This window comes from Euprymna scolopes, chromosome 35 (assembly GCF_053919585.1).
Source record: "Euprymna scolopes isolate OS-2025 chromosome 35, ASM5391958v1, whole genome shotgun sequence".
In the NCBI taxonomy this organism is placed as follows: domain Eukaryota; kingdom Metazoa; phylum Mollusca; class Cephalopoda; order Sepiida; family Sepiolidae; genus Euprymna; species Euprymna scolopes.
Window position 1 is genome coordinate 75,824,201 of NC_136516.1, and position 140,089 is coordinate 75,964,289.

Genomic DNA, 140,089 nt, shown 5'->3' on the forward strand with positions numbered 1-140,089 from the left:
CACGATAAACACACAGTAAATTTGATTTTCTTCATTTCTACGCAAATATTACGCAAATATAAATCATATAGAATATCTGTATGAATATAATTACACGTAATAGTTAAATAAAGATGATCATCGTATAAGAGAACCAAAAAAAAAAAACTAATAGGGAATTAATTAAAAACGATAAAAAATATGCACATTAGCTAGATCTTTTGTAGATGAATGCAATTCCACGACTCATAAATAACAAAGTTGTATTTTCTTTTTAAATAAATAGAAAAAAGGGGTGTTGATAAGACTATCAATGCACACAAAACAATATAGATTTATTTTTGGGTAAAGTTCCCCCGGGTTTTCCTTTCACTTCAGTAAATAATGGTCTTTTGTTATATATATGGCGTACTATTATCCTTATATATATGATGTTTATGTTTATATATATATATAAGTGATAGTGTCTGTGTGTGTCTGTGCGTCTGTGTGCATTTCCCTACGCTAAAACTCTGTCAATTTTAAGCGTACAGATTCGAAATTTGATATACAGGGTACTGAGATTTGGGAAAATCGATGTGATAGGTTTTCGACAGAAATTTGGCGATTAAGTGGTCAATATTCAACGATTTGACCTTTGAGAACTCTACGAAACTCCTCCTACAATTTTGGGTCTAAACACGTGGTATCTTAGATATAGATTTCTTGGACATGGATCTAACTTATTAACTTTACTTGATCCCTAAACAATAAATGTTAAGAGGTCATAATAGGGGTCAAAGTTTAAAAAAATTGACCGTTTTTTTTTTTTTTCTCAGCATACACCTCAAAACACCTGGGCAACGCCGGGCACCGATTGCTAGTTATATATATAAGAGCCAGGTACGTCCAAGGATGGAGTACTGTTGCCACATCTGGCAGGAGCTGCTAGAAAGGACTTCTCTACAACCTCTTTCTCACAGAAGAGATGTTGCAAGTTTGTCTCTGCTTTATCGTTATTTTCATGGCAAGTGCTTGTCTGAGCTATAACCTATGATCACCCCCCCCTCGCCAGACTTTCACGAGAAACACTCGTCTAGCTGAAAACACTATCAATAATTTTCCCCACTCTTTATCTGTGCCTAAACCTAAACGCAGATTCCATGAACAAAGTTTCTTTCTTAAAACTGCACATCTGTGGAACTGTCTTCCATTTGCCTGCTTTCCATCTGACTACAATATGGTTGTCTTCAAGTTCAACATAACCAAGTTCTTGATGAGCCATTCCACTTAAGTTAATTTACCAAATTTACATTACTAACGATTACTATATTTTCCAATTGACTACTGTACACTCTTTAACCCTTATCCTCGAGTGGCATCTGGTCCTTGATAAGCCTATGTAAAAAAAGAAAAGAAAAAAGGCTAAACAGTATCTTTGCTTTTTTGTATTCAGCATTTGTATTTTGAAATGATTTACTGAAATAAAATATTAGAAATGGACATTATCGAAAAATATACAATTAAAAATAATAAAATTAGACAGATGACGCAATTAGTCTTTAGTTGCACCTTTTTGTTTTAATTTGAAATTTCATGATATGCTTATTGAAGTCAAAATAAATAATAAATAATTTATTTATATATATATATGCACACATTATAATTATTTTGACTTCAATGTATGATGTAATACAACAAAACAGTTCTGTATGTGGATGACTATATATATATATATATATATATATATATATATATATATATATATATATATTTAGTAATGTGATTGATAATTTAAAAATCAAATTATAATTAAATTAAAAATCCGTTTCATAAGAAGGAACAACAACAAAATCAACTATTTGTACGATCGTTTCGGAAAACAGTGTTTTTATTATGGTAGACATCAAGTTACGGACAATAATTATTACATATAGTTTTTTAATAAACAAGGTTTCCTCGTCAGCAAATATTGTGAAGGGTTTTTACTAAATGTAAAGGACACCATAAATAAACCTAGCATTAAAAGTAAGGCAGATGTATCTGGAAAAAATTAAAATAAAGGTATGGATTTAAACTTGATAAGAAAATTAATATGGGTTAGAGATATTTTGTAGCTTATTAATTTTCTTACTATTAGAAGCTACAAAATACAACTATACAAAATATAGCAGACTGTAACTGTAGAATTATCAATCACATTACTAAATATTAAATTAGCTCTAGGATATTTACCTATCGAGCTTATTATATATCTAAATTACAACGAGCACTTTTTCTTTCCTGTATTTTAATTAAACTAGTAATTTCACTATTAGATTAAAATACACTCTGCTCTTTAGACTATTGTTCTAATCTCCTCTAAATTATATATATATATATATATATATATATATATATATATATATATATATATGCCATCCACATACAAAACTTTTTTGTTGTATCACAACTCATCAGTGCAGCTAAACATACATCTTTCCTCAGTCGTGGGTCGAACTTACAACTGTTATGTTGACAGTTGGCAGCTCTAACCATCGGACTACGAATCAGTGGCAGTAAATATTTCTCCTTAAGTGTCTATTAAATTTATACTTGCCCGTCGCACAAATGCTCAAACCATCAGTTTGTTTACAAACAAACTGATAGTAGGCTGCACTTAATTGCTTAAATACACATCGAGGAAAGGGGGGGGGCTTTAAAATATATATATATATATATATATATATATATATATATATATATAATTTTATTCTCTTTATGTAAATATTGTCAGTTATTTACATAAAGAAAAGAAAATTATAAATTTGCTCTCTCTGATTGAGCACTATCAATGACCCTTGTTGGAATTCAATGATTCTAATCTTTTGAATATTTTCAACCTATTTCATTTAATTGCATAAATTAATTGAATTAATTGCATAAATTAATTGAATTTAATTGCATAAATTAATTGAATTAATATACAAAGATATACTTTTATGCGTACATTTTTAGTATTTACTTCAACAGTGTTAATACATACGTAGACCTAGGTAGTAAGTTATGAAAATATATATGACAATAAAGCTACATAGAATATTCTGTATAGCTTAATTCCCATATATATTTTTATAACTTACTATATATATATATATATATATATATATATATATATATGACACTTGGAAAATTTTATATATCATTCATATTATATATATATATATTTTTTTCTTTTTTATTCCAGCTATTTTGCAAGCACCATCTCCTCCCATCTCTGATCGGCAACTTCCTTGGGGTTCGGGGATTTACACTTGGTCTCACAGTAACACAAACAACAGTGGTATGAATCATCCAAATAAAAGCAAATGGGTCAACAGTAACATCACTCCCAATCATGGCCGACATCCAAACAGCAAGGTAGTTGGTGCCAGCAGTGGTCAGGTTGGGAGCAGTGACAGTGGGTTCGGCTCAGGCAGCATGGACCAGAAAATGGAGCATAACTTTATATATGTCAATCCAAATGCACAATCGTTCAAAATATAAATAGTAGCTACATAATTGTCATGTCGCAAACAGTAACATATCCAAAAATTACGGAAAATTATAAGGGAGAAAAATAATTTTTACTGAGAAACAGTTTTCGATAAAGAGAATTTGGGGGAATAATATTTGTCCGACATTTTGAATTATTGATTGAGATTGTCGGACTGACTTCCTCATCTTGGTTGTTATTGTCACAACGTTTCGGCCGTTTTGCCCTCCGGCCTTCGTCAGGTGTTTTGTATCGAACTGGGGAACCGTTTGTTAGGAGTCTCGAACCCAACCCGGCCGAAACGTTGTGACAATAACAACCAAGATGAGGAAGTCAGTCCGACAATCTCAATCAATGAAAACACCTCATCTCAAAAATACAGACAATTACTATTTTGAATTATGTTCATTACATGACGTAAGCAACAGAACTTAATTATCTCCCCTGTCAACTGTTTTTAGTAAGCGTAACAGTGATTTCACAAATTTCTTTTTTCATGAAAAATTATTTTTTCTGCCTGATCGTTTTCTGTAATTTTTGGATGTGTTACTATTTGCGACATGACAATTGTGTGGGGTACCATTTGTTTTACTTGAAATTCAGTATTTTTCTCTGTTAAGAACTTTTTATTTTAAACAAAATCTGATCTTTTAAACCAACACATTTCAGGTGAAAACATTATTAAGTACTTACATGCCATGCCAAAATTTGTATAAATTCCAAAAATTATGAAAAATGATCTAGTAAAAAAATAGAATTTATTGAATTATGGAATTTGATCGTATGTTTTTAATGTGTAACCAAACAAGGGAGATAACCCATGGCTTAAATTGAGAAATTAAGGGTCTGCAATCAAAGCATTTCAGGACATGATTATGGCTGATTTTTTGTTCAAAATGAAACCAGCACATTTTCTACTGGATCATTTTTCATAATGTTTGAAATCTATTTTGCCATGACAGTTAAGTGCGTAATGCTCTCAACTGAAATGTGTTGGTTTAAAAGATCATTAAAATTGCCCGATCATAAAATATGCTTGAATATATTGAAAAATATGATATTTTGATTAATGCGTATTTTGTAAATTATTAGTATATTATCTTGGACCCAATATATTGTAATGATTTAAAATTTAAAAAAAAAAAAAATGATTTGTGCGCCGACACCAAGAATCAAAACCAAAACATTTAGCTTACGATTTATTTTTTCTGTACTAATGCAGAGAGTGATCCGGACGTAAATAATAACGTTATTATTTAAAAAGCCATTCTTAACATGGGGAGAGGAGAGTGTTTTGTACCTATTATATACTTCAACCTTACAATTGAATAAAAAAACATATCCTAAAACTTTAATTAAACTTGGAAATACAATTTAAAAAATAGCGCGGATCACTTTCTGCACTAGCACCATTTTTTCCTTTGACATTAATGACTGTACTATGAAGATATGTTTGCTGCAAAGCTAAAAATTAAGACATGAACCGATAGCTATTACGTTACGCATGCATATTCGTAATGCCGTCATTCAATCTTCACCTGGCAAATTTCATTTTTTTAATTTTCACACTTTTGCACCGATTTTCCCCAGTTAAAACCCAAATATAAAGTTTGCATGGGTTCGAATACCCTATATATGAACTTTCATGTCTGTAGACCAAAAACTGATTGAGGGTTTTGATAGACAAAATTTTTTAAACAAAAATATATACACATACACAAATATATATAGAAAGAGTTCTGTGTTTACTACAAGATTTCTACGCAAATATTATGCAAGTATAAATCATGTAGAATATCTGCATGAATATAATTACACGTAATAGTTAATCATCCCATAAGAAAACAAAAAAAAAACTAATAGGGAATTAAAATGAATATTTAAAAGAATATGCAAATTAGTTAGATCTTTTGGAGATAACTGTAATTCCACGATCCATATATAACAAACTTGTTTTTTTCTTTTTTAATAGGGCCTTGTACCTAAATTTGTTTTGTCTTTTGGAGATTTTACTTTTTTAAATGTTTTAATTTTATATTGGAATTTTTTTTTAATTGTAATTTTTTCTTTAAACGAAATAAATTAAATATAAAAAAATATAAAAAAAGGTCCTTGGCCTTCGGGCTGAGATCAAAGTGTAGTATCTGTTCTGATGCTACGCTTAATTTGTCCTTGGTCATGGAGGGGAAACTCTCTATACTGAGACAACTATATTTATGCCTGCTGCCAGAGTGTCCCTTTTTTTCCCTCCTTTTGGGAAGCTGGTTTTCCTCCGCATTAAAAACGACCTTGTGTACCTTTTTGCTTTCGTGGGGAAGGAATTAAATACCAATGGAAAAAAAGAGTCTTTAATATGAATATCAATAAATAAAAAAAAAACCAAATGGATATGAGTATAGATAAATACTTTTTATTTTTCTTTAAACTCTGTTTTAATTGTTTTTTGTTTTTATATATATAAACTCTTTTAATGAACTCTTTTTCTGGGTCAACGGCCAACTAGCACCGTGTATATTTGTGTGTGTGTATATGTGTATTGGGGTGGAGAGGGCTCCCGTAAGCCGTGGTGAAGGCAACCTTTCTAGGAGAAGAAAATCTCTGATTTAAAAAACCATAAAGCGGGAGACCAGTACCCGCATTAAGCTGGTCTGCAGTTTAATTTGTTGCTGGCTATCTTGCTCTTGCTTGTTGCTGGATCTCAACATTTTGAACCAAGAGAGAGACTTAGCTGTCGTACAAAGCTAAGACTCTGTAACATCATCTTTGTATAGATACTCCCTCAGGCATTTGGACTCATGGATTTTAAATGTCTGAGGGAGTGGCACTCGTCTGACAAGACGTTGCAATTATCATCATCATATATATATATATATATATATATATATATATATATAAATATAAATAAAAATTACAATAAGTTACCAAGGTAATCAAAATGGTAAACTTAAAATATATTATAAATATTAAAGAGTTAATATTTACAAGTAAAGTAATCTCAACCAGATGGAAAAGCTCAATAAAACCGAAAAGGAAATAGTAGAGCTTATAATATGAACAAATGATTAATAAAACATGTTAAAAAAAACATCTTGAAAAAGAGTTAAAAACATATTTAATTTTAAAAAGGAAGCACAAGATAAGTGGATAGTCCTTAATCCGCGGAGTTTCGAAGAAATACTCTCCTTCTCATCAGAGGGCAGGAATTAGCAAAATGCAGGATCGGATTTTGCATGTAAAAGTATTTAATGAAACCACAAGTAAGTCACAGATCTTACTTGGTTAAAAAAAGGGTGAGGTAAGGGGAATAGGAGGTAAAAGAAAAAATGATAAAAAGATTTCACATGAATTGATAGTCCGGTGAAGGGTAAAAAATCCAAGAATGGTAAAATCCAAACACGGTCGAATTAAAAACTTCCAATCCAACAGGTAAGTTCCAAAGGAATCGCGTAACTGGAAGATGGAACTTACCTGTTGGATTGGAAGTTTTTAATTCGACCGTGTCTGGATTTTACCATTCTTGGGTTTTTTTCCCTTCACCTTCAAGATGTTTTTTAACATGTTTTATTAATCATTTGTTTATATATATATATATATATATATATATATATATATATATATTGCATGTTTAATACCCATAGACTCAAACACATAACACAGGTGAAAAAAATAAACTAAACCCATTATAATGGCATCTTTGTTTTTATATTCCTCCCATTGTTACAGCTATCTGAAGGAAAAAGAAATCCAGAGATGAAATATTCACAGAACAATTAGTGACGTGTCAAAAGAATAGGACAGGAGATTTTTGTTGCAATCTATGATCAAATGATTCTTCAACTTCCCACCTAATCATCCAAGAATGTTGTTTACAACTGTTTCCATGCAACTAAAAGTTTCTGTGTCGATATACATAAATATATATGAAACATGCATACACCCATTCACTTATATCAGCAGGTATTGTGCATGGTCATTAGTTCCCTTCTTTTCTGATCAAGATGTCTATGTTCGTCTTTGACTCAGCCTATGAATAGTGGAAAGTTGTAACCATTGGGATACTAAAAACTGTACCTCACCAGGGCCTGGTCGTACACACGGCAAGAAAATGTGCACAAACCCTTAGTCCCTGTTGCAGCACTCTTAACTTTGTATAGTGCTGGACCCCTTAAAATGTAACCAGACACTTATTTGTCACTAGAACTACCGCTCTGATGCTCAGAGCACACAAAATATGACTCAAAGTCCGTTGTGAACAATAGAAAGGAAGTGTCATACAAATGTAAAATAAAATAGGAAGCAGCAAACAATGAATTTGTACGTATTTTTAGATTGAGCCTTTTAGATTTGACAATGACAATACAAGCCTACAGACTTACGGGTTTTGATGTGTAATTTTCAATCCTCTCTTTCTCTTTCTTGATATCGGTCGTCTCTTGCCACCGCGGCACGCTAACGCTACTCACTGAAAGATTCCTAACTTGGCAAAAAACTGCCATGTTTAAATAACGAATCAGTCAGCTGATCACAGTTCGGCCTTTGATATTACATGCAGCTACCACGTGTTGCCTAATTATTGACATTTTTCAACCGCTACAACTCGTGACGTTTCACATGTATCCTAAGATGAGTACAGTTCACATTGTTTCTATTGTTCTGCTCATGCTATTTTTAGGTCTGTCATTCTTATAAACCTTTCAAAAATTTTGTTCATTTAGTGAAAACGTCTTTATAATTTTAATAAAAAAAAAACTTTTACGGCTTATCAAACTCTTAGTTTCTCGTTCTTGTTTACTATTCTGTATTGCTATTCCTGTATCAGGACAGTATTTGGTCCCTATCCCTCCCTTTAGCATTTCTGCGTAGGAGATGGAGGGGGGGAGGCTACATCAACCTCTCTCTGTCACAGAAGTGATAGAGAGCCTCTCTGTTCCCATTGTGACAATGTTAACAGATTCAAAATTGTTGATATGCCACAGAGACAATTAAGACGGGGGGGGGGGCTGGCAAAGGTAAAAAGAAAATGTTTGAACTGTGTTAAATGTTTGTAGGTGTCATAAAAAAAGAGAGCGATAAAGAAATCTTCTGTTTCTTCTCTGGGTAAAACCTTTTGGGCAATAAACGAAAATATTGATTTGATAATGAAAGGAGAGCCTCGTTTGGTTGACATTTCCGAGGATTTGTGAAATAAAAATTGGCTGACGTTTTGATAAAAGAGTAATGGCCCTTTATTCAGATGTGTTAAACATCTTCCAATAAGGGTGGTCCTGTCATGACAGCAGGGGGAGATTTGACTATCTTTTTTTTTTTATTATTATTGTCATATCCAGAATATTATGATCTTGACCGATATCTGAAACAAGACGCTACTGACCGAGTTTCTTAAATATCTTAAGTGATGAATTGCTTGTCATGGCTGAAAAGGGACCCACACACTCACAGCGATAATTTATAATTGAATTGCCTGTCAAAGGACCTTCTCATATGATTAAAGTTTTAATAACAAATTAAACAAAGGAGGATTGTGTTTAATGCAAATTAAGGAAACACATTTGTGATTTTAAGGACCAACCAAAAAGGGAAGAAGGAACCTCCCATTAATAGCAGGGAGAAATTAAAAACAGGTCAAAAAGAAGTGCGGACGATGAAATCCATTGGTCATTCATGGTCTGATAATTTTTTTTTCGTTGTACTGTTTATTCACCCCAAGCAAGACACAGTGCCACTAAATCATAAAGAGCTAATATTTTGGACCAGGTTTCCAGGGATATTATGTAGGGAGTTGGGCAGCAAGATGTCTGTTTACATTACACTTGAACTTATGCATGTCAGTACAGTCAGGGGGGAAGCAGGGTCCTGGGGGGGGGGGAATTCCAAAGTCTAGCAGTTTAAGGGAGGAAGCTGTTTGAATAGAAGGTTTTATGGCATCTAAGGTTCTCTAGAGTGTAGGGGTGGGATTTTGCCACTTGTCTGGTTTGTTGGTATTGTTTACATCATGAGAGTAGTAGTGCTTTCAGTTCGTCTGAGCATTTACCATTAAAGTACTTGTAAAACAGGCACAGGGATGCCACATTTCGGCGATTGGACAGAAGTTTAAGTTTGGCTGACAATGTAGGATCTATTAGGTTGGCAACTCATTTCTGAACCCTATCTTGAGAGCGAGAGACTAATAGCAGATGCACCAGCCCAGATGTGACAACAATATTTCATGCATGGGTGAACAGTGGCTTTGTAGAGATACAGGATACTCTCAGGTGTGAGTAGCCTTTAGCGTGGTAGAGAGAGCCCGCCTTCCTTGCAGCAGCCTTGGCAATTACCTAAATGTATTTGTTCCAATTCATGTTTGTGAATGTTAAGACTAGGAGTTTGAAGGAGGTACTTTCAGGTAGTGTATCATTAGCCATAGCAATCAGTGGCTGAGAAGGTTTCTTGTAATTATTAAAGGAAATAAGCTCAGTCTTGGTGGCATTGTACTTACCATCCAGTTTTGGTCCCATTCCACTACTGGAGGTTTTCCTGTAGAGTTTTAGCCATTTCTTTAGATATGTATCCATTAATTTCCTCCTCGAATCTGTTATAGAATGTAGTATCATCAGCAAATATACCCATTTCAGAGACTATTTTATCTGATTTCCCAGGCAACGCCGAGACACAAGTCAGCTAGTTTTATTTATGCGATGAAATCAGATTTTCTCCTATTTCATTAACCGAAATTGATTTCTAAACAAAGAAGTAAATGAAACAATCTATTTCACCAGATTATATACCAAACATCGACCCTTGTTCTTTAAAAAAAAAAAAAAAAAAAAAAAAAAAACCCATTTCAATCGATTTCATCAATTTTAATATTTAATCCTAATCACTATTTTCCTTTGTTTAGTCATATTGACCGGAAGGAGGGTATAGTTTTTATTCCTTGACTTTCATCTATTACTCGTCAACACTGGAATTAATAATTCAATGGGTCATGGAATTTCTTCAGTTAATTTAATTTCACGGACAACCTGCTGTCACACAAGTGGCATTCCTGCAGCCACTTTCTCCACTCAACAACAATGGACAGCAACTCGGACTCAATTCAAATGGCTATACTGAATCCCTTTTAGAAGATACGGGGGTGAAATGACATGGCCTTTGCTGGAAACACACTCAAAAAATGTTGGTATTTTTATGAAAATTACTACAGACAAAGCAGGAAGCCACTAGATTTAAGGAGCTAAATACTACTACTACAAGATCAAAAACTTGCCAACGCTAAAAGTTAGATCGAATAGATTCTGACCCAGAAAATAGCAATTCTTCCCTCTTCTCGCTCCTGGATTGTGAGGACCAAAGGACAAAATAAGGGAAAGTAAACCCAAGATCTACTCAACAAATTCAGTCAACACGAGAAGATATACAAGTCTTTATTTTGTTTATTTTAACAAGTTGTCAATTTGTTGTCAATAAATTTTAACATCAATTGACTTGGTCATTCTTTTTTATACCATTTCTGTCTACTTTCTTTCTTTTTTTTATGGAAGTCATTCCAGGCAAAACGTTTTCCAAAATTCCATTGCAGAAAATTGGAAGAATGGGCCGTCCAATAATGTGGCAAGTATTTTTTAGATAAACCATCCAAAGAATATATAAATAAGGAACGCTCTGTAGACTCATTCAAAAGAGGATCGTTTCACTATGATTAAGAGAGGTCGATAATGGCTGCTCGACATTAACGCTTAATGACCAATGCTTTTACTAATATATAATATTAGAAGGAAAAATATTTTTGCATTAATGCCTACTATCAAATAAATATATCGACATTTTCATGCAAAAAGGTGGTAGCCCTTGAATCTGGGACATGGGAGTATAATATGGGAGACTATCCAAAGAGCGAAAACTTACAAGACTGACTTGGATGTCATATGGCTCGATTTGGCTAATGCCTCATCAAATGATTCAATTATCGCTTCAGATGCACCACATCCAAGAGGGAATACGCAAGATGATTGCTATGTATTTCGATGAGTTTCATGTGCGGTTTACCAGAAATTACTATACGAGAAACTAGATGAGACTCAAGATGGGAATTTTAATGGGATATACAGTATCACTCCTACTTTTTGTTTTAGCGATGCAAATAATTCCCAAAACAGCAGGAGACAATGCAAGCTCTACTACATTAGGTGAAGAATGTGAAATGACACCATTAAAGGCTTTCATGGACGATACCAAGATCCTCACATCAAAAGTAGCTGAGACCCATTAGTTACTCAGTATTATGGATGAAATGATGGTTTGGTCCAGAATGACTTTCCAGCTTAAGAAGTCCAAAAAGCCTCTCCCTCACAAAGGGAAAAGTGCATCAAGATATCTGCTTTGCAGTAGGTGGTCAGAAAATCGCTAGTCTCAGAAGAACCGATAAAAAGCTTAGGAAGATGGTACGATAACACCTTGAAAAATTCCAAACAGGTTAAAGTGACAATTAAAACCGTTGATAAGAATCTAAAGATGATCAGGCACTGTCCATTGCAAGGTGAATTCAAGGTATGGTCTCTTCAACACATGCTCATCCCAATCTTGTTATGGCCTCTTCTTGTATATGAAGTACCTATGAACACGATTGAGGCAATAGAAGTAAAAATCAACAGATATACGAGAAAATAGCTGAGTTTGCCTCCAGAATTATCAAACGTAGCCCTATATAACAAACAATCTAAACTAAAATTACCGTTTAAAGCTGGAAAAGTAAGATTCCAGATGATGTTGGACAGTTCCAATGACTCAGTTGTAAAGACAGTACAATCCTCTCTTAAAACAGAGAGGAAATGGAAAAGTTCGAGACGCTATAAATGAGGTGAAAAAAAAAACTAGTTTTCAAAGAAGTCTCACTCAGACAGGGAAATCTGGACTGGCAATGACCAGCATTCAAAAATGGTCTACGGCTACAACCAAAAGCACCAACATCTGGTCATTCAGGAAATAATGAGCAAGGAGGAAAGCAAAAGGCTTATAAAAGTGTTTAACACTCACAGCAGTCAGTCTCAAAGCCATTCAAGTCATTCTCCAGATCAGGCAAGTTGTTTTTGAAGGATTCCAGTTATTTTTAAGCATTCAAGTCATTCTTAAGGTCATTAAAGTCATTTACTTTTTATTTATTTAAGTCATTTCAGCCCATTTTAGTTTATCTTTAATAATTTCATGTCAATCCTACATTCACGCATTCATTCATTACACGAGAGCACGCGACTAATGGCTATCGGCCTTGTTAATAGCTTAAAGTAATACTATTCAAAGCATGTATATATTATTTTGGCGATTTTTTGATAGATAGATATATTATGTGTGTGAGGGGGGGAGGGGATCAAAGAGTAAATCTTTAACAAAGCAAAACTCATCAAGATAAAAAAAAAAAAAGCTGAACACTATTAAGAGGATCACTTTCCGGAACTCTAAACTAAAGACTTCACTGGAACTTGTATCATTTTATTTTTATTTTTGAACTTGTTTTAAACACTTTTTTAAAAACAGTTTTTTAATTCTATTTTATTCACTTCCAGATTGTTTCTTTTTAATCTATATATTTCTGTATCCCCTATTTACTGTTTCTATCTCCTCTCTCCAATTTCTTTCCTTTCCTCTTTTATTGGCTCTTCTTTAATGATCCCCATTATTTTATACTGGCCTATATATATATATATATATATGTATATATATATTTTTTTTTAATACTACCTAGATATATACAACCCTTCTGATTTACTCTTATATGTTGTGCCTACTTTTAATTACTATTTACCATATTATCATATTCCTTCATTTTCATTTCATATCTAAAATATCATTAATCCAATTTTTTTCTATATTTGCATTTTGTATAATTCTGGCCTCTTTTGATGAGAAGCATTTGGCTTCAAAATGCAATGGCCCAGAAGGTTTTTTTTTCTTAATTTTCCTCTGAACTTTTTCTTATTGTTCTGATGATATAATAAAGTTAAATATAACTTTTATTCCTCATCTTATATTTAATATTATAACACACACACACACACACATATATAAACACACATGTGTGCATTAATAATGTATAAATTCTAATATTTTCCTGATTTTGATATAATTACAGATTTTCTTTTAAATTCCCAATTCTAATTCTTTTAAAATCTCTATATACTTAGCCTTTTTTTATTTTCTTCCATTGAAGATTGTAATGTTGGGTATGGGGCAGCCAAACCAGCTAGCAACATTGCTCTGCTTTTTATTGAAACCGACCAAGAGCTCTTTTTAGTATCCTCGTTTTTGTCCATTATTTTTCAGATTAACATAAAACCCATGATGCACATGTAGAAAAGTACACTTGTGAAGTTGAATAACAAATTTGAATTTTATTGGTAGTTTTAAAATCGATATTTATCGCTTTATCATTAGTGTCGACACTGGTAATTACGTTTTAAATAGGCATTTTTTTTTTATTCAGATACCCCAAAAGTTTCAATTTTTACGATTCCAATTAATAATCCCAATATATAAAATGTGCACATATATACATACGTGTGTGTGTGTGTAACTGCCTGCCCAAGTGAGTTCTGGGTTTATGCCAATGAATAAAAAAATACAAACAAAAAAAAGATTTAATTAAACTTTTTTTATTTAAACTTTGAAGCAGATATGTTCACAGAAGTTGGATAAGATGATCCCCCCCACCCACACTCAAATTAAAATGGCAATGGATCTCTCAAAATCTCACAAGTCAAATACTTTATTGGCACCTTTCTTGTATAAAGTAAATTCTTGAATCAAAATTCTCAATTTGAATCAATTTCAAATACTCTTTGATAAGATTAAAAATAAAAACAGATTTGAAAGTGTATTTCATTCTTCTGGAGATGAGTGGTAAAGCATAAGAAATAAATAAAAATGTAAAAATGTTTTCAATATAAAAAAAAAAAAATTAAAAAAAAATATAGATTCTAGATTTTCTATTTTAATCTTTTTTATTTTTTTACAAATTGATTTGGATGAATCATCTCTTGACTTTCATATTTTTCATATTCACAAGAACAAATGAAGTTGACAAAATGATTAAAAGACAATGAATTTGGCAGGGGGGGTGGAGGGGTAACGTCTTTACAAACGACAACAGAATGAGAAGGGAGGAGGAAGATGGAAGGTTGACACGTGTCTCAATAGCGTTGCATGTACGCATCAAAACGAGGTTCTTGCATGCGGTCACCCATACTGTTTCCGCCACCCACCATGTTGGACGATTGTGCATTTGGATTGACATATGTAAGGTTGTGTCCCATGTTCTGTACCATGCTGCCTGAGCCAGACCCACCGCCACTACCACCCACGTAACCTGAACCCCAATGAGGTCGGTGGTCCGAAGTAGGAGGTGGTGGTTGTGAAACAGCTAGAATAGAAAAAAAAAAAAGTATACATGTATGAACGATATATAAGATCTTTTAGTCATCTTTATTAAGAGAAGGGTTAATTTATGAGAAACTTTTTTCTTTTTTTTTTTACATATGGAAAAAAATTTCCACATTGGAGATCTTACAAATGATAAACGAATAAGTAAAGAGAAGAGACAGAGGGAAGAGAAAAGAAAGAAAAACAGATGAAGACAAAAACAATATAAACAATGGTGAAATTGATTTTTTGAAGACATGAAAATTGCTAAAAAGAAAGAAAAAAAAAATACTTAATTCTCTGGGGTTGTGAGGGAGCTGCAAAAGAATAGCTTGATGGTGCCCAAACCTTTCCAAGCTTCTGGCCTTACCAAATGGTCACTCAATTACAAGCCAGGCTCATTATTGCTTAACTTTGATGACCTTAATAGCAACTGGTGTGTCGATGCGATAACGCTGTACACGCACACATGGAATCATGACACAAAATGGAGAGGAAAGTAGAATAATTCCAAAAAGTCAGGATTTTGGTAATAAGTAGAAAAATCTTTATTAATATTGGTATGGCCATCATAATGGGAACACCCACTATGTTGTTATTGTGTGGCATTTACTCTAGACAGGTTAAACCAGCTTCCTCCGAAGAGGAGGAAGTGTCAAGAGAACATAAAATTCATAGGTGATACCCAGTCACTTATAAAGTTTGCGGCACTTATTAATTTCATGTAAAATGAACGGCCACTTTATAGCCATCTATAGCTATTTTGTTTATTTTTTTTTTTAGGGGTGGTGTTTATTTGGTAATTGTGGCCTGGTAAACCAACACAAACCTACCTTAAAAACCTTATTTTCTATAGGTTTTCGGGTGTGCTGAAAATGAATTTTTCCAGGTATTAAGCAATGTAATTCTTTATTATAAGTGGTAGCCATTGTTGTACGTGCAAGCGTGCATATATTTTTGCCAAATGTCTGGAAAAATACTTATTTGTGGAAAATTTAAATGCGATATTAGTTTTCAGCACACCCAAAAGCCTATAGAAAAAAAGTTTTTTTTAAAGGTAGATTTTGTGTTGGTCTACCAGACCACAAACACCACCCCTAAAAAAAAACAAAAAAACAAAACTCTTTAAAAGGTTGCCATAAACTGGGCGCTCATTTTACGTTAAATTAATATACAAAAGTGATTCCCCAGTTTTTGAACGATAATTTCTTTATATCTTGGAAACTAATTGTATCCTGGAATTTTAAACATTTTTGTTTTCAGCACCTTCGAAAACCTGTAATGGTGATAATTTTAAAGGATTTTTTGAGGCGAGAAAGAGGATTCCAACAAGAGAAAAGTTGATGAATTCTTCAGAAAAATTATGTAGTAAACAGTAATATTATATAACTAGCAGGACCTGTGGAAATTCCACAGAATAAGAAATATTTTTAAATCAACAAATGTTTCGATAAAGCTGATATTTTTCTGGATAGCACAAAAAATTAATAACATAAAGCAAATATGAGCTTAACATGTCTATAGAAAATAGTGTCCATTGTATTTTAAATATAAAACTCATCCAAAGAAGATAAATTAATAAGTACAAATAAACACCCAGAAATTAATATTGTGCTACATAGTTCAATACCAATAAAATCACATTGTATAGGACAATCTTTAATTTAATTATTCATTCCGGCACCTCTTAGCAGACAGTATTCATTTTTGTCGTTTCTTTGAAATGTTCCCTTTTTATATAACATTTCATCAACTTCTTTCTTTGAATTGCTGCACGTCAAAATCAGAGTTCCTTTATCACAAACATGATCATATATTATGATATTCAAAAACTAGGCTACAAAGGGAGCTCACTCTCACATTCTTGTCCAGGGTTACCAGATTAGCCTTTTTAAAGGCCAAAGTTAGTGAATTTAGATTTTTTTTTTTTTAAAGCAGTTTGGCCTTAAAAAATTGTATTTCGCCTTTTTTTTTTCATGAACTAACTAAGGAATGAACAAGCAGAATATTAGAGATTATCTTATCTTAAAAAGAACAAAATTAATATTTATTGCTTTGCAAGGGGGAAGAGGGGGTAATAGAAACAAAATTAATGTGTGTGTATTGAGGGCGAGGGTTGTAGACATTTAGAGTGACTTTTTTTTTTTTTTTTTTTTTTTTAAATGTTATGCAATAATCAATCAACAATTTTTTCCAGTTGCCAAAGAAAGCTAGAAAAGGTGCGATAGAGTGGTAAAGAAAAGGGGGAAAGAAGGGGGAAAGAGAAGGGGGAAAGAAGGGGGAAAGAGAAGGGGGAAAGAGAAGAGAGGAAGAAAAGAGAAGAGAGGAAGAAAAGAGGAAGAAAAAAGAGTGAAAGAGAAGAGAGAAAGAACTTTTAAAAGATGTCTCACACTTTCTAAATGTTCTATTTTGTTGTCCATGCCTCTGTGCATCACGGATAACCAGGTTAGTAAAAACTAGAAGAATCTAACTTTTATACAAGTTGAACAATTTTTTTTTTTTTTATAGATTATCTGAATTATTCAGCATAATAGATAAATTGCTAGGTAAAATTCAGTTGTCAGTGACATTTTTTCTGGAAGTTTAAGATTCAATCCTCAACGCATACAATATTAAAAATACAATTGCGAATTACTTAAGACCATGGCTGCTGGAACGAGAGCATACCAGCCACATGGATTAAATAAAGGACTCCATTTAAAATTCCATATAGGTTCCAGAGTTTAACAAGATACACCTGAGAAGGTTGGAGGTTGCAGGAACAGCAGTCCAAATAATCCAAATTAACAATCCTCATCTAAAAAATTTAGAAACAATTTTTTTTATTAGAAACTTTTTTTCTTACCAGGTGAATTTCTGACTCGTCCTAGTCTGTCGTGTGCCGAAATGTTTCTTCGGTCTGAATCTCTTCCTCTATCTGATCCTAACTCTCTACGATCATGATTTCGTTCATTGCTGCGATCTCGACTCAGACCAACATCTCTCCTAGAATAAAAAAAAAAATACTGATCAAGATCATTTGATTGTTTTATTAAGATTAAAAAAAACCATACACACACAAAATGTATTTTTGCTATAGAGATTTCAATTTGATGTGTTTTATGCTTTTTAAGTTTGCAATCCGCAGTAACTACAATGAAAATGATTACAATTTCACTTACGCAGATTTGTTATTGAGTGTAGAAAAGTAATTTTGATAACAAAGAAGCATTTTGGTGTTTTGGTTAGGAGTGAAGTATAGTATCTGTTCTGATACTACATTTCATCTTTTCTGTCCTCGGTAAATGAAAAAATCCTTCTAGACTGTGGCAATTTTAATTTTGTTCCAATCTAGTGCTTCTATTTAGAAAAAAAAAAAAAAAAAAAAAAAAACGTCTTGCGTTTAACTCTTGTCAGGGGGGGGGGGGGGAACAAAAAAAAAACCCCAAAAAATTGAAATTTAGCCTGGAGTTATATAACATAGTAGGAGACATTCTTAAATCCTTACAGTATGTCCAATTCATTGAAAAAAAAAAAAAAAAAAAAAATCCACTGGTCAGATTTTTGTACTCACAGTGGTGATGTGGCAGCTAAGGTCTCCATTTTTCATTTGCTGTTCTTGTAGACGTCTTCTAAGTAACTGACTATAGTTGAGGGTGGCATGAATGTTCCCTTTTCATTAGTACACAGATGTCAGAGAAGATACCACTTCATTCCTAGTATTAATCTACTTGGCATTGATCCTAACCATATAATGCTGAGTCTTTAGCAAGGGAGCATGAAATACTAGTTATTAATTCTTTGGTAGGACTTGACCCAGGATTGAACCCTGGTTTCCTGACCCATTATACCAAATAGACTGATTAAAATTATTAATAAAGAAACAAATGCATTAGAGTTTTAAAAATCTCTTAAGGATTTTATTTTTTCTTGATAATATATGTGTATGCTCATAACATAATCCCTCCAGCCGTTACTGAAGAGAAAGCTTCTAATGGAAAACCTAACTGCTCTCTTTGCCGATTCAGTGAAAAGAAAAAGATAACCTCTGCATATTTTCCATGTCAGACTCGCCACTTCTCATCTCTGACAGGACATGTAGCTTTCACATGAAGTTTATTGGAAAAACTTAACGATTTAATTTTAAACCTTAAAATTCACTATTCTAACTCTATAGACAAGCACATTATGTAAACATACACTAGGTGGTTGCATGTTTATGATATAAACAAGGCTTATTTTCTGGAGGTTACAATAATACTCGTTTTCTTTTACTGAACAACTGACTTGCAAATGAAAATTCTAGACTCAACTAAATCAAAACAACCAATGTCACCAAAACTACATTGACACTGTGACTGGTGTCTGAATCAAGTAAAGACTTTAAATCAATGATCAGACGATTATGACCTGTGTAGTGATCGCACGCATACTACGTTCACATCTAAACACTGTTAGTTATCTTCTTATCTCATGTAAATATTTAAAGTGGTCAAAGTCTATAAAATTAAAAGATAGTTTGTTTCAACAAAAATTTGAAATATTACTTTTTTCTACAATAACAAATCTATATAAAATTAAAATTAGGAGGATGTTGTAATTTGCTTGAAGCATTGTGCATAGTTTGTAACAAGTTGTGTTTAAAGGATATAGCAATGCAATCTTAAAAGATTAAAAAATATGTACAACCACTCAATGGAACCATGTCTAAACATGCCTCCATTGAGTGGTTGTACATATATATTTCTTTTTCTTCTTCTGAAGATGAAGTATACCGCGAAAATTCAAAGAGGTTAACATCACGATACAATCCTTATTACGGCCAAATTCTATTGCACACACTGCAGGTCATTTTCTGGAGTTTCTGCAATTACCATGAATATGTGTACATTCGTTTTTTGCGCATATCTATAATAGAGTGTAGTGTCATCAGTATACCTATCTTGGACACAAATTTATCAGGGATGTCGTTTATAAATATAAAAAATAATGGTTTAAAGATAGAGCACTGAGGCACAACTGCATTAATATTATACATACTTATATCTATATCACTCGATTTCACATTAAAAAAATTTTTTTTTTTTTTTTTTAAAATCGACCTACCCATTTGTATATTTCTTTTTCTGAAGATGAAGTATACCTCGAAAATTCAAAGAGAATAACATCACAATACAATCCTTTCTTGACACATTATGTTGATGAATAAATAATTTCTAATTGAAAATCATTGAAATCTTTCAATGATTTTCAATTATTCTTTTTACCTTGTTTTCTACAAAACTGTATTGTCATAGCCTTCAAACAACTCCTTACACAAAATTAGATTTGTATTTTAAAATTAAGGACTTATCTCAAGAATCATTCAATTTTCTGTTCGTTTGTTTAGTAAATAATTTTTTTAGACACTTTTGCAAGACTTGGAACAGGTGGTTTGGTTAAAAGTAAAAACAATGTTATTTTTTCATTAAAAAAAAAAAAAAAAAAAGAGAGTCAATTTTTGGTCGACTATTCAATACTGGTTACATTAGAAAATGTTTAAAAAGAGAAAAGTATTGAAAAAGCAAAAAGTGTTACCTATCAAAGCGATCATCTCTAGCAGAGACAATGTCTCTCCGAGCAAGATCTCTATCTTTACGCTCGTCAAATCTTGTAACAGCAGTATTGTCAATCGATCGAGCATCTCGACGATCATAACGTTCAACTCTTCTTTCATAATCTCGTGGTTCAAATTCATTAAATCTGAGATAAAAAGGAAAAAAAGAAGCAGCGTTAGAAAATAAAGCAAGTAATACCCTTGACATACCCGAGAGTTTCCCCAAATGGAGATGACAAAAATTTAAGTAGATGTTGGTAAAGACATATTTAATATTAAGTTTTTTTGTTGTCTCCAACAGTTTACAGTATATATTAAATTTTTATCACGACAGACACAGGGAAATAAGAATAAAAGTCCAAGTGAGGGTGCTTGAAATTAGATGGGGTTTCCACATTCCCCAATGGGGACAGATAAAATATACTAGAAATGAATCATTAGAGAGAAGGTTGTCCAGCATTTGATCAAGGAGGTCAGCAAGTGGTTAAGTAAATAAAGAACAAGTTTGTCCGTCTGCACATAACCATAGAATTGCTGGTTTTGCATGTATAAGGGGTTTTCAATATAGAAATATTTGTACTTTTACCCATATACGGATCACCAGCATGCTATCTACACAAAATCTAGAGTGAATGAGTGTGTTTGTTTAATGGCATTTCAACATCTAGGGGTCATTTTAATGCTAAGAAAAGTTTTATTGACATAGGAAGTTCTAAATTTCTTAAAGTTTATTCTCAGAAGCAAGATGCTTTAAATTTTTCGAAAAAGTTTGGTTTCAAATGTGGGGAGATTGTTTTTCTAGAATAGAATGTTATTAGATTATTTTACAAGAGTAAATAAATTTGTTTCTTTTAGATATTTTAAAATCTGCTGAGGCTCCACTTCCTGGAATACTTTTCTAATACTTTCTGCTTGAAAATATCTCTTCTGGATGTGTTTATATCTCCTACACTGTCAGTAGATGTTTTATGGTTATTTGTTGGTTGCAGAGTGTGTAGTATGGAGCTTCCTCCGCTTTGATTAAGTAAGAACGGGTTAGTTTTGCATGTCCAATTCTTATTCGGTTCATCTCCCTTCTCTTCAAGGCTACATAAAATCTAGACATTATTAACCATCTCCATTGATCTCAGGAGATTGGCTATCACGGTTATAGCTCAACAAGAAAAAGAAAAATAGAAAAGAAAGAACAATGTCCACAACATTCTAAAAAAGGCAGGAAATATTTGGTTTATATTGTTTTCATTTATTTGAGGAAAAAAAAAAAAAAAATTAGCATCAAATTTGATTTAAAAAAATAATTTATTATAATCTTTAAAGAAGTTCCTATTCTTGCCTTAAAGTTACTCAATTTTATCCAAATCTTTATTAAGTTTCTACTTTGGCAGATCAATGTTGGTTGGTTGTTTTTGTTTTACAGCATATCAACCTTTTTCAGGTTATTTAATGCCGAATCTAATTATTTTGAGGAACGATTTTTTAATGGAGTATATTTGTTTTTTTTAAGTTGGATTCTATTTAACCCATAGTTGGGACCCTAACAGGTACTCCGGGTCAGAGTGGACCTGAGAGCAATGACAATTAAAGGGTGGCTCCACACTCCAAGGCCCACAAGCTGGGGCCTCACCATCGGATATAGTTTTAGGTCATATCCAGGACTGTGCAGATCAATGTTAACTGCTCAATAAAAATATGCCTCTCACATCTAGGAATTACTGTTTTTCTCGTTCAAACCTCAGGATCTGTTGTGTTCTCTATTCTGCCATTAAAATTAATGTACAAAAGGATTTTTAAAATCCCTTGCCTACTTACTTAGCATGCTGAATGTCCCAGCTTTTACACTTTTCAAAGAGAATGAGATGTAGGAAAATTACTATTATATAAAGGGTAAATGTCTGTATGTCCAGCAAAACTTGAAAAATACACAACAAACATCCACAAAGCATTGTTTTCACCAACTTATTTCTCTTGTACTGACTTGAGTTATATGTGTGCGCGAGGGGAAATGGTGAAGGGGAAAAAAGAGAGGAATACAAGTTATGTTACCCTTTTTTCTTTTTTTTACACAACACAGGAAATGGCGAGGAGCCCTGCTAATCAAGAACGTTTGGCAAAAAGACGTACCGAGATTCATTTGTGAATCCATGTTCGAATCTATTTGAAGAAGGAGTATTCATGGCTGCTCTCTTCGGTTCATTCCAATATCCGTCTTCATTTTGTACGTTGCTTCGTTCGTAAGATCTCTTTACTGCTCGTCTCTTCTGTTCTTCAAAACTGAAAGAGAAGTTTTTACATTTCATAAATTTGTTTTTCTGAAGGAGAAAAGAATCAAAACGGTGTCGATTGTTGTGCAAAAGAAAATAACATTTTGAATTCAACAGAATAATGATAAAAATAAAATGTTAATTTGGGGTTTTATTTACAAATGCCAAATTACAAAATACAAATTGTAAACAATTTTACTTTTACTTTAATCTGTAAGACATTCATGTAAACCAAAGATTATCAACATTCTACTTGCAATAAATTGTAAGCTATTTATATTTATAAAAAGAAAACTATTTTTTTTATTTCTGCTGCAACAATTTTTCGATTTATAGACCAGTAAAATAAGGTAGGATCCAAAATATAAAGGAGGATTAAATGTTATCTGAAAAAAAAAAAAAATAAATAAATAAAAATGAAACGTTACAAGCTTTGAAGAGTGTGGACCGTTTCACATGTTGGGCACTCAATTTTCAGTAGAAACAAGTATGTGGGGGTTCCCCTCTATGAGTAAAAAATTTACTTTCATCATGACTAATGTTTGTGAAAAAAAATAAAAATCCAAGGTGTGATAACTGAGAAGATTACAGACAGATGGACAAATGGGAGTGAATCCAATCCCTTCTTTGTCGGGGGACCAAAGAAACTTGTGGTTGTAATTAGATTATTTTTTTATTTATTTTTTTTTTTTATCGGTGGCATTCACAACTCCTTTTGAATTTTTGAAAGCTAAGAGAAAATTGGATTTGAGATTTGTCCATCACGGTGTTGTTGAAAAGGAGTTATGTTAATTTCCTTACAGGATTATATAAGGGAACAATACAGAAATGCTTGCCAGTTAACACCCTTTTCAACAGTATTAGTGTATATATTACAAAAAAATTAAAAAAAGAGGTTAATGTAGTTTTCTTGAAACATTGTCTACAGTGTATATAAAGGAAATTTCTAGAAAGCAATACAATAGGACCATCCAGGTTGTCATTGATGGACGTACATCCAAGCAGCATAACATTAATGCAGGAGTGCCTCAGGAGTTGATCTTTGGATCACTATTATTCCTGATATTCATAAACAACCTCCCTGATAATATTGTGTTGGAGATGGGTATATTTGCTGATGATACGCTTTATAATATGCATGAGGGAAGAACGGCTGTACATAAATCTAAGACAATGGCAGAATCGTTAGAAAATGATTTCCGGACCATAGTAGAATGGGGCCGCAAATGGATGGTAACATTTAATGCTAGTAAGATTAAGCTGCTCTCCTTTAACAATTACAAGAAGCCTCTCCAAGCACCAATATCCATGACAAATAACACTACCTGAGAATTCTTCCTTCAAACTCCTCGGCCTAACATTCACAGACAATATGAACTGGAACAAATACATTGCAAATGCTGCTGCAAAGAAAGTAGGTTCCCTCTATCGAGCTAGAAGACTACTCACGCCTGAGAGTATCCTGTACCTTTACAAGGCCACCATTTGCCCATGCATGGAGTATTGTTGCTATGCTGGTGCATCTATCACTAGCCTCTCCCTCTTGGATAGGGTCCAAATGAGTTTGCAATCTGATAGATCCCATTTTGTCAACTAAGCTGCGATCCCTGTCCTATCGCCACAATGTTGCATCTCTGTGCCTGTTCTACAAATATTTTAATGGAATGTGCTCTGATGAACTCGTTGCACTTGTGCCCCCCTCGGCGTACACATCCCCAACAAACCCGCTTAGCAATAAAATCTCACATCTTTACTGTTGAGGTCCTTAAATACCAAAAAGCTTTCTATTCTAATAGTTTCTTCCCTCGAACAGCTAGACTTTGGAATTCCATTCTTGCTACCTTCTACCTGCTTCCCTGGCTGTACTGATATGCAGAAGTTTAAATGTACCGTAAACAAACATTTTAATCTTTTCTAGGCATGGTCCCAAATCCAAGTGCCGATATGCCTTGTTAGGTGTGAATGTGAGTAAAAAATAAAAAAATGCAGAGGTGTAGACACAAACCGAAGCAAATTAAAACAATGGTGGAATAAGTTATGCAGATTCACTTTTATCAATACAATATGCACGCATTTGTTTTTCTTATATTTTATACTTGCAGTGTGTTCTCACTTGCATCGGAATAGTCAGATGGAATTTCGGGAAAAGTTTCCTTCATCAAGATGTGTGTTATACTTTAGTTCAAACATGTATACTGGGGCTATTGTCAGTCTCATTGGAATTGAAAAATTAATTTTGTTTTTAAAATTCTTTAAACATAATAATGTACAGCTTCTGTTAATATTCAATAGTATTTATTTTTCTGTGATTAATAAGAAAAAACAGCTTTTATTAACAAGCAAATTTTTGATTGGGCCAGTCGATAAGGGTGGAAAAAAAAATTAGCGCAGTTCTGATACTGAAAGTGACAGATTTTGGTTAACAATTTTCATGTACAAAACATTTGTTGATAATTTTCATTAGAGCTGATTTACTAGAAATTTTCACTCGTTTAAATACTTACCGAAGAATTTCTTCACGCCGTTGTTCTGTACGTATTCTCTCCTGTACAAGATATTCTCGTTCTAACTTGATTCGTTCGCTTTCCAATTTTACTCTTTCTAATTTGGCTCGCTCCATACTTAAAAAGAAAAAAGGGAAAATACTTTAACAACACAAAAGACATCATTTTAAAATGCAAAACGTTGAAAAGTAATAAAAAAAAATTTGGCAACGGCTAGAATTTTTATTTTAAAATTTAATTAAATTCATATCACAGTGTATGTAAAAATTATTACTCATTTTAAACTAGAGTTGTGATTTTGCTTGGAGGGAAAACTTTGAGAACATCAAATACATCATTTTAAAATGTGAAATGCTTAGAATTAATAAAGGAATAAAAATTCTAATCGCTGCTAAATTTTAAGATGTGCTTGTAGATTTTTTTGTAGCGTTGAGACGATGAATTGGAATCAGAAAAATCGGAAGATTTGGGGGTATTGGAATTGGAAAATTTGATGCTTATTTTCTGATGCCAAAACGATTCTTTTAATTGTCTTTTTTATTATTTTTATTTTTTTAAAGTAAAAACTTCCACTGCTGGTAGTAATGATAAAATAATAAATATTTATTGATTTTAAATTACCAGTGAAGCTTAAATCGATAGATCACTCTCCACAAGTGTATTTTGAAGTTTAGGAAAATATCTGCATATTTAGTATATGTTTTTACGAAAATTGGGAAAAATAACAATTTTATAGTTAAATAATTAGAGATTTATAAAGAATCGGAATTGGGAATTTAGCACGGAATCGTCCCATCACTATTATTTTGATAACTTTTAAATAGGATTTTGAATGTTACAACTTTTACAGTATCATTTAGTCATTAAATTAATCTGACCAAATTGTTATAGGCCTGATTCTGTTAATGTAATCTTATTTTAATCTCTATAAAATAACTGCATAGCTTCCAAAACATTCAATCTTAATGAGCGAGAAATTGCGAAGAATTTTAAAGCTAGTTTTAATCTGACAGTTTAAATACTTCAAAATTTCTTTCAAAATTCAAAGTAATTTTGATTCTTGTCCTGGATTATCTCTATATTAAAAAACAAAAAGAAAAATCTGTCATGGCTGATGGAACAAGAGCACACTACCCCCATAGATTAAATAAAGTGTTTCATTCAAAATTCCATGCAAATTCTCAGTGTTTGACAAAGATTTCAGTGCTTGACAAGACATACCTGAAGGTCGGAGGTTACATTAGCCGAAAGCAAAAATAATACTCATAAAGACAACAATGATCCGAATATATAAAGAATTGCTTGTAAAAATACGAAAATTTGGGCATGTTAATTTACCTGAGACTCTTTGCTAATCGCATAGCTTCATCTTTTTGTCGTCTCTGAAAATCTCTTTGGATTTCTCGTTCACGATCAAGTTCTCGAAGACGTTGCTCCTCTCGCAATCGCCTTTGACTTTGACGTATACGCTCTCTCTCGCGTTCAGCCTGATAGAAGATGTGAAAAACAAAATGAAAATTTAATTTCCCTTTAAGGTAAATAAAGAGGTATAATATATATATATATATATATATATATATATTAAGTAATGTGATTTATAATTTAAAAGTTTTAAAATTTTTTAAATTTAACAATCAAAATTTAATTAAATTAAAAATCAGTTTCATAAGAAGGAACAACAACAAAGTCAATTATCTGTACGATCGTTTCGGAAATCCGTGCTTTTTATTTGTGGTATACATGAAGTCACGTAGAATAATTATACATAGTTTTTTTGGTAAGCACGGTCTCCTCATCAGCAAATTTAGGAGGATTTCTATTGAATTGAAAAGACACCAAAAATAAAATACACCAAAACTTTTCAATTCAATAGAAATCCTCCTAAATTTGCTGATGAGGAGACCGTGCTTACCAAAAAAACTATGTATAATTATTCTACGTGACTTCATGTATACCACAAATAAAAAGCACGGATTTCCGAAACGATCGTACAGATAATTGACTTTGTTGTTGTTCCTTCTTATGAAACTGATTTTTAATTTAATTAAATTTTGATTGTTAAATTTAAAAAATTTTAAAACTTTTAAATTATAAATCACATTACTTAATATTGAATTAGCTCTAGGACATTTAACTATCGAGCTTATTATATATCTAAATTACAATGAGCATTTCCTGTATTTTAATTAAACTAGTAATTTCACTATTACATTAAAATACACTTAGCTCTTTAGACTATTATTCTAATCTCCTTTAAATTATATATATATATATATATATATATATATATATATATATATTACTGTTTTATCTGCTTAGTTACACATGTTTCAGTTACCGAATTGTATCAATGATCCACTAACTTTATCAGACTTTACAGAAATAATTATTATGATTAGGAAAATAAAGATATTAGAAAAAGCACAAAAAATTACCATTTTTGCTAAATATATGTTAGATACCAAGTGGCTCAATCCCTATTATATAATTTAACTAGTTGAAAATAACAAATCAACTTGATGTGCAAGACTTAGGTTTGTTTTTTTTTCATATTGTATTCTAAAAGAATATGGTTTAATTCCTATTTTGTGCAGGTCTTTTAAGGCTCCATATTTACAAGTAATGTCATCAAAGACTGGGACCAAATAGTAGACAAAAACTAATGGATTATGTATGTAAGATTCAAGTTGTATCAGATGTTTTTCAAGATACAATGCTTTCCATTCTTGAGGTAAGAGGAGAGAGGAGGAGAAAGTGGAGAGAGAGAAAAAAAAGGAGAGAGAAAGAGAGAAGGACACAAAGTTAAAAAAAAAAAAAAAAAAAAAAAAAAAAGGAGAAAGAGAGGATGCACAAAGTTAAAGAAAAAAAAAAAAAAGAAAAGTATTTGTTACCCTAATCCGATCAAAAGATAAAACATCTTTTTTGGATTCTTTGTTCTTGTCTTTGCTTCCTTCAGGTGTCGTTGGGCTTTCTTTAGATTTGGATTTTGCTGTAGCATCTTTTTCTTTATCGGCAGAAGTTTTACTCTTGTCTGTTCCACCATCTTCTTTGCTTCTCCTCTTTGCAGCCTCTTCTTTACTCCGCTCCCCACGAGATTTATCTGAACAAAAATCACAAAACACGACCATTTTGAATACAAATTAAAATTCTCCCATTTTGTCCATTTGTTCTCACTTTTTCCAATATAAATTTTAAAAATCCACATGTAACAGCTTTTTTAAAAAATTATTTGTGTAGGAAGACATTAGCGAATTTAACGAGGGATTTGGACGCACAATTTAGTTGTTCTTTACCATAGATGTTCAGTCTACACCTACTGAATTTTTAAAACATCTGATCTCAGAGATATTCCTTTTTTTTTACTTGTTAGAATTTCTATATACCAGTATTTGGATTTTAATGTGAACTTTTTGTTTAATGGAAATCGCTCCAGAAAAGGCATGAAGCCACTTGATGTAAGGAGCTTAAAAATAAATAAACCTACTACTTCAAGATCAAAAAAACTAGCCAAAGATAAGCGTCAGATAGATAAATTCTGACCCAGAAAACAGAAACATCACTCATGAAATGTGAGGAGTAAAGGACAAAATAGGAGAAGCAAGAGTTATGAGGCTGCTGAAAGTAAATCAAAGTTCCACTTTTTATTCTCCTATTGTTATGATATGCAGAGACACTTTGATGTTAGTCTCATCAGTAAAGATGTGACCCTAAATGGGTTTCACACTCACTGAACCATAACCTTTTTATGTATGGAGTTATCAAAACAATCCCCAAAATATTCCTGAACTGAAGAGATTCATCAAAACCAAATTTAGGTCAGTACCAAGAGAAGAGCATGTCGGATTTATTGACACCAAATGTGTGTATGATTCAATGGCAATAAAACAGACTACAAACCTGATAAACAACTGTATCGAATATGATTGTATTGCAGAAAGGATTGCGAATTCAAGGATATGAATAGAAAATTTGTTTTTGTTTGGTTTTAATGAACAAAATCTAAAGAATTCACAATGGCATGAGGAAACTGCCTTGAATTGACACTGTCACATGAATAGATCTAATGATGAGTTATGGTCAGTAATAATGTGAAAATAAAGTTAACAAATAGAAAACTATGAAAGAATCAAACAGAACAACAAAAATTTTTAATTAACCAGCAAGATTTGATTAGAATCAAAGTAAAATAAAATGCTTTTTTGAGTGATGAGAGACAAATATGAAAAAAAAATTTGAATGAAAATGATTCTGTGTAAATCAATAATCATAATTATTTATTATACAGGATGGAATAAAATTGCTGCCCTAGAAAAGACGACATGATTCCATTTCCGTTTGATGAAAACTGGTCCAAAAAAAAAAAAAAAAAAAAAAAAAAAAGTTGTGTACAAATCTCAAGAGCAATAAGAGCCTTTTATTATGTTTGAAAATGACACAATGTTCAACGAGCGAGGTTGGAGATGCGCGGCTGTTCAACTCATGCTTTCTACCGATCCAAGTTATGACAACAGGAGCATTGCCAGCACCCTCAAAATGCAAATCTGGACAGTTCAACGCTTGAGGGTGCCGCTAAATGCATTGGATGACCGACCCACGGTTATGGTCTTTGGGGTGGTTTCAAGTGAAGGCCACATCATGCCACCTCACGTCTTTGAAGTCGGCTTGAAAATCAACACCAAAGTGTACTTGATGGTGCTGAAGAGTGTAGTAATCCTGATACAATCAAGTGGCCGCTGGCAGACCCTGGGTGTGGCAGCAGGACTTGATGCTGCCCCACAAGTCCCAAGAAACCCAAGCTTGGTTTCACTAGTCCTGCGACTTCGTACCCCCCCCCCCCCAGCTCGACTACTTTGGTCATTTGTTGAGAACATTATCACCGTGACCTGCCACAACACCAAAGTTAGCCTGATTACCAAGTATTCGCCAAGCACCTGCTGGCGCTTGTGGAAAAGGCATGTTCCCAGTTCTGGACCCACATCGAGGTGGTAATTGAGGCTGAAGGCGGCTACATCAAATAGGTCAGCACTACTACATAAGTTACCTGAATTGATTTTTTTTCAATAAAAGTTTTAAAATAAAGCTGTACTGTTGTAATTAGGGCGGAAACTTTATCGTTCTACCCTGTACTATAATTATACTGAAAAAAAAAAATAAAATAAAAAATTACTGTAAAAATTAAGATGTATTTAATTGTAATTGTTAAGCAATCCATTGAATATTTTTCCCTGCTGTTATTAGCTGATAAACGTAAGGACATAATTGCTTTCTAAAATGAAAGGAAGATAACAGAGGGCAAAGAGTTTAAATGCTATTTTTTTTATCAAAAACAGATGTTCCATCTAACACAAAGAAAAGAATTTCTCAAAACTTGGAGATTTTCCTTGCCCATCCAGGTAGTTGGCACTAATGGTTCTCCCATATGAATTTTATCCATTTGTTTAAACCTTTTTAATATCAATTAAAAAAATCCATACTGAATATGTTTTTTGAGTGTTTCAAGTAGGAGGAGATTAGTAGATTTAAAGAAAGATCTAGCTGCACTATTTTTCTTTTACTATAAAAAAAGGTTTCTTTAAAACTATTTAGAAGCAAGGGTATGTTTGCTATGCAAATTTGTAGTAAGATGCCCTCCATACGTTAATATTTAAAACAAGAAAATAATGTTCAATTTATAAAAGAAGGTTTAGTTTTCTATACGAGAATAAGATAAGAACGAGTATTATTTGGATTTTTTGGACCACTATTCTCATCTTGATTGTCATTTTCACAATGTTTCAGTCGATGTAACCTCCAACCTTCTTCAGGCGTATCTTGTCGAACTTGGGAATTTGGATGGAATTTTTAATCTTTTTTCACAAGGACCTTTGACGCAGTGGTTAAGGTATTTAGAAAAATCAATTGTAAAAGTGATATTCTCCTGGAGGTTCAATTCTCAGTGTGAGCGACCAAAAAGAAAATTGCAAATTACTTAGGACCTCTATCCAGTCTGACAGAATAAAAGCATGCTATCCTATGAAGTAAATAAAGGGTTGTTTGAAATTACATCCAAATTTCAGAGTTCGACAAGATACATTTGAAGACAGTTGGAGGTTAAATCGAGACAAGCATTGTGAAAATGATACTAAAGATGAGAACAGTAGTCCGAAGAATCCAAATATGAATAACCAATCCTCATCTCAAAAATTTAGAAATGCAAGATACAAATGACGATCTTGCTTAGAATTCAGAACAGTAGTTTCTAAACGCAGTTATCTTTTTTCTAAAGACCAAAACGTTTGATCAGTTATAACACTACTTTTATAGTAATTAGTTTGTAATATAGTAGAAACGTTTTGTTGTTTGATTTGCTTACGAGCGTACAAGATAGTTTCTCTGCCATTGCATCCAGGTTGTTTGATTCAGTTATATAAAGAGCAGTATAATCAAGTACGTTTTATGTTGAACTTAGAAAAATGATTCTTTTCTTTTTGGAAAAAATATTTTCAGAAATATCCTTACTTTACAATAATTATTACTAAAGGTGTTATCAAATCTAATGATTACCTGAATGTCTCCGACGACTTGAACTTGAATGGCGTCTGTCATCTCTTCTGCTAACAGATCTTCTGTCTTTTTCATCTTTTTTCTCCCCTTCTTTTTTATCTCCATCTTTTTTCTCCCCTTCTTTCTTATCTGAAATTATAAGTAAAATATCAAATAATTACCTCGCAGAAAGTGTAAACATTATTGCATGTAATATTTATATACAAGTTTTAGAAGGCAATCACAATGCAAGAAATGGAAAGATGTCATTATATATTTATATATATATATAAAGCTGAATGTCTGTGTGTGTGGTCACAAATAGGCTCCTATATGGTTGACTATTTTAAAAAACTGATTACATATAATGATAGAAGATGTATCGAGACACAGGAATGGGTATGTTTGATCCTGCAGAACGGTGGTTCATTAAAATTGTGGGGTCTGCGTTCAGCCTGGTCCACAAAGTATGAGAAATAAAAAATAAAAAAAAACGTTTACAAGTATTTTTGATATAGATATAGAATACTTTGATAAGTATGTTTTAACTTAAATAGGGATGGTATAATAAAATTGTGGGGTCTGCGTTCGCGCCTGGCATCCATAGAATGGACATAGGCACAAACTTTAATAAAGACTTTTCATATCTATCTGCGTAAGTATACTTTGATAATTATGTTTCAGTTTGAAGAAATATGGTATAATAAAATTATGAGGTGTTCGTTCACGCCTGACCTAGAATAGAATGGAAATATGCCACAAAATTTAACAAGGTTTTTTAATATAGATCCACAGAATATTGTGATAAGTTTTTCAGTGTGAACAAGTATGGTATAATAAATTATGGGGTTTATCTATTTTATTTTTACTTTCATCATATTTTGCTTGGGTTTTGATACCCCCAAATTCGAAGCTATCTCTTAACAACCCTTCCTTTTCATAACCTATCATACTTTCATAAATCAGTCCATTTTCTGTAGGCTGTTTTTGAACCCAGTCAATGACGGGTACTTTTGCTAGTATATACAGGGTGTCCGTAAAGTTACTATACAGACACCCTGTAATATATTAACAGTACAGTAAGATATTGTATTAAAATATTTATTTGTAATAAAAGAAATAAAAAGAAATAACACCTTTATGTTTATAAAAATTACAGAAAATACACGTGTTAATACAATAAAGCAATAAGACTGTATAGTAACTTTACGGACACCCTACATATATATATATATAAATAAAGAGAGAGAGAGAGAAATATATAATGCAATGCTTTTTGAGTAAACAAATGGAGCCTTTGTCATTTGACAATGTTTATCATTGTGATTTTGCTTAATCTCAGCTACAGCTGATGGTCACATAATTAGAAACACTGACTCATCTAGATGGAAGTTTCAATCATGATTTAAGGCAACTGCTTGTCTAATCGCACTGAAGAGAATACTGTGAAATTCTCTCATTGGATGACTAATTATATATATTATACATACATAGTTTGGAAGTTTATCACCTCTCAATATATTAAGCTTGTTAGACAAGACTCATCAATTCACTATTATTGTTTTTATAAACGGTTTTCATTTTCTTATTACAGAATTCTACTTGCGCAGTTTGGATCACTGATAAAAAAAGAATTTCAGAATTTTTAGGTCAATTTACTTCTGGGAATAGTGATCCAGTTCAAGATTGCCATACTGAAGCAGCACTCACTCTATGTGGGTTTAACAGGTTCCCTCCAAAGGAGGAAATGTCAAGAGAATTTTAAATTCACAAGCACTCACTAAAAGGAGATGACTTTAGGTTAGGTTTTTGCAACTCTTGTAGGGAGGTGTTTATATCCTCCTACATACAGCGCCTGGTATTCCTAAGTGGTCACCCATTTAGTACTGGCCAGGCTCAATGCCGCTTACTACTATCGGTGATCTAGCGGAAACCAGTGTATCAACACTATCATCCAGAGTTCAATATTGTAAATTACAAACAGAGCCCCGACCCCAAAAATGCATACATCCAGCGGTAAAGTAAACAAGTCAGTAAGTACCCCTCCATCCCTATTATGAAAATTCATTACAGTTTATGCGCACACCTGTTAGATATTCATTCTTTTGTTATATGCATGGTGTTGCAGCAAAATCCGAAACTTTACAAAATAAACTTTTGTTTTTATTGCCTATGTAGAGACTCAACAGCAAAGCCATTGCCTTAACTTTCAACTCTTTGGAGACATTTGGAATGAGCATGCAGTTCAACTCGTGTTAGCATTAACCAAGGTTCTCAATGATCATTGATTTATTACAGTCCATGTCAACAGGGATCTTGGCTGCCAGATTTTGCTACAACATCCTGTGTTGTAAATTATCACAGCTCCCTCCCTTCAGCTTTTAAGCAGAAAAGAGTCTTTCTAATTCTTTCCAGTCAATTTACTTTTGGAGATTATAATTCTTGGTTTCCACGGACAACTCTGGGACATAGATCCCACTGGTGTATATAAAAGAAAGAATTTGCCAATAAAAACTGACCCTTTTTCACTTCTGGTTTTGTTTCAGTTTTTTTCACACTTTGCAATCCAGGATCATTTTTTGCCTACAAATTAAAAAAATAATAAACTGTTATAAGCATTGAATATGATTTCTTTTTACTTATAAGGGTAATAAAATTTTAATTTAAATACCACATAGAAATTCATTTTGGATAAGGCTCATGCAGTTCCAGAACAAAAGTTAGTGCTTGTGCATTACAATTTGATTTCAAACAATGTGTTTTAGCTTAAATCTCTATTACGAGGTGCCTTCAATAAGTTTCCAGACTTTTTTTTGTCAAGCACTTATATTGATAGTACACACATGAAACTCTAGTACCCTTCGAAGTAATCTCCTTCGAGTGCAATGCACATGTACCATTCAACAGCTACTGGAAGTCCTTTTCTGTAAGCATGTCAATAACCCTCATCACAACCTTTTTCATTTCCTCAATTCTCTAATAACGGCAGCCTCTAAAGTTTTTCTTGACTTAGAAAAGAACCAAAAAGTCACAGGGAGCAAGGTCTGGACTATAGGGAGGGTGGAGAACTGTTTTGATGCCCATCTTAATCAAATAGTTGACAAAGATGGATTTGTGAACTGGTGCATTTGCGCAAATCTTCCGCATCTTTGGTTCTTCACAAATAATTGTGTGTACAGTTCCCACACGGAATCAAACTATGCACTTATTGTCTTTATAGACACACAACAGTCTTTATCCATGAAATTCTTTATTTTGGTCAATCAACTTAGGTGTTCTGATTTCCTTACTTCTCCCACACCTTTCGTCATTCCTCACAGATTCCCTGCCTTCCTTGAATTTCTTATGCCATTCAAAAACTGATGCTGGATTCATGAAAGATGGTTCAAAAGCAGTCTGAAGCATTCTATACATTTCTGTAGCATTTTTTTGTAAAATTTAAAACAGAATTTTATTGCATATCATTCTTCTAAAGTGTCCTCACGTCCAGATTGCATTTTTGAAATTCACAAGCTGTGACAATCAAGCTTTAGTAGGGTGTATTCTAATTCCTGCTGTAGCTGTTCATTTTAACCTGAAATCATAAAAATTGGTCAGTCATCTCATAAGATGTATAGCAATAAGATACTGAATTTTCTAGTGTCTATAACAATTTTAGATGCCTGTACAAAAAGTCTGGAAACTTATTGAAAGCACCTTGTACATACCATGTAAAAATTCAAAAGTTCATAAAAATGATAGTGTAGAATATCTGCTAGAAGTATATATATATATATATAAGTAATGGGACGATTCCAATATTTTTCCCAATTCCGATACAATTACTGATTCCATACTAAATTACTGATTCCAATTCTTTATAAATCTTTAAATATTTAACTATGTAGCTGTATTTTTCTCTGATTACAGTAAAACACACACATGTTAAATGTGCAAATATTTTCCTAAACATAAAAATATACTTGTGGGGGACAATCTATCGATTTTAGCTTCACTGCTGGTTTAAAATCAATAAATATTTATTATTTTATCATTATTACCAGCAATGGAAGACTTTGCTTTAAACAAAATCAAATAAAAAAGACAAAAGAATCGTTTTGACATTGGAAAATCGGTACAAATTTATCCGATTCCGATACTATCAAATCGGTCTGATTTTTCCGATTACTCGTCCCAACACACATATATATATATTAAAAAAATTTTTTTTTTTTTTTTTTAAAACTTATCAATCTACCATTTTCCATTTTAAAATGGACGTTAATTGAAATCAAGGGAGATAAATCAGATTGTCACAGAATTTGTTGCAATAACAAATATGATAAATCTGTATAATTCAATAAATTTCATTTTGTAATTATTTTTCTATTCTATCATTTTTTGGAATTTTTACTAATTTTGACATGACAAGTAAGTCTGTAATAGTGTTTTTACCTAAAATATATTTATTTGAAATCCAATTATAATACATAAGCACCCAAAATTGACTTGTAGACAAATAGAAATTTGATTGAAGAAATGGTCAGAAATTACAATTGGCAATATCTAAAAAAAGGCCTGACAGTTATGCAACTTGGATTCACAACTTGAGATTGTCAACACCTAAATAACGATTACTGAGAATATTTTGAGTAAAGGACTAATAAAATAAGTAAAAAATAAAATGTAAAAAATATTTTTAGTGTTTTTTTCTTTTTTTTTTTTACCTTTTCTACTGATATCATCTTGCCATGGAGTTCTGTTTGATTCAAATGTTGAATGCATTTGGAAGCTTCCTCAGAAGAGAACATCGTGAGAAAGCCGTAACACCGTGCACCTGGACTACGGACATTGGTCACCACTTTCGCATCAACAACCTAACAAAGAAAATTAGTTCAGAAGATGAAGATATACATAAACATTTGAAAGGAATTTTATAAAAAAAAGAGTTTGTTTTTAAATTAAATAATAAGTGACCTTAATCAAGTCGACAGTACCTTGCCATATTTGGAGAAAAGACTTTTCAGATCTGTGGCTCGAGTGTTAGAAGACAAACCACTGACCCATAAGTTCCGACTATTTTGACCAGCCCCTGAAAAACAAAGATTCAAAATAGATTCATTATTTAGATAAGTAGAATTAGTATGGAGGAAAATGGAGAAAAAGGTTTTTCTGCCTCTTTCTCTCATATAAGGAATGGGATGATTCCAATATTTTTACTGATTTCGATAAATTACCAACTCCAATTCTTTATAAATCTCTAAATATCAAGCAATAAAATTGTTACCCCAACTCCCCACGCATTACTGTAAAAAAAACACATGTTAAATGTGCATATATTTTCTCAAACGTAAAAACAATTGTGGGGGATGATCTATAGATTTTAGCTTTACTTGCAGTCTAATGATAAATATTTATTTTATTATTACTACCAGCAGTGGAAGATTTTGTTAAAAAAATAAAAATAAAATAAAATAAAACAGATAATTAAAGGAATTGTTTCTGGCATCGGAAAATAGGCACAATTTTTTCCAATTCGGATATCACCAAAAGTTCTGTTTTTTTTTATTATTTCAATTAATTGTCCCAACACTTACATACACAATGTTACATTTATGTAGAAAAACATCTAAATGCACTTTCTACTTAAAGTGGTTTTGGATTGGCTCTATCAAGTTTTAGGCGATTTTAGTTTGGCAGTATCAACCATAAGTCTGGGATCTGTCTCTTAACGACGTGGATTCGATGAGAGAGCAGAATAGAGTCCTTGTAGCTTGTTATGCTTCATCTTATGTTGAGAATCAGACGGGCACGAATTTGATTCTCTTTCAATAGAATTAACAATTATCAAATTATTACACATCCTAATTTGGTAATATTTACATTTTTCAATCTTTCTTTTTCCATTTATTTACTACTAGCCCAAGTGCCTGGCATTGTCTGAGTATTTGGAGGTATGTTGAGAAAAAAAAAAAAAAAAAATGGTAAAAAGGTAGGCTCGAACCTGTACCACGAAAGAGGAAAAGAATGTGAAAAAAGAAAAAAAAAAAGAAAAAAGAAAAAGAAAAAAGAAAAAAGAAAAAGAAAAAAAAAAAAAAAAAAAAAGAAAAAAAAAAGAAAAAAAAAAAGAAAAAAAAAAAGAAAAAGAAAAAAAAAGTGACGTCTTTGCCGGGCATTTATCGCCAAACCGGAACTGACAAAATTTTTAAATCGAAAAGAGGGGATAACTTTTGAAAATATTGGCAAAAAAAGCGACCCTTCCCTGTAGAAAAGTGCCCAGTTAAAGGCGAAGGAATTTATGTTTTTAGCCAATTTTTCAATATTTCTCGTCCGAAGGGTTGTGCTTCAAAACAATACCAAGGTTATGAAAATCCGTTACCTCTGTTGAAAGTTTTAGGCAAACATACATACATTGAAACAGACAGATGAGATTTAGACTAGCGGGTTTGCCTGGCAATGCCCGATTATTTGTAGGTGTGTGTGTGTGTAGGAAAAAAAAAAAAAAAAAAAAAAATTGGTATAAGGCAACAGCGAAGGAGGAAAAGATGTGAAAAAGGGGGGAAAAAAAGTGTTAGTAGGCAGGTAGGCTCGAACCCGAAGCCTTGAGGCAAAGTCGGAAAAGAAAGTAAAAGAAAATAGTATATGTTACCGCTATGCTAAGAGGGCAGAGGAAGTGAGAATCGTTCAAATTAAACGATTAAAAACACAGGTGCTTAAACGAACGTCTGCTTTCCTCGAGCATTCAAATTTAATGAGGTCAAACATCATGCCATAGAGAAATGAAATCGTGCAGTTAATTCTGGCTTCAAGCCAGTTAAGCTTTATGCTTTCTGCCCTATTTGTTTGTTTCCCCAAGATGTTTGAGAAAACCAGCCCCCCCCCCCAAGGGGTGGGGGTCCAAAATGAATAGAAATCGTCCGATATGAAGGGCTTTCCCCACATTGATCAAAGCTAATTGCCTTTCTGGACGTCCCTGGCACAAGTGCCAAGATGCGATTGCTCTGGATTTAGTTTTGCTTTTCTACGAAAAATCCAAACAAACGTGCGAGAGGAAGAAATAGCGCAAATTTTGTAAAAATCACTCAAATAAAAGACAGAGATGATCTCCTTTTGTAAATCGGAGCTATTATAATCTAAGGAGTATATAAAAAGTTCTTAAACATAGTAACCCCCCCCCTCCCTATTAAATTTTAAGCTTTGCATCAACCCTTTTCAATCTGATAATATTGCCACAAAGAGAAAACTGAGGACTATATTGATAATTTAAATAAATCTAAGTGTTTATTCATTGTGTATTAAAAAAAAAAAAAAAACAAAAAAAAAAACAAAGGACAATGTTCATTATAAGAATGCCAACCAATTTTGGAAACATCAAAACTCACCTTTTTTCACCACGGTTTTCTTTTCACCAGATTTTGTTTGGGATGTCAAGTTATTTTTAGCCTAGAAAAAAAAATGAGAAAATAAGGGAATATATATATAATTATTTCTTACATTTTCATAAACTGTTACAAGAAAATTTATTTTATTTATCAATTTTATATATTTACTTCAAGAGTGTTCAGTAAGTGAGTAGAACTAAGTACTAATTTATGAAAATACATGCCAATTTAGCTACACAGAATCTTCTACATTTCATTCTTGTAGATTCCTATGGGAATGAAATGCAGAAGATTCTGTGTAGCTTAATTGCCATATATTCTCATAAATTACTATAGTTGGATTTTAAGTCAGACACAAATAACAATACATCTGACACATCAATATTTGATTGAGATTAGCCCATATTTTTTTTTCTTCCACTATGTTATATTGACCCGAATTTGGTTCACTTACGTTTCTTTCTGACAGATGAGTTTATGAATAAAACCTGACCCGAGATTGCATATCTAGCTGATAATTGTCCTGTCATTTACACTGAAGACAGACAAATGAGGACCGACTCAGCACTCACCACCATACAGCATCATACTCCTAGCACAGTTTAAAGTTCCATCTCTAAACACTCAGATTGAATAAGCGTATCTTATGTTAGGGTTATAGTCAGCTAACACATTGCCTAACTTCCTGTGTGACTGCTACCAAAAGCAGTGGCAAGGCAAATCAGTTCCTTTGCTCTTTTTTCTCTATCATGCCTATATCTTTCCCAGTGCACATACTTTGTATTCTTTTTTTTTTTGTTTTTATATTTTTCCAATCATTCTTTTTTTCTCAGGATGTTAATCATTGAAAAGTTTTTTTTCTGTCTTATTTTAATTAAGAATTAATGAAATTTGTTTAAATTATTGAAAACAATTGCGCTTTTCTTTTTAAAAAAGAATTATTGAAAACACTTTGCAAAATTTAAAAAAAAAAAACTTTCAACCATCTCTGCTATTTGATGTGTTTATAAACATTTATAAAAAATTTTTTATTAGAAGTGCAAATAAAGACTAATTGTGTTATTTTAATCTTTTTATAATTTTGTTAATATTTATCGTATACTTTTCATTAACGTCTTTTTCTTACATTTTATTTCAATAAATCGCTTCACAACAGAAATACTAAAGAACAATAAAAGTGAAGGAACTGATTTGCCTTGTCATCGCTTCCGGTAGCAGCCACGCCGGAAGTTAGGAAGTATGTTAGTTGACCTATGTTAAATGTGTCTAACCACTTCCATGAGAGATTGTTAGTGGGTCACACTTAAATTTGAAATGGAACGGTATGTTCAGCTTTAAAACATAAAAGATTTAATGGATTCTATAAAAATTTGTTTTCTCTTACCGTTGTTATTGACATTTTCTTGCCATGGAGTTCTGTTTGATTCAAATGTTGAATGCATTTGGCAGCTTCCTCTGGAGAAGACATTGTGAGAAAAGCACGATTTTCTGCTCCTGGAGTACGGAGATTGGTCACTATCTTGACAACAACAACCTGGCAAAAATACATGAGAAAAAAAAATTATGATATAAGAATGTATAATTAAAAAATACACACTTAAAAACAATTGTTTACGAGAATTATATAAAAAAAATGTCATACCTATATAATAAAATTGATTTTCCCGTCTGCATTAAAGAATAATAATCCAAACCATCATATGTTAATCTGTTCTGCCATCCAATTAGCCTAAGTCCTCATATATGTTTCCAGAAATTATGCATTCATTTTACCTTCTTACAGTATTTATTATATTTTCTCCTGATTACTGAACTCTCCCAAATAAACCTTCCAAAGAGATGGTGGCATTCATTTTTACTTGCTATTATTTATTTACTCTCACTGTCAACAGATTCACTATGTGGTTATTTTTCATGAAAAAACAAAAACAAAAAAAAACACCACCAATTATTCCTGAATACTGAATGAATGCTCCACATTTGCATTCTTAAAAAACCACTGTTCGCTAAGAATTTAGACATCTGTGTCTGTAAGCTTTTCTGATTATTTTTTAGTTGTATTTTTTTCATTCATATTCCTTACATTAAACAAGGAATATTCAGTACTCATTAAGAATTAAACACTAAATTTGGTCCCCCATTCTGTCAGTATATTCTGTCATTTTTTTTCACATTCCAGAATAGAGTGGAATGTAACAATTAACAAACAACTTCCCAACATCATAACTTCTGTTATTTTTTTTGTGTATACAAATTATTACAGATTTAAAATTTTTCAGATAACAAAGTACACTTTGGTGCTTAAAAAAAAATCAGTTAGATTGTAAGAAAACGATTTCCATACAAGCGCTGGAAAATATAGGTTCTGCTGAATAGAAGAAAAATATGTGTCTTTTTTGAGACCGAGAGTTACAATGTTGACAGTACCTTGCCATATTTAGAAAAAGCTTCCTTCACATCTGAAGCTTGTGTAGTTGAAGATAAACCATTGATCCACAAATTTCGGCTATTTTGGTTATCACCTAAAAGTAAAATGGAAAACTTTAAGGTCAAACAATAAAACTTGATTCAAACAAGTTTTAGAGTAAAAAAAAAACGCATAAAAGTAATTTGATTTCTCAACAATAAAAAGCATATTTGTTTTTTTTTTTTTAAATCAGATGCAACATTTCTATAACTAGCAGAGGGTTAAAATAGTTTAAGAGTCAGCAGTCTGTTAAGTTTGTAAAAATCCACTTACGATGCGGATTAAGTGTGCGGGGGGGGGGGGGGGGCGCACACACACACACACACACACACACACACACACACACAGGTGTCGGGTTTTGTTAAAAAGAGCCCTAAGTCAGATTTTTTATGAAAAAAAAAAAAAAAAAAAAAAAAAAAAAAACAGGAAAAAGAGAGATAGTACAACCCCAAAATGAGTATGAAATACAAAAGAAGGCTGAAGATCGAAATTTGAAGCTAAACAAAAAAAAAAATTCCATATTTTTCATGTTTTAAAGAATTTTTTGTATTTTTCATTATTTCTTAACTTGTGCACAATTTTTCCAAAATATATTTAGCATATTTTATGTTTAATAAGAAGTAAAAAAAAAACAAAAAAAAAAAAAAAAGTTTTAATACAGATTAAGACAAAAACATTTAAAAAGAAAACATTTCATGTAAATGCTTTTTTAAAAGTTTGTTTTTAAATGAATAGGAATAAAGTGTACCTATTTACTATGCCTCCCCACGGGACAGTTAGACACCAGGGTCGTTTTTTAACGTAGAGAAAAGGTACAAAAATAAAAATTGTCTCAGTCGTGAAGGATTTCTCCTCCACTGAAAGAGAACAAGAAATAGAAGTGCAGCATCTGAAGAACAGATACTACACTTTGATCTTGACCAAAAGGCCAACGTGACTTCTCGTTATAGCTGTGACATTTGCCTTTTATATAATCTAGCAGGGCTACCCAGCATTGTCTGGAGCAAAAGTAACATTTTTATTAAAATTACTTTCTCTCTCACTACCCCACCCCACCCCCACAAGCCACTTTCTCCTTTCACTCAGCCCATTCCTCTTTAGTTGGATACACATAACTTTCCTTTATATAACAGATTCCTCTAGGAATAAGTCAGCATTTTCTTTCCAAACTAGTACATAATACAGGGGGGGGTTACTCTTCCTAACAAAAACTGGCCCAGTTGACCCTCAGAGAATGAATAAATGTTAGATATTATTCATCCAGGACAACACTGATCAAGAAAATATTAACTTTGTGGGTACTTGTTTTAGTGTTTTTTACCTTTAGTTAGACATAATGCCTACTAAACATAATTCTCGAGTGTTTAAGGTCTCTTTTTAAAAGGAGTTTGTCAGAGAGAACCTTGCATAAGGATACTTTTCATGACAAGTAAACCCTTACTAAATATTCAAAATAACATGGTATTCATAGTTCAAATAAGATCTACTTGCTATAGCTAACCCACACTGGCTTTTACGAGGAATGGTGCACCTTTTCCATGTGCTGTTACCTCAAGTAATAGCACAAAGCTAGATACTCCACAAGACTATATGAATTCTTGTCCTGGAATCCAGTAAGATAAAGAGATCACAAGAAAGATATACTATAACATATTTAAATGGTCGATTGGAGAGAGAGGAAAATTATGTTTTCAACTTCTATAATAACCCTGAGTATGAGAAGTAAAGGAAACCTTTAATATAATATTTGAATACCTATGTATCTCATACAGAGATTGAGTAATGGCTCAAGGAAAAGGGGCCTCTTGATTTGTGTGAACTTTAACCGAAATAAAATGAGACACAACTGATTTTTATAAAACAGGCTAATAGGTTGGTTGGTTGTTTTTGTTTTACGGCATATCAACCTTTTTCAGGTTATTTAATGCCGAATCTAGTTATTTTGAGGAACGATTTTTAATGGAGTATATTTGTTTTTTTTTTTTAAGTCAGATTCTATTTAACCCATAGTTGGGACCCTAACAGGTACTACCACTTCAGGTCAGAGTGGACCCTGGGAGCAATGGCAATTAAAGGGTGGCTCCACACCCCCCAAGGCCTGTAAGGTGGGGCCTCACCATCGGATATAGTTTTAGATCATATCCAGGACCAGGCTAATAGGACTACCTGGCGTTGCCTGGGGGACAAAAGTGTAACATATTTCTATTAAAACTCCTCTTTCTTTGAAGAGATTATCAGTTGGACAATGGTTATCACCACTAGAGGGATAGAAAGAATTGATTATTCAAGATCATCAAGTATTTGCTTATGCCAGACTAACAAACAACCATGCTGTAGTCTGTTTACAAACATTCTCACTATTTCGTTCCACAGATGTTCATTCATGGAAGGAAACTTCATTCATAGAAGTTTCATTTGCTTTTTGGTAAAGAGATAAAGAAAAGTACTTTGGGTGATTGTAAAGACCAACAGTGTTAAATAATGCAATAAAAAAAAAATGTCTATAAGTACTAAAAATAGTTTTGTTTCTTTTCTTAATCACTAAATGAGAGACCATTTCAAGTTAAAATCTATTTAGCATTATGCATGTAATCAGAAGAAAAACATGTTTAAAATCAATAGGCCACAAGAATCATGATTTTCACAAAAATGGAATCTTATGGGATGCCGTCATGTTTTTTTTGGTATCGCTAGAGTATTAAAACGTTTTTTTTCTTATTACTACATAACACATTGATTTCAACTCCAAAATGGTTTTAGCGTCATAATATTAAAAATATATATTATCATTTATGCATCAATTTTATTGAATTTTTTCAAAGAATATTTGCACTGCAGATTTTTATGATGTAACAGAGCTGTTAGCACTGTTAGCAACAACAGCAACCGCAGGAAACACTTATGCAAATACCCATACCGATGTGCGATGTGACATTACAGTAAAGAAGAAAAGAAAAAATGCACCACATCGTGAGGATCAGGGAAGAAATTGCGTGCCAGGAAAGATTAATATTTGTGGTGGCAAGAGACTTAACTACATGGTAGATATGAGTTAAGAGACTTTTAAAACTGGAGGCAATTTGTTATTTTGAAAAAAAAAAAAAAAAAAAAAAAAAAAAAAAAAAAAAAAACATGAATAAATGCATTTCAACTGAAACCGCTGAGTGGAATTTCTTTCCTTTTTGATTTTCTTTGCTACCGTTTCAGATACAACTTGTTGCGGTCTGACTGTCGAAGAATAAGACTATGTTACAATGATTACTGTTCCTTGTTGTGAATCTTTAGGGGTTGGGGGACCAAGGATTGGAGCTCAATTGAGCATTTACCATGAACATAATACAGTACAGAAGCCATAGAGACAGAAGAGATCGTCTCACTAGATTGCAAAGTCAATTTTGTACTTTGTCGAGACAGGAATCAGTGCTCAGAGCAGCACATTCCCAGATATGGCAGTAGTACCCCATTTAAGGATATATATGGCTTTTATACATGTAGAGGATGGTGTCAGGAGTGAAGTATTTTCTAGAGCGATAAAATGATTTAACCAATATATATACACATACAGTGTTTGGCAAAATGATAGCATAATTTTGTGATTATATTCTATATGTATTAAACTTCTTTGTGTGAAGGTTGTTTTTGTAAAAACCTAATTTTCTTAGTAATTCACCCCTTGTTCTTTGGTTTGTGCTGGTCATGTTTATTTATTTGTATTTGGTTTTTTACTTTCTGTTACCTGAAACAAGGGCCGACATTCACAAGATGCTGACCGGAGTCCTCCATATTGGCCATAAAAGGAGCTCCTGTTATTTATAATGCTCAGATCTTTCTTCTGAAACTCACAGCTTTTATATTTGTTTGTCATTTTTTCATTGTTTTGTCAGTAGATGCAGCAACACCAGGCCCAGGCTTATTTTATCTTCACTATCACACATACTTCAGAAGTCCAAATGTATATAGTAAAAAAATGTTCATTTGCTTTAATGGTCTAACTTGAAAACCAAATGTTTCTCAATCTACATATACAAACAACAAACCCCAATGCTATACAATAAATTTTCCAAAAATCTCAAGTGTATATAGGCTAAACTTCATGTTTAAAATTTTTCTTAATATTGTTTGAAAAATTCTTTTTTCAATACATAGAGCTGGATGCTTAAACAATATTTAAAAACAAAACAAAAAAAACAACAACTCTACATTAAAAATGTTCTGATTCAAACTAGAATATTCAGGGATTTCTTTCCATGCAAAAATGTCTCAAAATGGCATGAACAGTTTACAGTCTTAATCATCAGTATATTCAGTTTAACATCTGTTTTACATGTTGACATGTGTTGGACGACTTCCAAAGTATTATCTCTGGCCAAATCTCCATTTATCCCCTACTCCATGTTTATCAATTTCTCCCATGTTTCCTTGGCCTGTGAATTAAACCTATTTTAATTGTTCTAAATCTACGAACCCAAGAACTTTCTTAACTAAAAAAAAAAAAAAAAAAAAAAAAAAAAAAAAAAAAAAAAAAAAAAAATGTCTTTTCAGCACTAAAATAACAAGCATTCAGCACAAATATACAAGACAGAGAAGTTTCTCAGACATTACCCACAGTCTATTTTCATATTAGTTTAACTAAGAGAGAGAGAGAGAGAGAGAGAGAGAGCGAGAGAGAGAATGTGTGTCAATGGGAAGTGGACAACACAATTATTCAAAATCAAATCAGAACAAAAAAGTTATGACATGAATAACTAAGAAACATTTTTTTTCTTTTTACATAAGTCACCACTAACCAAGGCCAAACGCCATTCAAGGATAAAAGTTTACTGTGATTGTTAGTTGGATGAACAATACCATGAGAGGATTGAAAATAATGAATAGAATGGACAAAATTGTTTAAGAGGATAACTCTTAAAACGTTAATCGGTTTATTTTTATATTAGCTTGATGCAGAGGAATTAAGAGATGCTGAAAGAGAGCGAGATAGAATGTGTTTGGCAATGGATATTGGAACGTACACAGTAAATATTAAAGACAAAAGCAGGCCCCCCCCCCCTCAAAATAATGTTGCATGAGCAGAGATATAATAAAATGTTACTGACCTTTGACAACCTTGAGTTTTGAAGCAGGTGAACTGTAATTGCAATAACAATATTATTTAGAAATTGTAAAAAATTATTCATAGAATAAATTGTTTATAGCATCATTTTAATGGAACTCAGAAAATCTAGGTTTTTTTTTTTTTTCAAATTAAATTAAAATGGTATCAAAAATAATTTATGTAAATCTATTTTAGTGCTTTTAAATAAAGTAATACCAGTTGAAAATTTCAGAAAACAAAATTATGTATAGCTAATAAAATCAAGTTCATTTTTAGTCAATTTTTTTTCTAAGATCTTTTTTTAGAATTTACATTGATCAGAGGAATAAACATTAGAATTTTACGAAATCCAACAGAAGAGAAAAATCATACAAGGTGCAAAGAATATTTGTTGACAATTTTCAACTGCTAATTTTATGCATCATCATCATCGGTTTAATGTCCATTTTACATGCTGGCATGTGTTGAACAGCTTTTAGGGATTGACTTCTAAATTAATTTATCTCTGGCCATTTTTAACTTAATAATACTAACTATCCAAGTAGAAGCGCAGATATACCAGATTTAGAAGTCATGCGTAGGGTTACCCTCTCAGTGCTGATGGATCCAGAGTTCTCGTCAGGTCATTCATCTAGGACAGGGGTCTCCAAAGTTTTTGAACGGGGAGGCCATATTGCTGACGTTTTAGAGCTATGCAGGCCAAAATATTAAAAAAGAAATAACCTGGATTCGTTTTATACAGTTTTGCTTTTTAGTGAAACTGGTTCTTCAAAACCTCATTCTTTTAATCATGAAAAAACACATTTTCAAACATTTCCATTTTTAAAAGTTTTTCCTAAATAGTTTTACTATGTATGGCTCTACAGGCTGGATTAAAGACTTTGGCAGGCTGGATTTGGCCAGTGGGCTATAGTTTGGAGACCCCTAACCTAGGATAAAGAAAACTCTGTAAAACCTGTGCTACTAACTTCATATGTCATTGCACCAAAATCACTGAGGGAGGGAGGTCTATTAAGTCCTGGTCAACAACTTTCCCTGAGCTGGTAATTAGTAATAGGTCACTATCTCTTTCTCTAAACACCATCCTTATCATTTCCTACCATGTTTTCCTTGCCCCCACCCCACCTCCCCTGACCGTTCTACATCTACTAACCTAAGAATTCTCAACCATTGCTTCAACAGGACTACACAATCAACGTTCTACACACATCTATCCATATTGTCCAAATTTAATTTTCCTCTGAAGTCATCAGATCTAAGCCATTCTTCAAGATTTGCAGTATGCATCCATCATATCATTCTCACATTATCTCTTTCTATGCAATGCATGTTCTCACCCCTCACTATCAGTCTGATAGACTCTTCTCTCAAACGACAGTAATAATGCTTTACTAGTTAACTTCTTAATACATATTTATTGTTGCATTCCTTTTCACAAAATAATGAACTATGGACAATCTTAAACTTTCAAACTTGTATAAGAGTTGTGAAGACATCCTTGGAGTTTGTAGTGGAAAGAAAATCAAGGAGATTCCAGACTTCATCAGCAGAAGTATGGAGGAAAAGGATAAAAAAAAAGAGGTGTAGAATTAAGAATTTGGCTACAAACCAAAACCAAAATTTGATAATTGGTCATTGCACGTATTATTGTGCTGGTCCAAGAGATCATAAACAAGTCACCGTATGACCGTTCACATCAGTGAGAAAACACAGGCCCAGCTGCCCAATAACAATTTGACCACATCATACTCTGAAATCACATAACTGTTATCCTCTCTACTAATTTGTCATAGTTGCAAGGGAATGAGATACAAACAGATCCACCTCCAACATGAAGGAAAACAGAGCTAGAATAATCAACACCTAAGCTGGGAGATGGTCTGATTCTGATAATATCACAAAGCTGTCAACACAGCCAATAATAAGGATTATTGCATGTGATCAATAGAACAGGCCACAAGAAATGAACGGATCTAAATTTGCAGGACATAAAAACAAAATGAAACCATTTTTCTCTTGCAAACAAATACCAACTACACCCTATAGGTTCAGTCAAATGCTTTCAATTTTATTATTGGAATCCTTTGAGATGAGTAATTTGTATATTTATTTATTTGCGAACTGTTATTCTCATGTTCATAGTTGTTGTTTCACAACGCTTTGGCCAATTATTCCTCTGGTTTTCATCAGGTGATTAACCACAATGGGATAGGAATACTCCATAGTTGTTGTTGTCTAACCACGTTTTGGCCAACTAATCCTCTGGCCGGCTTTGGATAGGATTGAAACTGCTATATCTTCAGACAATGCTCACCTGGAACCATAGAGATTCAACGCCTTTATCCATGGCGCAGTGGATAGAGGTATTGAATCTCTACCGTGAGCATTGTCTAAAGATAGCAGTTTCAATCCTACCCAAAACTGAGGATTAGTTGGCCAAAACACCACGAGACTGGCAGTAATTACTAAAAATACAGTTAAGAGACTCAGTATTCCTATCTCGTCGCAGTTTAACCACCTGACAAAAGCCACAGGAATAGTTGGCCGAAAATGTTGTGAAACAACTATGAAGATGAGGATAACAATCCGCAAATAAATAACATGCTTTCAATATTCACAAAAGATTCACAGAAACAAATTCCTTCTGTTTTCACAAAAAGATTGTTGACAAGAAATGTATTGTTTTTTTTTTTTTAAATTGCCATGGATTGGTAATATTAGTCTCATATTTTTTAAACTACAACTGACACGTCTAGTATTTAACATAATGGTTATAGTGCTCACTAATGGATAAAAAGACCAGGATTTAACTGTTTAGTCATAGCAAAAACTATAAAAAAAGTACTTGATATGCTCTTGCTAAATACTCATCATTCTAACTGGGAAGATCAAGATAAGTGGAGTGAGGTAATCCTGAGATTGACAATCCTGTGCCATTGTAATGAGCCGTCAGATTACCCTCGACTATAGTCCATAACTTTATTTTTATTTATTTATAAGACTGCCATCTTTTTGTAAAGATTGTGCTTCTGTGCTTGAAAAAAATCCATTGATTTGTTTCAGCTGTCGATGATACTATGTAGTATGCACTTTTCAACAAATGTTTACGTGAATCAAGCAGCATGTTTAATCATGTGCGTAAATATAATAATTCTCAATAAAAAATGTTGAAGTTTAAAGTGAGTTAACATCTATATTATATTTATTATATTTCTCTTTGTTTGTTCCACTTTTCCTGGAAACTACTGAGCTGATCTGGCTTAAATTTTGTATAGTCCTTATAAGGTGTAAAAAAAAAAGAAAAAGAAACATCAACAAAATAAAAACTAAGTATTATGGTATCTGCACAGTTAAGGATTAATAAGAATTAGTACTTAATGCAAAAATGAGAACAAATTTAACCATATTCAACCATCAATTTGCCATAAAGCACTCATTCTATGTCATCTGGTGATAACTTATGCCTGTTTTTAACAGGCTAAAAAGTCTGGTTTACACAATAATCCTGCTTATTTATGCTGATTGCTATCCCCCAAATCTTCAGCTATGTTGTCACTTATCGGTTTAAAAATTTGGGAGAGGATTTAGATTTTTTCTCAACATTTGTGTTTACCCCCGAGTTTTAAAGCACATTTAGTACTTGTGCAGAGTAGACGTCCAAGAACTTAATGAAGATTCCAGAGTTTTGACAACATATTCCGGACCTGACCGAGATGATAAATTGGAACATCACCCATTTTTCTATTTCACTTTCTTTGCATGGGCATGCAGCTTTTTGTCCAGAGGGAGAACTAATTTTAAGATTATTTAATATTTTTTTAGTTTAAAAAAAAAAAAAAAAATATAAAAATAGAGATTAGTTGTATAGTTAATAAAATGTCTCTTTTCAAAAGCAAAATACAAATACCAGAAAGTTTCATCTGATGTCCTACAGACTAAGAGTAGACTTAAGGTGTTTCTATGAATAATGGTGATAGAGAAGCATTTGTAAAGACAATTTACTATGGTTTGTGGCATGGTGCATTCTTAACAGACCATAGCTGTAAAGAACATTTGGCACAGTATATCGTTCCATAGCTTGATTAGAATACACATCTATAGAGAAGACGGGCACATTTTGATTACTTGAGAGAAAATAAAAATTGCAATATCATCCTCCCTATCTGCACATGAGTGGCACAAACGCATTAATGGGCATCTGAGAACTGGGACAACAACCATCAAGGAGGACATAGCCGAGTTCTCGGGTTCACAGGTAGTCTTTGATAGTAGAATCGCGATTGGTTAGCAATCTTGTGAAATCTTGCTCAGAGCTGCTGTACATGGGCTGTGGATTCAGGATATACTGTTGCCCCAGAAAGAAGCTGGCTTAATCTGACCAGGGTGAATGCTGTTGCAATAATCATTTTATCAGCCTTTGGCTCTCATTTTCAGTTCTTAATCCCAAATACTGGAATCTAGGTGGCAACCAACAGATCCACCCCCCCACCTCCACCCATAAAAAAAAAAATAAATAAATAAAATAAATAAATAAATAAATAAATAAAATAAAAAAATTTTTTTTATCAGTTCCATCACCCAGCCCCCCAAAAATTTGGTTCATTTCTCTGAGCATTCTGGTAGCTACATTTATGACGACTTGTGGATCTTCGTAAGTACTAAAATTCTTTGGATGTCTATTCCACATTAGTACTGAACATTGTAATGATTTATGTATAATTTTGCTTTTATGTTTGATTTCATTTAAATTCTAACATTGCTCTTCTGGTAAATATGTTGGCTGAAAAAAAAAAAAAAAAAAAAAAAATCTTAGCCATTCACTAAAAATATACTTTTATTAGCTTTTGAAAATGTTGCACCATCAACATTTATAAAATAAAAAAATAAAACACTTACCTGATTTAATAAAACAAAAACACTCCCACAAGTTAAAAAAAAAAAAATGTTAGACCCCTACATAAGTTAAATTGAGGGGCTCAAGGCTATGGATGGGATGGATAAGTTAAATTGATAAAGACGTCACCTTATGTTTTGTCTTAAATGAAATTCATTTGCTTAAATTGTCATAAGGATGGAGAAGAATTTCTTTTAGTCCAATATTAGGATTGGTTCTAAAGACATGCACCATAGACATTCTTTTCTTTCTTCTTTATTTTTAAAGAAAAAAAAAATCTATAATCAGCTAAAATACTCATGATGCTAAGAGGCCAGCAGCAGAAAATAAAAGTTCCACACAAACATGCGCAATGGTTACAGTTGAAAGGCACAGCTCTTTTTCAGAGGGTCTGGAGACTTATGTGATTTAAGTGAAAAAAGATATATTGGCAGCCACTTCCTCTGTAGAACTCAAGGTTTGCTCGTTGATGAGATTTGGTTCTTGGGTTGATTCTTCTGCTAATCCTCCAGTAGATGATTAAGATTACTTCCGTCACTTCAATTTTAAAGACATCAACTCAGGAAATCAAAGTCATTTTCAATGTTGAAAATTCGAATTAAAAAGAAGACGCAATGGGAATTCAGTAAAGATTTATCCTGACCTTTTCCAATGACCATCAAGAGATAAAATTTGAAACTGCACGAGATATTAGATTTCAATTTGAAGGCATATATAACTATTTTATAGATACTGTTAGGTATGTATTCTGTGTCCCAATGATGCAAAAGCACATTAGTATAAATAAATAGTTTTTTCTCTTTAAAATAAAAATCAACATTAATCCTTTTCCAGCTACCAAATAAATGATATTTCTTCACAATAAACATTAAACTATTTATTACATTTAATTGTATACCATAACCTATAATCAAGTATTTTTTTCTAACATTTTAAAATTTTCTTTCCATGAAAGTCAATTATTCATTATGAACTACATTTTTTTTATATAGGACGAGTTCCTTTTTATGCATTTTGCTAATTCATTCCCATTTCATTAAAAATGAACCAAGAAATACTTCCTTAATAACTAAAACTGAGCATGTAAGGTCCCCCTCCATGAGTGAAAAAATTTACTTTCACCATGACTAATGTTTGTGCAAATTTAAAAAAAAAAATCTGAGGTATGCTTATTGAGAAAAGTGTAAACAAATGAATTAACGACCGATTTTGGGGCAATTTTACCCCTATTATACCCTCTAGGTATCTCTGAAAATCCATTCTGGTTCAATGTTTGTGCAAAATTTCTTTAAAAAATCCAAGGCGTGGTTATTGAGAAAAGTGTGAACAGACAAACGGGAGTGAATTACAAGGTCTAATCTCTCCTTTGTCGGAAGACCAATAATTGATTGGCGTGTGGATATTATTATCTTACAAGAAAGAGGGGTGGGGGATGGAGGTCAAATAAAAAAGGAGAAGACCAACATTTACATAAAAACATGATTACAGAATTTGCGATTTTTGAAAATACATTGTTTCCTTTTCATGTTCTATTAATTTCTTACATTTAATTGTATACTATAATACTCTGCAAAATATTTTTCCTTCCAACATGTTCACATTACTTTTTCTTTTTAGTTTCTCCTGTGCATTACCTATGAATTCCCAAACAGGCTCACATAAAATTAAAGTGCATAAAAACGAACTTCTGTTCATCTCATACATAAAATTAAGTCAGTTTATTTCTCAAAGTCTAACATGCATCTGATGAATCAATATTTTTCCCTTTCAGCATGTTCTTTATACTATGAAAGTCTTTTGCCTTAGTTTCTTTCAAAAAATACTTATTCTGATTAGGAATGGAGACATTTTTCATAATGACTTAATTGCATATAGCACTTTACATTTGATCCTTTTAAGTTACTTGATAAACGATTACAAGTTTTTCATTCTTTAATGAAGGTGCATACAAATGATAATCTAATTTCTACTGGGCTTCCTTCATTACATCATATTTGAAAGGGCACCGTGATGACCATAAATATAAAGATTAATTCTGCCAACAGTTTTAATCTTGACTTTCTACAAGTGCTTCCAACAATGGGAAAAGAGTGGAGAAGGACTTGAGTGCCATCCAATGAAAAATGGTCAAAATAAATCTTTAATGAATATTCCCATGTATATTATTTCTTGTCTATGTTGAACATCCACTCCAGTCTCGTATCTCGTCATCTGCTGACCCCTTTACATTTCATGAGTTTCAATATGAACTAAAATTTGTCAATAACATCAATTCACTTTCAGAAGAAACACCGACCAACGCATGCAATTGTGCGTTGCAGTTTTAGAGTTTAAAAAGCCACAAATAACAAACACTAAAACATGTCACACAATCCTTACGATAACAATATTATTTTAAACGTTAAAAATTGACAGCTTTGCAGTTGATGTCAGAAATACTTTTACTTAATCATACACGCATGGAAATTAACTTAGTAACTTTTAAAAAAGGAAAACGATATCAGACTAAGCTGGTGAAATATAAATACGTACATTTTAACTAACCGAGTTTAAGTGTAAGTGTCTAAGAATTCCTTTCTCTTTGTCACGTTGTGTTTCAAGAAAAGTAAGAAGACATGAAACAAATGACATCTGGAGTGAAAGCAGTTGGGGGTAAGGAAGATGAGATGAAAACCAACCTCTTCAATTTCTCATCTTTCTTTTCATCAGGCTTCTTCTCAGTCTTCTTCGCATCGTCCATGCTACCTTTATCATCGCTCACCCCTACACTCCCTCCTCCTTCTCCATCACCGGTTCCACTTCCACCTTCTGTCGAATTGCTTCCGACATCAGACTTCTTCCCTTCTGTCTTACCAACCGACTTTTCCTTTGCCGCTTGCCTTAATTTCAACCCATTAGCCCGAGAGGTCAAGAGGTCAGCATCGAGATCATTTTGAGTATCGTCCACATGTACAATCAGAGACTCATTCTCTTCATTCTGCTGAGCAGACGAAGTGTCCATATTTATAGTGTCTTTTAGAGTCAATGGTGCTACACAGGGCACACTTGTTGGTGACGGAGGTAAAAGGTCGCCGACAGGATTCTTCTCATCCTTTTCTCCATCTTTCTTCTTGTCGTCAGTGGCGGCTGTAGGAGCAGGGGCATCATCATCATCTTGCTTAGTCTCATCCGACTGATCCTCCTGAGAGTTGGTCACTGCGGGTTTGTCTGCATCTTTCGGCTCGTCTTCCTCCTTTGTGTTAACGTCTTTCAAGGGTGATGATGATGACTGTGGCGGTGGCAGTGCTACAGAAAGTTAATTTAGAATGAAACAGTTGATAGGAAATGAAAACTTACTAAACTTCATTGCACAACAGCAGAGTGTTGTGTCGTGAATTAAACAAGTAATAAAAATACACAATTTTGTTTCTTTCTTTTACCAATATTATTAAATGATCAACCTGTCTTTTCCACCAAGCTATAAAAACATTGAATAAAGACAAGGTTCACTCTCTCTCTCTCGTATGTTGGGGATGAGATAGAAAGAGAGGAAGGGTCAGAGGGAATGATCTGCTGAAAACAGAGACTACACATTGTTCATCCCTGGTAAACAGCAAATGTTGACCAGTTTATATGCAGGTCAATCAAAATCTAATTGGCATAGAAAGACACCTCAAATCTACATCAATAACAATGGTGCCATATCAAGTAGATTATTAAGGCAGAGAGGGAGAGGGGAATATCGAATAAGAACTTAAAAAAAGCTTTAATAAAGTTTGATTAGTAATTTCTGAACAAAAAAAAAAAAACCCAAGAATTTTCAGAACAAATCATTTGAAATGAATGCTTGATAGGTGGCATTGTTGTTATATCCAAGGATGTGAAGAAATTTTATGACAACTTTGTGTCCCATCAAAACTCTTCTATCTTTCATGTGGTCAAATAACTGCAGCCCAGGGCTCAAACTGATGCTGCCAACAATGAGGCTTACAATGAAACCAACAACAATTTCTTCAAAATAATTTTAAAATATCACCAATTTATTCATTAATCATTATCACAAATAACAAATATTCACTGAAAGACGAAATCGGAAGAAAATAACATCTGACAGAATTTGAGGTTTTTCTTATCAAAAATCATTGTGATCGTAACAAAAATAGATAACATTCATAAAAACAAAACAAAAAAACAAAACATATTACTCTGAGATAGATTATAATTTTTATGCCTAAATTAGCCAAAGACTAAAAAAAAAAAATCAAAATTAAATTATTTATATGAACTGGTTTTGTGCGTTATATGGCATATCAATCCAACATGTTCAAAGTAGGAAATCAAGCTTACAACTAAATGCCGAATATATCAGGCTCTTGTTCACACAATTGAACTATATCTATAACTATAGTATCAGACTTGACCGAATGGTTAATTGTAGGCATAGACCGATTCATACCATCCAAAAAATTCCAACAAAAACCTAACAGCCAGCGATGGTTCTCCCCTGAATGTGCTGCTGCCATCGTGCACAGAAATCACTTTTTCCATAGCTACCAACGTAATAGATGTACTGAGACTAAAGCTGCTTTCAGGACTGCCAGCAACCACTGTAAAAGTAATAAAAAATAGAAGAGAGCTATATGCTCAGTCTGTTAAATCCAAAGTAGCTGAGCTGCGGCTTGGTTCCCACCAGTTCTGGCAAATAGCAAACAGGATCTTGAACAGAAGCGTGCGTTCTATCCCAACTATCATCAATGGACCTGAGGTCATCTCGTCAGCATCAGACAAGGCCAGACTATTTGCCAAGAACTTGGCAGCTAATTCTACCCTATACGACAATGGCCATCAACTCCCTGTATTTCCTCCTATAACAGACAACACGCTATGCAACATACAAATATCTGTGCGTGAGGTCGCCAAGCTAATCAAGAACCTTGATTCCAGTAAAGCAACTGGCCCTGACGGCATTCCAGTTATAGTGCTGAAAAAGTTCCAACCAGAACTTGCCCCCATACTTACAAAACTGTTTAAGCATTGCCTTAAGGAGAAGTGCTTTCCAACACCCTGGAAAACCTCATCAGTATGCCCTATATTTAAGAATTCAGGTGAAAAGTCATCTCCCTCTCAGTACAGACAAATAAGTCTCCTGTGTGTCATGAGTAAGTTGTTGGAATCCATATTAAATAAAGAAGTAGTCAACCACCTCAACAGAAACAATCTTCTTAGTGACATGCAATATGGTTTCCGCTCTGCAAGATCTACAGCAGATGTGCTAACGGTTATATCACATAGGATTAGTGAATCTCTCGACAAAGATTTCCTTTCCAGGGTAATTGCTCTTGACATATCGAAGGCCTTCGATAAGGTATGGCATAAGGGCCTACTTCACAATATTTCCAGCTATGGTATTACTGGAAATGTTTTCTCAATTATTAAATCATTTCTCTCTGATAGGTTCATAAGAGTAGTGGTTGATGGGCAGAAATCAGAGGCCCACAGTAATAATGCTGAAGTCCCCCAGGGGTTCATCCTGGGCCCAACTCTCTTCCTGATCTACATCAATGATCTCCCAAAACACATACTTAAATCATTCGTTGACATCTATGCTGATGACACGACCATCTATGGCAACACATCAAAAGCCGTAAATGACAAAGTTCTCTCTAATTCTCTCTCCTCTGATCTTGAGCGCGTGGTACAATGGGAGAAGAGGTGGCTGGTCACTTTTAATGCATCCAAAACCAAGCTTTTATCTTTACATCATCAACGCTCTGATCCCCAGCTGGCATCAATTGTAATGGATGGCTCTCGTCTAGGGGAGGCTCCATGTTTTGACAAGCTTCTGGGTTTGACATTTACTCCTGATCTGATATGGAACACGTACATCAAATCTGTTGCCAGGGACGCTGGGAAAATGGTGGGATCCTTCTACCATTCCAGAAGATATCTCACTACTGATGCAATTCTCTATCTGTATAAAAGCCAAGTACATCCAAGGATGGAGTACTGCTACCACATCTGGGCAGGAGCTGCTAAAAAGTCTATCCTGCCTTGACAGAGTACAAAATAGACTTCGTGGTTTGGTGGGGGATAACCTTTTCTCTTCCCTGCAGCCTCTCTCCCACAGAAGAGACGTTGCGAGCCTGTCTTTTTTTATCGTTATTTCCATGGCAAGTGCTCGCCTGAGCTCCAATCTCTCGTTCCCCCTCGCCAATCTTTCACGAGAAACACCCGTCTGGCTGAAACTACTGTCAATAATTTTCCCCACTCTTTATCTGTGCCTAAATCCAAACGTAGATTCCATGAGCAGAGCTTTCTCAGAAGTGCACGATTGTGGAACTCTCTTCCGTTCGCCTGTTTCCCACCTGACTACAACTTGGATGTCTTCAAATCCAACATAAACAAATTCCTGACAAACCGCCCCCTTAACTAAGACACTATCAAATCTCCAATACTAATGATTACTACAATACTATCTCATTGATTACTGTACATGCAATAACCCTTATCCCTGAGTGGCCTCCAGGCCTTGATAAGTGGTGACCCCCCCATGTAAAAAAAAAAAAAAAAAATTGAACTAGGAGTTTGAAACTTGACCACTTTTATTAAAATCTCTCTGGTAACTTATATACAAATACAAAATTGCTGTAGGATATTATTATATAGATTGTCTTAATTCGAATGCTTGAGCTTTTAATGTCAAAACATGATCACAATTGAAAATGATGCTTTCAAGACAAGTCTTCACCAAAACGGATCAATACCCTCTCCACCAATATTAGTACCTAAGTGTTCCAACTAAATATTAACCCTACTTGACGATTCCATAATTATCATGCCACTTGCATCTCTCAAACAATCTATAACGGTTTTCCTAATAAAAATATCTTCTTATAAATGAAAACTGATTTTGTTAAAATCTCAAAATATCTTTGTTATCTTTTTGGTGCAATTTAATAAATGGCGGATACAATTCAAAAAGAATTGTTCATTTTCAAAACAAATGTACAATTATAATAATTATTATTAGAATAAATACTATAATATAACAAGATGGACAGATCCATTATTAAAGAGTGCTTATTCACACTGTGCATTCAACAAAAATGCTGGCCGTTTCAAACTTTAGTGTAACAAACCGATTAACTATCTTTCCTATTATTCCAAATTATACATGCGACTGGGAAGCACTTGTGAACTTGATATTCCCATGAAACTTCCTTCTTCAGGAGAAGCAAGTTTAATCTGTCTAGGATGAATGCCGTGGGCTGGCTAAATATATATTAAAATTGTTGAAACCAATGAGTATTTTAAAGCTAGTCATTCAATCTGCATGTTAAGTAATGAAAATGGTAAAAAAGAAAAAAATCTAACAGCGCCTGTTGTAAAGATGCGTGGATGCAGCTTGAAAAGTGATTACAAACCTAAGTGCAACAAACCTGATAAAGATGCTTAGACAAAATTGAAATTATTTCTTGCACTTTCAGGCAGATTTTTAATAGTCTGGTACATTTCATTGATTCGGAAAGTTTTCATATTGCTTTCAAGATGATATTTACAAAGACAAAGCAAAGAAAAAGAAATATGACCAGTCATTTTTATTTATTTTACACAAATAGCTGATAATGATGATTATATGCAAACGATATAATTTCAATTGAAATCAAAATAGAATACTGATAATGGTTATGACTCAGAACATGCAATAAGTCCCAGGTCTAACAAACACCTTTTAGGCAAAATTTTACTTTGTTCCACTTCTTCATTAGAGCCAAATCTCTTTCTCTAAAACATTCTTTTAATAACATCGCTTAGATGCATTTAAAAATTTAAAGAATTTCTTGCACTTTTAGACAGAACTTCAATAGCGTGTACATTTCTTTTATCATCTTGTGCCATACACTTCAAATCTAATCAATTCTCGCTTGAGCAGCGGAGAATATAATGCGACTTGATTCTGGCATACAACATGATCAACAGGAATTCTAATCAACATTCAAAGAGATTTTAATTCCAGTGCCAAGTCATTGTCTCTGCAAGCATCCACAAAAGATGCATCACTATCGTTTTGTATGGAAGCATTTTGAAATGCTATTACAAACATAAGCATGACGGACTTGATAAAGATGCACTTGAAAATTTAAATCATTTCTTGTACTTTCAGATGGATTTTTTAATAGTCTGCTACATTTCATCATTTAATGCAGAAAATCTTCATATTACTTTAAAGATGATAATTAAAGATGGCATAAAAAAAGGAAAATAAAAATTGTGCTCAGCAATATTTTTCACAGAAACTGATAATAAGCATTATATACAAACAATGAACGCAATTTATGTAAATTAATTTTATCAAGCAAATTAAAGTAGAATACATAGTGGTAGTGCTTCTCACCCAATAGGTCACGGGTATGTCTACTAATCATTATATGAAAACAATGGACATATTTAACGTGAACTACTTAGAAATGAGATTCTTTAGTGCTTTTGCAGAGTTAAAACTAATCACTTGAGAATTATCTACATAAACTTACAAAATTCTTGGAATAATTTTATTTAAAAACAAAAATATGAACAAACACCTACCTGGAGGATCAGTGGATACAGCATCAGTTTTCATCTAAAATAAATAACAAGTATCATTAAAAATTACATTCTTAAATAAGCAAAATTGTTTTTAGTATGGAAAGTTATCCGATTAAAAAAAAAAAAAGCAAGTGTGAAAAAAAGAAATGATGAAACTAATTTGTATTACTGAACTATTGTAGAAGTACTAACGGGTTTACTGTGGCAAAGTATCCAGTAATTGGATTTTTTTATTTATCAATGTTTGCAAAAGTTCTAAGTAGTAATTCAGACTTAAATAACCAGTTTTAAAAATATCTTACAATTCAACAACTATCTACAGAGGATATTAGTTCTAATGAAAATAAATGGACAAAAAAGAACCATCCTCTCTCTCTCTCTCTCTAAATGTGTGTGTGTGTGTATGTATGTGTGTGCATGTTTTGGTTTTTGTCCAACATTTCCATCATAAAACAAAAATCCGTATGATATATGTAGCTGTGATGAAATGACAATATATATATATAAAACAAATTGATCAAAAAGCAGACCCTGCTAGAAAAAAAAAAAAAAAAAAAAAAGTGAACACCATAAATATCCATCTACTTTTGTAATTTCTACAAAACCCTAACCACTAAGAGTCAATCATCGATAGTAGTCTATATAAGTAACATCCCTTTTTTTTTCAGAATTAGAACAAAGACTCAAAATGAAGCCAGAAAAGGCGAAATTTTTTTTTTTTGTGACAACAAAAAAATATTCAAAGCAAAAATAAATTTTAATTTTGTCAGATGTTATGTTAGAAAATAAAACGAAAAACATTTTAGAAATATTGGACATGAATGACAATTCTTTGCTTCTTGAAAAATAGGGAGCAAGAAGTGACAATAGTTGTATTATATATTAAATCAACAACAAGCAGAGGAGGTTCCGCTTTACATCAAAACCAAAACATAATTTGTACCACAATTTGAAAATTGATCTTTTTTTGATATTACTAAGATAATATTAAAATGCGGAGAAAATATTAAAAAGAATATGGTATAAATCAAATCATGTCAAATGTTAAATGAAATTAGTCATTTTTAAATAAACAAAACGTGAAATACAAAAACTTTGTGTTTAATGTTGCACAATGTGATTACAAAACAACTTGAACTCTGAAGATATATGATAAAGAGAGAAACGGCTTTAGCTTCCTGGTCACTCATTGAACGAACAGTAAAAAGCATTACTTGATAAAACATACATAAGGATGTTACCAGTTGTATTAGTTATGTAGTGACAAACCTAAACAAGAACCAATTACAGACGCTTTCTTCCTTACTAAAATTATACAGACGCTTTCTTCCTTACTAAAATTATACAGACGCTTTCTTCCTTACTAAAATTATACAGACGCTTTCTTCCTTACTAAAATTATACAGACGCTTTCTTCCTTACTAAAATTATACAGACGCTTTCTTCCTTACTAAAATTATACAGACGCTTTCTTCCTTACTAAAATTATACAGACGCTTTCTTCCTTACTAAAATTATACAGACGCTTTCTTCCTTACTAAAATTATACAGACGCTTTCTTCCTTACTAAAATTATACAGACGCTTTCTTCCTTACTAAAATTATACAGACGCTTTCTTCCTTACTAAAATTATACAGACGCTTTCTTCCTTACTAAAATTATACAGACGCTTTCTTCCTTACTAAAATTATACAGACGCTTTCTTCCTTACTAAAATTATACAGACGCTTTCTTCCTTACTAAAATTATACAGACGCTTTCTTCCTTACTAAAATTATACAGACGCTTTCTTCCTTACTAAAATTATACAGACGCTTTCTTCCTTACTAAAATTATACAGACGCTTTCTTCCTTACTAAAATTATACAGACGCTTTCTTCCTTACTAAAATTATACAGACGCTTTCTTCCTTACTAAAATTATACAGACGCTTTCACTTACTAAAATTATACAGACACTTTCACTTACTAAAATTATACAGACACTTTCACTTACTAAAATTATTCAGACACTTTCACTTACTAAAATTATTCAGACACTTTCACTTACTAAAATTATTCAGACACTTTCACTTACTAAAATTATTCAGACACTTTCACTTACTAAAATTATACAGACACTTTCACTTACTAAAATTATACAGACACTTTCACTTACTAAAATTATACAGACACTTTCACTTACTAAAATTATTCAGACACTTTCACTTACTAAAATTATACAGACACTTTCACTTAATAAAATTATACAGACACTTTCACTTAATAAAATTATACAGACACTTTCACTTACTAAAAGAGAGAAGGCTTTGGCTTGCAGGTCACTTTTAGAGAAGTCCAAACTTTTGAGTGATATCCTCCATGAATAGTGGTCTAGTGTAAATAGCATTGTCCTTATTTTATATTTTTTTAAAGAACTAGAACAAGGACCTAAAATAAAGCCATAAAAAGAGAAAGTTTCTTTTCGTCAAAATGAATATTTACCAGTGAACTGCTGTCTTTTTCATCCATGTCATTGTCAGGCGTTTTGGGGTTTTCTTCCGATGTAATTGGTTCTTTGGTGCCGATTATTCCTTGCACCTCAGTTTTACCATCATCAGTACTAGGTGCAACATCCATACTTTTCTCTGAATCTTCAACTTCTGAGTTGCCGCTTAGATTAGCAGGTTCATTAGGCTCAACAGATATGTCATCAGTTGCAATGCTTTGATTTGCATCTTCATCTTCCTCGTCCTCATCTTCCTGATACATTTGGAAACAGAAAAATAGAGTCATTGTTAATTGTATTTTCATTATAGAAAAAAGAAAAAAATCTCATCATACTTGTTTTCTACTCATTTCTGACATCTCCAAACATTTTCCAATAGTCAAAAAGTTTTCTGCTTAGTTTGCTAATGTTGTTCTTATCCTGAATTTCCCTTATATTAAAAAACAAAAATAGAGAAATCTGTATTGATGTATGTACTCTTGACAAAACAAAAATATCAGTAGTTTTATTTTAAATAATAAAATCAAATTTTATGAGTACCCGAGAAGTTTTTTTGTTTTTTTTTTACATAGACATCACCACTTATCAAGGCCAAGAGGCCACTCGAGGATAAGGGTTAAAGAGTGTAAAGTAGAAATTGGACAATATAGTAATCGTTAATGGAAATTCGGTAAATTTGTTAACTTATATGGAACGCTTCATCAAAAACTTGTTTATGTTAGACTTGAAGACAACCATATTGTAATCAGTTGGAAAGCAGGAAAACGGAAGATAATTCCACAGGTGTGCAGTTCTAAGAAAGAAGCTTTGTTCATGGAATCTACGTTTAGGTTTAGGCACAGATAAAGAATGGGGGAAATTAGTGATAGTGTTTTCTGCTAGATGGGCGTTTCTTGTGAAAGTCTGGCGAGGGGGGGGCATAGATTGGAGCTCAGTCGAGCACTTGCCATGAAAATAACGCTAAAGTAGAGACAAACTCGCAACATCTTTTCTATGAGAAAAAGGTTGCAGGGAAGAGAAAAGGACATCTACGATGGGGTTCGAAAAAAGTTAGCTTTCATGTCCAATTATTCAGAAATTTAGGATTTTGAAACCAATATCCTCAGCTTTTGTTTTAATTTGCATCATGGGGGCGCATCATTAGAGCATTTTCTGTTTTGTATAAATCGCGTGATACATTACGCAGGTGATGATTTAATAATTACGTTTGCTTGAATATTTTCAGTTTGGAACATGATGTGACCCTGAAAATTCACTCAGGCAAGTTTTTTGACCCAAGGAATCCAAAAATGGAATCAGATTTGCTCAGAAATGAAGTTATCTATATGATTTTATCAGATTTTGGAATCATTCATATGGGGCCTAACAAAAAGCAAAACAAAATGATGTGGCTGATATGGTACCCTTTTGTTTTTATCTTCTTCTGGACATTCATGCAGACACTATTAAGTACCGCTGGCTCAAAAATGGTAAGAAGTTGTTTTATTGGGTCTTTTGCTGAGGGTTCAGAAATACCCTTTTGGTGGAAGCAACTAGTTTGGGTGAGATGAAGGGTTTCAAGCCCTGGATAATTTGACATGGAATTACCCAAACTGTTCAACACATGCCAGCATTGATATCTAGAAAATATCGACAATATGCTGTTTGAATCTGAACAATCAGACCCCTGATTTTGATTAACATTTTATTAGGTTAGGTTAGGTTAGGTTGGGTTTTACGGCGTATCAACCTTTTTTTTTTTGGTTATTTAATGCTGAGGTCCGTCATTTTTTATTTTTTTATTTTTTATTGTTAGATATTTTAACTTATTCAGTCAGCCTTTTTGGGTCATTAGGTGGTGTTTTTTTTGGGGTTTTTTTTTTTTTTTGTGGGGGTGAAATTGGATCGGGTAAAATTATATTCTTTTGTATAAATTGGCTTTTTTTTTTTTTTAGAAATGTTAGTATTTTGTTAGGATTGACTTTTTTAAATAGTTCTTTCAAATTGTTAACGTTGCAATAGTTCTGCCGGATATGCTCGAGGTCGCCACAATCCAAAAGAAAGTGTTTTACAGTAAAGGGTTCTTAGCGTGCCACACATTCTGGAGGGTCTTCTTTTTTTTAGCAGAAAAGAGGTGGGTTATGTGTGCATGTCCTATGCAAATGCGGGACAAAACTACTTCCTCTCTACGCGATTTTCTGAAATTTGGTAAACATTTCTCTATTGTAGGTTTGATTTTGAAAAGTTTATTGTTTTGACAATTATTCCATTATTCTTGCCATTTCTTCAAAATGAATCTATGTATTAGTTGTTTGTAGTCCGAGTGTGGAATTTTTATATCATTTACATCAAGATTTAGTGCATTTTTTGCAGCTTTGTTGGCTTTTTCATTGCCTTGGATTCCAAAATGACTGGGTATCCAGCAGAATTTGATATTTTTATTTTGTGAAAGAGTGTGTATTTTTTGTAATAGATTAATGAGTAGCGGGTTATTTAAATTTTGGCTCTATAGAGATTCGAGTACTGATAGGGAGTCTGAAAAAATTATAAATTTGTTGTAGGTGAGGTCAGTAATGAGGTCTAGTGGCAGGTCTATAGCTGTGGCTTCAGTACTAAAAATTGAAGCATAGTCTGGTAGTCGCTTCTGCAAGGTAATGCTATTGGATATTATTCCGCATCCAGTTCTGTTGCCGTCCTTAGAACCATCTGTATAGATATGCTGATGATTTGAGTATTTTTCCTGAATGTTAAATAATTTTTCTTGATAGTTCTGTGGATGAGTTTGATTTTTTGGGGAGCTTGTTTAGTTCAAAGATAATTTCAGGTTGTTTTAGTAGTCAGGGTGGGAGGTTTAGTTGGTTGACCTCATGGATGTTCCTGATTGTGATACCTGCATCTTCCACTAATGGTTTCATACGAAGACCAAAAGGTTTTATAGCTTTTACCTTTTGGTCAAATAGATTTTGGTAGTTGGGATTGAAGGCTGGATTTGATGGTTGTGATTTTTTTTCCTATCGTAGAGATTGTAATCTAGTGCGTTTGCAATACAATCGTAGGCAGGATTGTCTGGACAAGAGAGAATTTTGGTTAAGTACTGTAAAGCTAATTTGTGGCGCCGAATTGATAATGGCGGTTCGTTGGCTTCTGTATAGAGACTATCGGTGGGAGAAGTTTGGAAGGCTCCCAGTACAAGCCTGAGGCCCTGATGTTGAACAGTATCTAGTATCTTTATATATGATTTTCTGGTGGCGTCATAAATGAAGCCTGCCATAATAATAATAATCTATTTTTGAGCGTACTAGTGATCTATATAATTTCAGTAGGGTTTGTCTGTCCGCTCCCTAGTCTGTCTGGGCAATGACTCGCATTAACTGGAGAGTTTTGTTGCATTTATTCTTTAAGTGCTTAATATGAGGGATGAATGCGAGTATTTTGTCTAATATTAACCCTAAGAATTTATGTTCGTCGACAAGAGGAATCTGGGTATCATCTAGTTTTAAGAGGATCTGGGTGCAGTTTTCTAAGCTGACAAAAGTGCACGCATTTAGTCTTATTAGTGGAAAACTTAAATCCGTTTTCGGTTGTCCATTTTTTTAATTTGTCGATGCATAGTTGTAGTTGACGCTCAATTATATGGATATGCCTTAAGCTATATGCAATTAAAAAATCATCTACATATAGTGAGCAATCCACACCTTGGTTTTTGCATTTAACGATATTGTTAATCTTTAGATTAAACAATGTTACAGATAAAATACTTCCCTGTGGTACTCCTGTTCCTTAATATCAGAGAGGCATGTTGCTACACGGACATTAAATAATCTATTGTTGATGAAGATGGGTAGTCTTCCTTTCAGTCCGGCTTCTTTGAGATCTTTCATGATATCATATCGCCATGTGGTATCGTAAGCTTTTTCCAAATCAAAGAATATAGCAGTCATATGCACTTTTTTTGTATAAATGCATTTCTGCTAAAGGTTTCCAGTCGTATTAAGTGGTCTGTAGTGCTCCGTTGTTTTCGGAAACCGCGTTGAAGGTTGGTTAATATTTTATTTTATTTCAAGAAACCACATTAGTCTGGTGTTTATCATTCTCTCCATCGTCTTGCACACACACAGCTTGTTAGAGCTATGGAGCGATAATTAGAGGGGTCAGATGCATCCTTCCCTGGTTTTGGTATGGGAATGACTGGTTTGTTTCCGTATAGCTGGAAAGTTGCCATTGATCCAGATGTCATTAAGAATGGAAAGTACTTTAATGGTTCATCTGGTAGTTGGTTCAGGAATTCATATGTTATCTCATCTGGTCCTTCAGCCGTGTTATTGGCTTTTTTTAATGAATCCTTTAGTTCTTGAATGGTAAAAAGTTTATAAACTTCTTCATTATTACTTTTAAAGTGTACGTTTTTTTTTTCTGATTCATGTTTAATAGTCTGGAATTTTTTATTGTAATTTTTGGATGATGAATTATTTGCAATAGTGTCTGCAAGCATGTTGGTTATGTCCTTTTTTTCAGTTATTTTTTTATTGTTTATACAGAAGTGGTTGAGAGGGGAACTAGTGTTTTTTCTCGATATTTTCCGTATCATTTTCCATATGGTTTTGTCTTTGGTGTTATTGTTGATTTTGGACACAAAGTTTTTCCATGATTCACATTTGGCTTCTTTTATTGTTCGTCGTGCTTTAGCTCTGCATATTTTGATGTTTAAATTCTAAGTAGTTGGTCGATTATTGAATTTTGTTAATGCGGCACGTTGTAGCCTGATAGCCTTTTTGCAATCATCATTAAATCAGGGCCGATTATACTTGGTTGATACCTTTGTTTTCGGTATGCATTCCTCAGCTATTGAGATGATGGTATCTGTAAAGTGAGTGATTGGGTCTTTCACCTGTTTTCCAGGTAAGAATTTGTGTTCGCATAATGATTTAAATTTATTCCAGTTTCCTTTTTTAAGGTTCCAACGAGGAATTTTTGAGTGTTTCAGAACCAAAGTGTTCTAATATTATTGGGAAGTGGTCGCTCCCACAAGTGTCCTCGTGCATTGTCCAGTTGTAATCCATAAAGATACTAGGATCACTTATAGAGAGGTCAATTGCTGAGTATGAGTTTGTAGCAGAGTGAATAAAGGTTGTTGTTTTGTTATTATATATGCATAGGTTATTGTGTTGATAATATTTTCTATAATGATTCCTTTTCCATCTGTGTCTGAACATCCCCAACTAACATTATGACTGTTAAAGTCACCTAATAATATGAAGGGGCAAGGAAGTTGATTGATAAGTTTTTCTATCTCTGTTTCATCTATAGGGTCATTTGGGAGTAGATAGATGGAGCAGATTGTGACTGTTCTATGTAGAGTGGTTGTGGTGGCAATTGCCTGTAAATTAGTTTGTAGATTTATTTGGCTTTGTGCTGTGTTTTTGTTGATGAGAATGGATGTTCCTCCAGAAGCTCTATTTGGATTATTTGTTGTGTGGTTATATTCAGTGAAGTTATGGAGATTGATAGTTTCAGATGGTTTTAAAAAAGTCTCTTGTAGGCATATTATAGTAGAGCAGAGATTGGATATTAGTAGAAGTAATTCATTCTTATTGGCTTTTATACCTCTGCAATTCCATTGGATTATTTTGTTAGCCATAGTTTTGTTTTATGTCTTTGATTTCCTTTTATTTTATTAAGAATAACAGTGGTTGTTTTCTACTATTTGATTATGGGGGTTCGGAGGCTCTGTCGTCTGTTTCCATTATTTCCAAGGATTTAAATTTGTTTTCATCTGTAGTTCTGGTTTTTGACGTGGAGCGAGATCTGTCTTTTTTGGGGTTTTGATTTATTTTCTGTTTGGTTGGTGTGAGATTTGATTTTTTTCTTTGCGGAGGGTACTAGGCGATTGTTCTTTTGGTTTTGGGATGTTTTCAGTTTGTGTGGGTTTTTTGTTAGAGGATTGTGTTTGATTTTTGGGATCTGATGGGATTTTATTTTCAATTGTTTGGTAGTTATTTTCAAATACAATGTTTTCTGTTTTTAATTGATTTTTGGTTGCACCTATATATGATCTAGTTGGTTCTGTTGTGGTGGCTGTTTCAATAATTTTTCTAGCTTCGGCAAAACTTACGTTTTTAGTATATTTTAGTTTGTTTATTTTTTTTCTTTGGTCCAGTTTTGGCAGAGTGATGAGTATGCTGGATGGTTCTCACCACAGTTTGGGTATTTTATATTTCCTTGACATTCTGTTTCCTGGTGTTCATTACTGCTACATTTTGGGCATACTGTTTTCCTGATGCAGTATTCTTTGAAGTGGCCAAATTTTTGGCAGTTTAGGCAGCGAAGTGGTCTGGGGATATATGTTTCTACTTTAATGTTAATATATCCAATCTTGAGTTCAATTGGTTGGGTGGGAGTATTGAAAGTTAATATGTGTTGGGGTTTATTGTTTGTTCGTTTTTTTTTTTTTATTGTAATTCTTTTAGTATAACTTTGTTTTTTTAGGTTTGTTTTTATTTCTTCTAGAGAGCAGGTGTTTAATTCTGGACATCTGATGACTCCCTTTGAGGTGTTGAGGGTTTTGTGAGGGTAGGCATTGATGTTTATATCATGGAACTTTGTCCATGTTAAAATTTCTTCGGCACTACTTTTAGTAGATACTTGTATGAGTAAAGTTCCATTTTTTAATTTTTTAATTTGTTTTGTGTTCAGATTTTTGTTGATAATTTTTTCGATTATGAATGGGGACATTTTAGTTATTTGTGTGTTATCTTGCGATTCTAAGATTATATACTCCGAAAAGTTTATGCTTTCGTCTTCATCACTTTCTGGATGGGGTCTTTTAATTTTTTGGGAAGCCATAGAATATTTTTTGTTTCTTTTTCATCATGCTTGCTCCCCACCCTCCTCGGAGCTCTAAATTGGGAGATGGTTGGGGGGAAACCCATTTGCCCAAGCATCTCAGGGATACAATGATGATATACTCAAACAGTGAGTATAGCTGCTTATGACGATTTTTTTCATTTCCTCAGACCCAGCAAGGTATAGAAAGGGTTAGTTGTCAATAGCATCAGTTTTCACCATCTGATTGGCCCTTGCCATCACCTTCTAATGATAGTATGTGTGTGTTTTTTGTTTGTTTTTTTTAAAAAGTGTAATGTGTTTGTATTTCTCTTTTTTGTGGGGGTTTACTATTATTAGGGACTGTCATTAGCAATAAACATGAAAAAATTTAAATGGCTTAAAATATTTCAATATTGGTATATATAGAAAGAGCTTGATAAGCTAAGAAAGAATCTTTTTAAATTTTTAAAATCCAATCAAACAAGGAAGTTATGACTATTTTTATGCCCTGCGTGTTTGGATATTTTCCCCTCTTTAAGACCATATGCGTTTTGTCACATTTTTTGCACTACTTTTTCAGTAAAAATGCTATATCTTTGTTAAAACACAAGACTAAGCAATGAAATTTGCCATATAAGTATTTTTGTGCAAGGAATCTGAATATGCTATTGAAAATCTCCAGAAATTAATGGTTTCCAAATAATCTGTAGTAAATTCACATAAATATGCTGCGATTGCTTAAAAATGCCATGTATTCATTAAAAGAAAAGTTAAGAGAACTCAACATTTAGTTGTAATGCATTTTATGTGCCAAAAACTGAAATCGAAATCTAGGATTGGTTAAAAATGAATATATTGCAATATTTCTTTGGTATTATTGTAGATTAATACCTTCTGTTACCCCTCCCCATCTGACCACCTCTCCAAAATATGTGATTCTACCTTTATAGAAAATTGCATGTGAACAACTTGAAAAACTTTAATAAAAATAAACAAAAATTATTTTAGAATTTAATGTAAAATGATTTCCCATTTTGAATAATTTGAGCGTTTTAGGGTAGTTACCCCCCCCCCCTTTCCTATGATAGATAAATCCTGGGTGTTTCTTTTTTGTTTGTTTGTTTTCTAAAAGGTGATTATGCAGGGTTTTAAGAGAGTCTGTGCAATTATGAGAAAGTAGGGAGGTTGCCACTGACTTTGGGTTAATGATAGGGCTAAGGAAAATTATGTGTGAACATCCTGAAGACTTGATAGAAACAAAACAAAAACAATTTTAGAATTTAGAGTGGGGGTTGGTTTCACATAAATGTAAAATAATTCACCATTTCAAGACGATCTTAGCGTTTTAGGACAGTTGACCAATTTATTGGAGGGGGGGGGGAGATTAATCATGTGCACTTTTCTTCAAACGTTTTTATGAGCTTACAGGGGAAGTTTGTTTAGTGGGGAGCTCTGCCACTTTTACTTAGCGTTATTGCTAAGGCTAAAGGTTTTAGGAGGAGGCTTGCCACTCGTACCTAGGATTAGACATAGAATTAAGTGTTTTTTTTTAGAGGGTGTTTGATACAGATTGTGAAACTTTACAAGAATTATGACAAACAGACAAAAATAAATGTTATTTAAAAAAGTGACGTCCCTCTAACAGAAGACATGATGCTTGGAAAAAATATCAAGTATTTAAATTCTATTTAAATATAAAAAAGAAACAAATTTTTGCTAAAGCTGACAAATTGTTAAAAAATTTGAATTAATGTTATTCTGATTTTTAATTACATTTCATGTCCTTTCCTACCGTTGTTATTTTTTAACTGAGCACCTCCTACAAATATTTAAATATTGATTATTTAAAAAAAATTTTTTTTTTTATAATCGGATAGATTAGTTTCCATTCGATAATAATTCACTGAAAACATTTTTTAAGGAACGAAAATTAAAAGTGTGTTACTGTTCGTAATCGTACACCAAAACATCATAATTTCACATTTTCGCTTGTTAAAATATTTTAAAATTTACAACTACCCAATTTTTAAAAATATTTGTATGGTTGATAACAAAATAGCTCTAACATGTAAGAATTTTTTTTATAACCAGATTTTCAATTTAAAAAAAACAAAAAAAAACGATTTGGAATAAAAATAAACAACAAAAACAAACATCTGTTTACGCCATGTTATCGCTGCTGCTGCTGCTGATACAGCTACTATTACTACAGAAGTCTTGATTCAAATTTATAATGATTTTTTCGGATATTATGTTTTTAAATTGCTACATACCACTAGAGAAAACACTGTCCAATCATCTTTTTAACGAATAAACATAGTAAAAAGATTGTTTTATTTAATAGTGAGTGTCCAAAGAAATTTTTTTTTTCAAAATTTTCAATACTCACCATTTTGAAATATTTTTTTTAACACAACAAAAAAACGAGTGGTCAAATGAATTTCGGACACTCGAAATTATTAAAAATGACATCTCTTTTGGCTAATTTCATTAAAAATTTTTTTACAGAAACACGGTACGAATGTTTAGAAATCAGAGGGGGAGGGGGGTCGTTACAAAAACCTACCGAAAATACTGTTTTATGATGTTCACATTTTTATCACTTTATTTGCTTAAAACTCTAAAAATATATAATGTATGTTATTATTTACTAATTCATTTGAAAGTATATTCATTTCTGAACAAAACGGTAGTATTTTGAAGACTTAAAGTGCTTTGGTTTTTAAAATATGACTATTTTAGCAGAAACCCCTTGAAATCTGCGATTATCCAAAGCGTTTTAACGGCCATGTGTATTGCTACTGTCATGACTAACCGGTTGATCGGGTCGAGCCTGCCCGACCGCTCGTCTAGCCAAAGTAAGGGCCAAAGTGGAGTGTTGCTAACTTACGGCCACTTGGTTCCGAGGTCAGGAGGTGCTCAGCCACCAGGATCCTGTTATAAGGTATTACGGGTCGCCACCTACAGCCAACAAGTGGGGGGAAATCGGTGTATTCTGATACTCCACCGACAAGGTCTGGGAGTGACCGGGGGGGGGGGTAAGATAAAAAGGGGAGAGAGAGGGAGAGGGGCTGTTTTTGTTTTTGGAGAACAAAATTAAGTTTTACAAAAAAGATCAGAAAACAAAAAACGTCAATGTAGGTGCATTTCGTCTCAGGAAGCCAAAGGACAGCCTGATCTGGTAGCACCAGAACATTTTATAAATCTAATTTTTAAGTTGTATGTCATTACTAAAAGATGTGCATTTAGGGTTGACATAAGACAACACAAATTTTAGTTTCATTCAAATACTATAAAAAAATCAATAGGGAAAGAAATTAAAATTGGAGATTTATTGTGAAATTATTTCATTAATCGTGATTAATATAAAAAAAATTGCAGTGCATCATTAGGTCAATAAGTGTATATGATAGAACAGTTCTTGTCCAGAATTTACCCTATATTAAAAAAAAAAAAAAAAAATCTGCATGATGGAACAAAAATGCCAAAAATCACAAAATTGATCAAGTAATTTTGTTTTTAAATAAGAAAATCAATTTTTATGAGCAAGTAAAGAGAGTCTGTCTAATGTTTTCGTCTTAAACAAACTGAGATAAAAATAACTTAATAATCCAAACTTGTAAGATCAGTCTTGTAATGCCTACAATTTCCTATTAATTAAAGTTGTTTAAAAATGATTTTGCTTATAAAAAATAAAACTACCCGAGCAATTTATGTGAATTTTGGAATATGATCTTTTCGTTCTGTCACGAGTATGTACATCATAAAGATTTTTCTGTCTTGTTTTTTTTAATATAGAAGGAATTCTGGACAATCCACCAATGGAACTCCTAATAAATATTAATGGAGAAAAGAATGTAGAAAATAAAAGTTCTCTAAAATTTGCTGAATGATCAAATGTGCGAGCAATTAGAAGAAAGGGTGGAGTGGATGGGGTAGTTTTCATCAATAAAATCAATCATTTTAGAAATCTAATTTCTATTTCTTTAATCATCATAATTAGCACAAACATATTTAAGATTGCTATAGTGGCGAGGGTAGTATAAATCCATTTTGTTCAAATTTTATCAAAAATAGAAACCAAAATCTATACGAACCTCATCATCTTTCATCTCCTTTTCTACTGCACCTTCTGCAAGAAAAATTTAGACATTATGAACAATTCTAGTTATCATTGAGAAAGGCTCACATTTTTATTAATTATTATTAAACAGAGATTTTGTCTGTCACAATGTTTTTAAACATAACTACATTGCAGAATACTAGAGATCTAAAATACTTTTATAAATGGAAAATATTTCAGCAATAGTAAATAATAAATTCCCAACAAATAAAGCAAATGGCATGATCAAACTTTGAAATCTTTAGTCTTAGGTTCTACAAATTGAGGTATTTGGGCTTATAGAAGTTAAACATTACCGTAACAAAATTATAGTTTTGGCAGAACATCAGATTTATATTCATAGACATAAATTCAAACATAAGCTATAAAAAAAAAAAAAAAAAAAAAAAAAATGAATAGGCAAACATTATCAATAACGTTGGAAATTCTTTTAAAAGTACAAAATTATTTTGTTTTGACTAATTGAAGCTGAATTTAATTTGAAATTGATAAATCGTAAAATCATTCATTTTCAGATAGGTAATAGTTCAACATATATTTTCATGTAAACTATGAAAATATTTTATGATATTTAATTGTGTGCTAATTTCTTCCAAACCTTATGCTTCATTGACTTCAACAAATTGCTAGTTAGATAGCGAATGTTAATTTTGTTATAGCCGGATAGTGAGTTTGCTTCTCTTTCCAAGAAACAGAAAACACTTTCCTATTAATAATTTGGTGTTTTTAGTCCATTAGACTACTCTTTTACTCCAAGTTTGACAAGTTAAAAAATAACTTTTATTCATCTTTTTTTTAAGATTATTGTGCAAAATTATGGACTGACTTTTTAAAAATCATTTTAACAATCATTCTAGACAAAGGCAATCTAAACTTTTGTTCCAATCCACAGTGCCACTTTTTGAGGACCTCGATTTCCCTACATTAAAAGCTATTTTGTCTCTAGCTGCACTTGTGAGGAGGCAAGCTATTGCAATATACTGAGAAGGTATGCACACAAAGATTTAGACGATTCTGCATATAATCATGTGTGATAAAATCAAACCAATCAGATGTCAGAACAGCTTTATAAAATATACCAAATCATTTTGAATTTTTCAGTGATATCTTTCCGTCTAAGACCACTACATTTCTACTGATTGTGACTGGATTAATTCTTTAATTAGAAAAGCTTCTTTAACTGGATTTATGCTACCATTTTTTGTTTTGATACTTGAAATGAAAAGTTTTCCATTTCAAGAATGACTCCTCATGCAAGACTGGTAAATAGGGATTGTTTTATTTTTATTTAGTAAGGAATCCCTAGAAAAAAAAAAAAAGTGATAGTGGGGTGGGGAGTGGGGGTCAAAACAACAGTAGGCAACCCGGATGGAGAGAGGTGTAAAAAAAAAAAAAAAAAAAATTGGCAGGCAGGCTTGAAACCGTTACGTGAAGGAGAAAAGGAAGGTTTAACGTCTTAGCCGATGTGTGCATGGCAAAACCGGAAGTCGCAAGTATTGGAATTAAGGCTAGTCAATCCAACGGAGACGATGACTTGCGAAAATGTTGATGAAAAAAAACTCTTGTCGAAAACTGCCTTGTTGAGGGTGAAGGAATTAACATTTTCAGCCAATTTTTCGCTATTTGTCATCCGGAAGACCGAGGTTTAAAACGATACCAGTTTCGTCATGGTCCGACACATCTGCTGCAAGACATATAAACACACATTTTGCCTTTTATATATTAGAATAGCAGGGGGTACCCGGCGATGCCCGGGTGTTCTGGGTAAATCAAAACTCCGGGGGGGGGGGGTAAAATAAAAAAGAAGTTTTGGTAGGTGGAGTATGAGGATTGAACCCAAACCCTTGAGGCAAAGTTGGAAATTAAAGTGTGAAAAAAAAATAATAAAAACGTGCGACGTTAACCATTGGGCCACCGCGACATACAACAGAGACACGTTTGAATTTATTTATTTAACTATTAAAAACAGGTGTCCGCCATAAAAGTTTCATTTGACCTAATTAAGAAGGTCAAATAGAAGTCACGCAGTTAACTTTTGCTGCGATGCAGCGGTTGGGTTTGTTTACCCAATTTGACTGTTTTTTCCCAACAGATGTTGGGGAGGGGGAAACTAGCTCCCAATTGTCCAGATTGAATAGCAATTGTCTAATATACAAGATTGATCAAAGCTGATTGCTTCTGGACGTTTCTTGGTGCGATGCCGAGAACGCTCGCTTAGCTTTGAATTAGTTTCGCTTTTTATACGAAAAAGCCCAATCAACACGCGAGAAGCCAAAATAGCAATAATTTTGTATAAGTCAACATAAATAAATCTATACGTGACGCGCTTTTCCAAATTCTAGATATTATTATCTAGGACCTATATAAACAGTTGTAAGCGATAGTAACGACCCCGGGAGCGTGTGCGAGGAAAGCCTTAGTGAGACATACACGAAATGGTCACACACATATTGCCTTTTATATATATAGACTAACGTGGGTACCCGGCATTGCTCAGGTGTTTGTAGGTGTGTGTGTGTGTTGGGGTGGGGTGGATCCAAATCCTATGTTAAACTTCTTTAAAAAAATATAAAAAAATCAGACAGCGAACATGATGTAAAAAAAAAAAAAACTTGTTTAAAAAAATCAGAAAAAAAAATAATAAAAAGTTTTGGTAGGTAAGAAGGATCAAACCCGGAACATTGAGGCAAAAAACTTGATAACTTACCGCTCGCCCACGAAAAGGAAAGTAACTAAAACAATTTCATTTTAACGTTTATAAACGCACAAGTGGTAGGTGCACGGCGAATTTAATTAGGTCAAAGGAAATTAAATTCTGCACTTAATTTTAACTGCGGGGTAGTTCTTTTAGGTGTGTTTTTTACCCAACATGTTGGGGGAAACCAGCTCTCCTTTATTAGGGCAGTGTCCAAATGAAAGCAATTGTCTGATATGATGGTTTTCACCGACATTGACCAAATTCGCTTTTATATGAAAAAGCCAAATCAACATGTGAGAAGCCGAAATAGCAATAATTTTGTAAAAGTCAACGTAAATAAATCTAGCCACGATGCGCGTTCGTAATTCATACATATTATGATCTACACGGTAGATAAGAAGTTCTAAGTTGTGTGACAGGTGCATGAATTAAATGAGGTCAAACATCACGCCATAGGGGAAATGAAATCCCGCACTTAACTTTGACTGCGAGGCAGTTTTTTTTGGTTTTGTTTCCCCAACATGTTGGGGAAAACCAGCTCCCTATAAAAAGGGGAGTGTCCAAATGAATAGCAATTGTCTGATATGACGTTTTTTACCGCATTGATCAAAAGCTCATTGCTTTCTGGACATCCCCGGCACAAAAGCCGAGGAACTGACTTTGTTTCAATTAGTTTCACTTTATTTATACTAAAAAGCCAAACAAACACGCGACAGAGCGAAATAGCGCAAATTTTATAAAAGTTGATCAAAATAAATCTAGACACAACGTCCCTTCATAAATTGTACATATTATGATCTACGGGGTATATAAACAGTTCTAAGAAATAAAATTTTATATATACAGATGTATCATTTTTTTTAAAATTTTATATATACAGATGTATCATTTTTTTGAATATCAATTGGTTTGTTTTCCTATGTAATGTTTTTATTTTAGTTGGTTGGTTGTTTAACAGCATAACAACATTTTCAAGTTATTTAATGCTGAATCCAGTAATTTGAGAAAAAGTTTTTTATGCTTCAATTTTGGAAAATGGTTTCATATTTCCGGTTCTTTATATCTTCAAATATTTGTGTTTGGTTTTTGGTTTGATTGCTTTCTAGAAAAAAAAAATGTTTTATTTTTGACTTTGTAAGTCATGATTCAATTTTGCAAAGGAAAAAAAAAAACAAAAAAAAAACAACAACAACATATCATTGTTTGGTGCTTCACCACTGAATGTTTTTTTAAAGTCATACACAAGACTTTATTTTTATTTTATTCACAAGGTTATTATTGGCAAAATAGCTGACTATGAAATAACAGTGATAAAATTGAAATAAATAACATCAGACAAATACTAAACTTTAATCTTAGCAAAAAGGTCAAATGAAAAGAAAAAAATGCTTATTTTGAACTTAAAATGTTTTTTCTCATCCAAGTAATTATGCACAGTAAAAATGACACGTGAATAATTAGGAAAAAAATGTTATAAAGCAAGAACACGGGAAAGCAACAAGCACAATTTGTCCTGTCAGGAAGATAAATTAGTTCCATCATCAGTGGTTTAATTACTGAACACAGCCAAGAAAACTAGAAAGATGTATTATAAATTATACATAATTAGGTGTTGGCTATACAAGTACGAGACAAGCATAATACTGTGTGGAAAAGTCACCCATTTCCAACCATGCAGCATTTCAATGACAGTTTTAGTCAAATTAGATGTAGATGTGTTCTTGCTGTGTGGGATGGAATGAAAGGCTGTTGCTATCCAGACTTTGTGTCTGAGGGATTCATTCTAATAGGTTACAAATTTTATCCACTGTCATTTTTTCCAGTATATTAAAAGACAAAATGTATCCAGGAATTTACTGTAAAGCACTAAAACTTGCCTTGTTGAAAGAAACAGTTTAGTGCAGTGGAATGCTTAAAAAATGTTTTAGTTTTTTAGTTATAGTTTCTTTAAAACAGTTATTAATAGTGTAATCACTGTTATACAGACTTCAAAGAAATTAAAACTATTGAAATACCTCACAATCTGCATGATAAAATGTGTTTGTTTTTAAAACTTTGAAATTTATGGAATTCAATTCCTAATCCATGCCTCAAAATAAAATACATAAAATATGACTGCATAATCAGAAAGAGCACATAATTGTACATAAGACTCCCAAGTTTCATAATAGTTTTAAAAACAAATGGAGAAATTACTAAATTTCTTGAAATGGTAAAATACGTATCAGCCCATTTTCTTTTAAAGGATTATGAAAGAAAAACATCCAATGAAAAGTACATATTTTGGCACTTTAAATTCTAACTTTTGAAACAAATGCTTTTGAGTTTCTTTTACACAGTTCAATTTGCCGAAGTTGGTAATTAAAAAAAACAAAAAAAAGGTTCTTGGCCAGAATTCTCCAGAAATTAAAAACAAATCTATGATGTACTATCATATTCCCAAAATCATGTAAACTGATCAAGAAGTTTTATTTTTAAATTAGAAAATCAAATTTTATGATGAGAAGTGATTGTGTCGCCTGCCATTTTGAAAACAATCTCAAAAAACAAAGGAAAATAACTCAGATTTATCATACGAGTTTCAATAAAAACAAAAGCTGTTAAAGGATAGATTAAGCTAATGACCATCTATACAAATGGAAAATATAAAGTGAACTTTGGATATATTTTTGACAGCTTCTTTCGGGTTTGTTTTACTATACACAGATTTGGAAAAGTTGTCAAAAACTATATAACACATAAATGTTATCAAAGCCAAGATAAGTTACGTTAAGTTTGAGAAAATGAGTTAAAACTAAAAAATTATACAAAATACTATTAGAAATCTACCTATAATATGTTAACATGACATTGAGGGAGTTCCTAACAGTATTGTTTAATCTTTTAGTTTTAACTCATTTTCCCAAACTTATAATCAACAGAGACCTCACTGCCATTTATCTTTTTCAAATATATCGATAACCACTGTATGATTTTCGCACGAAATAAACATTTTACATTAAATGAAAACATTAAAAATTAATCCAGTTAGGTAGAAAAGTAACTTCTCTTGCCTTTGATAACATTTATTTGCTATATATTTGTTTTGGGACAACTTTTTCAAATCTATGTGTATAGTAAAACAAACTCCTTTCAGCTCATTACATTCCATAAACAGTGTTTCTGACAAAAAGGAAAGAATAGCTGTTTTCTGAGTGAGCTATTGCTTGGATTGGGTAGTACATACATTTATCATCTCTTAAATGTCAGTCTATTCATCACAATAACTCAACCTGGAGTGATTTTTGACCTTGTTAAATGACATGCTTAATGTGTGTGCATGTGCGCGCATGTATAGATAAGTGAAATTATATAATCTATATATCTATAAAGGTGAAATTGTCTGTCTGTGTGTATGTACATTTTCCTACCAAACTACTATGTCAATTTTCAGTCTACAGACTCGAGATTTGACACAAGTGGTATTGAGATTTGGGAAAAACTTTTTTTTAATCGGTTTTCGGACAGAAATTTGGCTGTCAAGGGGTCAAATTGCAACGATTTGACTGTTGAAAACTCTCTGCCAATTTTGAGTTTAAACATTTGAAATTTTAGATGTAGGTTACTTGGACATAGATCCAACTTTTTAATTTTATTTAAACCCAAAACAATAAATGTTACGGGGGTCAAAGTTAAAAAAAATTTGACCTCTGTGGTCTGTACCAAATTACTCAGCCAATTACTGTCTAAACATTTGAAATTTTACATAAAGTATATTCAAACATAGGGTAAGTTTTTTTACTTTTTTTTTGGCCGAAAATTTGGCTGCCAAAGGGGTCAAAGTTCAAAAGACTTGACTTTTGCAATCTCTAGCAAACTATTCAGCCAATTTTAGGTCTAAAAATTTGAATTTTACATAAAATTTTGGAGACATGCAGCAAGCTTTGTAATCAGTTTTTGTGAGAAAATTTGGCTGCCAAGAAGTCAAAGTTGAAAGAGATGACCTTTGCAGACTCTACTAAACTCCTCTGCCAATTATGGGTCTAAACACTTGAAATTTTAGATGTAGGTTACTTGGACACGAGTCAAACTTTAATATATCTATGTACATTTTTTTTTTTCACAGTGATCACCACTTATCAAGGCCCGGAAGCCACTCAGGGATAAGGGTTATTGCAAGTACATTACGTTAGTGTGGAGATTTGATGAAGTGTTTACTTAAGGGGGCGGTTCATTAGGAATTTGTTAACGTTGGACTTGAAGACATCCAAGTTGTAGTCCGGTGGGAAGCAGGCAGACGGAACATATGCACAAAGTTATGAACAGTACATGGGGCTCGAGCAAAGCCAGGCTGAACTGCACGTCATAAGAAAAACTTAATGTGGGTTAATTTAAGTTTCTATGATAAGGGAGAAATATGTATTTTTTTTTTTTGAAAATTGTTGTTAGTAGAAAATATAGAAATTACTTACTGGAAAGACGAGTTGTAGATTTCTTTGTGTTAAGTTCATCTTCAGTAAACAAATAATCAGCAGAATTCTTGGCTTCACTCTCAAGTGCCTTTTTAAAAGAAATAAACACATGAAATAATAATACATGTTTTAAAAGAAATTTTCTAACAAATCATAAACATGTAAGTGAACTAGAATACGGAAACAAAAAAATACAGAACAATATTAGATCTTTTTGTGTGTTTAATAGAAAACGTTGAAAACAAATGACTGCAATAAATTGTGACTTTTTCTGTATCAAGGTTGAATTTTATTTTTTGTTATAAGTTAATTACAGATTTATCGCCTACTAGGTTTCTAAGCTGGTTTTGAACTTTAAAGCAAGATAGAGCACCAGTACAGTCTCCTATAATAAAAGTTCTATGTATATTGTTTAAAAAATTTATGTTTTGATAATATTTCTATTTATATTAATATTGTTTATCATTAAAAAAAAGTATTTCTTGTTTAAATTTATGGAACTCATGCAGAGAGTGTTCTGGGTACTGGTCGCGATTAGAGTTCCCTGCCGAACACCCTAAAAAAAAAAAAAACACTGACTTCTCCCTTAGTTGCCATAGTAACTAAACGATCATGAATTTTTATCGACTTTGTTTTACTGTTTATGAATATTGAAATAAAAGACATTACTACACATTTATTAATAATATTTCACTTTTAATCACTTTAATTAAGCTTAGAAATACGATTTAAAATATAGCGCTGATCATAAGTGCAAAGTGCACTGCACTAGCACCCATTTTTTTTATTAATAAATGTTTAGTAATTATTTTTCTTTTAATATTCATAAACAGTAAAAACGTCGTCATTTAAAAAGAAAATGCTATTTAAAAAAGAAAAGAAAAGTCGATAAAAGTGACACATAAACAGTAAAAATAAAGTCGATAAAAGTGATTAAAAGTGAGATATTATGGTAATCATGAAGAAAGAGAGAGCCTGTTTCCTGCGTTTGCCTATAGGTGGCGTTAATGTCTGTCCGCCCAGTTACGGAAGCACAAAATGTATATAATGGCACCGTTGAAATAAAAATAAATGTTTTTATTATATTTTAATTTTAAACATTTTTTTTTTTTTTTTTTTTTTGCAAACATATTTAAGTTTTATTTTGTTTTGTTTTCGCAAACATATTTAAGTTTTATTTTTCCAAACATTTACGTTTTGTTGCTGGTTTATTTTCAAACATTTACGTTATTTTTGTTTTAATTTAAATTTTTTTTTTTTTTTTTTGCAAGCATAAATTAAATGTTTTTGCTATATTTTTCTTTTAAACATATTTATGGGTACAACCGTTTTTCCGCGAGTATTTTTTACGTTCTTATAATAAAAAAAGTCAACGTTTTTTCTTTTATCTTTTTTTTTATGGACCCCCCTCTTTTTTCTTAATTTTTCTGGACTTATTTTACTTTTTCCGCGAGTATTTATATATATATTTGAAAAGGGATATTGTAAAACCTGAATATTACTTGAAACTACTATAAAAAATTTAAAAAATAGCGCGGTTCAATAAGTGCATAAGCAAACTTTTCTAAAAGAAAAATATTTCAAAAATATTTAGTTTATGCCTGCAAAAAACAACAAAAAAAACCTAAAAACAAAAAAAAACGTAAATGTTTGAAAATAAACTAGCAACAAAACGTAAATGTTTGGAAAAATAACACTTAAATATGTTTGCAAAAACAACAACAAAAAAAAACAAACGTAAATATGTTTGAAAAAACAAAACAAAAACAAACTTAAATATGTGTGCAAAAAACAAACAAACAAAAAAAACATGTTTAAAATTAAACATTTATTTTTATTCCAACGGTGCCATTATATACATTTTGTGCTTCCGTAACTGGGTGGACAGACATTAACGCCACCTATAGTCAAACGGAGGAAACAGGCTCTCTCTTTCTTCACGATTACCGATATTATTAATAAATGTGTAGTAATGTCTTTTATTTCAATATTCATAAACAGTAAAACAAAGTCGATAAAAATTCATGATCGTTTAGTTACTATGGCAACTAAGGAAGAAGTCAGTGTTTGTATAGTTTTACCGTTTTTTTAGGGTGTTCGGCAGGGAACTCTAATCGCGACCAGTACCGTGTTCTGTGCTGATATAATAACGTTATTATTTAAAAAGCCATTCTTAACATGGGGAAGGGAGGGTGTTTTGTACCTTACAATTGAATAAAAAAAAACATAAAACTTTAATTAAACGTGGAAGTACGATTTAAAAAATAGCGCGGATCAGCAATCGCTTTTTTAAACTAACATTTCATCATATCTTGAAAACGACTCGTTTGCCGTAATTTTAAACATTATTTTCGTTTTCAGCGACCCCCGAAAACCTATAAGAGTGGTAATTTTAAAGGAATTTTCGAAGGTGGAATAATTCTTCATATTTACCCAATTTTTTTTAATGAGAACTTTATTCCATAGCGTACAATATAGTTCTTTTTTTTTAATATCTTCCGTTTTTAAATGACTTTGGAACCAAATGTTTCGATGGCTGAATTTTAAAAGCTGAAATCTTCAATATAACCAGCTAATTTTCAGTTATAATTTTTTTTTTAATCTCAATCATTCAACATTGTACAGATAATCGGGGATCCTTTTACAACGAATAAAAACAAATTCAAATTATTTTTTGTCTATAAGTAGTGAATCCCTTTATGCAGAAATAACGTTATTATTTAAAAAGCCATTCTTAACATGGGGAGGGTAGAGTGTTTTGTACCTATTCTGTACTTTAACCTTACAATTGAATAAAATTTAAAAAAAAAAAACTTTAATTAATCGTGGAAATAGTGTTTAAAAAATAGCGTTGTTCACTTTCTGCATTAGCACCAAATTTTCTCTAACATTTTTTTAGTTAAAAACATTTTCAATAAAAAAATAAACATTTTTAACTTTTTTTTTTTTTTTTGCAGATAAAAATTTTATAAAGAAATTAATTTTTTGTTTTAATGCTGATTGAGGTTTCTGTGTGTCTCCATATAAAACGAGCTCCTCTATTTGTTTGTTAACCAAACTTACCTTTTCCAGACGTTTCATTAAAACAGCCTTCACTCCAGTCTTGTCCAAATTCCTTTTTTCCAGTTCGGAACGAAGTTCGATGACTTTTAATTCCGACAATTTCTTGCCAGAATCGACAACACTAGTTCCCACCACGGTGGAATCATCGTCGTTATTACTGGACATCTTTATTTTTTTATTTTTCACCCTCTCTCCTATTCCTTTTTGATTAATATACGATTTAAAAAGCGATTCTTATGTTATGAAATAAAACTCAATATCCTTATAAAGTAATCTCTTGGAATTAAATCCAAAATATTTTCATCTAGTCTTTTTTTCCCTTTGTGTTATATAACGATATTCAATCTCCTTCGTGCGTTCAAATCAAAGATGGACGTAGGAATTGCCCGGATGTGTGAGATGGCATTTAGTTCAGTTTTCGTCCGCCAGGGGAAGAGAAACTGCTTTAAACTCTCTCTCTCTCTCTCTCTCTCCATATATGTATATGCGTTTGTGTGTGTCTGTCTGTCTGTCTGTCTGTAGTCCATCAGTTCTAAACTAACACAGAGCCATATATTATCTTTCAGTTTACCGCTAAATTTTTAGTATTCAAAACAATAAAAATATTTGGTGGTTGATTTAACAAACGCATTTCAGGTTCAAATTAGTATAAATTCTAAAAATTACGAAAAATGATCCAGTAGAAAAATAATTACAAGTGAAAACAGGATTTATTGAATTATCGAGTGTTATCATAAGTATTAAAGTTGGCAAGTTCTTAAAACCTCGCTCCAGTATTGACTTAAGACACGGCCACCGGTAGCTGTGGCAAGAGTTAAGACCAGTTATCAGTCAAGGGAGATAACCAAGAGAAATGACGGAGTTATTTACCCTTCTTATCGGGTCAATGGTACTACTGCAGTTTTTTCGATTTGCTCTTTGTACACTCATCGCACCTTCAAACGGTTTCGTGTAATATATCTTTGTTTACTGACCTGTTGGCAGCAGATTATTTATTTTATCGCTATTTCAAAAGAAAAAAATATGGCACTTCCGCAAATCAGTGACATGAGACGAATGTGTATATTTTAGTTTCAAGAACTGCCGATAGATGTCGCTTGACGCTTGTCAGCCAAAGAATACTGGATAACTTTTCCTTTTCTAAAAATACGTGCAAACTAAAATTATATTTTGGTACATTTTTATACAATCTTTCTGGACAAAAAAAAAAAAAATTCTTACACCTCTATAAATGTATTAATTTATTGGGTTTGTATTACTGTACACATAGATTCGAAAAAGTTGTCAAAAAACTAATATATAACAAATAAATGCTATCAAAGGCAAGATAAGTTACTTTTTTACCTAACTGGATATATTTTTTGTGTTTTTATTCAATGTAACATGTTTATTCAGCTCGAAAAACATACAGTGTTAACCGATGTATTAGAAAATTCAAGATGGCGCCTGACTCTCTTTAACACGGTAAGTTTGGGAAACGGTGTTATAAATAAAAAAAACTAGACAAAATACTGTTAAAAATCCACCGAATATATGTCAACCTATGTCACGGTAACATATATTGAGCGAGTTTTTAACAGTATTTTGTCTAGTTTTTTTATTTATAACACTTTTTTCCAAACTTACCGTGTTAAAGAGAGAGTCAGGCGCCATCTTGAATTTTCCAATACATCGGTAAACACTGTATGCTTTTCGAGCTGAATAAACATGTTATATTGAATAAAAACACGAAAAATATATCCAGTTTGGCAGAAAAGTAACTTATCTTGCCTTTGATAACATTTATTTGTTATATATTTGCTTTTTGACAACTTTTTCGAATCTATGTGTACAGTAATACAAACCCAATTTATTTATTGTGGACTATTATTCTGATCTTTATTAGTTGTTGTTTCACGAAGCCGGTTAGAGGTTTACTTGGCCAAAACGTGGTGAGACGACAACAACTACGGATGGCAGTGATTGCTGAGAATGCAGTTAGGAGATTCAAAATTCCTATCCGTCGCGGTTACCACCTGACGAAGGCCAGAGGAATAGTTAGCTGAAACGTCGTGAAACAACAACTAATAAAGATGAGAATAATAGTCCGCAATAAATAAATTAATATAAATAATACTCATCTCAATAATGTATTCCAATTAAAATAATATATATACTCTCTAAATGTTTCATGTTTTTAAAATTATAATTTGATACATTTTTGTACAATCTTTCTGTACACACACAAAAAAAAAGAATCATTCTTAAACCTCTATAAATGTTTCATGTTTTTTAAATTATTCTTTCCTCCATTTTTATACAACCTTAACGTAAAAAAAAAAAGGCCGATAGCCATTAGTTGCGTGCCCTCGTGTAATGAATGAATGCGTGAATGTAGGATCGACATGAAATTCTTAAAGATAAACTAAAATGACCGAAAAGTGGGCTGAAATGACTTAAATAAAACGTAAATGACTTAGAATGAGTTTAATGAACTTAAGGATAAATTGAATGACCTTAAGAATGACTTGAATACTTAAAAAATAACTGGAATCCTTCAAAAACAACTTGACTGATCTGGAGAATGACTTGAATGGCTTTGAGACTGACTGGTTGTAAAGTGGGTGATCATTTTACATTAAATTAATACAGAAAAGTCATCCCCCACTTTATATCACAAAGTTACAAACATAAGTACAGCATGCAGTAAGAACAGATACTCAAAAGGCCAAGAAAAGCTTAAAAAGCTAAGAACAGCATCTATTAACAACAGACCTTTGATCTTAACCAAAAAGGCCAAGCACAAAAGTGTTACGGACAGACCGATCGACCGACCGACCGACGGAGTGACTTATAGAGTCACTTGCATGCGACTAACAAATAATTTTAAAAAACAATCCGTAAATGTTTCATGTTTTTATTATATTTATTTTCAGTTGAATGAATCACTCATTGAAAAGAAATTATATTAATACATTAAAATTATATTTTTATACATTTTTTATACAATAAATGTTTCGATTTTCATATATTTTTGTGTTATTTATTTTGTTATTATATATTTTTACGTTATCGTAAGCACGTGTTTATATTTGAAATTCACATAATGGCTACTAGAGATGTCATTTCTTTTTCGATAGATATGGGCAAAAATGGGCGGACAACGATAGGGGACCTTGTTTTGAAAGCCGATTTATCATAATTTTTTTGTAGGTTTCCGACTACTTTTTGATTGTATTTGAAAGATTAAGGACTAAACTTGATTTCCAAAAGGAAAAAATATTTGTATACGTGAAAAAAAAAAAGTTATGAAAAATGTTTTCACGGCGAACTACTCAATTCAAATAAATTTTGAAGTTAAATAAATTCATTGTAAAAATCCTTTAAAAGATAAATATTATTTTTCTGGGTCCATTTCAAAGATAATTAGTAAAGTAAAGTTCTAAGATATTGAATTAAATAAATAAAAAAAAACCTTGTTTGTACAAAACATAAATTAATTAGCCCAAAACCGAGTGATTCTGCTGTTCGCAAAACGCAACAAACTAAAGTTTTTCTAAACACGGAGGCTCAAAGTTTCAGCCAGTCGAAAGACTGTGAACATGACGTCATATAATTAAAAGGGAGGAAGGGATGTGATAATTTTTTTTCCCAGACATACATCCGTACATTCCTACTCTGAACGTTTGTATAAATTTTCTATTTTTTTAATTAATTATTTTTCTATGTTCCTGTTTTTAAATTACTATTTTTTTTAATTATTGTTCAATATTATATAACAAATATGTTACGCCGAAAGTTTCACAAAAACAATAGGTTTCTGCTTACCCATCATATCTCAATGAAGACAGGTAACCCTAAAAAAAAAAAAAAAAACATAATCCTGTTGCTGAAATTGAGGGCCAAGCCTTCCAGTGAGGGTTCCTTAAGTTGGACCTTTATCTTAATAAAAAAAATGGCATCATGCCAGTATTAAGCTAAGACCAGTTATCGGTCAAGGGAGATAACCAAGAGAGATGACTAAGTAAGATGGAGTTGGCGAAGTTATTTACCCCTCTCATCTGGTCTTCCAGTGGATTGTTTATGGCTGGGGGGTTTTTTCAGTTTGGTTTTTGTATGCTTGAGAATAAAAACCTCACTGTACCTTCAAACATTTCATGTAATATATCTTTGTTTACTGGCGTCATTATTTTCATAAATAATTGACTTATCTCCCTTGCTTTCCTTAAAATTTGCATTTGCTCTACTAGTCTCTATGATATTTTATCCAAAAAATAAATCTAGCACATCTTCTACTGGATCATTTTTCATAATTTTTGGAATTTATACTAATTTCGACATGACACGGGAATACACAATAGTGTTTTCACCTGAAATGCGTTTCTTTCAAAATTCAATATTCTGTACAAGCACGGCTTATCGTAGAGAGACCTTTGGCTTCAGTATATGCCACTTATTAAAAATGTCCTGCATATTTTCTATTTGAATTATTTTTTTCTATATACTTATTTAAAAAATTATCTATCTTAAACTCTCTCTCTCTCTCTCTCTCTCTCTCTCTCTCTCTCTCACACACACACACACACACACACACACACACACACACACACATATATATATATGAACTAAAAATGAAAAGGGGAAACCAAATTACTCAATGTTTCATCCACAGTTTTTGGGGCTTTTTGAAGAGTGAAAAAAAATCACTAAAAATGGTACATGATTTAGCTATTTCCTTCACTTTTGAAAAAGCCAATGAAACGGTTGGTAATTTGGTCTTCCTTTTCCATTTTTAATTCATATTGTCGGAGTTTATCTTTTTTATTATATCATATCCGTCTCCCCTTTCCCTCCCTTTTGTGCTGATGAAGAGACATTATCCAAAACTATTTTATTTATCAATATTAAATGAATAAATGGATATCATTTCCAAAAGAATCGTATACTTACTCTGATTTTTTGGATTCTCGTTTTGAAGCTGATTTATCATTTCACAATTATTGATCATTTTTCCTCTGCATTAATATAGCTCTAGGTAAATACACCTATCAAGTTTATCCTATGGTACTTCGAGCACAGCACTTTTAAAGTATTCATACATTAACAGAAACTTTTTCTATCTCTCTCTCTCTCTCTCTTTATATATATATATATATATATATATATATATATATATATATGAAGAATTACTCCACTCTCGAAAATTCCTTTAAAATTACCATTATTATAGGTTTTCGGGGTGTCGCCGAAAACCTATAATAACATTTAAAATTGCAGCGAATTAGTAGTTTCCAAGATATGAAGAAATATTAGTTTTAAAAAAGTGGGGGATCACTTTTTTATAATAATTTAACGCAAAATGAGCACCAGTTTGTAGCTACGATTTGGGGGGGGGGGGAATCTTTCTTTTCATCCTCGGAAAATCCTTTAAAATTACCACTAACGTTTAAAATTCCAGGAAACAAGTAGTTTCCAAGATATGAAGAAATGCACTCTATGGTCACTTTTTTTTTTAAGGGGCTATAAGAGTGGTAATTTTAAAGGAATTTTCGAGGGTGGAGTAATTCTTTATATTTACCATATATATATGCATATATATATATATATATATATATATATATATATAATTACTTAATTTACTCACAAAAAATTAATATATGAAAGTATAGATTTATGCGTAGACTTTATGTATTTACTTCAAAAGTGCTCAATACGTAGGTAGAGCTAGTTAGTAAGTTATAAGCCTGAAGAATCCTAGAGTGGATGAAACGCGGAATATTCAGTGTAGCTTAATCGCCACTTACATTTTATAACTTACTATATATATATATATATATATATATATATATATATATATATGAATATAATTCTACATGCAACATGTGACCACATGTGCTTTTACTTTGCCCTCATCAGCCGCTAACCAGAGGTGATGACACAGTTTCGGTGGCTAAAGCGGGACTGCCACCCGTGGCGCCACCAGCAGCTATTGCTGCTGGGCAAAGCAATAAATAGGATAAAAAAAAAAAAAAAATTTTACCTGGCATATTCAAGCCGAGGAAAAACGCTGTTTTTAACTTTTTTCATTTTTTAACTTTTTAATTTTAATTTTCCCCCCTTTCTTTCTTTTTCTTTCCTTCTTTCTCCCCTTTCCCCCCTTTTTCCTCCCTTTTTTTCTTTTCTTTTTTTTTCCCTTTTTTTTTTTTCAAGAGCAGCCCGAGAACGGAAGAAGTGGACAATATTATGCTTTCTTTGCAAATGTCTTCGAATTGCGCCAGATCCAGCATGACGCCTGTCTAACAATTGTTTGCAGGCAACATTTTTGTTTTTTAAAATCCTTTCCAGTGACGCCTATTTTCGAAAGAAGCAAAATGGTGGAGTGCCCTAAAAATCCCCGACATCCAACCTCGATAGGCATCACATTGCACATCCAGCCCTTTTCTATACACTCGGCATGCACGCATTCGTACCGATCTTTCTTTCGTTCATGAGCCTCTGAGAAATTTTCTTCCCATGGGACAATTAGCTCGATTAAAAATATACTCTTTTTAGAGTCAGACCAGAGCAAAATATCAGGCCGCTTTTCCATTTGGATGATGTGCACTGGAAATTTAAAAGATGTCTTCAGATCTACTGAAATTTTCCAATCCTTTGCCCCATTCAATAACTTCATATTGGTATTCAATTTATTTTTCCTCTTTGATGGACATTTGCCTTCCTGGCAAAATTGAACCCTGGGTTGTTACAGGCTGTTTGTTAGCTAATATACACTGGGATGATATTATCTCAACCAGCACTTCTAGAACCTGGTTGTGTCGCCATGTAAATATTGGGAGGGATTTTGAGCATGCAGACAAGACGTGACGCAAGGTACCGCGCTCTTTTTGACATATAGTGCATAGATCAGAATCTATATATCCCCATTGTTTGATTCGATGCGCATGGCAGTAGGTCATATGTAGACCTCAAAAGGTATGATATCGCCAGTGGTTCCATTTCGGTTAAGGTGTCCCATGATGATTTAACTGGCTCAATATCACTCCATGTTGTCCACGCACATTGCTTGGCTTGAGTAACAGCAGTAACTTTTCTTTTTTCCTCCTCAAACATTTTTATTTCCTCGGTCACCATTTTTCTCTTATCTTTAATGCCCATTTTGGAAAATGGCTCATAATTTGTGGATCCTAAACCAGCCCTGTCAACCTGAATAAGACCCATTATTTCCTTAGTTCGAAGACTGGATTCTGCTTCTTCGATTGTTTTTGTAACTGACCACTTGGTGCCAGCTTTTACAGTTGGATGTACTTCCCGGACAAATTCATCATTTGAGTCATTCATCATCATTTGAAGACGCACCTTTCCAACTTTGAATTCTTCTACTAATGAGGACAAAGGAAGTTGCAGGCTGCCAGAATTCGTGTATAACCCTATTTTAGAAAAACAGGGGGGGGGACTCCAAGCCATTTACATAGATATTTATTTGCGTGTTGTTTTATATTGCATGTTATATATATATATTAGGACTCATGTCCTGGTATTGATTCCCTCGGATGGAATATAAACAAATAAATTAGCTATAAAAAATATATATAAAATATTTTAGGTTTTAGAGCGGGGAATCACTGTGTGTGAAATTAAGAGGATGTTAGTTTTTGTTTGTTCTGATGCTTCTATATAATATGAACAAAACTACATTAACTTTTCAAACTAAAACAGAAACTTAGTTTAGGATTAGTTAAGGGTTAGTTGAAGATTATTTGAAGGTTATATTAGGGTTTGTTTAGTTGTTTGTTATTTTAGGGTAAAAATTAAAAATGAAATAGTTTGGTTTGTAAGGTGCGGATTTTGAACAGAGCAGAAGTGAATTGTCATTGTTCCGGCCAGCCCTAGGCAAGAGGCCAGGTGAGTAAAAGTTGGCCTGTCTAAATATGTAAGTGCCCTCCCTTCAATTCATGCCTTCTGAATCTCTCTCCCTGTATTTTGTGCACACTCATTTCAGTTTCCTATCTTTGTTCCGTTTAAATAAAACTTTTAAAAACAAACCAGTATTCACGAGGTTTTCTATCAACAGTCGCGTTTAACAGCACAAGCAATAATGACAACCTGAGTTACCACAGAAGATGCATAGATGTTTTTTAAAATTTACAGAACTTTAATGTATAAGTTCAGGAGAGATAGTAGTTAAGTTTTATCTTAGGATACCCCCGATAATTACCGATAATCGATAATCAAAACCGTTATTTTAATTTATTTATCATCAGTAAAACTATTTTTCCATGTCGTCGCTTAGCAACAATGATAGAACAACGGGCCGTGAAAATTCTACTGCGAGTAAATTGATAGCATCTTTCTTTTTTGCATGATGTGGTCTGTAGGTTCAGACTCTGCACATAAATTTCTTGATTTTTTTTTTTCATTAAGTGCAAAGAATTTTATAATACTTGAAAATTTACGTGTTTTTTGTTTTTTTTTTGTTTTTGTTTTGCATGTGGTCTATAGGTTCCAGCCCTGCACGTAAATTTCTTAATGTTTCTTTCATTAACTGGAAAGAAGTTTATATAAAATAATTTTATAAAAGAAATAGAAGGTTCTCTAGAGTGCAATGTAGAATAACATATATTTTGGACTAAGTTACTGCATGGAGGCATGTGAAGCTTCCTCTCGGGCGATTTCACGGATTTCGATGACAATAAAAATATGGGAGTGTGAAATATTCGTTGATCATCGTTCAGTTCTGGGCAATGTCGGGTTTTCCTGCTAGAAATTTTGGAAAGGAATTTTGTCCGTGTGTCTGCAAGTTTGTTACCTATGGACTCAAAAACAGCTGGACCGATTTTTATGAAATACCGCACAAAGGTACATTATGTGCTTGGCGGTGTTCTTAGATAGGTTTTGTATCGGAATGTCTTTGATAAGTATCAGTAATCGATAATTGAAATAATCTGATCAATAAAGAAACAGGTGATTTTGACCAAAATTAAGACTTTACACAGCCTAACATCACAAGTGCATTTGGAAAGTTTTATTACCACACAAGCAGAAAGGCCCGGCATATAAAATCAACAGTAGGTTCTTTGATATGACAGGGGCGTGTAAGGAATGAATATTTTTGTTTAGAGCACAATTAAAGAAGGATACCTAACTTTTGCATTTTAACTTTAATTCAAGCCATTATATATAAAAAAAATTTTTTATAATATCACTAGTATGTTTTCTACAATGCAATGTAAACTACAATGTATTGTGAATTAAGTCACTGCAAGAGGCATGGGATCTTCTCCCATGTGCAGCACGATGGATCCCCAACTAGAGCAGGCAATCAATCGATTTGACTGAAAAATGGGAGAGTTCACCGATTTCGATGACAATAAAAATATGAGAGTGTGAAACATTCGTTGATCATTATTCAATTCCGAGCAACGTCAGGTCACCCTGCTAGTAACAACTAATCAGATGCCAAATAATTTGAAATAAATATAGTAAATTTTAATTTATTTCTCTTTCTAAGCAGATCAATGTGTTGATTTTAAATCACAAAAAAATCAGAGAATTATTTTGTAGCAGAGAAAAGATCTCCCCGCAAGATCGAGCGAAAGTTAAACTAAATTTGCATATAAATCGACTCACGCAAAGAGCAAAGAGCATAAAACCGGTTGACGTCTAAAAGGCAAACAACACACGCTATCTGAGTATCCACCGTGACGAACGGACTTCGCTAAAATTTTAATTTAATTTTATTTATTCAATAAATATTTTTTTATAAGAAATGTGTTGCTTGTGTACATCTGTGATTTTTTAAACCAACCCATTTCAAGTGCAAACCTTATTACATACTGATATGCCATGTCGAAATTAGTATAAATTCCAAAATTATGAAGATGATCCAGTAGGAAAATAATTACAAGTAAAAATAAAATTATCAGGTTTACACATTTATAAAGTTTTATTGCATGTTTTAATGTTAGAGAGTTCTCAAGATCAAGGGAGAGGTAACTGCAATCGATAATTTTGACAAAATAATTATAATTGTGCTATTTTTAAACAAGGTGTCGGAATGTAATTGTGACTTTTTTTTTTATTTGAAATACTTCTAGCACACCATTTACTGGATCATTTTTTTCTAATCTTTAGAATTATACTAATTTTGTCATGATATGTAAGTATGTAATAATATTTTCACCTGAAATGCATTCAATTAAAAGATCACCAGTCTACACAAGTACCAAAAGTGCAAATTTGTAAATTTAATATCATAAAGAGATCAACGTGTTTATTTTTTTAATCACAAAAAATCAGAATTCTTTTAATGAAATTTTAATGAAATTTTAAGCATTTAATTGTTAAGTTGTCTTTATATTGGCATTAATATGCATATAATTTGTTAAGTTATCTCCCTTATAAAAAGGTAGAGTTAACAAACTCTTCTTAAAAAAAAAAGATGGCGTCGTAATGTTTATGTGTTTGTTAACCGTTAAACTCTAATCGTGAGTGTGTTGCATATTTATTAAATTAATGTATTAGCTGCCGTAATAAATTATATATATATTGTTTTTATATATATATATATATATATATATACTGTCGGAGTTGGATTATTTTACTGGTTTTTCATAATCAATGAATGATTTTTTTTTTATATAAGAAATGTCAATTTTCAACTTTAACGTTGATTTTTAAGAGTCAAAGTTTAACAGAATTTAAGCTGGAGCACATGAATAGTAACCTTTTTATTTGTTATTTTAGTGTCAACGTGTATGGATTGTGTCTGCCTTTTTCTGTAAATCTAACTGGTAATTGTAATTGGCTTTTAACTCAATCCTGATTAGCATTGGAATGAATCATGTATATATTAGAGAGAGAGAGAGAGAGAGAGAGAGGGTGGTTAGTGTTAGGATTAACTTTTTTTTTTAATTTTAGATATTATTCATCCGAGGCAACCCTGATCAAGAAAGCAAGTTTCTCAAATGACGTGCTTAAATATTACATGAATAGAGAATCAGCAGGAGCCATTTGTCCTGTATAAATAGTAAAACTCTGTTTATCTCCCCTTTTTTACTTCATTTTTTTAAAAAACAAGGCCGATAGCCATTAGTCGCGTGCTCTTGTGTAATGAATGAATGCGTGAATGTAAGACTGACATGAAATTCTTAAAGATAAACTAAAATGACCGAAAAGTGGGCTGAAATGACTTAAATAAATAAAAAGTAAATGATTTAGAATGACTTTAATGAACTTAAACATGAGTTGAATGACCTTAAGAATGATTTGAATGCTTAAAAAATAACTGGAATCCTTCAAAAACAACTTGACTGATCTGGAGAATGACTTGAATGGCTTTGAGACTGACTGGTTGTAAAGTGGGTGATCATTTTACATTAAACTAATACAGAAAAGTCATCTTCCACTTTATATCACAAAGTTACAAACATAAGTTCAGCATGTAGTAAGAACAGATACTACACTTTGAGATATTAAATCTTTTATTCATGAAAAAATGAACATGAACAAAAAACTTAGGTACAAGGCCAACTCCAAAGGGGGGGGGGGAAATTGGGGGTCGTTGGTCATCCTTGTCACTCTAGAACTAAACAAAAGTTTCTCTTAGCTAGAATCTTCTTTCACCATAATACCGCATTCGCCCTTTCGTACTTGGGACCGTCCTACTTAGCACCCAATTTTTAAAACATTTTTTTATTAGCGTGTAAAAACAAAAAAGATAACAATAAAGGTAATACAATAATTCATTTGCGGCGAGGGCGGGGGAAAAAAAAAATTCCTGTAGTGATTAGTAGGGCTCTCCCAACCCCGTCTAGTTGATAGACTGCCCATTCCACTTTGGTTTGTAAAGGTACCAGAGCTCCTGCAGACCGGTCTCTAAGTGGCGATGCTTTCTAGATGGGATGAAATGGAGAAAAAACAAAAGATTGGGGGGGAATTGATTTCTTTCTCTCCAAGATGGGTGAAATTTAGAGAGAGGGGTGAAAAGAAAAAAATTGCAATTAGGTGGGGGTGGGGATCTTGGAGGTTTACTAATCGGGAGGGGGCGGGGGAGCACTTACTCAGCTAGCTAAGAGGCTAAGGATAAAATTACACTTGACGGAACTGCGCGGGGAACACGTATTCAAATTTGACTCCTTTTTGTACACATAGACTTGCTACATGTATCCATCTTCTGTCAAATGCCGCACGATGCAGCCTTCTTCTATCACATCTGATCTTCACCCGTAATTGGTGTTTATAGAAAGTGATCAGATCCTGATCAGAAAAAGACAACACCCCGTGGCCATCTTGCAGACGAGACGTCCAAATCACCATTCTCACCACGGCCAGGATCGTAATGTAAACCATTTGTCTTTCCCTGTCTCACGGCGGCCTCACGTTGTCAACGACATTGGATACGGTAATCGGGTGAGGATGCTTGGGAGCGATGTCACCACCTCACTGACATATGACCAGTACTGGCGGAGTTCGCGGCAATCGAAGAAAGCGTGATCAGTCGTCTCTATGGCTGTTGTTCCACAGCGGGGACAAGCAGGCGACTCCAAAAAAACAGAACTGCATTGTATGTTAAGTGGAAGTGCATTTTAAGTGGAAGTGCATTTTGGACCAATTGCCAGGTCAGAGAGAACTCCGAATTATTCAGATGACTCGAACCTGGCGCCAAACGCCACGCAGAGCAGATTTCACTCAGCTGCCAACCCAAACGCACGAGTAGCGGGTCGTCGGAGGCCCCCCCTCACTAGATGCCTGTGGAGTTCCCTACGGGTAGCAGTCACAAGGTCACTGGACCTTGGTAGTCGTTTTAGCATGGCTCGGCACTCTTTCAGGAAGGCTGAATCTCCCCGCGGCCTGTGACGACTCTCGATAGAGGGGTTGAGAAGGAGGTCGGGAAAGGTGGCAGTAATTGCAGGATGCCATGGCTGCTCCTCTTGAAGGTAGTGGCTCAGGAAGGCCAGCCTCTCGGTGTCTCGATGACACTTTAAGTCTGGCATTCCCAAACTTCTCTCACACGGACGTTGAATGCAGACCTGTCTGCTCACCCAGTGTCTTCCTCTGTCCCAAAGGAGCGAGGACAAGAGTTCGACAAGAGCTTTTAGGTGTTGTGCAGGCAGGGGAAGTATGGCCAGTCTGTAAAGGATGAGAGGGAAGACGTATGTGGCACATGCCTCGGCTCTACCCTTTAAGGAAAATTTCCTAGGAAGCCATGAGTTGACCGCAGCCTCCACCTTTGACCGTACCTCTGACCAATTCTTATCAAGCTGGACCCGGTCCGAACCACATGCCAAGGATCTGAACTGGGCCATCTGTCCAACTGAAGGGCGCTGGGAGGTTTGCGTTGCCACTCCAGGCACCCAACCGCAGTCCAACCGACTTACTGCAGTTTATTTTGGCCCCTGTGATTTTTTTGTACTTTGCGACTGCCTCCGATACGATCTCAATGTCTCTGAAACTTGACACGAAGACCGTGACATCATCGGCGAACGCGGATACCTTGGCAGCTGAGCTGCCAGGCAGAGTTATTCCGCGCAGGGCCGAATTTGCCTCCCGACGTCTCAGCTTGCGGAGCAGAGGCTCCGAGGCCAGGACATAAAGCAGGAGCGACAGTGGAAAACCCTTACGAACCGACTGAGAGGTAACAAAGTGTTTTGAGCATTTTCCGTTGACTTGCACGACAGCCGTGGGCTGTTGATACATCACGGAGATCCACTTGCAAAAGTCTGGTTTAAAACCGGCGGCCTCTAAGACAGATGCCAGGAAATGATGGTCGACCCTATCAAATGCTTTGGACTGATCTAAATTGATCAGCGCAGCTTCCATGTCATCATCTATTCCCCCCTCTAGGATCGTGCGGATCAGGTGCAAGTTGTTCTGAATCGATCTCCCCTTCACAGCGTAGTTCTGTTCCGGTTCAACCAACTCGCAGATAACAACCTGCAGCCGATTCGACAGGACCTTGGCTAAAATCTTCAACTCTGTGTTAAGCAGAGTTATGGGCCTGTAGTTGTCTAAATCTTCCCTTCTATGTTCGTCACCTTTCTTCAGCAATGTGATCACTCCCTTGGTGACTTGCGCTGGGATGGATCCCTGAGCAAACCAATGGTTGAACACACTCGTCAGAAGAGGCCGAAACATGGGCAACAGCCTCAAATACAGTTCGTATGGCAGACCATCGAGTCCTAGCGATCTGTCACAGCTGACCTGCTTCAGCGCAGTAAAGACCTCCCGCTCCATCACCCGGCCCTCGCAACTAGCTGCCTAAAGGCAGGAAGATTCAGCCAAATAATTGCTAAACTCAAGGACCAGAAGATCAGGCTGCTGTGTAAAATGCTCCTCGAAATGTTCTCGAAACTCCTCACAGATCTCCTGAGTCAATTCCAGGGTGTGTCCATCCAGATGTCTGACTTTTGTAGTGTATTTATCCGAGCCACGTCTAGAAACCTCATGGCGCACGTCTGCATCAGAATTGACTGCTTCATTGCCTATCTTTCTAAGCCTAGCTCTAACTACTTGGCCTTCGCAACGCTTGCTAGTCTCGCATAGAAGGTCCTGCTTAGCTAGTTCCTGACTAACCTTATCACCCTCCCCCGTAGCCCAGGCTAGTTTCTGCTCTAGCTGCTTCTTCGTCTTGGCCTTATCTAGTGCGAGGCGCTGGGCATACTTGACGGAGAAGCTTCTGATCTTGGCTTTGAGACTAACCACCACTTAGTCCCGGTAACCGCCCCCATTAGTGCCTTTTTAATTAGTTCTCTTAACTGATCTTGGAAGTCTTGCATCTCCAGAAGGGAGGTGTTTAACTTCCAGTACCCCGCTAACTTAGGCCTATTTCCTAGCTTCAGCCGGGCCATAACTAGTTTATGGTCCATCTGGCCTAGCCAAATAAACATGGGACAAGATAGGAAGTCTACTTCGCCTCTCCTAACTAACATCCTGTCCAAATAGGTGTTTGGATAGGAGGGAACGCTATTGGTCCACGTCCACATCTCCCGCCCCGGATGTTCGACCCAAAACTTGTCGACCAGACCGCATCTAGCCATCAGATCAGCCAGGCTGGACTCGCACCTCTCCGACCCTCTAGCTTCGCCTCTTACCTTATCTATCTTGGGGTCTAAGATGGCATTCCAATCCCCCATTAGCTCTACCCGCTTCCGACAGTCTACAAACGCATCGAGCTGACCGAAGAATGAGACCCTCTCACGAGCGGTGCTGGGTGCATGAGCCGCGACACCCAAAACACAGAATCTTTTACGGCAACATCGGCCATGACCAGCCTGCCCTCCGCATCCCTATGAACAACGTCGACCGTCGCGGACAGGGTACGTTTAACCAGCAAGGAGACTCCCCCCCCCCACCGGTCTGCCATATGCTGAGAAAACCTCAAAATCTCGCGCCAGCACCTGACAGTCCACAGAAGAAATGAAATGCATCTCCTGAATCACAGCCACATCCACTCCAAGGGACAAGAGGTCATGCCGCCCGGCCCATTGATCTCAAGCCCCTCGCATTCAGACTAGCCAAATTCAAAGCCATGGTACCTATCTTAAGATGTGTTACACTCAGCCCCAAAATCGGTCGGGGAAAGGACGCCGATACTGTATGCAATGCTCAAGGTGGTCAGGGTTTTCATATCCTGACCTTCTCTCACAATGCCACCAACGTCCAAAGGGAAAGTCAATTTAAGGGCCCTATAAAGTTACGGATGAACCAACACTGCGACCCTTCCCTTGCATTGTTTTGAGAGTTCCTCAAGGGAAGGGGCATTTTTCCTGATCAGTTCAATTCCCAGAACAGCCCCTTCAGCAGCCTCCAGCATTGTCCATAAGTTGTCTTGCAGGCCTCTGGAAGCCTGACAAAAGTTGTTAGCAGTGGGGCGTCCGGGAAATTAGAGGGGACATTAATGTCTTTTCCCCCTATCTGTTGGCAATCCAGCAGAGGTTTTCAATTTTTTCTCTGTCGGTGGTGTAAATCCATTGCCACACACAGGGGTCTATAAAACACAGTTTCTCCCTTATTTCAAGGGGAAGAGTCTCTGATGCAGTAAGTCCATGAGCGGGAGAAGCTGAAGGGTCTCTCCCCTTCCCGGGTTCACTCTTTTCTTTTTGGGGTGGTGGCTCAGTCTGCATTTTTGTGGGGACAGGTGTATGTGTGGTGTCTGGTGTTGGTGTTGGTGTTTGTGTGGTGTCTAGTGTTGGTGTAGTGTCTGGTGTTGGTGCAGTGTCTGATGTGGTGTCTGGTTTTGGTGTGGTGTCTGGTGTTGGTGTTGGTGTAGTGTCTTGTGTTGATGTGATGTCTGGTGTTGGAGCGGTGTCTGGTGTTGGTGCAGTGTGTGGTTTGGAGGGGGAAGTGGGTTGTGTTGTTGTTTGGGGTGATGTATGCTCACAGGGAGTGGGGGCCACCTTTTCTTCCCTTTTTCTTCTTTTCTTTTTCTGCATTTCAAATGAACCGGAGAGTGGTGAGGTTTGGTTCTTCTCCCTCTCACTAGCTGATTCATCCTCAGAGGAGCAGTTTTTTCTCCGCTTGGTCCTTGTCTCGAGTGGTGTGGGGACCATTGGTTGTTGCTGCTCCTCTGGTTGCTGCTCCTGTTGTTGATGTTGCTGCCACTCTAGCTGCTGCAGTGGTTGTTGGTGCTGCTGTTTTTGCTGCTGCGACAGTTGTTATTGCAACTGCTTTTGTGGCTTTGGCTGCTGCAACTGTTGTTGTTGCTGCGGCTGCTGTTGCTGCTGCATATGTTGTTACTGCTGCTGTTGTCTTTGTGGTGGCAAATGTTGTTGCTGCTGTTGCTGTTGAGCAGGTAGTTGGGTTGATGTGGAGATAGATGTGTTTTTCCGTTTACGCCCTTTGATCCTTGGGCTTTGCCAACTCAAGGGCTGATATTGGTAATTCCCTAGTTTCAGTGGCCGTTGCCACCCCCACTACTGGAACTGTGTTTACCTGTGGTGCTAGTTGGCTTCGAACTGCTTTTTGGGGGCAGTTCTTTGCCATGTGGCCCTACTTCAGACAAAACCAGCAGTGAGGGTGCCGCTCCTCAACCACCACTGTCATGTTGGCTTTCTTGAAAGATATTGTTGCTGATATGCCTAGGAAGCCTTCTTTTTTGACCCGCATTGCTACTGTATAACTTCCCAGGTGGACACCGTTTTTGGAGCGTGCCAGGTCCATCCGCTCCACCTCTCCAAAATTACTGAGGAAAGCTCCCAACAGTTCTGTGCGTAGATCAGCAGGAGCATTGAATATTTGTACTCAGATTCTCATCCTGCCCCGGTATTCTGGCAGTAACTTGATACCTGCGCATTTAAGTTCTGTGCATGAGAACTTTTCTGCTTCATCCTTGTTGGGGAGCTGTATGTCCCACATCGTGAAGCTCTTCTGGTGTATATACTTGGCAGGTATATTCAGTGTCTGGAGGAGCTCTGCCATTTCCTCTTTTTTCATCCCCTTGAGCTGATTTGCCCAGATGTCTGAAGTGATGGACAGGATCTTGTCCTCCATCGCCTCCCAGTCTCCAGGTATTGGCTTGAGGACGTTCCCCTCAATATATTCCTTGTACTTGGTAAGGTACAAGTCTTTATATTCCTGTGGGGAGAGTCTTTTATCAGCGGTTTTACCCCATGCAGATCCCTCTGATGTCTTGGGTGAGGGGTCTTTTGTGGGGTTAAAAGATCGTTCCGCTGTCTTGGAGGTGTTTTGTGAGACAAGTTTTCCTTTAGGGGTTGATTCTCCCATGCTTTGCTTGGGTGTGTCAAGTACTGCTCCCTTATTTGGGGAGCTTCCCTTTGGGGGAGCATCCCCCTTCATAATGTCTCTTGAGGTGGCTACTTCCTTGCCAGCGTTCATTTCTGGGCTGTATGCCTCTTCTTTTTTGGGGGAGCTATCCTCGTGGAGAGCTTCTCCCCTGGTAATGTCTTTTGGGGCTGCTGCCCTTTCGTTTAAAGGATCTCGTGAATGTGCCTCCTCAGTTTGGTAATTTGCTCCCTCTTTGGGGGAGCTGCCTCCGTTGGGAGCACAGTCTTTTAGGGCTGCTGCCCCTGCTTTCATGTTGTCCGGGTGGTACACCTCTTTGGTTTTGAGTGTTGCTCCCCCATGTGAGGAGTCGTCCTTTGGGGGAGTTATCATTTCCTTGCCTGGTTTTGTTTCTTTTTTCTCTCTTCCCGTATCTGTGGTTTCCATGGTCAGTCAATGTGTATGGTAAAATCTGAAAAAAAAAAATCACTGTTTTGACTGACGTGGAGACGGCGTCCAAAGTGAGGAGCCAAAGGCAACAAGGGGGGAGATCGAACTGAGAGAGGGAGTTGGAAGTTAGTGGAGGGAAGAGAGAAAGTGTTTCTGACGTTCCCTCGCGGGAAGGTCGTAAATTATCAGCTCGGATCCCCCCCCCCCCGTGAGGGGGGAGAGCAGAGAAAGACAAAGTGGCGGTGTGGACAGAACGCTACCCAAAAAGCTCGTCAGGTGTTCCGGGCACGAGAATGTGTCGCCAGAACAGCATTGCCTCACACGATGTAGGTATCAGAACAGATACTACACTTTGATCTTCGTATTTAATTTATTCCATTTAAAGAAAAAAATACAATTAAAAAAATTTCAATATAAAATTAAAAAATTTAAAAAAGTAAAATCTCCAAAAGACAAAACAAATTTAGGCACAAGGCCCTATAAGATCTGAGGAGGGGAGTGTTGTAGGGTCTTTGTAAATAAGGTAAAAATTGGAGTCTTTGGCGACTTACTCTTGACTGGCAACATTTTCCACAATACCTCATTCACTCTGTGGAATCTAAAGCTAACTAATCAATTCCCAGCGTTTAAGCAAAAAGTATATATTTACAATTTCTGTGTGTGTGTGTGTGTGTGTGTGTGTGTGTGTGTGTGTGTGTGTGTGTGTGTGTGTGAGTGCATTTTTTTTTTTAAATTAAAATAAGCGTGTATGTGTGTGTGTGTGAAAAAAGTTCAATTCATTGGAAAAATAAAAGTTCTTAATTTGGTAACAAATACTTCGTGTTGAGGAGTGGGGAAAACCTAGAAAAAATGATCAAATAAAATTGCCTAGTGCATTATTAGTAAGGTCCCTCCCTGAGCTAATCTAAGTAGTTAGATCGCCTACTTTTTTTCGGGGCACCGAAAACAAGCAGGGAGATCCCTAATAGGGATTGGGGTGGATTCTTATCGGGTATTGGGGGACAAAATAAATAAAGCATCAAAAAAACAGATAAAGAGGAGGGGGAATGGGGATGTGGTAGAAGTAAGGGTTGACCAGGGGTAACAAAACAAAAGAGGGGGGTAGTAATGGTAGGGTATCCTCGGAAGGTTCTCTAGTGCCAAAACAAACAATCGGGGGACAGGATCTCATTTGTACCACCAGTCAAGAGTCTCTTTAATTTTCTATTACTAACTTAGCGGGATGGGTTCCGTAGGACCCAGTACCGCATGTGCCATGCCTATGGTGGTAACACAAATTCAAACTTGGCGCCTCGTCGGATGCACAAGCTAGTGTCATGCACCCACCTCCTGTCAAAGACCACTCGAGGCAACCTCCTCAAATCGCATCTGATCTTTACTTTAAGCAGATGTTTAAAGTAGATGACCAGATCCCGATCCGGAACAGATATCCCTTCGCGTATTTGCTTGAGGCGTGTGATCCATATAACCATTCTCGCTACTGCTAGGATCACCAGAAAACCCATTCTTTTCTCCCTGGGTAGCGGCGGATCAATGTTCTCCACAAAGTATGACTCGTCAAGTTCAAGCCGGTGCTTGGCATCAATGCGAGCCGTTACCTCGTTGACGTACTCTGCCCTCACATTTAAAAACTAAATTGTTTAGCGAAGGATGCACCGTGTCCACCAGCTGCTGGCCTGGGATTGCATCCTTCGCAGCATCTATCCACGCCCAGAGGGCCTCAGTCCTGGAATCTCTGTTGACCTTAATAAATGGTCAACAAGGGAGCATCCTTGAACTTGGTTGGGTCGGTGACATTATCGCCACTGACGTAGAGAAAGTTCTTTAGCTGGTTATAACTGACCTTCTGCTGGCCTTTCAGTTCTGTTGTTGGCTGCAGAGGGTCCGTCTCACATATCCTTCCTCCTGGAAGGAAGGGGAGTCTTTGTCTGCTCCGTGCGGATTAGTGGGGTGGAGTTTTCCTTGACTGGAAGGGGAGTGGGTGCAGGGGGAGTGGGTGCAGGGGGAGTAGGGGAGGGGGTGTCGGGAAGTAGGGGAGGTGGTTTTTTGGGGTCGTAACTCAACCTTTCTGAGGATGGATTGCGTGGTAGTGTTCTTGGGGGTTTGGGGAGGGAGGGGAGAAATTGCTCTGGCTGTTTGGGGGAGTGGGATTTTGGGGGTTCAGCCTCAGCTGGTTGGATATTGTCTTTGCGGGTGGGGATGTCTCCCTTGGATCTCCTGATTTTCCTCCCCTTTGTCGTTCTCTTCCTGACTGTTTGGGCAGGTTTTTGCTGGGTCTGCCCTTCTTTGTGACCGTTGCCCAACCCACTTCTGCTGCTGGGTCAGAATTGCCTGCGGCTGTGGCTGGGGCTGCAGCTTGTACCTCTGCTGGGTTTTGGCGGGTGTTTTGGTGGGGACTTTTCCCTGGGGGTTAGCTGGCTGCCTTTTAGGACAGTCCTTGGCCATTTTTCCCCTCAGCTGGCAGTGCCAGCAGTGAGGTTTTCTCCCCTCCACGATCAGCATCATGGTCTGCTCTCCAAACTTGAGCATGGCTGGAACGTTGTTGAAACTGTCCTTGCCAAGGACCATCTGAACTTTGTAGTCCTCGGTCAAAACGTTCCGTTGACCGCAGACTGGGGCGACTGCCTCCACCTCACTGTACTGACTCAGTATGGCCCCGACTTGTTTTCCGGTCATATAGTACGGGACATTCAGTACTGAGACAGTGGTGTTCCTCCTGCCAAGGTATACTGGCTGGAGCTGAATGTTCCTGCTTCTGTGTTCAGTCCTAGCCAGTCTTTTTACATCCTCCTGGCTGGGGAGCAGAATGTCCCACATGGCGAAACTCCTCCTGAATATATAGCTTGCCGGAATGTTCAAGTCAATGAGAATTTCCACCTTAAACTCCTGGTCTTGAGGTCAGAGGTGATCAGGGAGAGAACTCTCTTTTCCAATTTTTTGATCTGTCCCGGAAGGGGTATGATGGTTGTTCCCTTCGTGACATCCTTGTAAGTGGAGTTGAAGAGTTCCCTATAATCATCGGGTGTCATCTGCTCCAGCTCCTGAGGGCCCCATGCCGTATTCTCGTCCTGTTTGGTGTTGGACAGACCGGGGAGGGGATCGGCTGCCACTGCCTTTTCTTTCTGCTGCTGGCTCTGTTGTTGCTGCTGCTGTTGCTGCTGCTTGGACCTTTTGCTTCGGGCTAACTCTGGCCAGTCCTCCTGTGGTGTCGTGGACTGGTTTTGGCCTGTCTTCTTGCCCCTTTCCTTCCTTTTGCCCGGAGATTGAGTCATGAGATTTCTTTCATTGGGCTTTATTGTCAGTGGGTTGGTTTTCGGGGCTTTCGGTGGTGTCGGAGTGTTTTTGGGAGCTTTTGGGCGGTGGCGGTGCCTTATATTCCCCCCCCCCCCGAGAACCTTTAGCAATTCCAAAGTGTCCCTGAAAAGCACTTGGGTTCTACGGGCAACTCTGTCTTTATCATCTTCCCTTTTGGGCGTTAGGGAGCTGCCCTCATGGAGAGTAGGTGCTGGGTGACTGGATGGGGGCTGGGAGACTGGGGGTGCCACGGGCTGTGGACCACCATTATTGCCTTCAGCCTCCTCATCTCCAACTTCTCTCTGTTCATCTGCCGGGAGGCTGTCCTCGTGGGAAGCAGGAGTGGTGGGGTCTTCTCCGGCCGATGAGGATAGAGGTGGAGGGGGGTTCGTTGGGCATGGTCTCCCGGAAAGGTGCCTCTTTTCCTCGTCAGCCGCCTTTCTGGTCCCTTTCATCTTGGGGTTGTCCTCTTGGGGAGCCTGGGCGGGAGTGCTTTCTCCGACCGACGAGGATTGAGGTGAAAAGGGTGTCGCAGGATGTGTACCACCCAAATCGCACCTCGTTCCCTCATCAGTCGCTTCCTTGAATCCCCCGTCTGGGGAGTGGCCCTCTTGGGGAGCCGGGGCTGGATTGTTTGCCCTAATTTTCTATTGCTGACGTAGGACCCAGTATCGCATGTGCCATGCTTATGGTGGTAACAAGAATTCAAACTTGGCGCCTCGTCGGATGCACAAGCTAGCGTCATGCACCCACCTCTTGTCAAAGGCCACTCGAGGCAACCTCTTCCAATCACATCTGATCTTTACTTTAAGCAGATGTTTAAAGTAGACAATCAGATCCCAATCCAGAACAGATATCCCTTCGCGGACTCGCTTGAGGCGTATGATCCATATGACCATCCTCGCTACTGCTAGTATCGCTAGAAAAAACATTCTTTTCTCCCTAGGCAGCGGCGGATCAATGTTCTCCACAAAATATAACTTCTCAAGTCCAAGCCAGCACTTGGCATCGATGCAAGCCGTTACCTCATTGACGTACCCTAGGAGGGTCTTGAGCCTGCTGCAGCGGAAAAAGGCATGGCCGGCTGTTTCCCTCATGTCCTCGCCACAACGCAGGCAGTAGACCCGGGTTTTTGAGTTCTTGAAGGAGGGGCAGTGCATTCCGGACAAGTCGCCAGGTAAGGGAAAATTCAGAGTTTGTAAGAAAGTCCCGTCCTGGTGCCCAACTCCACTGGGAGCGGACCTCCTCTAACGACATTCCCGTCCATTTCCTTAGCAGTTCCTTTGTGCTACACCCGACTAGCTCCCGATAAAGCCTGTTCCTAGACTGTTTGAGGACACTAGTCCCCAGCAACACTCTCAGTGTGGATCGACATTCAGTGTAGAATGTTTGTTCTCCCCTCGGTCGAAGCTCAGTGGAGACTGAGGGGTCGGGTGTGAGATTGGAAAACGAGCTTCCAACCGCAGTGACCCATGGAACGTCTACGTACAGCGAACGGGTCAGGAAGGCCAACCTCTCTGTGCTGTTGACACAGGAGATCGGGCAGTCCCAAGCCTCCCTCACTCAGATTTCGAACACAGATCTCTCTGCAAACATAATGCTTACCCTCGTTCCACAAGAGTGTGTCCAGGTACTCCTGTAATCTGGTTCATCGTTTTGCAGGGAGAGGAAGTACAGACAGATGGTAATGGATGAGTGGAAAGACTATGTAGCACACCCCTCCGCCTGACCCTTCAAGGACAATTTCCTTTGAACCCCAGTCTTGACAGCGGATTCGACCTTGGTCTCTATTTCCGACCAGTTTTTCTTCAGCTGGAGACCTGGTCCGAACCACACACCAAGGATCCGGACAGGGCCGTCGGTCCAACTAAAGATGCCCGGAAGCGAATTTACTCCGGTCCAGGCGCCCAACCGCAGACACACCGACTTACTGCGATTGAAGACAGCCCCTTTGATCTTCGCCAAAAGGCAAAAAAAAACGTAAAAAGCTAAGAAAAGCATCTATTAACAACAGACTTTTGATCTTAACCAAAAAGGCCAAACACAAAAGTGTTACGGACAGACCGACCGACTTATAGAGTCGCTTGCACGCGACTAAAAATGAAGCCGCACTTACCATTGTAAGAAGGAATGTTTAATCTGTTACGTTGACACTAAATACATTTATGGATTGTGTCTGTCATTTACAAAATCTAACTGAAATTATAATTAGCTTTTAACTCACTCAATTTTGATTAGCATTGGAATAAATCACATATATATTTGAGAGAGGTGGGGTTAATGTTAGGGTTAACTTTTTTATTCCAGTGCCGACAATTTTATGAATAAACAGGATGAATTCATAATTAATGTTTACCATTAATTAATTAGTGCCGATAATTTTACCATTAATTAATTAGTGCTGACAATTTTACTAATAAACAAGATAAATTCATAACTAATGTTTACCATTAATTAATTAGTGCTGACAATTTTATGAATAAACAGGATGAATTCATAATTAATGTTTATTATTAATTGATTAGTGCAGACAATTTTACCATTAATTAATTAGTGCTGACAATTTTACCATTAATTAATTAGTGCCAACAATTTTACCATTAATTAATTAGTGCTGACAATTTTATGAATAAACAGGATGAATTCATAATTAATGTTTACCATTAATTATGAATTCATGCTGTTTATTCATACAATTGTCGGCACTGGAATAAAAAAATAACCCTAACTTTTGGAGTGAGTTTACAAGGATACTTTTGGAGTATCTCTGATGAAGAGAATTTAATCATTTCTATAAGATATTTTGTCTGGTGCTACCATATTAGGCTGTGTGACCAGACATGTGTGGCCCCGACAGATCGCCGACTCCCAATGTTGTGTATCGTGGATTTTTCGTTCGACTGTTCCTCTTATGGACGTATCGTCATTTTCTCGCTGGCGACTGTCGATGGGAACACACGTGGTTTCACAAAAGTAGAAATATAATAAATCGTGGAACAAGGAAAGGAAAAACACAAACGCCAATGTTCACATGTAATTGACGGTTGAACGTGTGTGTGTGTGTGTGTGTCTTCTCTCTGTTCTATTGATGTTACATTCGTCTCTATTTCTGTTTCACAGTCAACTCTAAAACTGTCCAACTCCCATCCGCCGCGACGGGCATCTAGTTGTCAACTAACCGTCTCCTCTACGTTGGTATCTGAGGTCGCCCCCCCCCCCGGCTACCGGAAGCTGCCCTTCCCTGTTTTATCTATAGGTTTCTATTGTCCTGTCAACTCTAAAAAGCTTGATCTAAAAATACCTAGAGATGCATTGTTTGTTGCTTCTTATCTATTGTTTCCTTTTCATTTGTCTATTGCCCCCCCCCTCTCAGCACTTAGTGACCCAAGTCCACCTAAGCCCCACTTTATAGTATCACAGCTGTATGAAGACATTGGCTTCCTGAGACGAAAGGCACCTAACATTGATGCTTTTTTGTTTTTCTACTTCCTTTTGCAAAATTTAATTATGTTCTGCAAAAACAAAAAACAAAAACAACAACCCACCTTTTCCCCTTTTTCTTCTTCCCATTCCCCCTTTCCTTTCTCTTTCTATCTCCACCCACTTTCTGACTGGTTTCCTGACTTAAAATGAACAAAACATTAATACTGTAACCCTTTTCCCTTTCCCATTACAAAACTCATTCATGTTCTGCAGGACAGGGAACAAATACAATAAAATCCACCATATAACAATCAAACCAAACACTACAAACTAGTAATTGAAGATACAAAGAGCTTGAAGAATAAAAAAACCCTATAAAATAGACTAGCGATAAACCAACCACTTCTAAAACGATGAGAATACAATATCTGTAATAGTTGACCTTCTAGAACTGCACAAGACCATACCACAGTCAATAGAGAAAAAACACGTCAGCAATGGTCTAAACTGTAGTATCTTTGGAATATAATGAGTCTATATGGTATTCTATCTGCCTAATTAAATATACCAAGTGTAACCGATAAATTAGCAGTAAGTTCAATCCTCGATTTAAGTTTTTTTTTAAAGCATGATTATCAATCTGAAATGTTAGTTGCTGTACTCTTTAGAGTTTGATGTTCCAGATTAGCCTTTTTCTATAAATAATTGGATGCAACATGAATACTATTTCCAAAATAACTGGATTTTGCATTAAATTACCCAAAAGGGTTGATATGCCGTAAAACCAAACGAAACCAAGATATTCTGTTGTCATAAAAAATATTATACAAGTCGCTGTTAGCAAAAACAGTAATTTATTCCAATAATACTTGAACTAAGGGGTACAATTAAACTAAAGAGTCCTCCCGAGCACTGGTGAGACATCTGCCACTCAGGAAAGTGTGGCCTTCTCTAGTTTTAGAGGTAGAATAGTTTCAGCTCTTTAAGCTTGATAACTCTGTAGAATTTATTTCTATGTATATTTCTTTATTTTATTTTATATATTTTTAAATTTCAAGTTTTCAAAAGCAAAGTACTCACCATTGTAAGAAGATTGAACTGAAACTGAATTCGTTTATGGATTGTGTCTGCTTCCTTTTAAATCTAACTGGAATTGTAATTGCCTTCTAACGCACTCACTCCTGATTAGTGTTGGAATAAATCACATATATATTAGAGAGATATAGATAGATAGATAGATAGATAGATAGAGAGAGAGAGAGAGAGAGAGAGAGAGAGAGAGAGGGGGCAGTTTTAGGTTTGTTCATCATTAATATTTTCTGCTTGCTTGCAAAAAGTAAGTTGACATATTTACACAGGCTTAAGCTTGCCGGTCAGTCATCAATCAAATATTCCTCGTACAAATCTACAAATTTCCTCTTTACTTTTCGCTCCTCTCCCTCCTAAATATTTAAAACCTACAACCCCCCCCCCCTGTTTATTCCTCCCATCACCATTTGTACCTATCAATTCCTCCAACCATTCATTCCTTTGTTTTTACTCCCACCATCATTCCTGCCTTCTTTATTCCTCCTACCACGATTCCAACCTTGTTCATTTCTCCCACTGCCATTAAAACCTCGCTATTCTTCCCACCACCAGACAACTATAACTTCAATATTTCAACTATAAAATCAATATTTCATCCTGAGTAGCCAGTCAATTAGGAAAATTTTTCATTTGTAAAAACAAAATCTTGCTATTCAAATCGATTTCATCGATTACATACAATATTCTTTTGTTAACATAATTTTTCAGGTATTCACCTTTCGCTTTCATTCAACAAAGATGATTATCCGGGGGGGGGGGTTTATGTGCAAATGATGTACTTTTTTTTTTGCATGTTGCAGAACTCAAATTTACATATGTTAAGGCCTAAAACTACACCGTTTGTTCATTTTCACAAGGATTTGACGTCCCCTGGGGCTAAATAAGAGGCAGGAGGGGGGGGCAAATACTGAACTTAGTCATTTTTTTTTTATGTCTCATTCATTGTAAACTCACGGGGGACCATGCATGCTTCACTTGTTTTATTTTCATTTTTAAGGTGATTTCGTTTTACATTCTTCTAGACAAGATTGCAATGGCATGCATTCTCTATTTAAAAATTTTTTTTATTATTAATATGATAATCAATTCAAATGCAAAACCAGAGAGTTCTGCAAGTAATAAATAAAAAATAGTTATTTAATTTTTAATCTGGAAAAGCTTAATAACTTATAAAAAAATGGTTGTTACTGTTATAAGTTCATAATGATAATCATTATAATAATTATTGTTATTATTAATTATTAATCAAATTAACTGTATGTTTTTTTGTTTTTTTACATAGGCGTCACCACTTATCAAGGCCGATAGGCCACTCAAGGATAAGGGTTAAAGAGTGTACAGTAGTCAAAAGGACAATATAGTAATCGATAGTAATGGAAGTTCGGTAAATTTGTTAACTTAAGTGGAACGGCTCATCAGAAACTTGTTCACGTTGGACTTGAAGACAACCATATTATAGACAGCTGGAAAGCAGGAAAATGGAAGACAATTCCACAGGCGTGCAGTTCTAAGAAAGAAGCTTTGATCATGCAATCTATGTTTAGGTTTAGGCACAGATAAAGAGTGGAGGAATTATTGATAGTGTTTTCAACTAGACGAGTGTTTCTTGTGAAAGTTTGGTGAGGGGGGACCATAGATTGAAGCTCAATCGAACACTTTCCATGAAAATAACGATAAAGCAGAGACAAACTCGCAGCATCTCTTCTGTGAGATAGAGGTTGCAGCGAAGAGAAAAGGACATCTCCCACCAGGCCGCAAAGTCTATTTTGAACCCTATCAAGGCAGGACAAGTCCTTTCTAGCAGCTCCTGCCCATATGTGGCAACAGTATTCCATCCTTGGACGTATCTGGCTCTTATATAGATAGAGAATTGCATCAGCAGTGAGATATCTACTGGATCGATAGAAGGATCCGACCATTTTTCCACCGGCCTTGGCAACAGATTTGATGTACGTATTCCATTTAAGATCAGGAGTAAAGGCCAAGCCCAGAAGCCTGTCAAAACTTGAGGCCTCCCCAAGACGAGAGCCATTCATTTTAATTGATGCCCGTGTTATCCTTTTATGTATAACATTTCCCAATGAACTAATTAGTTTTCCAGCAATCTTTTACAAATACTGTGGACGTTGTTTTTAGTAACAATAGTTTTTAAAAAATCTGTTGCTAAAGGTATTGATTAGTGTCCAATGGTAGTAAAAATGGCAGGCGATTCCATTCAATTAAACCGGAAATGGCCACCGCAAAGCAACAAGCAGCCACTAGAATACATACCAGGATTATTTGGGAAAATTAGGGTAAGTAAAAAAAAAAAAACAACAAAAAAAAAACAACAAAAAAACATTTGTATTTTCACTTATTTATTTATCTATTTTTTACACTCATGTCTAAAAGCTAATTTGATAAAAGAAAAAAAAGTTAACATATGAGGGGAAATTACATTCAATTTTCCACAAAATATCCTTGAAAAACTGTAGTGAACTACTATTATGATGCTGCTTATTTTTCCCTACTCTTCTACTTTCCCCTTCCTTCCTTCTCTCAACATCACCAGAGGTTTCAGCCAATCGGAATAGAGGACTGGAGGGAGATACAAAGAAGAAATCTGTCTCAAACATGCGGGAATGATAGAAGCATAAACATGCGACGGACCAGTTTCCCTGGGTAAAGACTTTTATCAAAGAAATGTACCATCCTCTTTGTACCCTATGTCTTGGAAACCTTTATAAAACATCATCAATCCTAAAGTCTCGTCGCACTTAATTATAACCGATGTTTTCTTTTCCATAACCGTTCTTTTTCAGCACTCTTGTTCTCTCTCTTATGTCAGAGGTGCCCCAAAAAGGGGACCGACGAAAATGGTGACCCTTTTTCAAACGTCGTTAAAATTTATGGTAACCACCATAAAACTTATATTAAGTAAAATACTTAATTTTTTGTTTTTTTGTTTTTTCGTCTAGAAATAAGACTAATCGAGAGTAAAAAAAAAAAAAAAAAAGAAAGCATTTGTGGACGCATTTTCAAAAGCCCTGTAACTCTTGCTTTCACTATTTTGTCCTCATCTTCCACAAGCGATGTTTTTGACAAAGAGGAAAGAAAATGCTATCCTCGATTGGCAGTTTTGTATGAATAATAACTGAAGGCAACCTTCAGAAGTTTTCTTTCTATCTATCTTGACTATTACTCCTGTTGCCATGTCACTAATAAGGATAGTCGATGTAAACGTTTCAACTCGGTTGGCGTCGTTATCCGCCTGATAGTCAGGAACCCGAACCTTGGTATAATTCCAAAGAGGCTTTCCTATCAGCAAATTACAGGGCTGCTGTATTTCCATTTGGGGAATGGAGTTTGAACTATGTAGTAGTCTCTGATGGGCCTCTCGATGCTATATCAATAAGAACTGTTATGTTATTTCTTTTGTCATTGGTAAAAAAAAAAAAAATAAATAAATAAATAAATACTTTCTCTTTCTCTCCATGCCCTTTTCTCAACAATTCTGCTGACATATAAATAATTTTAATCGGAATTCATTATTGAGATGAGTATCATTTCTTAATTTATTTAATGTGGACTATTATCTTCACCTTTCTTAGTTGTTGTTTCATAACATTTCGACCAACTATTCCTCTGGCCTTCGTCAGGTGGTAACTTGCCCAAAACCTGGTGAGACGACAACAACTATGGAAGGCAGTAATTGCTAAGAATGCAACTAGGAGATTCGCAGTTTCTACCCCGTCGCGGTTACCACCTGACGAAGGCAAGAGTTGGCCGACACGTCATGAAACAACAACTAAGAAAGATGAGGATAATAGTCCATAATAAATAAATTAATAAATTCTGCTAACCTTTTCCACAAAACTTTCCAAACTCACTATGAATAGAAAAATTTTTTTTTAAAGATTAATTCCAGTACTCCAATTTCTAGCATAAATCCCCACCACTGTCTCCTTCTCCAACATTAGGAGTCTATGTTCCAACCTTCCAAATGTTGAAATAATGCAATCATTATAATATGCAAGTGACCTCCCTTGGGTGTAGATTCATTGTCGAATTCCATTAGATTAATATACAATCATTGTTATAACATACGTGTGACCTCCCTTTGATGTAACTTCATTGTCAAATACCATTAGATTAATATGCAATCAATGTAATATTATGCCAGTGAACGCTCTTTTTTGTTTAAAGAAAATTAACGTTACTTTTAATACCTACGGTCTTTCTGTTCATACTAAACTAGCCTGGGGTCCTGGATATGACCTTAAACTATATCCGATGGTGAGGTCCCCAGCTTGCAAGCCTTAGGGAGTGTGGAGCCACCCTTTAATTGCCATTGCTCTCAGGTCCACTCTGACCCGGAGTGGTAGCACCTGTTAGGGTCCCAACTATGGGTTAAATAGAATACGACTTAAAAAACAAATATACTATATTAAAAAAATCGTTCTTCAAAATCACCAGATTCGGCATTAAATAACCTGAAAAGGGTTGATATGCCGTAAAACAAAACAACCAACCAACCAACCAACCATAAACTAGCTTGGGTGCCCGGCGTTGCCCGGGTGCTTGGAGGTGTGTGCTGAGCAAAAAAAAAAAAAAAAGTGGTAGTAGGTAAGCAGGTTCGAACCCATACCACAAAGAAGGAAAAGAATGTGAAAGAAAAAAAAAGTGACGTCTTTGCTGTTTTTTTTTTTTTTTTTTTTTTTTACACAGTGATCACCACTTATCAAGGCCCGGAAGCCACTCAGAGATAAGGGTTATTGCAAGTACATTACGTTAGTGTGAAGATTTGATGAAGTGTTTACTTAAGGGGACGGTTCATTAGGAATTTGTTAACGTTGGACTTGAAGACATCCAAGTTGTAGTCAGGTGGGAAGCAGGCAGACGGAACAGAGTTCCACAGGCGTGCAGTTCTAAGAAAGAAGCTTTGTTCATAGAATCCGCGTTTTGATTTAGGCACAGATATAGAGTGGGGGAAATTTTTCACAGTGGATTCAGCTAGATGGGTGTTTTTCATGAAAGATTGGCGAGGGGGGATCAGAGATTGGAGTTCAGACGAGCATCTGCCATGGAAATAACGATAAAACAAGGACAGGCTCGCAACGTCTCTTCTGTGGGAGAGAGGTTGCAGGGTAGAGAAAAGGGCATCCCCCACTAAGCCACGAAGTCTATTTTGTACTCTGTCAAGGCAGGATAGGCTGTTTTTAGCAGCTCCTGCCCAGATATGGCAACAGTATTCCATCCTTGGACGTACTTGGCTTTTATATAGATAGAGAATTGCATCAGTAGTGAGATATCTTCTGGAGCGGTAGAAGGATCCCACCATCTTTCCATCGACCTTGGCAACAGACTTGATGTACGTGTTTCATTTCAGATCAGGAGTAAAGGTCAAACCCAGAAGCTTGTCAAAACACGGGGCCTCACCCAGACGAGAGGCATCCATCACAATTGATGCCAGATGGGGATCAGAGCGTTGATGTAAGGATAGGAGTTTGGTTTTGTTGCGCTCATTTCCAAACCGGAAGTGACGTAGGTTTAAATTAAGGCTAGTCAATCGAAAAAAGGGGATGATTTTCGAAAGCATCAGCGAAAAAAGCGACCTCCTCTCTGTAGAAAAGTGCCCAGTTGAGGCTGAAGGAATTAATGTTTTTAGCCAATTTTTCGATATTTGCCGTCTGAAAGGTCGAACTTAAAAAGGATACCGATCTTATGAAAATCAGTCGCCTCTGTTGAAAGTTTTAGGCAGATATCCAAACATACATACATACATTTAAACAAACAGGTGAGATTTATATTATAGATAAGAATTCTGCATTGATTAAAATATAATATTTATACATATTTTACGACTGGGCAACACTGCGAAATTTAAAAAATTTTTTTGTTTTTCTATGCTCGTTCATCCTCCTACGACAAAATGAGTGAGTGCTTAGTGGATCGATTGGATTTAAAGGGGTTGAACAATGGACAAATGTGAAAGGGGGGGGCATGAAGACCCCAAAAATATATTTATACAATGAATATGAAAAAAAAAGTTACACGCATATAAAGTGCATTCTTTACTTATTAATCGGTGAAAATTTTATAGTGATTAGATAATTACCTGAATTTTGGTAGATTTTAAAGACATACAAAAATCAAAAACCCTCCATAAATTTGGCGGTTACTATACCTAAGGAAAGATAGGGAGATAATAATTGAAGTTACATTAGAATTTTATTACATTATCATGTCAATAACGATGAAGATGATTACAATAAATAAAAGGGAAATGAAGGAGAAAACCTCTTTTAGACCATGGCATTTCAAAGTTAAATGTTAAAGTTCAAAAGGATACCAATCTCGTGAAAATCTGACGCCTCTGTCGAAAGTTTTAGGCAGACATACATACACAGGTACATACTAATTGCTTCGTCTTTACAGACGTTAGTCATCCCAATGCTCCCCACCAACCTCATCATAGTTATCAGGTCAACCATCAGTGACACCATACATACATACATACATACATTTAAACAGACAGGTGAGATTTATATAATAGATGATACGTGTTGACAAAAAAGCAGCTGATAATGCCAAAAAATGTAATCGTATTTGTCACATAATCTTTTTTTTTTTTCAAATCAATTTAGCACAAAAACCTGACTAGATGGAGAGAAATGGATGCCATTTCCTGATTCAGCAGTGCAAAAATACCCTAAATCAGTCGTAGAAATCTAGACAACATTCAAAAAGTAAAAAAAATTGTTGCCCAGTAAATAAATGTTAAATTTTTTTTAACTTGGTGCCTTTCCATATCTGCTTTCTAATGTGTCTGGAATAATTTGTAGGCGCTTGTTATTTGCATAATGGATATGTGAGTTTCACATATTTATAATGACAAAATGGCCGCTGAATTCCGACAAATTGGATTAATGATTCTAATTAGTTGTTTGTATTTTCAATGATTTCTATTTTACACAAACTGGGGTAATTTTATTCTAATTGTTTGTATTATCAGTTAGATGTACTTGCCTGACATTTATAATAATAAACGGCTGCCAAATTTTGACAGATTGGGTTACTTATTCAAGTTGCTTGTGTTATCAACTAGATGTACTTAACTGGCGCTGTCCGGGAAACATTGAAGTCATTTTAGCTTTTAATTTTTTATTGCTGGCACATTTTTAAACTTATACAGAAAAAGAAATAAAATTTGAGTTGTAAGGAAAGACAGATCTTTTAATATTTTTCAACAAAGATATCAGTTATTCCCCCTTCTAGTTTTTTTTTTTTTTTTAGTCAGAATTAAAAAAAAACTTTTCTCTTTTCTAGGTTATCTAGGAGGAACTACATAACATTTTAAATAAATCATAGTGAACTACATTATAATATTCTTAATAACATGGTACAACATTCAGGCCAAGATCATCTGTTCTGATGCTGCACGTCACGTTTTCTGTCCTCGGTCAGTGGAGGAGAAATCCTTCATGACTGAGACAATTAAAATTTTTGTTCCTATCCAGAGTGCCCTTTTTATGGGAGCTGGGTTTTCTCCACATTAAAAATCGACCTTGTGTCTAACTCAGGCCAAATAAATAGGAACAATAAAACATGAAAATTTGCTTGTCAAAATCAAAATTGTTCGAACATGTTTTCCCACACATATACACACACGCACGCATATACACAGCCTCATACACACACTCACATTCACGCACACACACGCTCACGTACACACATATACGCACACATATGCGCACAAGTACACACACATGCGAAATGTCACTTCCTTTAAAGTGAAAGCCAGACATGCGCAGTCAGAACACTGACCCCAGTATAAAAGTCAACAAAACCTGTCAACTTCCCTTTTTTGCGTCTGGACCAGCATTCGACCTGCTTAGTCGACGAACTGACCGCATGTTCTAATGTCACTTTCCCTGCTACTGTAATGTGGGGCAAGCGCAAGCACACTTAATACGCTTTCCCTCTCCATGAACTGGATTGACTTACTCTCTCTATCTCCCCTTCGCTTTGGTCCATCAACACAGATGTGCGCGACTTTCTACTGAGTTTAACCCTTTCTTTCTCAGCCGGCTTGTCACTTCGCATTTCTCTATTCCTTCCACGCGCGTAGTCGTCAACGGCTGAATGAACACGTGTACACGAAGACCATCATTTCTCAACAGAAAATAAACGACATGTTTATTTTATTTCAGCATTTGAGTTCTGTGTTTTATTCATTCAATTCGTTTCATTATTTTTTCTTGTGGCGAGTTAGGGTATTTTATATCCTGGTCCGCAACAAAATTCTTATATGTCAGCTTAGATGCTATTTAGGCCCAACTTTAAAAACCTCAGCTTATATATGTTAGAAGATAGAAACAAAGATGATTCCCTTTTTCTACTTAAAAATTAATATATATAAGTAACTTGGAGGTGAGTAACACACAAATGCACCCACGAGGAATGGTCACAAAATTTGGTGCTTATTCAAAATTGCTCTTATGGCAAAAAACAAAAATAAATGAAAAACTTTTATTGTGTACATACTTGTCATGGAATGAAGATGATATATTCCAAAAATTGATGAAATAGTTTTCTTTTTATTTAAGAGAATCAAATTTTATGCTTTTTAGCGATAAATTATTGTTGCAGTCATTTATTTTTGGAGAGGTTAATAAGGGGAAGTAATCAGTGATTAATTTGACCTTTTCTACATACGTTTATGTTGTCTTTCTGACATTATTTAAAAAAAAAAACGAAAAACGAAAGACCGATGTTATCTGTCCTTGTCAGTTGTCTGCCCTTGTCCGACCTTGCTTCTATTCTACTACTAGCCTGAGTGCCCGGTATTGCCTGGTATTGCCCGGGTGATTGGAGGTGTGTGTTGAACAAAAAAAAAAAAAAAATTGTAGTAGGCAGGCAGGCTCGAACCTGTGACGTGAAGATGGAAAAGAAAGTGGAGATGTGTGTAAGGGTGTTGGTTGAGCAAAAAAAAAAAAAAGAAAAAGAAAAAGGATAATTGTGAGCGCAAAAAAAAATGTGGTAGTAGACAGGCAGGCTTGAACCCGTACCGCGAAGGAGGAAAAGAACATGAAAAAAAACCCCCAAAAACGTGACGCGTTAGCTGTTGCGCCCATCGCCAAACTGGAAGTGACATAGGTTTAAATTAAGGCTAATATTGGCGAAAAAAGCGACCCCTTCCTGTAGAAAGGTGCCCAGTTGAGGGTGAAGGAATTAATGTTTTGGACAATTTTTTGATATTTGTCATCCAAAGGTTCGAGCTTCAAAACGATACTGATCTTACGAAAATCCGTCGCTTCTGTCAAAATAGTTAGCAGATATACATACATACATACATTTAAACAGACAGGTGAGATTTATATTATAGATAATGTTTTTTTATTAGTATAAATTATTCAATTCAAATACTTGTTCTTACAAAAAATAAAAAACAAAAAATCAGGTAGTCTTACCAGCAATCTGTACTCCTATGAATTTGTTTTTTGTGTATTGATATTCATATTAAAAACTCTTTTTCCTATTTATTTAAAAAGAAGATACAAATTTGTTATATATGGGTTGCTGAATTGCATTGATGTGCAAATCATCTAGCTAATTTGCATATTCTTTTAAACATTCATTTTAATTAATTCCCTATTAGTTTTTTCGGGTTTCTTATGGGTTTCTTTAGTTAATTATAACGTGTAATTATATTTGTAGTGGACTGGTGGATATATTATACACATCTCCCAGTCGTACAAAATAGGAGAAATTAATTTAATTGAGAAAGGAAAAATGAATGGCTTTGAGGAAGGAACGAACAACGCGTTTACTTGAATTAAACGAACAGGAATTTATTTTGTGAAGAAACAAGTGAAAGAAAAGGGTACAACATGTGTTCATGTCCGCGTTCATCTCTTGCTGTTTACTGGTGAGAAGGAGAAAGTCTATTGTTGTAGAGAGAGAAAGAAAGAAAGTCAATCCAGTTTGGTGTGCGTCTCTCGCTGTTAGCTGGTGAGGAGGAAAGTCTGTTGTAGTATAGAGAGAGAATGGAAAAAAGTCAATCCAGGCCATGGAGATAGAAAGCGAATAAAGTGTACGTACGGTCTGTTAGCTTGTGCCCCCTGCATAGTAGCAGGGGACGTGACGCACGCGCCTCCCAAAAGGGAGGCGGCTGGTTCGTCGAACCTCTCAACCCGAGAGCTGGTCCTAAAAAAGGAAGATGCTGCTTATTGCTCTTGCTTTTATACTTGTTTCTGGTGGTCTTTTGTGCATATGTGGATTTCCATTGAAAGGAAGTGACGTCGTCCATCTGTGTGCGTACGTGTGCGTGTGTGTGAGTACATGTGTGTACGTTAGCGTGTGTGTATATGCACATGAATGTGAGTGTATGTACGCGAACGTGAATATATGTACGTGTGTGGACGTACGCGCGTATGTTTGTGTGCACATATGTATATGCCAGGTCATGTCATGTGCTACTGGTACCATGTAACCCAGTACTACCTGCCTCATGGTCGGGTCACCGGCGATTAAACTGGTTCCCCCACCAGACTTGTCTGGTGAGGAGGGCGGCTAGTCTCCCTGAAGGATTAAAAACAAGACCTTCCAAAGGGCGAATGAACTCTTTTTCTGGGTCAACGGCCAACTAGCACCGTGTGTATTTGTGTGTGTGTGTGTGTATATGTGTATTGGGGTGGAGAGGGCTCCCGTAAGCCGTGGTGAAGGCAACCTTTCTAGGAGAAGCAAATCTCTGATTTAAAAAACCATAACGCGGAAGACCATTACCCGCATTAAGCTGGTCTGCAGTTTAATTTGTTGCTGGCTATCTTGCTCTTGCTTGTTGCTGGATCTCAACATTTTGAACCGAGAGAGAGACTTAGCTGTCGTACAAAGCTAAGACTCTGTAACATCATATTTGTATAGATACTCCCTCAGGCATTTGGGCTCATGGATTTTATATGTCTGAGGGAGTGGCACCCGTCTGACAAGACGTTGCAATCATCATGTATATGGCAAGTAATATAGCTTGAGATGTGAACGCATGTTTTTGTGTGAGACTAGGAAAGGCTCCCACATATTCATTCTACATGATTTATATTTGCATAATACTTGTGTAAAAAGGTGAAAGTAAAAGCAAACAATTTTTGTATATGTTTATGTGTGCGTATATATATATTTGTCTTAAAAATTTTGACTGTCAAACCCCTCAGTCAGTTTTTGGTCTACAGATATGACGCTTAATATGCAGGGTATTCAAACTCATATGAAACTTTATATTTAGGTTTCAGCCGGGGAAAATTGGTGCTAAAGTGTGAAAATTAAAAAAATGGAATTTGCCTAGTGAAGGTCGAACGACGACATTACGAACATGCATGCATGTTTTAATTTTTAGCCTTGCATCAAACATGTCTTTATAGCTCAGGAATTAACATCGAAGAAAAAAGTAAATTGTAAGTTAAACGTTTTGGTTTCGATTCTCGGTGGCCATTTTTTTAAAACTTTTTAAATCATTACTATATATTGGGTCCAATATAATATAATATTAAATACAAAATCTGCATTAATCAAAATTATTAAAGGGTATTTTCGGGCAATGCTGTGTAGCCTACTAGTAAATAGATAAAGTTACTTTCATGATAGGTGCTCAACTAGGCTTAATATATGGCCCACACCGTGACCATCGTCATAGATGGCCTGTCAGCTGAAAAATGACGTCATTGCCATAGATCCTAGCAAGCAAGATAAGTGGAACACAGACTGTCGATAATGAGCAGACATTTTTTACAGAAAGCGTGAGAAAACTTCAAAATTGGATAAAAAAAGATAAACATGATACTTTGTACGGAAACTCATCCAATAAAAATATTAATAATAAAAAACGAATTGAAAGGGAGAAAAGTTGTTAAAAAGTTTTAAAAGAAAAGGAATACGATTTGATTTGTATGAAACTGAAGTTTATTCAATAGAAATAAATAAAAATGAACAATAAATATTTTTTAAATCAAAAAAACAATATTTTAAAAATCAAAACTGAAAAACAAACGATAAATTAGTTTAACTGAAATATGAACAATAAATTAGTTCAACTGAAAAACGAACAATAAATTAGTTTAACTGAAAAACGAATAATAAATTGGTTTAACTGAATAACGAACAATAAATTAGTTTAACTGAAATACGAACAATAAATTAGTTTAACTGAATAACGAACAATTAGTTTAACTGAATAACAAACAATAAGTTAAAAATTAAATTCAAACAAATGTTAGTATAAACAAAGTTACTAAGGCAGAAATATTTCAAACAATGAATATTAAAACTTTTCAAAAATCTGTTGTAGAATTTAATTAAAAGTTTGAATTTTTCTTTTTCTGGTAATTTTTTTTTTACTAATATTGTCATTCTCTTTGCGGCAAAAATTGTTTATAAGGGAATTCGATGAACTCCATATCAGCATTTTTTCAATTTGCTGAATAGTGTGACCCTCCTCACAAGAGTCCATATGAAATAATCGATTTTGATCAGCCAAAATATTTAAAATTATGTACATGGCTAATTTTCTCTGATGAGTCGAATGTAAAAAAGAATCACATTTTGTAAGTTTGTTTATAACTATATAATTATATAAGACAAAATTATTAGTTATATCATTTGGGTATAGCAGAGAACCTCTGTTAATACCCTGAAAGTAGCTGTTTAATTCAACAGCCTCTCTCCCGGATATTAAATTTTTGAAGCTATTGCATTTCAGTTCTTTGAAAACTGCATGACAGCAATAACCTGCTAAGTATAATATAACAGGAAGTACTTCCTTGCATTGATTAACATCATCTTCTGTTACATCTATGTTAAATTTATAAACATGTAACTCTTGCTACTTGTCATTTCATCCAAGTTAGTTTCTTTTAAATTTTTCAATTCAATAGTTCGATTATTAATTGGTAAGCTCAATTTTAAAACTGACAACATTCTGAGTTTTGTTCACATTTATACACCTGACATATCGATATATTATACTGATCTCCACTAAGTTGTCGATACTGGCCAAACCTTGCCTCAAGATTATCTGTCTGAAACTTTCCTGGTAATATATATACCATGTTCAGTACATTTATACAATATTTAGTCAATTCTAAAATTGCGTAAGTAGTATAGTGCAAAGTAGTATATGTTTTCTTTGTTAACTTACCAGTTCTTCCAGGAATGCTATTCCAAGTTTCTAACCAGTGACAGAACATATTTAGGAAACAATAATTATCACTATTTAATGTAAGTGGATTAGCATATTTATTACAAAGTCGACAACCTTTATATGGTGTTTCCACATTATATGGTATTGTCCACCAAATATAAAACATTCGAATGTATTCTACAATTTTTGCATAATTTGGCAAGCATTCCTGTTTTCCTAAGGTTAGCAAACCTTGAATAGTATATTCGTTGAAAATTTGCAAAACCAAATTAACATTTTGCCTTTCAAAAGTAGTCGGAGAAAGAGCTTTTGAAGTCAACTTATAGCAATATTTCACAAGTGATTGAGATTCTAGGGCATAAAGTTTATGTAAACTAGAAAACGGAGCACTTTGGATGTTATCTAATTCATGATTTCCATTATAACAAAACTTTGGGAACATCATGCATTTACATTCATCTTTTTGGCCAAGCCAATTGTTTCTATTGCATTTTAATATATGCACTGAGTCGAATAAGAAGAAAATAGGACTAGACGTTCTAACTGGATGGGGATATAAAATTGAAAGCTTTGATGGGCTACAAAAGAAAGACATAGTTTTTTATTTATTGCATTATTATCTGTTATAACAGATAATACCTTAAATCCTATATCTTCTAAGCCAATTATTACACGTTTAATTATGTCAAATAAGTTCTCAGCTAGAAGACATTTAGTTGGCATAACATGCACAACATCCTTATATTGTGAGAATACACTGCTCAGCATAAAAGCAAATGCACTTGTGGCAGGTTCATTGCTGTTGTTAGCTAAGCCAACAATATTACCACCTTTATAATCAAGATAAGGTTTGACATCAACAAGATACTGTGATGTCATTCTGCATTAGTAACTTGAACTTACTTTTAATATATATGAGAAAATTGTTATCATGTTGTTCAATGACAGGATTCATAGAAGTTGATAAGGTTAATCTTCGAATGGTTGAATAGCATGGTAAAATTACATTTTTAGTGTCTCTTAACAGTCTGTATCCTCTAGGGAAGCAGTTATATAATAAGGAAGAAAATACCATCATTACACTCGAATAATTAATCTTATTCATTGTCATTATGTTAATTTGTTCATATATGAACTTAATGGCATTAAAATATTTAAATGATTCATCTTGCACTAATAGCAAAAATGATAAGATTAATTTTAATAAAGAACTTATATTAGAAGTTTTCATTTCCTGTTCTTCGATGTCCATTTTTTCATGTTTTCCATCAAAATCTGCAAAGTATTTTCCTCTGTTACATGTTTAGGAATTCTATACTCCCCTATAGCACTCATTTCCACATCACTACAGAATACTCTAACGGCCAAGTCCGGTTCAATCACCATAGACATTTTTATTTTTGGGCATGGGCATCTCTTTATATAGCATATAATGATGGTATTGTCTTGCCTAATAGAAGTCCAATAATTTTTATCAATAAACGTTAATTTTTTTTCTAAATCATCAATATTATGGAAAGTTTTACGTTTCCGTAACTCTAACTCGTCAGCAACACTTTCACATAATGCACGCTTAAAAGCAGAATTTTCAAAACGCATTTTCTTTGCGTTAGGAGACTCTCTAACAGTGGTTGATGAGGATAAATAGGAGGGACAGTTTGGTAATATTCGAGGAATAGCACCATTCTTAAGATAGGGATTTTTTAATTTAACACTAATTGTCTTTCCAGTCCTTTCATCAAATGCTGATGCCTCTCGCTGTATGTCTTCAGGTCAAAAATGAAATTCACATACCTAAAGAAATAATTTAAAAGAAAATCGTACCAAGTTTGACTTAATACAAAAAAAATAAAAATAACGTTTAAAAAAATGGCAAACTAGTAGTTTCCAAGATATAAAGAGATGTTAGTTAAAAAAAGGGGGGGGGCATAATTTAACCTAAAATGACCACCCACTTTATGGTCAATTTTTTTTTTTTTTTTTACATGGGCAACGAGCAATTTTTTTAAAAATTACATTTTCACCTCAGACAAACCGAAGTGCCTCTTTGATGTAGGAATGAACACAACTAAATGCAAAATGAGCACCTACAGTTGACCCCCTCTCCCCGACAAAAATTCTGTTTACACTTTTTGAAAGGAGGTGCTCATTTTACGTTAAACTGTGTTCATTGTACGTTGACTCCCAACCCCAAACATAAAGGTGGCCTACTCATTTTTCTTTGCTTTTATTTGTTAAAAAGAAAGCGCCCTAAAGAAACGATGGCCATAAAGTGGGTGCTCATTTTTCGTTAAATTTTTTATAGAAAAGTGATCCCCCATTTTTTAAAACTAATATTTCTTCATATCTTGGCAAGTACTCGTTTGCCGTAATTTTAAACATTATTTTCGTTTACAGCGCCACTAGCAGTATCAGAATTTTTGGGGAAATTTTGACAAACCTAACACAAAACTGCGAATAACATATACAAAACTCGTAATTTCTCCGTTTAAAGTGGGTTGTTTATTTTCTTTATGGAATATACTTCCAAAATAAACTATTAAAATTGTTTAAAAAATAATAGAAATATTATTTTTTATTGCCGGCATTTTGTAAACACTTTTTTTTTTTAAATAAAAAATAATATTTCTATTATTTTTTAAAACTATTTTAATAGTTTATTTTGGAAGTATATTCTCCAAAATTCTGACACCTACAGGGCCACGACATTTACCACAAATAGTTATTAATAAGCTTTTGGGATAACAAAAACGGTCATAAACTTTAAAAAAAAAGTTTAATCTATTTCACGCTGATATAAATATTGCACAGTAAAATAGTTGAACTAAAAAGATAAATGATTTTTCTTATTTAGAATTATTTAAACAAGGAATTCCGTTTTTACGATATCGCTTTTATTAAATTGTTAGGTGAAAGTACATAATATTTTCACAATACTCCCCATTTTAAATAAGTTTCTAAATAATAATTTATTATTTCAGCACATAACTTAAATTACATGTAAAATTCATTTTTTATATACATACTTTCATTTTTATTTTAAAATACATTCTAAAAAAATAAATAAATAAAAATAAAAAAAAGGCGCGTTTTTTTTTGAAATATCTCAAACATTTTAACACTTACTCTGCTATATTTAGATGGAGTAAAATCCTTTCTTTTTATTGCATTAATCCACTGGTAAATTATTTCCTTTCTTTTTGGGAAATGAAAACACGGTAACTTTTGGTTCATTTTCGTAGTTACCTCGGCATTTTAGAACTATACATCTCGACGGCATGTTTAAATTTATTTAACCCTCCAAAACTTTAAACCAACTTCCGGTTTAGTCATTAGACACGTGACCAAATTTCAACAGACCGATGTTCATGACGTCACCAGACTAAATTATAGTCGTCGCTAGGCCATCATATTACGGTAACCACGCCCACACCCTCTCCTGTAAAACATTCGTAACAAATACTTGTCTAGCTACAATAACCGTCAACGAATTCCCTCACTCTCTATCTGTGCCTAAAACTAACAAGTTCTATGATCCAGCTATAAACAAATAACAATAAAAATAAAATTTAATTTGCAAGAGAAACACATCTTTTAATATTCTTTAACAAAAAAAAAAAACAAGTTATCACTCCTTGCTGATTTTCATTTTTTTTTTTTTTGTTTCTGTTCATAATTGAAAAACTTTTCCTTTTTCTCAGGAGGGACTACATAATATTTTAAAGACTTGTTTTTAATTCTTAAAATTAATTCAGATACTTATGCTTCAATCCCGGCCAAAACTTGGTAGTCTTGATAATAATAAAAAAAAAATAATTTAATTTTTAACATGAGAAAGCTTAGTGTCTTCGCCATATTTGCTTTCTAATGCATTTAGAATAATTTCTGAACATTAGTTACTTGCATAATCGGCATGTTGATTTAACATATTCATAATGATGAATGGCTGTTAAATTCCGACAGGATGGGTTAATGATTTGAAGTGGTTGTTTGTATTTTTAACGATTTTTTCACAGATTGGATTAATTATTCCAATTATTTGTATTATCAATTAGATGTGCTGACTCGAAGCTGCCTGGAAAGTAGTGAAGTTATTTTTGTTTTTGATTTTCATCTGTTTGCACAGCTTTTAAACTTATACAGCAAAAAAAAAAAAAAAAAAAAAAAAAAATATGAGTAGTATAATATTCAATAATACAGCACAATCACGTTGACACACCAATTCTCGCCAGATTACCGAAATTAAGCAAAATTGGGCCTGGATGGATGGATAGAATAGTCAATAAAAAATTATTTATTCCTCTTGCTGGATCTGATTTTTCAGTGAGTAGTTAAAAATTTTTCATATAAATTGCCTGATCCACGGTAAATAATTAAGAAAAAAAAAAGCTTCAAATAATAATCCCTGATGCATTTCCGAATTATTTGAGATGTGATGTGAATGTTTGTATTATTTTGATTAATCGGACAATTACTCTCATCTTAGGTGTTATTGACACAACGTTTCGATCGCTGCACCCTATGACCTTCTTCGGGTGTTGAAAACATGTTTCCCTTTCTCTACTAAGGAAAAAAGGGGTTAGCTCTGCATTGCAAGAATCCGAACTGTCAGTGCCGTGATCTCAAACTAATACCATGGCAACAAAAAAATAGGCACAAATTTTTCCAATTCAAGCTAACTCTTTCTCTATACAACCTGTTTCCTTATTCATACTAACTAAGATAACCAATAAAGTTGTTTTTAAATCATGTCAGTTAGGTTACATTGGCTGAAACATTGTGAGAATAACATCCAATTACTCAGTAGTCTGTGTAATACAAATTATCAATTTTCATCTCAAAAACTCCTAAACATAATATTAATACTGATCCTTGTCTTAACCTTAGTACAACACTAAAGCATAAAAATGTGCTTGTCAGAATGAAAATTTGATATGTCAGATTAAATCCTGTTTAGGTTCAACTTTAAAAATGTCGCAAGATAACTTTATATCCTAGGACAAAGTAGGATAGGAAATGACAAACTTGTAGCACTGATAATCCCTCACTGTAAATACTCCCAGCTGACCTGACAAGCAGCAAAATCCCACCCCTTTAACTGCAGAGGTTCTCAGGTGACAGAAAGCTTCTACTCTAATAATTTCTTCCCTCAAACTGTTAGACTTTGAAATTCCCCCTTGTTTCCTGCTTCCCTGACTGTAATGCAGAAATGTAAATGTAATGTGAATGAATATCTCGCTGCTCACCTCCCTACTTAGAGTGCCCCTGAAGGCATGATTCTTAATTCATAGTAACTTCTTAAGTCGCAGAGACAATCTGCCTTGTTTGGGGGTGAATAAATGAAGTAAAAAAAAACACAACAGATTTTCATTTTAAAATTAATGTGTAAGTTGCAGAGAGACGAGAAACACGCACATAAGCACACGAAAAGTGGTCACACAATTTTATTGATATAAAGATAATAATTCTATCTATCTTGTATCGTGGCATGTCTATGCCATAGAGGAAATCATGGTTATTGTTCTCCAAAGGCTTCGGTACATTGCTGGTCTGATTCCTCTGAAGACATCACAGGATTTGAACTTGGCAGAATATATGCCATTGCCTTCTCCAGCGCAGTGGCATGAGATTCGCCTGTTTGTTCCTTAGATCATCCGCATAGCCACAGTCGAATAACGTAACTCTTAATACCGTTGATCTGCTAGAGATTCATCCTCCACCAAATAATCTATATATTAATAGTGTGTGTTATTTTGTGTGTCACACTTACATATTTTTCTTCTGAATGACTGTCATTTAATTGTTGTGACCTTCCAGTTTTTTGTAATAAATAATTCTACAAAGAATTTGGTTATAGATGAAGGAACTCAAGCTATATATATATATATATATATATATATATATATGGAATTTCTTTTTCCCAAACCCCAGGTTTTATCATGTATAAAATCAAACTTTTGTTGGTAACATCAAATGGAAACAACATCTGACGAGTTGGTGAGGACAGGAAATTTTTATGGACACATAAAATCATAAATTAGTGAAACGGCTGTAATGAAAAAATCCAGGATGAAATAAACAAAAGTTACAAAAAAGAAAAAATGTAAGTCTTTGAGTTTCAACAATGTTTTGCACTAATATATATATATATATATATATACTAGCATTTCAGCTCAGCGTTGCCCGGGTGTTTGGAACTGTATGTTGAGAAAAAAAAAAGCGGTCAATTTTTTTTAACTTTGACCCCTATTATGACCCCTTAAATTTTTTGTTTTGGGCTCAAATCAAGTTATTAAGTTAGATCCATGTCCAAGGAACCTATATCTAAAATTTCAAGTGTTTAGACCCAAAATTGTCGGAGGAGTTTGATAGAGTTCTCAAAGGTCAAATCATTGAACTTTGACCCCTTAACAGCCAAATTTCTTGCCGAATACCGATCACAAAGATTTTCCCAAATCTCAGTAGCCTGTATTTCAAATTTCAAGTGTGTAGACTTAAAATTGACAGAGTTATTGTGTAGGAAAATGTACACACACAGACATGTTCACTTATATATATATATATATATATATATATATACACACACACTTTTTTTTCTTCATAAGTTTTGGTTTCGGTTTCAATTTAAGCTAATACACCAAGGTATATATGAGGGGCGTGCAATAAGTAATACCCCTGACCCACTTCCATTTGTCTGATCTAGCTGAAATATTGCATGTGCAATGATTTATATCTCTACGGGTTATGTGGCAAATTACAGCTCTGAACTAATTGTGGTTTCTGTTTTACAGGTTTTTGAACTGAGTCAGGTGTGAAATGGAGTCTGTTGAATGTCGAGCAGTGATCCGGTTTTTGTATTTGAAAGGACGCACACCACAGGAGACTTTTGATGAAATGAAAGAAACTTATGGTGATAATGCCCCATCATATGACCTTGTAAAACGCTGGCATCGTGAATTCAAACATGACCGGAAGTCTGTGGAAACAGCTCCCAGACCTGGTCGCCCCCCCCCCCCCTTCTGCCATTTATGAGGCATCTGCCCGTTAAGTTGAGGCTGCCATTTTGGAAGATCGGCGCATTACTATTCGCCAAATAGCCCAAGATGTCAAGATTAGTACAGGGTCTGTGGAAACTATCATTCATGACCATTTGCATATGCATAAGGGGTCTGTCAGATGGATTCCCAGGTTGCTCACACCATTCCAGAAGCGAGAATGCGTCGAGTGCTTGAGGATGAATTTGGAGATGTGCCAAGAAGATGAGTCAAAGTTTTTCAAAAGACTGATTACACAGGATGAAACCTGGGTCCATCACTATGATCCAGAGACCAAAGCCCAGTCAATGCAGTGGAAGCACTTGGACTCACCACCTCCAATGAAGGCAAGAGTGCAGCCCTCCGCTGGCAAGGTCATGCTCACAGTCTTCTGGGACCAGGACGGAGTAGTGATGACAGATTTCCTGGTAAAGGGTACCACAATTACAGGAGCCTATTATGCTTCACTTTTGAGAAAATTAAGGGAAGCTATCAAAGTCAAGAGGTGGGGCAAGATCAGCAAAGGTACCCTCCTCCTGCAGGACAATGCTTCGGTCCATAACTCGCATGTCGCCAGATCAGAAGCACGGGGCGTGTGGTTATGAAATCCTTCCCCATCCTCCCTACTCTCCTGATCTTGCACCCTCTGACTTTCACCTCTTCTGAAGCTATTTTTGAAAGGAAAGCGTTTACCAGATGATGCAGCCTTGATTTCGTGGTTGGAGGACCAACCTGGGGTGTTCTACAAAAACGGTCTCCAGAGTTGCATCAAACGATGGGAGAAATGTATAACTCAGGGTGGTTCCTATGTAGAGAAAGACTAATAACTGTGCCAAATTTCGTTGTTCTATTGCTATGGGAAGTGAGTCAGGGGCATTACTTATTGCACAGCACTTGTAGATATATATTTTTTATTTTTGAAATCACGACTTTATAATATACTAGATCACCCGTGACCCGTTGGGTCAGTACGTTATATTAGCTATGGAATTCATGTATGAGCGTGACACTTGTGGCATAAAGAAAATAGTTTTTTTTTACATAACAGAAGCATTTCTATGAAAGTATATTAAAATGAAAAAAGAATATAGATAGATTTCTATGAGTCGTTCTGTTTATTATAATTGTTATTTTTTTTTTAATTACAGTTACTGAATTATAAGTGGTTGGTCATACTTATAGGTAAATATGCACTGAACAGGTATCATAATTCTTATTATAGTTAAATTCAAATTTTGATATATCATCTTTTAAATGAAATTGTTAGTTGAAAGTACAGAATAATAAAAAAAACACTCTCCACATGTTAATAATGGCTTTTTAAATAGAAAATGAAAATAAAATGTAACTTTTTTCATTTAATTTAAGCAAACATTCAGTACCCATTGTGTAAAATATTTAATTTGTATGTTAATAATAAGGTCTCTAAACTCTCCCTTCTTATCATTGGACATTCGTCCCAAATAATAAGTTTTGCTGCCCTTATCAAGTTGGCTATTTCTGATTGTTTATCAAAATTACAAACATCATTTTCTCTTACATTGAGAGGAAGCTTGAATCTGGAATGAGCAGTGCGACCACCAGGCATCAATGTTGCAGCAATACCTGATGATGTTACAGCCAGTGCAATTTGTCCTAAGCTCCTTACTTTTGAAAGAAGAAGTTTTATTAAGAAGGTCTTTCCTGTGCCTCCTGGAGCATCGATGAAAATCAATGAAGAAGAGTCTGTGTTTAAGCAACTGCATATAAAGTTGTAGATGATCGATTGTTCGTCATTTAATAAATGTTGATGTGTCTTTACATATGTCATTTGCTCTGCTATATTGTAACTTTGCTCATCCATTATGGCTCTATTTATGTGAATCACATTAGGTAAATTCTGAGGCAAAGGCAATCCAAAATCTTGCAGTGATTTGTCAGCAGCACAAAGTTTATCATTTATGTACCTCAACGTGTTGTTAATGGCATTTTTATTGACCATGTTCTGATTGTTGACTTGGATTTGCATTGCATTGTAGTAATCCATTGCCATGGAGTTGGAAAATCTTTCCCATAACTCAAGAGGATTTGAACATTCTGTGTTTAAAAGTATCACAATGAACAGATCCCTTATCGCTCTTGGCATTCTCATTTTAAAAAACACGGGAAGAAGAAAAAGAAATTTTTTTGTAATAACGCCCTCTAGTAAAAAGGCCTGCATTAGTTAAGGGGGATAACTCTATCCAGTTTTACATCGCTCCCTTTTTCTCTCTCTCACACATACACGTAACTATTTCTCGCGTACGTAACGAAAACAGAGGGAGTAGGAGTGTTGAAATCTATGAGAGTGAAAGTGAGAGGTGTTTTCTTTCACCGCCGCTGCTTCTATTAATAATGAGTGTTGTTTTTCTTGTTTGTTTACTTTTGTTTTTTAAAAGGGAGAAGTTTTTTTGAAACTGCGACAGACTTTACGAAGTTGAATGTTTTTAGCCGTTAAAAAAAAAACAAAAAACTACGGTTGATTTTATAAAATTATTTATTTATAATGACATGAATTAAAGATTTCTCGCGTACGTAACGAAAACAGAGGGAGTAGGAGTGTTGAAATCTATTAGAGGGAAAGTGAGAGGTGTTTTCTTTCACCGCCGCTGCTTCTATTAATAATGAATGTTGTTTTTCTTGTTTGTTTACTTTTGTTTTTTAAAAGGGAGAAGTTTTTTTGAAACTGCGACAGACTTTACGAAGTTGAATGTTTTTAGCCGTTAAAAAAAAACAAAAAACTATTTGATCAAATTAAATGAAATTGTTTGTATTAAAAGCGATATAAAAATTCCGGAATTAGAATAACGGATTGAAGACGTTGCTATTTACGCATGCGCAACCGGATGTTGAAAACCGGAAATGTGATTGCAAACATACAAGATCCATAGAGTTTTAGTATTATATAGATATATATATATATATATATACACACGAAATTTGTATAAATTAAAATATCATGTTTAAGTGTATTTTACAACCGAGTTATGCCGGGCGTTCCTGCTAGTTTAGTTAAATACTTTTTCAGTTTTTAACAAAAGATCTACAATAATATCAGGGTGTCTCCATTTACGTTGAACATCCACAGAATGCCAACAACAATATATTACATATGAAAGAGTCCACTGTAGAATTTCTACAGGTCCTGCTAGTATAAATAAATAAAAATATGGGAATATTTATGAAGGCTGGTAGTAATGCAGGAAAAAAAATAGAATAATGAAAGAAAGTACAAACAAAAAACAATTAAAGACAATATGTGGGTTACAGATGTTCACAAAATCGGTTTATTTTTCAAAAGATCATATAGCAGAGAAAATCAATAAATATGAGACTTACTGCTAGACATAAGTAAACATATCCGGGATGGTGTAACATTTTTGATAATTTCGAGAGTGAACTACCTTTTCTCAAAATGGAATACAAAAGGGTAGCTGTCAAGCAGGGTGAAGAATTTATGGAAAAAAAAAAAAAAGGTTATCCAAATTTTAACTCAAGAAAAATTAGTGTTTTTTTTTTCCCAATGGTGAAGTAACATGCAATTTACGTGTACTTACGTTTATCATTTACTAGCAGGGGTGCCTGGCATTGCCCAGGGTGTTTGGAGGTGTAAAATAAGGAAAAAAAAGTCTTAGTAGGCAGGCAGGTTCGAACCCATGACGCGAAGGTGGAAAACCTGAGATCTTACCGCTGCATTACGACAACAAAGGAAGTGGAAAGCATTTAAATTTAGCGATGTCAATGAAAAGCTGTCGAATCACTGATAATTAGGTCAGGACAGGAATCGGTGAAGAAATGAAAGTGCCTGGGGCCGGTTAAGTTTTATTTTCTTCACCACAAGATCGTTCCCAGCTCCCAAGTGTCCAAATGAATAGCAATTGTCTGATATGAGGGGTTTTCCGCATAGTGATCAAAGCTAATTGCTGTCTGGACGTCCCCGGAACAAAGCCAGAAAACTACCTTTGCTTTCATTAGTTTCGCTTTTTTATATGAATAACACAAACAAACAGGTGGGACAGCTTGAATTTTATAAAATAAAAGTCGCTCAAATAAAAGATAGAGACAGCCTCCTTTTGTAAATCGGAGATATTATAATCTAGGGAGTATATAAAAAGTTCTAAGAAATAGTAATTGTCTCTGTATGAAGGATTTCCCCTACATTGACCAAGGACCAATTACAGAATACTACCCGGCCGGAAGGCCAGGCACCAGGTGTTTGCATACAAAGTTTCGCTTTATCTATACAAAAAAAAAAAAAACAAACACTGGAAACGACGGCACGGAGGGAATTTTTTAAAACTCGATAAAAAAAAAAAAAAAAGATAGAGACAATGCCCATTTGTGAATCTGAGATATTACGATCTAGGAAGTATAAGAAAACTTCTGGAATCTAACTGACGCGAGAAACCTCACCCAAAAGCCTTTCGTGGACATACACAAATGCTTGCGCCCATTTTGCTTTTCATATTTTAGATTTACCTTTATTTTATGACGAGAGATGGATATCTCCTCCCTGAGATAAAGAGAAGGATAGCATTAGGATGGGCAGCTTTTGGCAAAGTGGAGAATATCATGAGAAGCCAAAAATCAAATATTTTAGTCAAAGGGAAAATCTTCAATGAATATGTACTAGCTGTCATGATCTACGGCAGTAAAACATGAGCCCTGACAACTTGCCAAAGTGAAATCTTGGGAGTGGCACAAAGGAAGATGTTAGGCATCACTCTACAAGCCAGAAAGACAAACACCTGGATTCGCCAACAAACAAGAGTTACTGGCATCAATAATGCCATCAAAACATCCAAATACATATGGGCAGAGCATGTAGCCAGACAACATGACAGCAGATGGTCCATTAGAACAACGGAATGAACACCTTGTGAATATAAGAAGCCAAAGGGAAGACCAAGAATGAGATGGAGGGACAACCTGATACAGCACATGGGTTCCACATGGCAGCAGATAGCTTGGGACAGAGTTAGATGGCTAAAGTCTAGGGAGAGGTTCCCCATTGAGTGATAAAACCCTTATTGATTGATTGATTGACCTTTATCAATACCCACCATTTAGTTTATAGAAATCAATTTTTCTATCAGGTAATCAATATGTTGTTCGTAAAACATATTTTTCTCTTAAAAAACATTTAGGATGATAGGTGTTGACAAAAATAAGCTGATATTGTCACAAAAATGTAATGGATTTTGTCATAAGATTTGATTTTTTTTTTTCCAAATCAACTTAGCACAAAAACTTGATTTAATGGAGAGAAACAGATACCATTTCCTGATTCAGCAGTGCAAAGATCACCTAAATCAGTTGTAGAAATCTAAACAACATTCACAAAGTAAAAAAATTTTAACTGGGTGTTTTTCCATATCTGCTTTCTAATGTTTCTAGAATAATTTGTAGGCGTTTGTTATTTGCATAATGGACATGTGAGTTTTACATATTTATAATGACAAAATGGCCGCTAAATTCCGACAAATTGGATTAATGATTCTAATTACTTGTTTGTATTTACAATGACTTCCATTTTTCACAAATTGGGGTAATTTTATACTAATTGTTTGCATTATCCGGTAGACGTACTTGCCCGACATTACCCGGGATGCAGTAAAGTCATTTTAGTTATTAATTTTTATTTATTTGTACATTCTTTAAAACTTATACAGAAAAAGAAATAAAATTTAAGTTGTTGATTCAGTTGCATTTTTGTGTCAAGACTCCCTGGTTCAGTTAGACAATTGCGTAGATCCTTAAGGATGGCGCACACAACCCTGGAACAGACTTTTGCTAGGGCTCGAGTTCTCATGACAAAAGGTGGATGAGCCTGTCATTGTAACAGCCTGGCAACACAGTTCTTCCTCGTGTGCCTGTGGACCCACCTTCAATCCCCAACTATACATTTAATAGCTGCAACATCCGTTGTGTCCGAACTTTCTGGACAATTTCAGGATAAGTAAAGAGAAGTAATATGCCACTTACTAAATATTTTCTCTTAGTCCTATGGGTTTTATAGAAGAGAAAACTCCTCCATCTTTCTTTATTTATGATTAAAAATATTGAACAGAACTAAATATTAAAATCAATTAAATCAACTGAACATACATTTTTTGTCTTTTAAAACACTGACTAATATTTACGTTTTATTCTTAAAACTATTCAGGTCAACAAAATAGGGGACTTTCAATAATTATATTTATATATATATATATATATATAATTTGGAAGAGCAGTAATAATCTAATAGCTAGAATATATATATGGTAATGTATATATAGTCTTTAAAAGAATAATAAAAATAAAAGGGGTTTATTTTAATACTAGCAAGCCACCCAGCATTGCCTGGTCATAAAATATGCTTAAATATGATATTTTGATTAATGCATATTTCATATTTAAAAAAAAAAAAGAAAAAAAAATAGACTTGTGCGTCACCACCAAGAATCGAAACCAAAACGTTTAGCTTGCAATTTATTTTTTCCTTTGACGTTAATTCCTGAGCTATGAAGACATTTGCTGCAAGGGTAAAAATTTAAACATGAACCAATAGCTATTACATTATGTATGCATATTCGTAATGCCATTGTTTGACCATCATCAGGCAAATTACATTTTTTTTTTTTTTTTTTTAATTTTCACACTTTTGCACAGATTTTCCCCGGCTAAAACCCAAATATAAAATTTCGAATACACTATATATCAAGCTTCATGCCATGCCTGTAGACCAAAAACTGACAAAGGAGCTTGGTAGGCAAAATTTTTTAATCAAATATATATATGCATACATAAATATATATATAGAAAGAGGTTTGTGTTTACTATAACCTTATTACACAAATATTATGCAAGTATAAATCATGTAGACTATCTGCATGAATATAATTACACGTAATAGTTAAGTAACGATGATCATTCCATAAGAAAACCGAAAAAAACTAATAGGGAATTAAAATGAATATTTAAAAGAATATGCAAATTAGATAGATTCGCATTCATCTGCAAAAGATCTAACAAAGTTATATTTTCTTTTTAAATAAATAAAACAAAGGGTTTTTAATTTGAATATCAATACACAAAAATAAAAAAAAAAAAAAAAAAAAAAAAAAAATTCATAGGATAATAAATTAATATTTTGGATTGGACTATGACTGGGAAGATTCTAGAATTAATGGCTGAAACATCTGTTGCGTCAAAATTCTTTACAAGGCTTCATGTGATTAGTAAAGAAAAGTGAAGACGGTATTAAATATCTATTTAGAATTTAAGTCGTTGAATTTTAAATAGCCATTTAACAGCTGCATCCAGATAAAGAATTACTCAGATATAATGGTGTATTTAAATATATAGAAAAGGAAAAAATAGCTAGCTGACATTTTTCTGTTTCAAAAACAATGGACACCTTATATATATATATATATATATATATATATATATATATATATATATATACATACATACACACACACACACACACACATATGGCATAATAACATTGATATATCGATTCTTATGAGATCACTGAAGTTTACCAACATCGAGCCTGGCCAGTACCAGATGGACGACCATTTGGGAATAACAGCCACTGTATGTAGGACATCAACAGCTTCCTGCAAAAACAGGAAAAATAGTAACGTCGTCATCTCCTCTAATCAGGATATACATGCAACTAGGGGACCACTCTAAGTTTTTTTCAAATAATGTTGTTGGTCTTTGCACGTATTCAAAGCATGGTCATACAACAGTTTCACACCTTTTTTTTATGCAGTTGTTTGCATTATTGTTGCACTTTTCAAGATGCATTGGTTGTGCAGTACAGGGCAGACAAGTCAGTGTTGCATCGTATGGTCCGCCTCTTCATCTGCACAGATGGATCAATTTTGTAGTCCCATCTAGTCACAGAAACTTTTCATCGGCCCATTTCTGTCCTCAGGCAGTTGAATGTGTAGTAGCAGCATATATTTGTGGTTTAAGATTTTGAATATGTTTATTTTATAACAGCATTGCTGATTGGTTGTAGCAATCAACTTCCTTTCTGGCTTGCCCAATCAGATGCCATCTATCTGGTGAGCTGAACACTTGATGAAGTGCATAAAGATTAAACTCTCTCTCTCTTCCTGTATCTTGAACTAACAACTCCATGTGGTACGAACCTGTTCTCTTGGGATTCAACAGAACCCACTCAGGGTTCGGCTAAGACGTGAATATAAATATGATTATCTGTCGATCGAGTCAGCGCTGAAGTGAAGAATCATCATATCAAACAAAACCAGAAGTTCAGTTTATAAACAACTAGGCAGTTCATCTTGAATCCGTACAAATAATTAATGGTGAATCGTGAAAAATGTATCTAAATTTGTTCAACTTCTCTAATGAGTTGTGGTATTCATAAATTTTCTTCCCAAAAACCACTTCTTTCCTTATTCAAATATGACTAATCAAAAAATAAAATGTTGATAAGATTAAATATGTAATCTAGAAAAAAAATCAATTTAAAATACGTTTTTAAAAATGTACTCAAATTAAAACCAAATATTTATGGTAAATCGGCCATGTTTCTCTGGGATGCATAAAAATTCCTTTCACATCGACACAAATTAATTATCTGTAATAATTATTTTCTTATGTTGCCTACCAAGCTTCCAAATTATTGATCTTTTTTCCGTTGACTAAAGAATGGCTGATGCCCTGTGCAGTTCTAGGAAGTTCACTCTTGACCCATTGCCTTCTGTCCTTTGAGTAAAGTAAAGTTCTACTTCTTTTTTATGGATATCGCTCCATACAAAGCATAAAGCCATTTAATGTAAAGAGTTAAACAAAAACAAAAAACCCAACAACTACTTGAAGGTCAAAAACTATCCAATGATCAGTGTTAGATGGATAGAGTCTGACAAAATAGTTCTTCCCCTTTGTCAGAAACACCACTCATGGAATGTGAAGACTAAATGATAAAATAGAGGAAGCAAGAGTTACAAAACTGCTAAGTTTATTGCTTATGACCTAAGGCACTCCTACTGGGGAATAATGATAGAGCTGCCCAAGCAATTTTTAATAGGCCAGTGTGCTCTTCCTTTAAAAGCACTAGCTTGACTTCCCCACTTTCCAACCTTATGTCACATCTTGCTGCAGTGGGAAGTAACACCTATTGGTTCAGGGGGCCTCTACCTACTGCTTCAATATAAGGGATATGTTCTGTTTATAAATTTCTTGATATAGGCCAAGTTTTTAAAAAAGGTATCAAAGTATGATACAGGCGTTTTTGTTTTGTTTATCAAATAAATCCTAATATATTTCTTTTTATATTGCTACAAAATCAATGCAATCAGTTATGATGTGCTTAATTTTGAGTGAAGTCTGACATGGCATACAAATAGGTTGATTTTCTTTTCTCAAGAGATATGAATGGATTAAACGTGTATGGCCCATTTTTGTTCTTGCTAGTGTAACTTTTCTTTTTAGTTTGGTGTTTTGCTCTTGCTTTTCACTTTTTGGTACTATTTCATTTGGTTTGCTGTTAGGAAATTTCAGCAAGTTTGCCATTTTTCTATTGTGGGCAAAGTCACTAAATCATGACAGGAGTTTATTTTTTTTTACTCACATTAACCCTTAACAAGGCATAACTGGATGTAAAAGGCTACTGTTTGGAACCATGCTTAAGAAAGATTAGCAAGATATTGATTTACGTTACATCTAAACTTCTGCATATCAGTACAGCCAGGGAAGCAGATAGCAGGAAAGGAATTCCAAAGTCTAGCTGTTTGAGGGGAAAAAAACTATTAGAATAGAAAGCTTTCTGGCATTTAGGGACATCGACAGCAAAACAGTGAGATTTTATTGCTAAGTGGGTTTGTCGGGGATATGTACGTCAAGGGGGCACAAGTGCAGAGTTCATCAGAGCACATTACATTAAAATATTTGTAAAACAGGCACAGACATGCAACATTGCGGTGATGGGACAGGGGTTGGAGCATACTTTATTGTGAGAAAAAAAAAAAAAATTTCTGTAGGTATTAAAAATGGTATTATTTTTGTTAAATATCATTACATGAGGAATTTTTTCAAGTTAAAATCTATTGAGAAATACACATTTTCTATTGAGAAATAGTATTGAAATTTGGAAATAGTATTTTTAGATACACTTTAAATATGTAAACATTAGGCAAAGTCATCCAATTA

The 140,089-nt window shown here is 34.5% G+C and overlaps 2 protein-coding genes across 5 annotated transcripts in view; one reads left to right on the forward strand and one right to left on the reverse strand.

The window, feature by feature from the left end:
* LOC145259951 (uncharacterized) overlaps nt 1–3,766 on the forward strand; it is a 115,413-nt gene extending 111,647 nt beyond the window's left edge. For 2 of the 3 annotated variants that reach the window (XM_080117927.1, XM_080117926.1), the window contains exon 14: nt 3,185–3,766. In XM_080117927.1, coding sequence (XP_079974053.1) covers nt 3,185–3,483 — 299 coding nt within the window. In that variant the 3' untranslated portion in view covers nt 3,484–3,766. The remainder of the gene's footprint in view (nt 1–3,184) is intronic. The other variant, XM_080117928.1, reaches the window with a different exon arrangement.
* A 10,315-nt stretch (nt 3,767–14,081) lies between these two features.
* LOC145259949 (uncharacterized) lies at nt 14,082–109,805 on the reverse strand. 2 transcript variants are annotated; one of them, XM_080117925.1, is made up of 21 exons: nt 109,679–109,805; nt 80,672–80,759; nt 73,497–73,531; nt 62,592–62,849; nt 60,108–60,141; nt 54,221–54,827; nt 46,650–46,681; nt 41,514–41,608; nt 40,471–40,620; nt 39,087–39,147; nt 36,702–36,796; nt 36,432–36,581; nt 34,245–34,308; nt 31,747–31,875; nt 28,095–28,303; nt 26,542–26,690; nt 25,204–25,320; nt 22,560–22,709; nt 20,420–20,584; nt 17,709–17,848; nt 14,082–14,864 (listed from the first exon to the last, which is right to left on the reverse strand). In XM_080117925.1, exons 1-21 carry the CDS (start codon nt 109,679–109,681, stop codon nt 14,635–14,637), a joined length of 2,961 nt encoding a protein of 986 aa, XP_079974051.1. In that variant the 5' UTR covers nt 109,682–109,805; the 3' UTR covers nt 14,082–14,634. The 2 variants fall into 2 exon arrangements, with proteins under 2 accessions (XP_079974051.1, XP_079974050.1); XM_080117924.1 differs by lacking the exon at nt 109,679–109,805 and adding an exon at nt 83,735–84,543.
* Between the last annotated feature and the right edge of the window lie 30,284 nt (nt 109,806–140,089).

What these genes read in the sequence shown, in the direction of transcription:
- LOC145259949 (XM_080117924.1), bottom strand. Translation starts at nt 83,899, where the DNA reads ATGTCCAGTAATAACGACGATGATTCCACCGTGGTGGGAACTAGTGTT. An exon ending in TGTATCCACTGATCCTCCAG is followed by an intron (nt 54,828 to 60,107) that starts GTAGGTGTTTGT and finishes AACTTTCTGTAG; the next exon opens with CACTGCCACCGCCACAGTCA. An exon ending in AGAAAATGTCAATAACAACG is followed by an intron (nt 39,148 to 40,470) that starts GTAAGAGAAAAC and finishes TTTTTTTTCTAG; the next exon opens with GCTAAAAATAACTTGACATC.